The 125,954-nt window shown below is 40.9% G+C and overlaps 6 protein-coding genes across 6 annotated transcripts; 4 read left to right on the forward strand and 2 right to left on the reverse strand.

The window, feature by feature from the left end:
* Positions 1 to 6,604: 6,604 nt before the first annotated feature.
* On the reverse strand, positions 6,605 to 14,522 carry LOC139282565 (RNA-binding protein 5-like). The gene is made up of 24 exons (XM_070902334.1): positions 14,493 to 14,522; positions 14,258 to 14,408; positions 13,995 to 14,138; positions 13,347 to 13,416; positions 12,944 to 13,017; positions 12,087 to 12,164; positions 11,566 to 11,626; positions 11,397 to 11,459; positions 11,148 to 11,308; positions 10,954 to 11,051; positions 10,517 to 10,604; positions 9,896 to 9,964; positions 9,743 to 9,815; positions 9,547 to 9,650; positions 9,264 to 9,393; positions 9,089 to 9,180; positions 8,811 to 8,966; positions 8,569 to 8,718; positions 8,135 to 8,209; positions 7,851 to 8,030; positions 7,584 to 7,658; positions 7,400 to 7,500; positions 7,183 to 7,312; positions 6,605 to 7,023 (listed from the first exon to the last, which is right to left on the reverse strand). Exons 1-24 carry the CDS (start codon positions 14,507 to 14,509, stop codon positions 6,898 to 6,900), a joined length of 2,466 nt encoding a protein of 821 aa, XP_070758435.1. The 5' UTR covers positions 14,510 to 14,522; the 3' UTR covers positions 6,605 to 6,897.
* A 2,065-nt stretch (positions 14,523 to 16,587) lies between these two features.
* On the forward strand, positions 16,588 to 19,373 carry emc3 (ER membrane protein complex subunit 3). The gene is made up of 8 exons (XM_070902704.1): positions 16,588 to 16,742; positions 16,839 to 16,896; positions 17,011 to 17,104; positions 17,475 to 17,579; positions 17,730 to 17,811; positions 17,935 to 18,014; positions 18,430 to 18,512; positions 18,615 to 19,373. Exons 1-8 carry the CDS (start codon positions 16,588 to 16,590, stop codon positions 18,741 to 18,743), a joined length of 786 nt encoding a protein of 261 aa, XP_070758805.1. The 3' UTR covers positions 18,744 to 19,373.
* A 436-nt stretch (positions 19,374 to 19,809) lies between these two features.
* usp4 (ubiquitin specific peptidase 4 (proto-oncogene)) lies at positions 19,810 to 31,725 on the forward strand. The gene is made up of 22 exons (XM_070902340.1): positions 19,810 to 19,961; positions 21,306 to 21,433; positions 21,570 to 21,700; positions 21,798 to 21,924; positions 22,075 to 22,220; positions 22,962 to 23,023; positions 23,206 to 23,352; positions 25,148 to 25,265; positions 25,381 to 25,554; positions 25,669 to 25,827; positions 26,180 to 26,404; positions 26,616 to 26,699; positions 26,794 to 26,888; positions 26,993 to 27,175; positions 27,420 to 27,700; positions 27,819 to 28,040; positions 28,147 to 28,217; positions 28,301 to 28,416; positions 28,508 to 28,657; positions 29,610 to 29,713; positions 30,130 to 30,218; positions 30,389 to 31,725. The coding sequence occupies exons 1-22, from the start codon at positions 19,810 to 19,812 to the stop codon at positions 30,509 to 30,511; spliced, it is 3,087 nt and encodes a 1,028-aa protein (XP_070758441.1). The 3' UTR covers positions 30,512 to 31,725.
* Positions 31,726 to 33,061: 1,336 nt separating this feature from the next.
* gpx1b (glutathione peroxidase 1b) lies at positions 33,062 to 35,116 on the reverse strand. Its single transcript, XM_070902209.1, has 2 exons — positions 34,853 to 35,116; positions 33,062 to 33,755 (listed from the first exon to the last, which is right to left on the reverse strand). The coding sequence occupies exons 1-2, from the start codon at positions 35,066 to 35,068 to the stop codon at positions 33,405 to 33,407; spliced, it is 567 nt and encodes a 188-aa protein (XP_070758310.1). The 5' UTR covers positions 35,069 to 35,116; the 3' UTR covers positions 33,062 to 33,404.
* Positions 35,117 to 36,583: 1,467 nt separating this feature from the next.
* On the forward strand, positions 36,584 to 50,598 carry fancd2 (FA complementation group D2). Its single transcript, XM_070902413.1, has 43 exons — positions 36,584 to 36,644; positions 36,959 to 37,093; positions 37,192 to 37,259; positions 37,346 to 37,452; positions 37,551 to 37,611; positions 37,813 to 37,865; positions 37,972 to 38,050; positions 38,247 to 38,371; positions 38,478 to 38,565; positions 38,676 to 38,780; positions 38,899 to 38,999; positions 39,110 to 39,221; positions 39,342 to 39,377; positions 41,502 to 41,648; positions 41,782 to 41,916; positions 42,024 to 42,155; positions 42,337 to 42,444; positions 42,551 to 42,660; positions 42,768 to 42,822; positions 43,381 to 43,500; positions 43,670 to 43,743; positions 43,843 to 43,986; positions 44,139 to 44,239; positions 44,344 to 44,459; positions 44,557 to 44,665; positions 44,765 to 44,863; positions 44,966 to 45,060; positions 45,141 to 45,296; positions 45,612 to 45,728; positions 45,876 to 46,004; positions 46,107 to 46,225; positions 46,327 to 46,437; positions 46,643 to 46,773; positions 46,860 to 46,959; positions 47,484 to 47,606; positions 47,843 to 47,936; positions 48,300 to 48,371; positions 48,625 to 48,663; positions 48,756 to 48,830; positions 49,034 to 49,108; positions 49,286 to 49,432; positions 49,512 to 49,619; positions 50,475 to 50,598. The coding sequence occupies exons 1-43, from the start codon at positions 36,584 to 36,586 to the stop codon at positions 50,559 to 50,561; spliced, it is 4,359 nt and encodes a 1,452-aa protein (XP_070758514.1). The 3' UTR covers positions 50,562 to 50,598.
* Positions 50,599 to 53,363: 2,765 nt separating this feature from the next.
* tex264a (testis expressed 264, ER-phagy receptor a) lies at positions 53,364 to 115,010 on the forward strand. The gene is made up of 4 exons (XM_070902754.1): positions 53,364 to 53,781; positions 64,776 to 64,997; positions 106,803 to 106,974; positions 113,559 to 115,010. Exons 1-4 carry the CDS (start codon positions 53,524 to 53,526, stop codon positions 113,933 to 113,935), a joined length of 1,029 nt encoding a protein of 342 aa, XP_070758855.1. The 5' UTR covers positions 53,364 to 53,523; the 3' UTR covers positions 113,936 to 115,010.
* The last annotated feature ends 10,944 nt before the right edge of the window (positions 115,011 to 125,954 follow it).

The following is a 125,954-nucleotide window of genomic DNA, read 5'->3' on the forward strand; positions in this document are numbered from 1 at the left end:
GTCCATACTCCACAGCCCCACAGCCCCCGCCATGTACATAATTAGGAGAAACAGGAAGAAAAGATCTCATCACAGACCACTAAACCCATTCAGTTTATTTTGCTGAGCCTTGCTGGAAGATGCTGCAATCAAACTCAATTAAGGTCAATCTTCTAGTGTATTCATCATTTGGGGAAGAGATGCCAGTCACTGTGTGATTATCCAAAGTAACTTGGCCCACTCATGGATGAGCAAGAAATAGCCATGCTGTGGAAATGATGTGGTTATGCAATTACCTGAGAGCTGGTTTCAGTGAGATGGTTCTTTATGTAGGACTATAGGCAGTCTGGGAAGGTTTACTAATGCCTTGTGAATCAAGTGTTGTGGTGACTCATAATCACACTTGTGAACATCAGCTAACGCTGACGCCACTTGACATGGTGCCTTGGGGGCCGCAGGCATGAGTCAGTTTGTAGGTGATAAAGAAAATGACATGCCCGCTTTGTTGATCAGGTTTGTTTACATGAATAAAATTAGTAAATAAGAAGGAGGAGAAGAATATAATCCATATTAGATTTGTCAACAGTCATTCTTCGTTTTGTAAATATTAGCACTGGTTTCTCATCATGATTAAATATTTATTTGGTTTGTGATGCACACAGAATTAGGTGTAGAGGAGTATTTTATTACCCTATAATTTATCCCTCAAAATGTACAAATATACATTAATTTTTTGTAATTAGTGCCGATTTTTAAAATAATAATCTTCTGTGATTTGACAAAACCAACCCAATTGAAGCTCCACTTACACAACAGTATAAGGTCTTCATCAATGGATGGAGTTGGAGAGGATCTGTTGATATGTGAGCTCAGTCTGATTTCACTGTTACGACTTCTTGTCCGTGTTGCTTTTAATTAAATTAAGCATGAAAGTTCTTTCGTGACCTTGGAAATAGTAGTTTGACAATCCCAACTCAAGGTTTACCTGCTAGATTCTTTTCTGGAGCTTTCAATCACATCACACTATCTTCATCTGCGGTTAGAGTTTGTTTAGTTGTCATGGAGATGGATCGTTTGACGTGCAAGCTGTTTTAGTTAAGTGGAATCCACAGTCCCATTTCATATGACAGAGGATGATTTGAACTTCAACGCCAACAGGCATAAGGACACATCAGCTGAAAACAAAATGGCTTATTGTCAGCAACTGTAAATGTTACATAATGACACAGTAAGCTGGAGTAATCAGGGGGTTTCTGAAGCATTTATCAAGAGGAGACATCTGTCATAGTAGGGGAATGTTGTTTGTTATTCTCTCCAGACTTCAATCATCTGAGAAAGTTTTTACAGAAGAAGTTCACAAAGTGTCCCCTCTCCTACACACATAAACACATACTTGGGCCACCTGCCCATCCTCCTCTTTAGCCATCAAAGAGCCTGCACTGTAGCACACACACACACACACACACACACACACACACACACACACACACACACAACACACAGATAGACACACAGACACACACCGCTCTGCAGGACAGAGAGGAGTCCTGAGCATTATTCCTCTCTGCGGGAGGAATTCCCTGAAGGAGCAGCCTGGCCGTTCCAGGAGGGAGCTGAGACATAGAGGCCCAAAGAGGGAAGAAGGTCAGTGTGTAGCAGAGTTTAGGCAGCAAAGATGAAGAAAAACACATTCTAGGATAAAACTTTCAAAAATACCTTTGTGGTTTAGTTGGCTTGTAATGTAAATATGTTTTGTCCCGCACACATGGATTAAAACTTTTCCATTTCAGAATTGTTGAAAGTCTTGACATAAAATGTTCTGCTGTCGTTTTGTGTTTACCATGAAGTTCATAATAAAACATTTTTTTGGACGGGAATGTCTGTTGGTCTGTCCACCACTTTGGTCCAGACTGAAATGTCTTAACACCTATTGGATGGATTGCCATTCAATTTGGTACAGACATTCATGCTGCCCAGAGGATGAATCCTAATGTCTTTGCTCATCCTCTGACTTTTCCTCTACCGTGTTAAATCTCTCACTTATCCAGTGAAATATCTCAACATCTACTGAAAGGATTGGCACCAAATATTTGTTCATGGCCCCCAGATGATGAATAGTACAGACTATTGCGATTCCCTGACTTTTCCTCTAATGCCACCTTAAGGTTGAAATTTGTGGTTTTGAGTGAAATGTTTCAACAACTCTAAGATGGATTGCCATGAAATTTGGGGAACACATATTGTATTAACTTTGTAATAACTTTGGTCATCTTCTGACTTTTCATCTAACACCATCAGCAGATCAAGATTTTAATTCTTCCAAACATTTTCATGACAAAATACCTGCAAAACTAATGCAAATCGCATCAGCCTCAGATGTACTTTGTGTTTAGTGGTAATTAGCATGCTAACACGCTCAACTAAGATGGTGAATATGATAAGCATTATACCTGCTAAACATCAGCATGTTAGCATATGAGCGTGTTATCATGTAAATGTGAGCATTTAGCTCAAAGCACAACTGCACATAAGTACAGCCTCACAGAGCTGCTACCAAGGCTGTAGACTCTACATCAAAATATCGTTAACTGTTGCGTATCTTTGACAACTTACAGTTTATGTCTACATCTTATTATCCCCACATCTGTTTTTCACTCAAACAGAATATGTCCCAAATTGGATTGCACTCAATGAACAGCTCCTATTAAGGGGATTCTCACAGCCTTTCAGCTTCTCCTTAAGCTCATCAAACTTTTACCAACCACTCATCAAATTTCATCCCTTTGCCAGCTGCGCAGTGACGCCTTGGGGAACCACTGTCTGCACCACGAAGCTGTGGCACCTGCAGGAGCCATGAATGGCTCATGTGACAAGGTAAGTCCCAAACGAGAGTCTCCTGCTACAGAAATTAACTCTGCATGAACTTTGTGTGGCGATGCAATTTCACTGAGTTACATCATCAACACTTTATCAAGAGAATACATAACTAGTTAAAAAAATAATCTTCCAAGTTTGACTTGTGAGAGCTGATTTCATTAAGATTTCCTGTGCATAATACTGGGGCATTCTTAAAACGGGCTAAATTATCAACGTAAAAAAACTCCAAACAGATGTTATCAGAAAGTTGTCTTAAGGGCCCCATGGGATAAATATCCAAAACATTTTTGGAATTATAAGTAAACAATAAAGTAGACATGCCTCACATTATGAATGGTAAGAATCAATAATACATCTAAACTCCGTCTAAACAAATGTTTGGAAGTTCCTCGGTTATTGAATTCGGCTTTCTTCTGTTTGGACAGCTGGTCGGAGTTCTAAATGACTTGTCTGCATGAGACAAGTGCATTACCAGTGTGGGTTCTTCTGTTTGTCATGCATTTGCTCCGAGTATAGTCTTAGATGTATTTCCTTTTAGATCCCTGAGGAAAAGGAACACAAACATTTTAGATGTAGACAAACACGACACTGTACAGTGTGTCCTTTGGATCAGTGCTGCTTCACCATAATCCAACTGACAGCATACAGAGTTTCCCTGTTTAAACGGGCAACACTGACTTAATTCACATTTGTACATACACAGTTAATAGAGATTTTATATGGAATATGAATTACTCTCTAAAGGCTGAGCAGGATCAGCAGAGACCCTACATGAGCCACACTGAGGATAGAGATTCAAAGAAAGGGGGCACATTTGTAAAATTAATAAAAATTGAAAGCCATGGTTTTCAGCAATAAGACATTGAACATTGTTAATGATGATATTGTTTATTTAGTGTAATAAATTCATTCCAAAACAAAGAACTAGGATAGAATATTCTGGGAAATAATATCAATAAATAGCTACTGGTTGTGACTGGAAATATCCTACAGCGAAAGAGACCAAACTCAACATGCATGAAAGGTGTTGTGTACTTGAGGTGTGTGTGTGTGTGTGTGTGTGTGTGTGTGTGTGTGTGTGTGTGTGTGTGTGTGTGTGTGTGTGTGTGGTATGTCTCTGCCAACTTGCATTCCTGCTGTCTGTCAATCCAGGTGAGTCTCCGGTGCAACTGAAGCAAGTCACCACCGATTTCTAATGTAACTGAATTTAAATGACTTATAAAGATTATTTGAAGATGCAGTTGTTTCAGCTCCCATTTTGGTTCCTTCTCATTATGCTACATCTGCCTTACTTATTAATACTCCCAAGCCAACTACCACTTTTTTTTGTTGCCGTCTCCTATGCCCTCATTAAAAGCAAAGTATCTGTTAAGCTGCTGCTTGGCGTTCATTGGCGTTCATTTAACCAGACAATTCACAAAGAATGTTCTGTTGTTGTTGTCTGTTTTCGTGCCCTAGTTTTAAATGCATCCTTTCCTCTTGCTGCACAGACACCTGTATTAAAACTATAAGTGTAATCTCAGCCGTTTGAGATCTTTTTTTGAACATTTAGACAGCAAGATTGAGTTTCATCGAGGGAAATTGGTTTTGTTGCTCTGTAGTCTGTTATAGAGGTGAAATGTAAAAGGCACGGAGTACTTGCTGATGCAAAGGCCATTATTTAAGTTATCTGACCTGCTCCAAAGCGGCACAGTAATACATGACAAGAGCAAGAATATAAGATCTGTTCAACTTGAATCTAATATCTACATCTTCACCATCCAGACGTGCATGAACTTTAAGAACTAGGCTGTTTCCAGGACTACGGTGCATTTGCTGAAATGGTATTCATAGCACATTCTCTATATATTTGGGACATGGTGTACATATGCCAACCTCATCCTCTCACAGTTTTTATTCAGCGTGGCCGCTGACTGTGTTATGCAAAACGGCTTAGTCAACTGACACAGATTCTGGAAAGCTGAGCCAGTGCCATGTGAAAACTGAGTAGGCATTCACAAGAGTCCCCGTGAGACAGTGAGCACCGTTCACTTTGTGCTGCAGTATTAATCAACAGGGAGATCAAAGCTGTCATTCTGCTACTACAGGGTTAGTTAATCTGCACTGTTCGGCTGTCACTCAAGAGGAAACCTGGCTAAGAAGTACATCCTTCCTTTCTGTGTCACCTGGTACAATAACGTATCAAATCCTGATTGTAGGGAGGGGGGATTTCTTCAGGAAAAGCAAATGGAAGTGATTCAAATTAATCTCTAGCCGTACCATTGTGATTGTTGTATTATAACACCAGTGATGTTAATCCCCCCCGTCTCCACCCCACCCTGTGCCCAGCAGCAGTGAGGACATCATCATGTCACTGTGGGACAGGCAGTGCTAATGTAGGCAGCAGCACAGATATAAAACTACAATCACAGCAAGATGGAGAAAAGATTTGATCTGACAAGCAATTACACATAAAAGGCGCTCAAATTATCAGCATAAATATATATTTTTGACATAATTAATGTACAATTTTGGAAATAAATATTTTCTAACTAAATTTTGATATGTTAGAGAATAGTTGTAATGATAGGTTAAATGAATAATTGTAAAGTTTTTTGTCATTTTGTCATCGTGTTTAATGGTGAAAGGTTGAAGAAATTCCTTCTAAAAGTGACACTGCCCCCTAGTGATGAGGATGAGAGTGAATGTTTGCACTTTAAAATACAACAGGGTTGATCTACATGTCACATTTAAAAAAAGCAGATTATATATATTAGTTCTACAATAAAATCTCTGGAAGCTTACATTTGAATGTTGGTCCAAATTGTTAAAGTGAATGAGAAACTCCATTTCTCCTAACAACTCCAATCTGGACATTTGTCATTAAAGAGTTAAAGAATACACATCCATTAAGGTGGCAGGAGCTACTGTGCTGTATCTCTGTGGCTTCAAACACCAGTCTATCCCCAAGCTTCCCCTCAGTTCTTGCAGGAAATAGCAGAGATGGAATGACCCGAACAAACATAACAAAGATACTATGGGGCATCTTCAAAAACACTGGCATTACCACTGAAGTGAGAGCTGGTGCAACATGCCAGCCATTACGCCTCGGGAAAGAGGATATGAAGGCAGCCAAAGAGGGTCTAACAGAAATAACAGACAACATAGCCAGAGGTGGCTGAGGGATGGAGATTCATCTTAACCAGGGAAATGTATGTTGAGAGATTGTCTCAGTATATCTAACATCTTGATCAGGGAAGAGAGACACAAGCCTGTAAAATTGGCCACATGGACATGAATAACAGCAGATTCAATGGCTAATTCAAAATGAGTGCAAAGCAAATTAAATGAGCATTTTATAAACAAGACCAGCCTCGGATTGTGGATTTAATGGATGAAACACAGAGAAGTTGTTCCAGGCTGGACAACCAAGTCACTACAGTATGTTTACCTTTTACATACTTTCGACAGCTCTGTAAAGCCCAGATACAGTTCATTATTTTCTTAAAGCACAGCTATACATGGATTTAGGGAACATAGCGTACAACAAAACCATAGCCGAGGCTGAAGGGTTAGGGTTAGGTTTGAGTCCTATATTGACGACATTACCAGTGATGATGAAAAGCTGCAATGCAATGAACTGTTCAATATCCTGTTATATCAGCATGGAACTTTACATATAGGGCATGTTTTCCATTCTCTATTAGGTTATTCATCTCATGACGAGACATTTCTTGTAAAGGGAGAAAACATTTTGCAGACAAGTATTGTTGAGCACAAAGGTCGGGTTTAATTGTCACCTTGGTTCTCACAGAAACAAAAACCTCAGCAGGTTCACATAATTTTATGTACAAACACTATACAATATTTACATGTTCATTCAACTGAAAACTTTTGGGTGACAAAATATCTAGCTATATACAAAACAAAACTACATTTTATATACATGGAGAAAATAGACATAGTTTCAGTCTGTACATGGGGGTCCTTTTCACTGTAGGATCATTTGGCCACAAAATGAGAATTTCCCAGTTCAGCATGATTACTTTCCCTCTCTCCAGTTCACTCCATCTCAGTGAAGCGTGAGAACATGGCCTTACGAACAGCATCCTTGTAGGTGTCGGATGCTGAGAGTTCATATGAGCTTCCTTTAATACCCAAGCCTGTGCCCTTGGTCCTTAACGAAGCCTGTGGGAAGAGGCAGAGTCATTAGAGGAGCCAGATTGGACACAGGTAGCCCTCAGGTAACACTGCTAATTGTTTTGTGAGTGAAAAAGAACACATCGACATGCATATTCCATCTGTTAGGATGAGAACACAGGACAGGATTGTTGTTGGCCTCCTCACCGAGATGGGAGCTGTGATGCCCTGTTGGTGGCGCCCCAGACCTTTGCCTTCCTGCCAGCCCATCGCTTGCAACATTTTGTTCCCAATATTATCACTTGTTAGGCCGTCTTTGGTGGGCTGTTCATAGTTTCTGTTGAAGGTGAATGACGGGAGATGTTAAAAAATAAAAATGAAATGTCCCAGTTGGTTGGCAGTCAGATTAAACTATTACACTTACACTGTCGGGGTTGGCGGTTGATAGAATTTCTTTTTAGGAGTAGGAGGTTCAGGAACACCGTACTTCTCCCTTCTCTCTGCAGCTCTGTCTCTGTATTTCAGCTGTTAAAAACCACCATGAAACTTAATTGAATGTGTCCTCATTGCAAAAATCACTGGTAGGTATAAATTATTCAGCCAAATACCTCGATTTCTTTCCTCTCCAGCTCCTCCAGGTCAGCTTCTGTGAGTTTTGATCTTTTCTGAATTTCTAGGTTTTGCTAAAACAATTGAAAGCAACATTTAACTGCCAAATCATGTGCAAAGTAAATGTGATATTCACATATATACTCAAGGCACTATAAGACCAATAATGTCCTTCTCATATTGTAATGAAGCTTTATACATTGAACAGATGGCAGAATATTCATAGCTACTTGCAGATTAAAGGCCTGCTGTTTCACCATCCTCACCTTGTGGAGGTCAGAGAGCTGCTGGTGACGCAGCAGAGCCTCTTTGGTGGGGAACTGCCGTCGACACAGCAGACAAACCATCCCCTTCCAGTCTGTTATTTTTCCCTCTTCATACGCTGCTCTGTCTGAGCCGCCCTCCTCTGTGTCGCTGTCTCCGTTGTAAGCAGCAAGCAGACCACTCTGGTAGGTGAAAACGGATAAAGTTTTATGAAGTGAAGTGTCATGGAATTTATTTTTATGAATAATTGCAGAGTGGGGAAATGAAGGTAAAGGCACAAACAAACCTTAGCTGAAGCGTCCTGCTGTGTGATCCTGAATTGTTCGGTCATGAGAGATGACACGTCACAGCCTCCCATTTGCTAAAAAGAAAGCAAAAAAATACATACAAGCTATATTATCACACGATTGTCCACAACACAAAGGCCAGTCTCTCATTTTATGTTCATTATGAATAAAAAGCTACTGATTTATAATATTTTAGAGGCTGGTGAGAGAGTCAGTTATGATGTTAGTCATTTTGATGTTAAGTTTGCTTAGAAAAAAAAAGAAAGTATATATGTATATATATATATAAAATAATTATATATAAAATAATTGAGCAGGATAAATGTGACTTCCCACTTAGCCCACTCTAAGTCTACATTCATACTGTTTGAAGTGTGCTTTGACACTAATCCAATACCAAACATACTGAGGCCTAGTCGTGACAACTAAATACCTTTTTCTCAAAGAGAAAGAAGCCTGCATCGGCAGCTGCAGACTCCTTCCTGTCTTCCTCCTTGGACGGTCCTAAACCTTGGAAGCCGCTTTTAAAACTTTCTTTTTGCTTATTGAAGCTTTTTGCCCAACGTGCCATGTCTTTTGCGATCTGCAATTGTATTAACTGTCAGTACAGATATCACTTAAATGACAAGACATGAGCCATATTGGTCCAAATTGGACCTTTTAAGTAGCATTTACCTGCTGTGCAGACTTGATTTTGGCCTTTTCTTTTTTCTCTCTGGGCCCTTTGGACACTTGCTCTGTGCTTGCGTTTGATTCAGCCGCTACAGGGATGTATGTCTGCTTCTCACTGTCCCAGTAGAGGTACTGCTGAGTCTCAGAGTTATAGTAGTACTGTTGATGACAAGCATAAGAAAAACTGTATCAACAGCTTTGGATAAAATTAACTAATAAAAACTGACATACAAATGCATAGTGTTTGGTAGTATTCTCCATTAAGACCACAGAATACATACTTGGCTGCTGGGATCATAGTACAGGCCAGTCTGTGGATTGTAATAGTAGCCTGAAGCCTCGTCATACTGGTATGTGGAGGTGTCAGGGGCAGCTACAGACACATATGAAACAAAACATGCTTTATAAATCAGATTTCACATACAGAGGGGCCATTCTGTAGCTAACTAATCTCACCTGTTGTGTTAGTAGTGGGGGCAGCACAGGCAGTAGCTGCAACAGTGGAATCTGCTGGTGTTACCAGTGATGCAGTGCTAACACTAGCAGTGTGTTGTGCTGCATCAACGGGCCTCACTAATTGATGTGACTGAGAGTGAGGGGGAAAAAAATAAGATTTAAAAAAAAAAAAAAAATCAAGATTAGCCTTTGCATCCACCAACCATACAACACCAGAGTGGTAAATTATACAATTAATAGTTGTGTTTGCAGTACATGGGTGCCATGTTAATACACAGTCTACCTGTATGGCAGGCTGGCCGATAATGACAGGCTGGTAAAGCTGAGCCGTCTGGGATATGACAACACCTGTGGCTGCAGGGATCGATGTCTTCATTTCTGGAGCAGCTAAAGACAATTGGTTATGACACAATTAGCAATTTCAGTCTTAATATAAAAACCTGTCCAAATATCTCTGAGGGATTGACACCTCTTATTACCTCCGAGTAATCCATCTCCAGTGACAGGGGCCAATCCTACAGGCTGCTGCTGCCATACTTGATAATTCTGTCCCTACATCAGCGGGAAAAACACATCAGTCACTGGTCTCCCTTTTAAAGTCACTGTCACAATAAAGTAGACTGTGAACTGACCGGTGTTTGCTGTGCATAGCTCTCTGGAAGAGTAATGTGGTCAGAGGTGGTACCTGAACCGTGCTGCAACTACAGAAAAAACACAGGGATCAGAGCAAAGTCAGTAACAACACACAAGAACCTGGCGAGTACAGGCAATCCCACTGAGAATCAACACCCACTTCCATATGGTTAAGTTCCTCTGGCCCCCATATAAAACTGTGTTAGAAATGTTCTTTTATGTCTACGGCCAGCGAGAGCTGTTGACACTTCACCATGCTGACGCTGTGCTGGAGTTTTTTCTCAGTCATTTGATTTAAAGATGCCGTCTCCGCAAGGATGTCTGATTAATTCCAGCTTTTCTTGCACACAATCACCTTCAGTCTTGATAAATCACATTCAAAACACAAACGCATCTGCATACTCATGTCGAAACACTTCATTCTTTTAGAGAAATCACTAAAATGCTTTTCCCCCCGTGTTTAACATGTGTTAACACATTTATTCTCACACCACCTTTTAGCATTTCAGGCCACAAGTGTTCTTTGCCTTACTTTAATGTCACACCACTTAGTTCAAGGAATTGTAATCAAATTAAAAACTACTTAGAAATACAAAACAGCACAAGTAAAAGCCTGATACCTGGCTGGATGACCACTGAGCAGCAGCAATGGCGGTGCTGGCAACGGAGAGAGCACTGGCTCTGATCCCATCAGGCTGAACGGAGTCTCTGGAAAGGACACAGAGCGATTAGTTAAACCCTCATTTTGCAGCATAAACAGGATGAAAATGAGTCCTCTATTTGCTTTAACTATACTGGCATATGAATAATAAACCTGCGTACAAGATCCTGATTTGAGATCCAAAAATGTGATTATGAATGTAAATTTAGAATAAGTGAACCAAGCGAACAATTTTAATACATTTTAGTGTACGACAAAACAAATGAATAGCTATGTGGGGATAAAACTTCCCATATGGTGCAGTTCACACAGTGCAAATCCAAAAGAGCTTACATGCACTATATTCTATTCATAGAAAGCTGAATCAAACAGTACGAGTGTGTGTGTATGACTCACTTCCTAGGACTTTTGGCATAATCCACACCGATTGTTTTTCCATCCAGTTTTAAAGGTGGCTGAAGGCTCTGGAGAACAGTGAGCAGCTGAGAAGCTTCCTAAACATAAAGTGAAGACGGAAGATTGTCACACATGCGTACAACCCCAAAAGAAACATACCCACTTACTACATACGGACTACAAAAATAACATACCAAGGGAGATGAGAGCTGAACAAAGGCAAAGCCTCTATTCTGTCCTGTCTGCTTGTCTTTGATGAGGCGGATGTTGCCTGCTGACAGGTTGAAATAGGGGGCCAGTACAGTCAAAATCCCATCAACAGTTGAGAGAGGGGCAATGTTTCTCAAAATTATTGCTGTAAATAAAAACAGTATTCATGAATAAATGCAGAATATGTTTACTAGAGGAATGCACTATTTGAATATGTGCTGAAAAACACTCACTGTCTCCATTGCAATCTTCTTGCTGTTGAGACTTTAAACAATTTAGCCCCGCTGACTCCCGATCTATACTCAGCAATGACAAAGTAGAGTGACACATAGGTAACCATTAGTTGGTGCAAGCCACGAAAACAGTGCAGGACAAAAAATATACTTTGAAGTAATAACTCACCAACTCTGGCTGCTCCACACCTGAAACACTTCAGCTTATTCCGGAAACTGAACACACCACACTGAGATAAACCAGTGACAATGTTTTAGTTGTGTTTTTTTTTTGTTTTTTTTAAGTACAAAAAGAGAGAAATATTCTGTGTTTACAGTGTGGTACATAAAGAACACATGCACTGCTCACTTATTTACACATTGGTGCATAACATTGTCATACTAGCACAACTGTTACAGAGTCCATGTGCAGTAGGCCTGCTGGTGAAACCTAGTACATGTGCTCACTTATTGTATATACTAAGGTATTTTTGAACTTAGTTTTTATTTATTTTTTTGTACTTTTAAAATGTATTTAAGTTTTTTTAACTCAAACCCAGATATGTTCTGTATTAACTACTCATTACTCCCCAATCCTCCTTTGTTTCGTGTGTTTTTCTTTTGACTGTAAAAACTGTATGCTTGTACTCAAATGCAAATGAAAATGGGAAATAAAGTTACTTGAAGTCACTAGTTAGAAATTAGACTCACTGCGTTGCAAAGCCATTTTTCAGAATTCTGTCTCCTGTAGTTCAGAGCAATGGTTTTCCCCTGGATCACCAACTTGTTCTGTGAAGTCAAAAACCACCAATTATTTCAAATTGTGACATACTTAAGCCAAAGAGGCAGGTGAGGTCCTGCCGCTACCCCACCTCATGAGTGAGAGCAGCTGGAACGGGAAAGCGAGGCTAGGCTTACACTCGCTTCAGTAGAGTGTCTCGGGGAAGGGAACAGAGGCAGACAGACAAGTTCAGAAAGAGAAAGCTGCTGTTCTGTGTACAAGGGAATGAGTTAAAAAAAAAAAAAAGGTTCTTAGTGTTTGGGAACGGAGTGCTGCCAGCTTGTCCCTCTCTCACTCTTCTCTTCTCAGTCTTCGGATTTTAAATGGAGATGAGAAAATATCCAAGTGACTGAGCTGGAGCAGAATGTGCTTTGGAACCACAGGACTAAACACGAATACTGTGAACAGGAAGTATACTCTTCATAAATATTGTCTGCATAGTATCTTGTTTAATAATTTTAACAGAACAGAGAGTATATAGTGAAACGACACTGAATTCACAACATACAGTAAACTAAGCAGTGGAAAGACTTTTATTCTGGCTGAAAAAGCTTCTGTATACTTATAAAATTAAATCAACCAAGTGCGATATCAAAAATATTTACTTCTGATATCACAGTTTTGTATGACCAAGGTTATGATACAGTTCTCCAACTAAATACCAACAGTTTTTAGCTTTGATTATTGCAAATGCTGCACAACTCTCAATGATCAGTCACTCATGTGTCGGTTTATTGGGGCTCTAATCTCCAAGAATGACTCTAAACTTGGTGATTGTTGAGGCAACCTGATTGGTCTCCATCCATCGGGTAGAATCTTGCAAGCGATAAAACTCCACGAAGGCGAAACCTCGGCTTATACCTAGAAACAGTATTCAAATATAGACGGGAGGTGTGTTAGTAAGAATGCTTTGGCGCAACATTCAAACTCACAATGGGCTTGTGGTGGTACATTTTGTTTACCATAGCATGTAATGTCTGTACAAAAATGGTAGAGGTATAGTACGTACAGTTACCTCCTCACCAGGCCACATCATCAAAACCAGACAATCTATGTGGCACACAGAATCCTCTAACAGTTGTAATATGAGGCTTTTTTTCCCCGAGGGATAGCAACAAAGGAGGTAAAGTGGGACACAAGACAGAGCATGGAGGTGAACGAGAGAAACTCCTCTGAACAGCGACACTCACCTCTCCTTTTCCTCATCAAGCGGATTTCCATAGGGTGGGGCCCCTGCAGCTGCTCAAGCGCTGAGCGGATCTGGAAGATGGAGGCAGAGGATGAAATTCATCTGAAGAAAAAAATGCTTTTTACAACATTACGCAATCAATTTCAATAACATCAAGCTAACACTATCAAACTTCATGCTATTTGTTCATTTTTAGAAATGGTCAGCTGCCTTTTCCTTGCTACGTTAGTCAGGCCACACAAAAAAAAAGCACTGAACATTAACATTAACACTAACAAATTCAACTTCCTCAGCTATATAAAGTTGCCTGAACAGACCCTCAGAACGTATGGAAAAGCAAAAAAACCCTGCCACAATCAGCTGCTTGATGGCAGATAAGTAGTCATGCCAGTCTGCAAACGGAACGAATGAAGCAGATCAGTGCAGAAGCTGCGTCCGATTTTTACATTTTACACTTATTTAAAATCACAAAGGCTCTCAGGTATGCCTGATTCCAGGTCAGTTTACAGATTTGAACTTTGCCTTAAGAGCTGACAGCTTGGCCCTCCTTGCTTGTAATCACAAGGCAGCAGCTCTACCTTGCTGTCTTGCAATGCTCTGTGTGGCTCTACCCTTAAAAAGCATTAGAGAGACTCAGAGCAGAGCTTACATCATCTTCTATGACATGCAGAGGGAGACCCCTCAGCATAATAGTCTTGCTCTCCTCCTCCGGCTCCATTTTGTAGTGCTGGTCTGGATATTCCCCATCGTATTCATCATCGGATCTGTCACTATTGCGCCGTTTTTGGCCCCTCTGTTGCAGACAAACAAAAAATAATGTTATTATTAAATTTCTAACCAATATGTTTTGTATTCTTCTGCCACAGGTGTGAAAGCAACATGATCTTACAAAAGGTATTCCTATTCACTCACCTCTGGACTGTCTCTGTGCTCTTGGTGTCTGTCATCATCCCATCGCCTATCATAATCCCTCTCCACGTCTCTGCCTCGCCTTTCATGCCATTCTTGATCATCGCTCCTCCCATCTGAACCATATCTTCCACTACGTTCACCCCGACTGAGCCTGAAAAAGAGTGTCAGTCAAATACAGTATATGAATCCACTGACTAGGTGCCACTTCTATAGTGGACTGAATCATGAATCTTACCTTTTATCAGCTCCCATGGTTTAGTGTAGAGGACACACGTTTGATCAAGGAGCTCTAGAGAAAAATGAAAAGATTTTTTTAAGCCATTTAATCACTATCAAAGTGTTTGATGTCAGCCTGGGAAAACCTCAGAAAGAGTGATAGATATTGACAAATTGATACCTTCAGACTGGAACTTGTCTTGATTAACTTTATGTAATTCAAAATCAGATTTGTTATGAATACTTCTAACAGTAATAAAAAAAAAAAACATTTCTTGACATTTCTATACAGAGTAATTTTTATGGAAGGCTTGCCACAGATGAAGACACCAGGCCTGGTTTGAACTAACTAGGTTGATGCTGTTTCAAATGGAGGTGACCTTAACCTCCTAAGACCTGGCATCCACATGCGTGGACATCACATTTTGGGTTATACCATAATACTTAATTCTGCTTATATGGAAATTCAAAATTGTCCCGGTATGTGGAACTACATCATGTCAACAGATGATGCTTAGTTTTTATACTTATCAGGTCCCAATAAGCCCAAATAGCAAAGAGAAATTAAGATAAAGCTTGGGTCTTTGGAGGTTAAGCTACAATATAACTGGTCTGCGACAACCCTGCTGAAACAAGCGGGCCTTTGCTACAACAGTAGCAAGCAGGCCACTGCAGCTGTGTGCGATTGGCGTTAGCTTTGACGTTTGGACGATACCGTATGGGTCAGCTAGCGTAACCTTAAATAACTAGCCTACGTTAGCCGAAAGAAGAAATACAATACGGTGTTCTTTCGTGTTACATACCGTTTTAATGACACACTTCGCAAGTTCTGATAATAACCTGACAACAGAGGGTTTCTTCGTTTCTATCTTAGATGTTTTTCCCCAGTTCTTCCGGTCAATCAGCAGAAGACTATTCCTCGTTTTTTATAGGACCGTTAGCAAACAGATTAACTGTGCATCACCGCCATCTACTGATCGGAGTGATTTTGCAAGAATTAGATGATACTTGGTACAGTGCAGTCTGGCTAATACAATATTCAACACACAGTGGGACAAAGACGCAAATAAGTGCTCTCTAGGAGGAATAATAATATATTTTTTTTGCCATGATGTATGATGGCAAAAATCCTGCATCTTGTTTTAGTGTGACATAACCCTTTCAGCCTCTGCATTAATATCTGCATGTATTAATGTACTACCTCTGTATTACCTTTAATTCCTATATATGTATCAGAGAATATATATCAAAGATGATTTGAATTCTGCACACAATGCTATTAACTTCAAATAAAATTGTAAATAACCTACAACATGTCACCTAAAATTACCTGTGTGCTGTTCTCCCTCGGTAGTGCCATGGACCACAGGCTGTCACACTGGGGAGCAGACGCTTCCCCCATCACCGCCGGGTGGCGCTGCAGTCCCGGTGAGATGCGGATGAGCTGCAGAAGCAGAAATCTGCTATCATCCCTGGAGCCGACACCACAGCGTGATGGCCGCGGCAGTGGATGCGAACTGTTAATTATTGTTTCATTTATTTAACTACCTCACATAGCGCATATTTTGTGTCTCTCGCAGCTGGGAAAAACACTGCAAGAAGGGGTCGCAGCGCTTAGATCACTCGCCAGCTCCCACCAACCGTGACCCGGGCATCAGGAAGAAGGTAGCCAGCTGGCTAACGTTAACATTAGCTAGCGTCAGCTGTGTTAATCTGTGGTAATTTCATACATCATTACTACTGGTTTAGAAAAGAACATGTGGTTTCCACTTTGTGAAGTAGTTCAGGTTTAGATTATGTTGTTCAACGTTAGTCCGTTAGCTTGATACGTATGATTAACGTTACCTTAATGACACTGGCTAGCTAGCTAAACGTACTGACAGCCCACCCATCTGTAGTTTCGAGGCTTAGTTGTAGCTTGACATACAGCTCCTTTAACTGTGTAATTTACCAAACTATTACAATAAGCAGGCCTCACATCAGTTAGAGCTTTACCTTTTAAGATTTGAGACGAACAAAAGCTGTGTTAAACTTGCCTGCTATCTGCTGTACGTGTTTTTCTTACGCTCGCCTTGCTGTGTGTCTTTGACTCCTCAGTTAAGCTACCAGGTTGGATGGCTGAGCCGGAGCTTCTGCTGGACTCCAATATACGACTTTGGGTGGTGTTGCCCATTGTCTTCATTACCTTTCTGGTCGGGGTGATTCGGCATTATGTCTCCATTCTTCTTCAAAGTGACAAGAAGTTGACGTTAGAACAGGTTTCTGACAGGTATGTAATATTCAATTGTGAGGTGGACCATATATATAAAAAAACCCACCTGCAATTTATTTGAAATAACATGTGATGCTTCATCTCCAAATCCAGCCAGGTGCTTATTCGGAGCAGAATTCTCAGAGAAAATGGAAAATACATTCCCAAACAGGTCGGGAATTTTCCTTTATATTGTTTAAAATACACATTAAACACATAACCACTGGTCTTTGCATTTATTTGTCACAACTACAGAAATGTTGCTGAAAATCCCTCTTTGTTTTAGTCCTTTTTGATGAGGAAGTTCTACTTCAATAATCAAGAAGACGGATTTTTCAAGAAGACCAAAAGAAAGGTTGTTCCACCCTCTCCAATGACAGGTAATCCTTTAAGTTTTTACCAGTACACGGGATGTGGTGACGCAATCTTCAGTGAGCATGTGAGGACATTATTTCAGGAGTAGGAGTCTATATCATCTTGTCAGAACTGGCATAATATATCATAATATTCTATGTCTAAAATAAGATTAAATACTACTAAACCAACCTGTATGAAAAAAAGACTACAGACTAGAGCAAGAGCGAACCAGTAGCTCTTGCTGGTGTAAATGAAAATGTCCAGCTCTCTGGTGTTTTGTGCTTTATGTCTGTATTTACCAAAAAATTCTGTTAATGTGACACATGCAAACTTATTGTACAGTTGTTATTTATTTAAAAAAAATGCATTTTGTTGCACATTATTTTTTCACAGATCCCAGCATGCTGACAGACATGATGAAAGGAAATGTCACCAACGTGCTTCCTATGATCCTCATTGGAGGCTGGATCAACTGGACCTTTTCTGGATTTGTAACAAGTAATGATCTCACTCCCTCACAGATCTTGCAGCTTGTGGTGCAGAATGTGGCATGCAGAAAAAATACTTTTAATTAGTCTTGCAATCAGATAAGATATTGCTTACATGGAAATTCTACATTGAGTTCTTTCTGCACTCTATTTCACACAGCTAAGGTTCCCTTCCCTCTCACTCTGCGCTTCAAGCCCATGCTGCAGCAAGGAATAGAGCTGCTCTCACTGGATGCCTCCTGGTAAACTAATAAAACAATCTGCAGAGACTTACTGTATTAGTCATTATGTATTAATCTCAAAATGCTTAAGCTAGCGTGTGACCTTCTTGTCATTTGTTCTGTTTGTTTGTGTGTGTGTTTAAGGGTGAGCTCAGCGTCGTGGTATTTCCTGAACGTGTTTGGACTACGAAGCATGTATTCATTAATTCTAGGCCAAGATAATGGTAAGTTTAGCTCATTTTAAGGTCATTTTGAGTTTTTTGTTGCACCAAATTGTTAAATTTGATGATAATGTGAAAATGTTTTATCTACTTATGCTGATTCTCAGAAGGTTCAACAGTGATAGGAACCCTGTCATACTACAAGTAGTTATTTGATTCACTCTTAATAATATTGTTCAACTGAGCTTTACCTCTTAATGTTAATAATCGTGCTATGAACAGGAATATGAACACAAAAAAACAAATCTAATTTCAATACACACAATCTGAGTTTTTCTAAGTTTTAGTTACAGATTAATCCTGGCCAGTGATATTTACAAATCAGTTAAGCCTTATAGTCTGAATAAAGCCTGTGAGTTTGGTGAAATCTGTAATGATATTATTTTGATAATGATAATTATTTTGTCAATCTCCACAGGTGCAGATCAGTCGAGGATCATGCAGGAGCAGATGAGTGGCGCTGCCATGGCCATGCCTGCAGATACAAATAAAGCTTTCAAGGTATATAATGTAGTTTCAGTGTAATTATTATTATTATTATTAATTTATTAATGAGGGTGGGCTTTGCTTGGTGGCTCATGTGATGTCTTTCCATGATTTCAGGCTGAGTGGGAGGCACTGGAACTGACCGACCATCAGTGGGCACTGGAGAGTGTAGAGGAGGATTTGATGAGCAGAGAGCTGGACTTTGATGGCATGTTTAGCAAGGAGCTGCCAAGTGGTATCTTCTGACGGCCCGGTCACTTCTACGTGGAGCCATTCATTTGAATTTTGATCATTGCAGGGATTTGTTTTTTCTGTCATTTCACATGTATTACCTTTCCATTCCTGTCCATAAAATATCTGAAAGGACTTAAAATACACTGGTTCTGCTGCTGCCTCATGCATATTAGAAAGCATTGCTTTGTTATTTCACCGTTGAGACAAGGAGATGTTTGGGAGACATTAAGTTACTTTTTGCTTATTAAAATGCATTATTAGCTTGCAACTGTATGCCATCATAATGCCATTAGGTAATAGAATGTGAACTACCTAGTGCTTCTTTTTTCTTATGTCATGCACAGCTAGACTAGCTGTTTCGATTTTCATATGTACCATTATGTTTTAAAAGAAACTAGGACACTACCATGTTACCAGGTCTGAATGATGTTTATTGAATTAATTATGCTTTAACAATTTTGAATGACTCCTTTTGTTAGATCATAGATAGATCATTCTGTGTCAGCTGCAGCTAAAGTTGGAAGCAGACCCAGATGTGATTAGTAATTGGCAGAGAATATGTTTGTGTGATTGAAATATTGTGTTCTTGATGTATGTAGACAGTTTGTTTTGTAATGTAAATCCCCTGTGTTTTGTACAGCATAAAGCCTGTTTTGACTAAATACCCGGTTTTATTTATTGCAATGCACCAACACATATGTTTAAATTACCATAAGCATGCAACGGAGTTATTTGATTAATATATCAGTCAGCAGTCACATTTTGCAAAGGTTCAGTCAGTGCCGAGGTTTGTTGATACGCCAGAAGATGCTCTGAGGTCAAAACACTACACACGTTTTTGAAAAGTAGCCCTTTTGGTACTCTGCGGGCCGAGGACACTTGCCATCTGGCTGTCCTGTGACTGACTGGTTTGGTTGTGGTGATGGCAGAGCAGTCGTAATGGAGTGCTCCAGCAGCTCCCCTCTCCTCGGCTGTGCACTGACCGTAGAGGAAGAACGTTTCCCATGAGCAGCGCTCAGATGCTCGCCCCAGTGAGGCTCTTCCATCCGCGCGTTCACGATACCGGCACACTCGCTACATGATGGCCGAGGGAGGCGGACCCGAGTCGGGTGGCGCGGCAGACTCCGACTCGGAGCCGGTTGCCGCACAGATGCCAACCCCTTCAACCGAAAGTCAAAAGCAGACTATTGGGTCACTTTTGAAAACAACTCTAAGAAAGGGTGACGAATGGTAAGAATCGGCAACGGCCAGCGTTACTTGGGTGTTTCAGCTAGCTTTAGCTAGCTAACATTAGCTAGTGAGGAACAGGAAATGCTAACATGCTAAAGCTAGCCACACTAATGGTTGCAAGTCTGAAATCGAAATCTGTGTGTGCTAACGATATTTTGGCCAGCTAATGTTAACAAGTTAGCACGCTAGCTGCTAGCCAGCCCGACTTTACAATTTCTCTGTTAGGAGTGGTGCCTGTAGTAACAGCTATTAATGCTGGTCGTAAACAACTAAACTGACAGTGGCTCATTTGTGCAGCACTTAAACGTTAATGCCTGTTTTGTGACAAGTTAGGTGACGTTGGCTGATGTGGTGGCTAGTCGGCTGGTAGAATAGGCCCTGGATTCAGATGGTGGATTCCCCTGCCAGTCAGACCGGCTCGTTGCTAGATAAGTAGTGAGCAGGAAATGGGCCCGCTGACAGGAATATTGTGTGATGTCGTTAACTACCTGCATGTAGTGACATGGCAGCTGAAATTGTCTGGCAGGTTTGTGAACTGGCCGGCTACCTATTTTAGCTAACATTGTTTCAGATCATTAAAACCATATCCGGGCCTGGGCATAGTGCAGTCAGACGTATTATAGAGGCTTCACTTCAGCAGATAGATATTACAACCGAGAAATGTCAGACAAGCAACCATTCCCATTGCCTTCTTTGTTGATATAAATGGGCACCTATAGAAGCACATTTATGTCTGTCAGCTAACTTACTAGCAACTCAGCAAACATGTTCATACAGTTGTTGAAATTAGTCAGGCACTAAAGATAGTGTTTCATGATCCTGTAGTTAAAATCGAGCTACCATCCCATGACACTCAAGCTGGAATGTATGTTTTTCCACAATCACATTAACACTGTTGCATAGTTTGGGGAAATTAACCTCTGGTTAAAGGGCAAAGATCATACACCTGACTCTGACTGAGACGCTTCCTGTTTCAGGCTGTTCCATTAATTCTGCCAGTGGTCGCACAAAACTATTCCGGACCCAGCGTCTAACTATGTGAATGCTTGCTAACAAGCCTATTAACTAAAGGAGATTCTTCCTTGGGATGAGATTAAGTCAAACTAGCTCGCTGTTGCTATATCTGCCAATGCCAAGGCAGTTTGGTGTTGCGTAATGTTCTGGGTTGGCATAAGGCTGAGTGCAGTGTCTCTCCAAATCCCATGCTTTGTATCATCCCATGACCCTTTTCTGTCCTTGCTTGATGTCATAAACATCAAGTGACCGAAGAAACCGTTTTCAGGAGAAATGTCTCTCAAAGTGTGGTATGTTTGTCATTAACTGTTACCATCCGGTTTGTTTTAGGTATCTAATAGACAGCCGGTGGTTCAAACAGTGGAAGAAGTATGTGGGATTTGACAGCTGGGACATGTACAATGTTGGAGAACGTAGCCTCTACCCAGGACCAATTGATAACTCCGGTCTGTTCTCAGGTAAAGAAACATCTATCGGGGGGGGGGGGGGGGGGTCATTTTGTTTGCTCTTGGGAACAGCACAAATCCCACATAGAGATTAAAAGAGCAGTTTATTTAAGCCTGTAGTCATCATATTGTTTTTTTCCCCCTAAAGACCAGGAGACTCAAGCCCTGAAAGAGCACCTTATAGATGAGCTGGACTATGTCCTTGTGCCCACTGAGGCATGGAATAAGCTTGTCAGCTGGTATGGCTGCCTTGATTGCCAGAGACCCATCGTCAGGAAGGTAATGGTATTGAAGATACTTTTTATTTTTATTTTTTTTTAATTTGAACATTCACTTATGGATTGGGCTCCTAAATGTCTTCTTCTTTTATCTCTAGGTTGTTGAACATGGCATGTTTGTCAAGCACTGTAAGGTGGAGGTCTATTTGCTGGAGCTGAACTTGTGTGAGAATGACAACATGGACAATGTGGTCACACGTCATTTCAGTAAAGCTGATACTATAGGTAAGGGTCTACATGGGTGCTCTGTGCATTCACCTTTGCATTGAAAATAACCAGATAGATGGCTGCCTTCACACATTGTCAGTCATTAAAGGTGTTTTGTGTATAAGCAGGGATGATGATAAGCAAGTCTTGCAAATCCCCTCTTTCCAGATACTATAGAGAAGGAGATGAGGACGCTGTTCAATATCCCTTCAGAGAAAGAGACGCGGCTCTGGAACAAATACATGAGCAACACCTACGAGCAGCTGAACAAGCCAGACAGCACCGTACAGGATGCTGGTCTCTTCCAGGGGCAGGTAGTGTAGAGCTGTGTTATTCAAATAACCTTCAGATTGCTGATAGATTCTCTTCCTCTTTTTCTTTTGAAGAACACCACAGCTCAGTAATGTACTGGTACTCACTGTGCATACATAATTCATATACAGGAATTGTACAAAATAACAGGAACATCTAAGAGTCTAATGCAATGCAACAAATTCGCACTGCAATAAAATATATACTGTTAAGTCATAATATGTAATTCTTGTTGAGACTGTGCCAGAGGTCAGGTTTTGGTTCAGGTGTATGGTGTATTTTTGATGCTGAAGTTTAGGATGGTATTGTATTCAAAGGGCAATGTGAGGTGTTACTAATATTTTGTGTTCCCTTTACATCTTACCACATAACACAATCCAGTTCAATAACACCACAAACTCAAATGTGACCATAGAGTTGAGGTAATACCTCTGTGACCATGTTAAACATGTTAAACTGTACAGGTGTTGAGGCTATTGTGTCCATTCTCACGAGTTGCAATGTGAAAGGTATGAAGGTTTCAGTTTATCCCAGCAGCTATTGCCCTAAAACTGTAAACTAAAGGTCAAAAAACAGACTAATTACACATCAAATGAAGGGCCTTTGATAGACCTGCCTGCAGATGCTAAAGCCTGGCAGCACTTGGCACATGTGTAGTATTAAATTCAAACCTGAGACATGATATCTCTGACATGAAGGTCAGTTGTGCCAGCTTGGCTCTCATTCAGCTTGTTTTCCCACAGGTGCTTGTGATTGAGCGGAAGAATGAGGATGGCACGTGGCCCAGACAAGCCTCCCATCCCAAGTAAGCGAGTACCTTGTTGTTGTTTTTGTCATTCAGGAAAAGGAGTTTGTATCCTAGTATAAAGTTTTAGAGCATTTAATATATACAGTATATATAAGTAAAATATATATCCAAGTTAACACAACTTTGAAAGTTTGACGTAATTTTTTACATGCAAACATGGTTTTGCTCTTGCTCACCAGATCCAGTACGACCCCATCTAGGAATTTCACTACCTCCCCAAAACTCTCCTCCAACTCAACAGCCAGTATCTCCTCAACAGTGACCAATGGAGACAGCAGCTGTAGCCCTGGTTACACACTTAACAACAGCACCTCCTCTGGCAACAGGCAAGAGTTCTTTTTTAAAATTTTATTTATCCCTTCACTTCAAAGTACTGTCCTTTTCCTCTCCTGGGCATTTACTTTGTGCTTTATGTGGTGCAGGACTGGTATTCTTTGTTTTTCCTTCGACACAGGTTTGGAACAAACACAAAACAACCAGCAGTTAATTTAATGTACTTGTGTACCAGTTACTTCCTCAGCTCCTGTAGTTTCCAGTTGTTACATCTCCAAAGACTCATTGTATATTATGAAAAACATGCACATCTGGTATTTCTCATGCAAGTGTGTTGTAGAGCAGATTGAAAGGAGACTCCCACACACTACTCTTGCATTTTAGACATTAATTTCATCAGTACATCAGTCTAATGGTTCAGTCCCTGCAGGCCTTCTTTAGAGCATGAGCTTTGTGTCTATGTTGAAAGAACAAAAGAAAGAACAAAGAATTAATATTCTGTTGCACACTGCAGAATTAAGAATAGGTACTTAACCTCTGCCCATAATATCATTAGTTCTTATACTACTTCTCTCCATTGTTTTAATGCTTGTCCACGTACACTAGGGTGCCATATCACCATCGCTTGAATCGCATTGCATGGTGAGGAACATGTAATGAAAGAACACACTGTAACTGTACTGTGGCAGCATGAGTCCATTACAGTACTGGAAAAAAGCTTTGTGGCCTTATGGTGCTTGTATTTGCTTTTCTTTATGAAGGTCACTTCTACCATGAGTTTAGTAGCATTACTGACGAGTTGATTCATTGTTTTGTGAAATTACATGGAAAAATGCAGTTTTAATTAGACAAGGATATACACTGAGTTATTTGGTACATGTAGCTATATTCAATGCCTCTGAGGTTTATTCTACTCGACTCCATTGTGGAGACTTATTACGTGATTACAGGGCTGTTGTATTGGATGGCATTAGGTGTAGCTAATTAACTGGCATTTCAGTGTGGACTACATTGCCACAGTGTACTCTACAACAAAACATCATGGTCAAATTAGTCAGTGTGAAGAATAGTTTTTAAGAGCTTGTTCAGTGTTCTTTGACATAATAGAAAATGTGGTATACAGGAAAAGGTGAGTGTTCACATTTAAGCTTAGCATGAGGTTTGTCAGACGATGAGTGTATTCAGGGACAGGGTGTTGAATTCTAAAGGGAAATAAGATGTAACCGCGGAAATGGCATCTGAATTCAACGCTGATTTGAAATGTGAAATGGCTGCATTTTATTCAAAAGGCTTTGATGTTCTTTTGATTGCCCTAAACACGTCAAGAGGTGGCTTGACACGAAAAGTAGCAGTAATATTTACAATCTGCTTTTAACTGCAGTCTAAGTAGAAAAGTATCATAATTAGTTTCATGCTGAATTACTGGTGTGTGTATGTGCCAGAGACACAATTTCATATCAAGTGTAAAATAAAAGATGACGGATTTGACTGAATTTGCATATGTAGACATAAAACAAATCTCTTAATTAACATGTTACATGAACCGCCCTGGGCTCCTGTGATCGTGAGAATTTGGGCATGTATTTGTTCAGGAATTGCATGACTGAGTGTGGCTGTTTTATAAATGAGAACAAGAGTGTGTTGCTGATAGCCTAGCCAAAACTACTTGTTGAAAATTCACAGAGGTATGTGTGATAACTGGTTAACATGTTCTCTTGAGGTGGAGATTGGTCTGATAGTTTATCCATGTACCATATTTGAATGTCATGTTTAGACATACGCCTGAAGTATACATCACAGCACAGTGTCTCTGGGATACCAGCAGTAACACATCTACTCTTCCAACAGATTGGGAGGCTACAATTCATACAGCTCCTCCTACAACTACAGAGAGTCACAGTCGCAGCCTGGCCTATGTGGTCTCAGTAATTTGGGAAACACGTGCTTCATGAACTCTGCCCTCCAGGTAAAAAAAACCCCAGAATGCTACAGTTACAGCTCCCATTCAGAGGAAGTCAGTTGCCATGTTTTTGGGGTATTATTATGTTCACATAATCCACTTTTTACTCCTCTTCTTCCAGTGCCTGAGCAATGCATCTCCACTCACAGAGTACTTCCTCAATGACCAGTACGAGGCAGAGATTAACAGAGAGAATCCCCTGGGAATGAGGGGCGAGATTGCAGAGGCTTACGCTGATCTAGTAAAGCAGATGTGGCTGAGCCGAAGCAGCTACGTGGCCCCACGTACCTTCAAAGTGAGTTGTGTCAAACACATCTTTATCTGAAGTGAATGTATACAGATTATCCATTCATAATCTTAAAGCTTCAGACAATGTTGATAAAAAAAAAATCGAGCTTTTTGTGTGCAGACCCAGGTCGGACGCTTTGCGCCCCAGTTTTCAGGCTACCAGCAGCAGGACTCGCAGGAGCTGTTGGCCTTCCTGCTGGACGGGCTTCATGAAGATCTGAACCGTGTCAAGAAGAAGCCTTATCTGGCCCTGAGGGATGCAGAGGGACGTCCAGATGAGGTATAGCGCATGCATGGAAATGGCATGATGCTGATTTTCAAACTAAAAACTGCATTCAAAGGCTCAGTCTGATGCTGGAATATGATGCTGTTTAAATATCTATATTCACAGCACTCCCGGTTATGTTGTGTTTTGATTTATGAAATTGAAATCCGCTTTAAATTTCAAAGAGAGCTGCAAGGACTGCTTGTCTCTGACAGCTACAGTAGACATAGGTTTTTATTTGAAGTGTGCTTTCATATTTATAGCAACAGAAGAGCAAAAAGGTTTCAAAGAATTACTTTAGAGTATCAAGTTGCACACTCTCTTTCTCAGGTTTTAAAATGACATCTAATGAAAGTTTTTATTACAGATTGTTGCCAAGGAAGCCTGGACGAATCACCGCTTGCGCAATGACTCTATTATAGTTGATATTTTCCACGGCCTCTTCAAATCCACTTTGGTGTGCCCAGAGTGCTCCAAGGTGTCTGTAACCTTTGACCCATTCTGCTACCTCACACTGCCTCTGCCCATGAAGAAGGACCGTACAATGGAGGTTTTCCTGGTGCGATCAGACCCTCAGTCTAGACCCACACAGGTGAGCGTTTTGCTCTAGACTTGAGCAACTACAAGGAAACTAATTCTAGTTAACACCAACTTACTAATACTAACATTCCAGTTTGTAAAAACAGAGTTGGCTTTCTACTTGCTGTTGATGAGTCCTGGATTTCTGGAAGGTCAAGCATTTAACTAAGCGGTTCACTGACTTCATCATAATCATAATCTCTCTCTTTTTTTTTGTCTTACAGTATCGAGTGGTGGTTCCCAAACTGGGTACAGTGACAGACCTGTGCAGCGCCTTGTCCAAACTCTGTGGAATCCCTCCTGAAAATGTTAGAACTGTATCCCTCTAGCTTTACATTTTCTCTGTCTTAGGTTGAAATGGAAATAGTATGTGCTTACTTTGCAAATCACTTGTCTTTCTAGATGGTGGTGGCTGATGTTTACAATCATAGGTTCCATAAAATCTATAGACGGGATGATGGCCTCAACCAAATCATGGAAAAAGATGACATCTTTGTGTGAGTCTTGTTGTTGACTAAAAGATGAGATGTCTTTAAGTTAGCCACTGGTGGTTGCTGTTTAATACTAGGTGTGTGTAATGTGTGTGTTTGTGTTCTTGCAGGTATGAGGTACAGGAAGAGGACAGTGAGAGGATGAACCTGCCTGTATATTTCAGGGAGCGCCACTCCAAGCATGCTGGAAGCTCCACAAGCACCATGCTGTTCGGCCAGCCTTTACTCATCACCGTGCCCAGACACAACCTCATAGCAGACGTTCTTTATGACAAGATCCTAGAGAGGATTGGGTAAGGAATTTAAGAAGTGGAGGGAAAACAAAAGCAGAATCAAATTGAAATTAATGTAGTAGCAGGAGTTGTGTGATGGCAGTTTTCAGGTCTGAAGATGCAGTGATGGAATCATGTGAAGTCTTATCTGTAGAATGCATTTTTTTTAAAAACTGCATTGAAATGACTAGTGTAGTGTAACTGAAAACACTGATGATAAAAAGTGACTTGCTGTTTAACTATTCTCCTCTGTTCCCTGTTGCAGACGCTATGTAAAACAATCACAGAGCCCTAATAATGAAAGCAGGGCATCAGCCTCAGCTTCAGCCTCAGCTTCAGCCTCAGCTTCAGCCTCAGCCTCAGCCTCAGCGTCAGCGACTGTTGCCAGCTGCAGCCAGGCTCCTGAATGTTCCACATCGTCTAGTCTCAATGCCAGCCTGGGTGGCTGTGGCAGCCCCCTGTCGGACGGGGCCTCTTGCAGCGCGAGCTCCAGTAACGGCAGCAACCACTCAGGGACCTGCAATGAAACTAATGGGCTATATGATGGTAAGCAGCTAACATTATCTGTCACCAAATTAACATCAACGTAAATGAAACCTTGGTCAGAGAGCCGTTACCCATCCAAACATTTTCAGAGATTTCATCGTTGTCTGTGTGTGTTCAGGTGAGGAGGAGGCCATGGACCACCAGGTGAGTCCAGAGCCAGAGAATGGCCAGTCTGAGGAGGAGGAAGAGGAGACCTCTGACTTGGATAATGGGTCTAAGGGAGACGCAGCCAAACTGTGCTCTTCGCCAGCCAAGCTCTTCACTTTCAGCATAGTCAACTCTTACGGAACAGCCAACATCAGCCCACTGCCTTGTGATGGAAATGTCCTCAAACTCAATCGTTAGTGTTAATCTTTTAAACTTACCATTGCATCAATACTTTTATTTTTCAAAGACTTCTTGTGTTGACACAGCCCCCCCCCCCCCACCACCTCTTCTCTCTGCAGCACATTCCACGGTGGCGATCGACTGGGACACAGAGTCAAAGAAACTGTGTTATGATGAACAGGAAGCAGAGGTCAGTGGGTTAATATCCATCAGACGATCCCGTGACAGGATATGCAAACAGTGTATTTATGTGTGTGTAAATATTGTGTGTAGGCCTATGAGAAGCACGAGAGCATGCTCCAGCCTCAAAAAAAGAAAGCCACCGTGGCTCTGAGGGAATGCATCGAGCTCTTCACAACCATGGAGACACTTGGAGAACATGATCCATGGTGAGGCCTCACGACTACAGCCCGATTCAGTGTCAAAGCTCCACTTTTGCCACCATCTTTGTCATGTAAAAACATGATCTTTTGTATGCAGGTATTGTCCAACATGTAAGAAACACCAACAGGCCACGAAGAAGTTTGACTTGTGGTCGCTGCCTCGCATTCTGGTTGTTCACTTAAAACGTTTCTCCTACAACCGGTGTTGGAGGGACAAGCTGGACACAGTGGTGGACTTTCCCATCAGGTAACGCAGGCAGCATTGCTCATTGACATTATAGTCAAGAAAATTGACAACAATGCTTCAGTCTGCTAAAGGGCACTCTTGTGTGTGTTTAGTAGTTCCAGGTGTCAATCAGTGTCAGTCTGTGCATTACTTTTCTTTTGTTTTGTAAGATTTAAAAGAAAAGCAGTGCCATCACCTGAGTGTCACTCAATGCAAAGTTGTAATCATTCATGTTATTCTCTGTGAAATCAATTAGAAATGCAGACCGGGTTGTGGATGTACTTTATCTCACTCAGTTTAAGAATAGTGTTTGTCAGTTGAAGACTGTGTGCTGAAGCAAGTGAGAATCGCTGCAGTATCAGTGGGACTTTTACTCTAGAGGGAGCTGTAGTCTGAGACTCACGGAACAAAGTGACCTGAGGAATGAGGACATTCTGTATTTATTGTACTTTCAAGAAATGGACTCTTGTCTCAGGGAACTGACGTCACACTCCAAAGAACAATTACATCTCCTTACTGTCCTTATCTGTTCTGGTTGTGTAACTATTATAGCTTCCAACAGTGGCCTTTCAACTCTGTGAGTCATTAACCTGTTTTTCAGTTGGCACAGTACAAAATTTCCTCTGTGTTTTTTAAAATAGAGAAGTTGCCTCGGGATAATATGGCCTAACGGCTGTCTGCCTCTCTCTTGGCACTGTGTGCAGCACATATTCATCTCTGTTGAGGAACTTGATCCACTAGAACCCAGGTAGCAGAGAGAGAACGCTACTGAAATCCTGCTTTAAAAAAGGCTGACTCATGCTTACTAAGGTTGACTTACACATACAGCAGGCCCGTATGCTGTGTTTCACATTAAATGCTACTATGAGAGATTCTAGTTTTTATATCTTGGCTATTGTAAGTTTAATAACTTGGTTTCAGTGTGGTGGCAATGCTGTTTTTTTCCTGCGACTGATGATATTTTCTTTGTCAGGGATCTGAACATGTCGGAGTTCGTGTGTGACCCTAAGGCCGGCCCCTACATATATGACCTCATTGCCGTGTCAAACCACTATGGAGGAATGGGAGGGGGTCACTGTAAGTTACTGTTCATCTTTTCTCTGTTATTCTAGTCTCTTAAACAACACAGCACAGGCCGATATCAATCCACATCAACGTGCCATAAAGAGCACTTGATAGTTTTATTTTCATCTGGTGATAAATCCACTCTCCAGCTCTTGTGCCAACACAGTTAGTTTAGCCTTCAAACATTCACACAACATGTGTCAGCAGATGGTCGGCTGAACGACCACTGTGTCTCCATGGACACTGTAATCAATTGCATTACAATATGGCACAACACACACCTTTCTTTCTTTGTGGATTCACTGTCAAGGTTTTTTTTGTATTTGCTCTGTCCATTCATAGTGAACCGGTCTGATAAGATTTTTATCCTGAGTACACAAATGGCCTGAAGAGCTGTTTGGTAATACTGCTTCCTCTCTGTCTAACAGACACAGCTTATGGCAAGAATAAAGTGGATGGAAAGTGGTATTACTTTGATGACAGCAGTGTCTCCTCTGCCACAGAGGACCAGATTGTGGTAAGTTTTGACTCTTAAATGTTCATAGATCTGTGTATCCTGTAGTTTTAGTTGGTATTTCGTGATCCTTGTGTTTTTTGTTTGATGAGCCCTCGGCCTTCTTGGCTTTCTGACGTTGGTGTCGAGTGTCCGTTTGTGTAGTGTAATCCTATCCTTGTCCTCCCTCGCAGACTAAAGCAGCCTACGTGCTGTTCTATCAGCGCAGAGACGAGGAAGCCCCCTCCAAACCTCAGCCTTCGGCCTCACTGGGAGGAGCCCCAGAGGTGGCCGACGACCACATGGACACAAACTGAGGAGCCCCGACGCAAAAGGGACACGCACTGAAACACATACGGCAAAATAGAGACACTCGGACGCACACACAAAAGCTACTTTAGTGACAGAGGACTCCACAGACTTAACATTATTAACCCTACCTTCCCCACCGTATTTTATTTGGTTTCTGTCTCGTATGTTGTCAACTAGAGCCAACAGCCTTGTCAGAAGAGTGACCTGAGAGACCTCCTCCCTGCAGCGGGTGGCCTACTGATCTCTGAACATAGTCTACTAGTCTGGAAACAAGAGGAGTATAAATGGATATAGTTCCTCTCACTGGATGAACAGAATGTTAGAAGTGCCCTCAAATGCGTAGATAAACAAATGTCAGAAATATATTAAAAAAAAAAAAAAGCCAAATGCACATGTTGTTTCAACCAAAGCGTTCCGAAGTATTTATGATGAAATGTACCAACTGTTAAGACAACAGCAGGATACTGGCCTTGTGCCCTGATTTATCACTGATAATCTTGCTGTGCTAAGGTAAATGCAAACTTTTAACAGTGTGATGTGCACACAGAACAATACAATGCCATGCTTGTTGACAGAATCCTGTGAGCTTATTCCACCTGTGTAGAGTGGGTTACTGAAGGGGATCTTGCAGCTGCAGACTAGCTGTGGCAGTTGTGCTAACCGGCCTACCAGGTCTGTGATGCAATCTAAACCACAGAGGGGCGAGTCTTGTTTCAAGGTTTTAAGACATGAGTTGTGGCAGAAGCAGTTTTTTTTTTTGACCTTGCTCTTGTTTTTTTGTTTTTTTGTTTGACGCACAGTATGGGCTCTGCTGTCTCTCGGACCCTAAACTTATGAGAGGAGTCTTACCCTGCTAACAATTTTTATTTTTTGTAATCACAATGCAAGAGCGGCCTTTTGATTCCTGCAACCTGACTAAAAAGGAGGCACTTTGAATTCTCCATGAGTACATTATCTACCTGCTTCTGGTGTATCTAGACATGACAGAATTGTATGGTTTGGCATTAGCATTAAGGGTTAGGGTCTGTCATACACACAAGATCATTTTAATGTGTCTTATAAGCATATTTTGATTGCTGCCTGATTGGACCCCTAGCTCACCTGCAATGGCTTGTCCTTATTAGTCTTGTACATTAATGCAGCTCTGTATTGAAATGGCTATGTTATTTGATATCTTCAAAGCACACTGAGTGAAGCAAAATAAACTAGTATAAAAGTGGTGCTTTATTCATGAAACTTGAACTTCCTCCTTGTCACAAGGAACATGTCTACATGCGTCATCGGATGGGGTTCGGACAGCAGTACCTTAACAGCTTCCTCACTGAATGCAGGCATTTGGAGCCAATTATTTTCCCCAGCTCCAGTGATCACTACTCAGCTGTTTAGAAAAACACAACAATAAATTGTTTCTGTTGGTAGCATAAAAAATAATGCCTTTGTTTCATCATAGTGGAGTCTTTACTGACACAGTTATCACAGGGAGCACAGTTACAACAGGTGTTTTGTGTGACTGAGTATAAAATACATTTACTTTTACTCAGTCAAAGGTCTTCTAGTGAAACCAGATGGCAGTTAGTACTTAATGGATCTATTCCCACAAGTCTTGTTCTGTGGCTTAATTTCTGCACTTTGTTGCATAACAGCATGTTGATATGAAGGGCCTCCAAGTGCCCTTTTAGTTGGTCCTGCCCATCATTTTGTCATTCAGAGATGACTACCTAAATATAATCATATATGCCTATGACTAGAAAAGCTTTACATCGTATCTGTAATACTAGATACTTGGTGGAAAACAAAATTCAGCTGCCTAACACAGTGAATCTTGTTTTCTTCCCCCTGAATCATGACAGCAATTCAAACTCTAAAATATCCGAAGAGATGTAAATAATCACACTATTGAAAATAGGTGTATAAATCCTTGTCCTCATATTTATCTTATTGCCGATATCTACAGTATTTGTTTTTAATTGAGAAATATTTGAATTCAAAGTACAATAAAGACTGGAAGCCTCAACAGGGTGGTTTGTTTGGACTAATTGCATGCATAAAAAAAAACAAATATATATTTATACTCTTAATAACCCCACACCAATGCTGTGATTATCTAACACGTCTAACATCAGTGGAAGTTATGAAATGAATGTATTGTGATCAAAATGATCTTTGTTTGCAGGCAATGCAACAGTAACTGCACACCATTCATGCTGACTGGTTGCAAAATGAACTCTGATCCGTAATCGAATGTGGGCACCGGAACAACACAAATAGTAATCACAGTGTTACTGCAGGAGCAGCATTTACTATGCAAGTTCTGGAGGGATATTTTGAACCACTGTAACTTCTTCATTTGAAGGTAACATGTAAGAAAATAATTTTCATTCATATTCAGTTTTTAGAAATGCAGTTTAAATGTGTCCTTTACCATAGAGTTCAAATAGAAAATATAGCAGTTATCAAAATTATCAGTGCAACTAATGACTTCAGAAGTCATGTTTGGGTTAAAAAAGCAATCTAAAATCTTGTTACTATAATTTCACAGAGAGGCAGTCAGGAAATGTTTGAAAAAAATGCATTTATTGGTCCTCTTAATACAGCAAACCACAGCTGTGCTTCACGTGCACCCAATGCAGCTGAGAACATTCAGCCTTTTACATTCCATCAGATATCCCCCTCACAACTAGCGTGGTTTCAGAGGATGCCTTCATATAGTAAAAGAACTGAACACAGTCATTGTGTACAAGAGAGCACAGGTGGGCTGGAAAAACGTTGTAGACCATCCACAGAGAGGAGGAAATGAGCACACACTGTTTCTCCTGATGAAATGAAGGTCACACACATTGGTTTAGTGCTGAAGAGCTGGTGCAAGTGGAAGCTGTAGGATGGGTGAATGGCGGCTCATTAGTTTGCCTGGTTGAGAAGCTTCTTGATGTCTCCCTCGATGTTGCTGGTGAGGAACCTCCTGCTGTAACGCTTGAACGGCACCCCGTCTGGGCCGATGAGGAACTTCTCGAAGTTCCAGGCCACGTCGTTCCTGCAGACCGGGCTCCAGATGATGAACTTGGGGTCAGTCATCAGGGCCGTTGGCTCGTCGCTGGGGAACGGGAGAGTTTCCCTCAGGAACACGAACAGGGGATGGGCATCCTTCCCGTTCACATCCACTTTCTCCAGGAGCTGAAACTTTGGCTCAAAGCCATTTCCAGGTCGGAGGTACTTCAGAGACGTGAGGATTTCTTGATTATTACAGTTCTCCTACATGGGTTGATCATGAAATTATGTTAAGGCCCGTGGTACACTGAAGCTGTTGCATCATCTTAAAATAAAAACACTATAAAAATGTTTTGGGTTTTTTTACATTTTAGGAAGCAGACAAGTTCAGGTCACTAAAAAAAAGTCTACCATGACATTATGTCCCTATAGACATTTATTACAGACTATAATGATGAGTTGTGAGGGAAATCAGCAGTCAGCCGTCTTACATATCAATACAATTGTATTAACCCATACTCACGAAAGGTTTTAAATTGTTGAGAGCAGTTTAATAAATGGCAAATAAATAATTTGGTGCTTTACAGATCAGTAATCAACTAACTTTCAGTGTGACTTAACGATCATAATGATCAGAGTTTGCTTTATCTTTTTATTTGGCTCCTTCTTTAACAGAGACAACCGGTCCCAAAGGCTGTTTAACTTCCTGCATCTGAACCATCTTTTCCGTCACCACCTATTAATTAGTTACTAATATTGTTATTAACACTGAGTTAATAAATAAGGTATTGCTTATTGTGCGCATTATACTGGTCAGTTAAGCACTAACAAATCACATACATTAAATCACAGGGAACAATTTAAAAACTCTTGTTTTCCTTTTGTTTCCCAACTCACCAACCCTGCCACTACTTCCTCCTTCCTAAATACCATCACTGCCGAAACTGCTCACAGCAACGAACATCTTTGAATTCTAAGTTTACTTTTTCAAAATGTTAAACCATTGATCTAGATCATGTAATAATTTAATTGGCTTACTGTGTCTGTAGCATTGCAAATTGACTAAATATAAGACTAAACCAGCGAACTTGGAAACGAGTTGAATGTTTAAAGCAGGTCTGAAATAGGAAAAAAAATCTTTCCATTTCAGCAAGCGCAAATTAATTATAAGGGTTCAATCCCCAGTTTATAATGGTTTATAATTTAACATTTAAAGTCGAGAAGCAAGTGGGCTATTTCCGGGAAAATAAAATCTAATATTAGTTCCAGAGTAAATAAAAAAATCAAAACTATCATAACCCCAGTCTGCCTGAAAGTCAATGAGAGAGCAGACCTGGTAGATGAAGCGCTCGTTTCCTCACCTGATGTCCGAACTGGTTGCAGGGCACTCCCAGGATAACGAGCCCCTTGCTGGCGTACCGCGCGTGGAGCTCGTTCATCTGGGTGTAATCCCTGGTGGTCGTACCTCAGAGAGACGCGACATTCTCAATGAGGACGACTTTGCCCTTCAGGGAAGAGAAATTAAACGTCTCTCCCGTTAAACGGTTGGCCGTGAAGTTGTACAGGTTCGTAGCCATTTTAATAGCTACCTGTTCCCTTTGTTGAGCACCACAGTATCCCCTTCGTCTCCTACAGTCACTGCCATCCTTCAGCGCTTGAGCCAGGTTTTCAAGTATGATCAAAGATCTTGTATTGAGCTGTGAAGATGGTTCACACCCTGCAGCCCACGGGTTGGCCGATTTGAACGTTACAGTGTACCATCACATTTATCTGAGAAGCCAGGATTGATAAAAAAATAAATGAACCCATAGTAAAAAAAATTTGTTCAACTGTAAAAAACAAAACAAATTTACTATTTACTAACTCAGATATAGGACATAAGTCAATATGTTGATTTACTAAATTATGATAGTACGTCATAATTTTACAATTAGCCTATATATTCACTTCATTTTCACTTTCTATCTTATAATTATGGCCCAGTAAGTCAACATTTAGTATCATATAATTTTGAATTATGATGAGTATTCTTATTTTGCCTGGTGGAAATGGTGTCTCCCTAAATTGAAGAACAATGAGACATGCCGAAAGAAGTATTTGAAAAAAACAACAAACATTAAAGATCACATGCACTAATGCCAGGGGTTAATATTGTATTATTGTGCAATATATTGTAGCCGTGAAAATGTCTGAGGAGTTTGGTTTCTGCGAGATAGCCAGTTAACTGCTGTACAAACCTGCTGGGTTCAGGAGTCAGCTCAGGAGTAGCTAACGGCACTGCGATCTTATTCATCGTGTTCTCTTTTGATCAGGACGATCAATCAAGACGTTAGTGAGCTAGTGTAAACCAAGCGAGGCGAAGAAGGAGGCAGACAGCAGTGAAACCGCTCGTTCAGCTGTTCACTCTTCGGTGAAATTGCGCAGGTACAGCGCTCTGACTTTCGGCGTGTTTCCTCACACGGCGTATCCCGGAAAGACTGTAAATGAACACGTCGACCGAGTCCTAACCCCGCCCAACACCGGGCAAATTGTTTGTACAAACATGCAGCCCAATGCTAGAAAATTAGAGACCGTCTGAAACGTGTTGTAACGTTGAACGACTTTTACAGACATTTTAGTCAAGAGACTAACTTATAAAGGAGTTATATATAAAATATATAGTTGCTTTATTTGATTATTCTCCACTTGTATTGGGCATTTATTTCTAGCCGCCACCCCGTGTTACCTAAACTCCCCGAAGAGGATCCCTAACTGCGGTTGATGACGCGGTTCAGCACATTGGCGCGGAAGTTTGTTTTGTAACTTCGGTGTCTGAGCTCGTCGTCTGTGGGTTCCTCTGTCTGTCTATTAAAAGTATGTCTCACTTTTATCATCCTGAATCATTCTGACAACATAACCTCGATGTAACGTTACATACGTAAAGTATGGCATGCTTGTGTTTCAGTTTTATACTGAACTAGCTAATACCCTAGCTACAGTACAGTGTTTTGCTATATAGGTCCCTAGTGACGTTAATAATACGTTAGCTTGTTTGCTGTGGATGCTAGCCTGGTCAAGCTATTAAAAACCTTCTGACCTTTATGTTTCATCAGATGATGCGTAAAAAGCGACGCTCCTCTGTGGATAAAGGAGAAGGAGCTACTACGACCACCAGTAAGTTTTGTGTAACTCTTCGTTACTTTGTGCCAGTACAGTGAAGGTTTCCCCGTGAAGTTCCTCAGCTTGCCAACCAAGATATCCAAATGTCCACCACACTGTAACGTTAACTATATTTTCCACATTGAAAGCTAAGTATTACAGGAGTCTGACATAATCTGACAGGACCACTGCATGTTTCAAAACTCACTGACATGAGTACACCACCATACTTGGCAAACTTCTGAATTAACATCTCCTAATTAACCACCCAGTTTTTTTCTGCTGGATGCTGTTATTATTATTAAATGTTAATTCTCCTTTCTCAACAGAGGCGAAGAAGAGTCGCAGCACTGGTCGCCAACCGAAGCAGCCTGCTCCAGAAGAGACAAATGAAAGTGTATTTGGCGTCTTTGTTCGAGAGGCAGGTGTCACCTTGAAACAAGGTGGCACGTCAAATGAGATTGGTAAACAGACTCAATCCAAGTTTCAAAACATACCATGCTTGCAAATGAAATCAGTCCTCCACTTCAGATTTTTCTGATCTTTATCTTTTCCCCTACAGCTGTTGACCAAGTAGTTTTCCAAAAAAGGATACAACAACAACTACAGAAGAGTCCCAGGTACCCTGGGGTAAGTACATACTGTACACCATCCCTATACTGGACCAAGGCATTTAGTATGAGACAATTACAATTCATTGACGTTTCATTTCTCAGATTGTACAGGAATTCACAACTGGATTGGAGTCTCATATCGAGGACCCTGAGCGGTTTAGGAACTGTCTCCTTCCATGTTGCCCACGATTGTCGGATGGAGACTCCAGGTAACTTATAAAAACACTCAATACTAACAGAGGCCTCTAAGCTTTTGTCAGGGGTCTGCATGTTGCAACATACTGACATGTTTTCCTCTGTGTTGCAGTTGTGCCAGCTCATTCCAGGAAAGTCTGCTACGCATGCTGTTAGGGATTGAGATGGTGCAGGTAAGATTTTCTTGCAGAGATTCTGCCACACACAACTGCATCACCCTTTCTCAAAGGACGTCACACAGAAAAACAAATGCAAAATATCTCTTTCTGCTATGAGGCATGCAAATTGTGCACAATACACATTTGTGCGTAAGTGTACGTGTACAGTGTATCTTCCACACATGCTTATCAACATACTTTTCTCTTTTCATGCAGACTGTCATCATTAACACTTTGCTCGAGAAACTCCCTGAATTTATGTTTGATGGGTCAGTATTTCATACGAGTTCACTTTACAGCATTTGAACAATTTTTACACACTTTTTTTCCCGTTGTCTTATTTTTCTAAATGTCATCTTGTTCTGTCCTTCACAGCACTGGAGATGGAGGGCTCAGTATTCCTCGCATAATTATTAACCAGCTTAAATGGCTGGACAGAGTTGTGGACAGCAAGGTAGTAATTTCTGTGATGACGGGCCTAGTAGCATGTACAGTAGCCACAGTCATTAAAGTTATTAAAAGTGTTGTTTTTTCTGATCTGTTCCATTAAACCTGTAATCATGTGTTTCTTCTTCATATCAGTCATCACTCATTTCTAGATGACGACGTGGTTGTTTATCTCTGCCTTCTTCGTGGCCTGTTATTTGCAGGAGTTGGCGCTGAAGCTCATGGAGCTGGTGTCAGTAGCACCAGTGGAGGTTCAGCGTGACATCATCGTCAGTCTGCCAGAGATACTGGAAGACTCCCAGCACAATGATATAGCCAGAGAGCTCAAGTATGTACAGTAAAGGTCTATAACTGATGTGTGGTTCTTGTACTGCATGTGTGCTTCCAGAGTCGCTGATTATACTCTCTGCTGTTGTCGTCACTGTTCTCTGTAGCTCTTTACTTCAGGAGAACACTCAGTTGACTGTCCCCATCCTGGATGCCCTCTCTAGTCTGAACCTCAGTTCCTCATTATTGACTGAGGTAGTACACACACACACACACACACACACACACACACACACACACACACACACGTCATCTCACAATAAACACGTCACTGTGTTGTTACCTGCTACTGTCTGCTGTCTCAGGTTCGTGGAGCTGTTATGGCCACTTTGGCTGCTGTGCAACTGGAAGACCTACCTGTGGTGGTCAAGTTCATCCTGCACTCCGTCTCAACCGCTGATGCATATGAGGTCAGAGCTCAGAGTCACATCCACAGCATCGTGCATTTAAAATAACAGCATAGTAATTGTGTTCTGGTTGTTGTAGTACAAATCAAGAAGCGTGGGATGTGTCTTTTCCTGTGTGAAGGTGGTGTGTAATCTTCGTAAAAAGCTGGAGCTGGAGCAGTGCATCCTCCCTCCAGTGCTGCAGGCCTCCCAGAGCCGCATGAAGAGCAAAGGATCAGCAGCGTAAGACAGCACAGATTCCCAATTCACTCGCAGCTATGCATCAGTACTTGTCAGGAACCTTGATACTGTCTTCCTGAAGATTTAATCTAATAAATCTGGTTTTGGAGCAGGTCTGGTTCCACACCAGCAACTGGCAGCAGCCAGGACAGCGTTGCACTGATATTGGACGGCATCAAGTCAGCAGTGCGATTCCAGAAAACGATATCTGAAGCTTGGCTCAAGGTGCGAAATAAATTTGTTTATAAGCCTTTTTGCTTGAATTGATTAATTGATGCTGATGCTGTAAAATGTTTCTTGTTTCTAACAGTCTTCTCAACCTTTACTGTGCTGTTTTTTAATTAGGCAATAGAGTCAGTGGATGAAGCGGAGGATCATAAGGTGAGTGTCATCTGCTGGTATCCTCTACTAAACTGGTTAGTGTTAATAGACAGCTTAGATCCCATTCTGGGAGGTTCCCACACAAGTTTATAGAATTAAGAAAAATTGTAAAAAAAAAAAAAAAAAAAAAATGAATGAATTTGCTTATTTTGAAAACAGTTCTGTAGTTGTAAATAAAGTTTGGAAAATTATAGAAAAATTACATCATTCAGTCTTCATGCACAGAGACCATTATCTTCCTCCTTACATCATGTAAAGAATCATCTGTACATGTACAGTGCATCCGGAAAGTATTCACAGCGCTTCACTTTTTCCACATTTTGTTATGTTGCAGCCTTATACCAAAATGGATTAAATTCATTTTTTTCCTCAAAATTCTACACACAACACCCCATAATGACAACGTGAAAAAAGTTTATTTGAGATTTTTGCAAATTTATTAAAAATAAAAAACCTGAGAAATAACATGTACATAAGTATTCACAGCCTTTGCTCAATACTTTGTTGATGCACCTTTGGCAGCAATTACAGCCTCAAGTCTTTTTGAATATGATGCCACAAGCTTGGCACACCTATCTTTGGGCAGTTTCACCCATTCCTCTTTGCAGCACCTCTCAAGCTCCATCAGGTTGGATGGGAAGCGTCGGTGCACAGCCATTTTCAGATCTCTCCAGAGATGTTCAATCGGATTCAAGTCTGGGCTCTGGCTGGGCCACTCAAGGACATTCACAGAGTTGTCCTGAAGCCACTCCTTTGATATCTTGGCTGTGTGCTTAGGGTCGTTGTCCTGCTGAAAGATAAACCGTCGCCCCAGTCTGAGGTCAAGAGCGCTCTGGAGCAGGTTTTCATCCAGGATGTCTCTGTACTTTGCTGCATTCATCTTTCCCTCTATCCTGACTAGTCTACCAGTTCCTGCCACTGAAAAACATCCCCACAGCATGATGCTGCCACCACCATGCTTCACTGTAGGGATGGTATTGGCCTGGTGATGAGCGGTGCCTGGTTTCCTCCAAACGTGACGCCTGGCATTCACACCAAAGAGTTCAATCTTTGTCTCATCAGACCAGAGAATTTTGTTTCTCATGGTCTGAGAGTCCTTCAGGTGCCTTTTGGCAAACTCCAGGCGGGCTGCTATGTGCCTTTTACTAAGGAGTGGCTTCCGTCTGGCCACTCTACCATACAGGCCTGATTGGTGGATTGCTGCAGAGATGGTTGTCCTTCTGGAAGGTTCTCCTCTCTCCACAGAGGAACTCTGGAGCTCTGACAGAGTGACCATCGGGTTCTTGGTCACCTCCCTGACTAAGGCCCTTCTCCCCCGATTACTCAGTTTAGATGGCCGGCCAGCTCTAGGAAGAGTCCTGGTGGTTCCGAACTTCTTCCACTTACAGATGATGGAGGCCACTGTGCTCATTGGGACCTTCAAAGCAGCAGAAATTTTTCTGTAACCTTCCCCAGATTTGTGCCTCGAGACAATCCTATCTCGGAGGTCTACAGACAATTCCTTTGACTTCATGCTTGGTTTGTGCTCTGACATGCACTGTCAACTGTGGGACCTTATCTGTGGGACCTTATATAGACAGGTGTGTGCCTTTCCAAATCATGTCCAATCAACTGAATTTACCACAGGTGGACTCCAATTAAGCTGCAGAAACATCTCAAGGATGATCAGTGGAAACAGGATGCACCTGAGCTCAATTTTGAGCTTCATGGCAAAGGCTGTGAATACTTATGTACATGTGATTTCTTAGTTTTTTATTTTTAATAAATTTGCAAAAATTTCAAAAAAACTTTTTTCACATTGTCATTATGGGGTGTTGTGTGTAGAATTTTGAGGAAAAAAATTAATTTAATCCATTTTGGAATAAGGGTGTAACATAACAAAATGTGGAAAAAGTGAAGCGCCGTGAATACTTTCCGGATGCACTGTATGTATAGATACACCAGGCTTTTTATACTGAGCCATTATTCGCACATATCATACTGTACACTAAGTATCATCTTCAAAACTAGTCGCAAAGTTTGGACAAAACATGACATTTTGAAATCAAGGACATGTAGGAGTCCTATTTTTGTGTCTGTGAATATAAAGTATGTCTCTCCCTGAAACGTGCTCTGCCATGTCAGGTAATAGATCTGCTGGTGCTCTTCATCCTCCACTCCACCAACGCCAACCAGAGCCGTCGGGGGGCAGAGAGGGTGTTGAAAGTGAAAGTGAGGACTGGACTGATGCTGGAGGCTCTGCTCCAGAAGACCTTCAGGGACTACGCTCAGGTGGGTCAGTCTGCAGACATGCAAGCTTAAATACAAAGACAGCAGCACCGTGCACTTTATTTGTTTTTACACTGATGTAGTTATTCTTAATTATTTGAATAATAAGTTGTATTAATGAATGATGGCACTCTAGGTCATGCGAGGGTATTTCCCCTCCATCCTGGCTCTGGCTCAGAGTTTGCTGCGCTCCCCTGACCCCTGTGTGGTGCCCTTTGGTGGACACATGTACCGACACTCATTCACTGTTTTTGACTCTTACTGCCAACAGGTGGGTTTTTGATTCGTTTTTTAAAAATGCGCATAAGCGTGTTTATCTGTGTTTGAATATGAATGCATCTGAGTCATTTTAAGTCAGCCGTGTGTTTCGTTTTAAAGGAAGTGGTGGGCTCTTTAGTGACCCATGTGTGCAGCGGTGTGAATGGGGAGGTGGACATGGCTCTGGAGCTGCTCAGTGGCATGGTTACAGAAAAGCCCTCAGAAATGGCCCTCTATGCTGTTTTTGTCAAGGTGAGGAGGTGATCCATATATATGCTATTGTAGCTACAAATTAAATCACACTGAAAAAATTAAATTTGAGCACAATAGATGTATGTGCCAACAGCTTGTAGCCAGTAGTCCCTGATGGTTGTCTTACATAGTAGGATTGTGTGTGGTTGAGTTTTGAACTGAGCACGATATTTGATAACAGGGAATCTTGGACTACATGGACAACCTCACACCCCAGCAGATCCGCAGACTCTTCCACCTTCTGAGCAGACTGGCCTTTGGGCAACAGCAGCAGGGAGATCACATCCAGGTGCACATTCGCAAGATGATTTGGTCTTCTCTTTCCTTTTTTCTGTCTTTATCTTATCATCCTCTCACACGCTGACCTACCTCTCTTGTTCTGTTTCTCCTCTCAGGACGACATGCACATAGTGATCCGCAAACAGCTGTCCAGCACTGTGGCCAAGTACAAGCGTATTGGCATCATTGGTGCTGTCATGATTGTAGGCAGCATGGGGGCCTCCAGGTAAGGGCTGTACTCATAACAGGCATAAGATGTGTTTTTTTTTTCTTGTTCCTTCTGTCACTTTATGTCTCTATGTCTTGATCACGCGTTCTGCCCCCCCCACTCAGGCTTAAAGTGAAGGAGTCACAGGATGTGTCGTTAGCCCAGGAGACGTTGAGACAGGTACATATTAGGCATTAAAACAACCAGAATGAACAATGTGTATGTTGCAAGGATTTAGCAGTTTATTGTTTTTCATTCCAATCCATAACTTCTGGTAGACAACAATAACAGTGTTGACTTTTTTCTATACATCGGTTCTAGTTTTAGTGTTTTATAGGGGTAAGGAAGTATCTCATTAATGTAAAAAAAATTTCAATTTGTGGTGAGGAAAACATCCAAAAGCCTGTGACTAAAGTACTTATTTTACGTTGATTGAATGTAAAATAAGTTGATTAGATGGCTTTGGTTCAAATTTGTGTTTGTAATTTTGCCATTTTGTTTACGTTATTTTATTTAGCAAACAGTGGTGTTTTATCAACTGGTATTTGTCTGTAAATTTGATAATAACCTCTTATATACTTTTCATGTTTGGGGTACTTTCAGCACTACCTCAGGGCAGAACATATAGTAAGTTGTGAGCTGGGGTTTGAGGAGTAAACCTCAGCTCTCAGGAGTGACTGTAACTGCAGGTATCTAGTCTGAAGGTGTGTTGGTGTATGTGTGTATTCCTTGTTGTAGGTGACAGCCCTGTTGGAGCTGGTGAAGTCGAGCAGTGAAAGTTCACCCGAGGCTGCAGCTCTGTACTATGATGAACTGGCCAACCTGATCCTGAGCTGTACCCTGGACCCACAGATCCAGGTGTGTCTCAAACAAATATTTACCATCCTCCCTATCTTAATAGCTCTTATCTCCTAATTTATAACAGAGCATTAATTGATTAATATTATTGACGTGCATCCGGCTTCGTAAGATGCAACTAAGGCATGATTAAGCATTTCTGGTCCTGTTATCTTACTGCCACCAACAGGAGACGATTGTAAAGAGTGTCTTAGATGACTTCCAGGATGACTTTGTGGTGGATCTAGGGCCGGAAATATCAGGGTTAGTGATGGACAGCTGGCAGCATAAGAAATTGCTTGTTTTAATATACTTTTATTCCTATAACTAGCGTCATTAATCCCTGCTACCTGTGAACCTCAGTTCCTTTCCCTTTCCGGCCCGTGTGATGTACAACCTGGATGAGGAGGAGAGTCAGGGAAGCATTGCCATCAACCTGCTGCCTCTACTGGCCAAAGACAACCAGATCAAAGGAGAGCAGCAGAGTCAAACCAAGAAGGCACACAAGTCAGTCACCCCACAAGAAAACATTTAGTCAATGATGTATTTCACTTGCAATAGAATCAGATTTACAATTTCAGTTTATTGTGTAATATCTTACAAACATGCATGTAGTCAGTGGTGTTGGATTTGTTTCTCCCTGTGTTTTGTGGGGCCAGGCGAGTGTCTCCTCTCTGTCTGTCTCCATTCTTTCGCCTCCTGAGACTCTGTGAGGAGAAACAGCACCAGGGAGACCTCGAGGAGATTGACGCCCTGCTGGGTGAGCAAGTGGTAGTTACATGTTTCCCCTGAAACCCAGTTTGTTCTCATTTCTGTGGCTTTAAAATAATTTGTGTCCATATTTTTACATTTGCCGGGACACAGGCTGCCCTCTGATCCTGACAGACATGGACGTAGTAGAGAAAACAGAAAGCCTGTCGAAAGCTGAGAGGGAGTTCCTCTGTTCTTTGTTGTTTTACACCATCAACTGGTTCAGAGAGGTAACTGCATGTTAATGTGAAATGGGTTTGATTTTACCTTTTTGTCTTTCTCAAACGTAGGAGGTTAAAGCCGTGTCTTCCCCCTGTTTCGTGATAGGTCATAAATGCATTCTGTAGACAAAAAGAAATTGAGATGAAGATGAAAGTGATGACTCGGCTGCAGAACATCACCTACCTGCAGACACAGTTGGAGAGAGCTTTGGCAGGTGAGCTTTTGATCCATCAATACTGGGGATCTCAAAATCTGTGTTGTCAATTCTACTAAAGATTTTAAAATCGTACTTTTCCTTTAATGTGTGTTTCAGGAGCACCTGGCTATGTTCCGCCTGTCGCCAACTTTGATGGAGAAAGCTCAGATGGGATTATACTTAGTTCCGCTGCTCCTGTGAATAAGGCAAAGAAAAGTAACCATGCCCAACACAAGATACTTAACTCCACGTTAATTAAACCAAATGAATAACGAAATAAATACTTTCATAATTGTCTGACTCGCATATATTATTAAGATGGCTCAGGAAAGAAGAGGAAGGCACCTGGTAAGAGTTCCTCAGAGAGCAGCTCTCAGCTTGAGGAGGCGACCGAAGCCGACAAAACTCAGCAGGTAAACATTGACCTCTCACATTAATCCTTTAATGTAACTGAGCTAAAAACAAAAAAGAGGTGATTTTGCTTGTGCTAAAGGAGCAACCAGAGAAGGAGAAAGAAAAGGAGGTCCGGCAAGGTGTCAGTCTGGTGTCCTACAGACAGTTTTTCAGGGAGCTGGACATGGAGGTGCTTAGTGTGCTGCAGTGTGGCTTGCTGTCCCGCTCGCTGCTGGACTCTGAGCTCCACACCAAGGTAAGAAAAGGAATACTAATTTTGTTTTCTTATAAAAGAGAGAAGGCCTTGAATTATTTAAAAATAAGATCATGGCTTCCAGCCTTAAGGTTAGGGGTTAGAGTTATGGTTAGTCGGGGATCAGCTCACGTATAAAAATCCAGATCTGAGCACATCACCACCCAGCCATCTTCTGACACTTCTTGGAAGCATTGAAAATCATTTGAACTGTAGTGAAATCAATGTCATTTATGTCTTTGAGTGCTGTTTGTGTGCACCACATACATCAATACACAGGAAGTTATACATCTCCTCTAATATTCTTACATGACTGAGGTGCGGGAGGAGGTTCTGCTGGGTCCTGCTGAGCTGGTTTTCCTGCTGGAGGATATGCTTCGCAAACTGGAGTTCAGTCTTACAGCTGCCCCTGCCAAGAGAGCCCCGTTCTTGAAGGTACCAAAAAAAAGCTCATGCATAGTGATAAACACAGATCAGAGAAGTGACAGTTGATGATATTTAGTCACAACTGTATATATGTGAGGCTATGTGCAGGCTTATATGAAACAAAACTTATTGAAATATCTTCTATCTTTTCTGCAGGGAAGGACTGATAAGAGTGTGGGCTTCTCCCATCTACAACAGAGGAGCTCCAAGGATATTGCTTCCTGCTGTGTCCAGCTGCTGCCCGCCCTCTGCTCACATCTGGAAAACTGCCACAACCATTTCCAGGTACAAACACAAACAATCTGTAGACATGAGTGAAGATTTAGTCTCTTTCTATAAAAAAAAAATGCGTGTGTGTTTGTATACATTTGTGCATTTTTCCCTCAGACACTGCTGTCTGAGAACAATGGTGTTGTGGACGGGCCTGCCACAGATGTTCAGGAGCACCAGCTGATGTCGTCAGGCTACCAGCTGCTCCTGCAGGTCCTGAACACCACCTTCAGCTGGTGAGGAGGACCAGCACCGCTGACTTTCATGGCAGACTTTAAATCTTTTAACTCAATGAAATGTCAGAGCAGCGTGTGTGTGATATGTGTGTATTTGTCAGGTCTGGATTCAGTCAGCCAGGACAGCGCAGCTTACTGAAGAAGGCTCTTGGAGTTTTGGCTGGACGACTAAAAGAGGGAGGTGCCGAGCTGACCCTGGAGCAGCTTGTAAAGTGAGTGATAAAGTTTAAGAGCCAGAGAGGAGTTGCTACTAGATAACTAAATGAAGAGCCACTCTTTACAATACGATAGACCTTTGTTGACATGTAAATAAATGAATTATTGAATATCCATGAGCCCAGCAAAGAACAATGCTCATACCAGAATTGTCTAATAATGTCAACTACAATGGTTTTAGTTGTGTTTTGTTTTGTTTAGACACAGCTTTGAGTACCTGGTGAACTTCCGCAGCACAATGCCAAGTCTCAGCACAGCGCTGTGTCTCTCCCAGCTTCTGTCCACTGTGTCGGAGAGAGGAGGGAACCCTGCTGCCTACAGAGAGCAGACCGGTCAGTCTGACACGACACCTGATTTAAATCAACTTGTCTACTATCCAATGTGACTGTGATGATAATTGGCTGATTTTTTGCCCTAGCTTCTCTTGCAAAACGTTTCCTGAGCCAAGACTGGGTGACAGCCAGCGGAGAGAAGGAGCGAGGGAACAAATTCAACGAAGCACTTCACACTCTCCTACGGTGCGTCTGCATGTCATAAATGGTCATCTTACACAAAACCAAAAAAAGTTGCATGCCGAATGGATGGAAAGCATCAAGATGCTGGGATTAGAGCCTGGCTGATACACTGGCAATGGATTTTAGCTTTAAATTATTGTGGTAATTTAGAAATCATGTTACATAGTTTGACCACCACAGAGCGATGACAAGTGAGTTTTCCAACTGTAAAATATTTAGAAAAAACTAAGATCAGCTGAAATTTTTACACACCGTGCAGCGGAGTAGAAGCAACTCCAGGATGGTGTGCTGTCCATCCACATACCACACAAGTAGTTTAGTGTATTTGTAGTCACTCAGTAAACTATGTCCACAGCACATTAATGTTAAATTTTGAAGGGACTATTTAAGTCATAATTGTTTCACTCTTTCCAACTATGCAGCACATTTATAAAGCGCACAGTTGCTAATTAACACAATTGTGAATGATTGTGATTATGTCTAAATTTGTAATTATGATGTCTTTGTCATTTCTCCTCTCTCTGCAGCATCTACCTGGAGCATGTCGATGACGTTCTGAAGGCAGTGGAGGAAATAGCTGGAGAGGGAATCCCTGAGCTCCTCAATGCATCAAAAGAGGAGAGCTCCGCATCATGGCCCACTCTCAACAGGTAGATCCTCTTCACCGTCAGTCCTTTGTACTTAGGTATCCTAGAGAAAACTGGAAGGTCCCTTATGAGTTAGTGATTATACAAAAGTAGCTTAGAATGATCCATGTGCTCCTGCCATGCAGCACTTGGCACCGTCATCACAATAAATCAACTATTATCACAGCAAAGGGTCTATTTATCCACATTGTGATTCTTCTGTTGTTCATTCTTCCATTGTTTTCTCTTTATTTCTTCAGGCAGACGTTCCTGGTCTTCTATAAAGTGTTGATGGCAGCGCTGGAAAAGGCTGCCAAGAAGATTCCTGCTTGCAAAATCAGTGACAACACAGAGGTCAGCCACTAGGGGTCGTACTGTACAACGTGTTCCCTTGCAGACAGTGTATATCGTGGAGCTCAATGTAATCAGAGCCTCAAAATACTACCACACTTCTACTAAAAACTGACAAAATAGCAATTATACTTTGTAAACACAACATAAACATTTGTGAATGCCAATTTGTGCAAGTGCAACTTCAAACTATCTGACCTGTCAATTAGTCTGAAGTGCATTTTTTACTGTGCTGTATGTTGCATAACGAATGTTTAGTTCCTCCTCAAAAGTTTTCAAAGAATTCACACGAGTGAGACCATACTTTGTGTGTGTGTGTGTGTGTGTTTTAACTTTTAAAACATGTTACCCATGTCTTCCTTCAAGGCTCAGAGTGAGAAGCTGCTGACGTGGAACCTGGCTGTCAGAGATTTTCATATCCTGGTCAACTTAGTTAAGGTCTGTTAGCATGATCTACTGATTTTGATATTTGACCTCATCTATTTCCAGCTTTCAACCAAGTACTGGGTCAGATTTTACATGATATGGTATTTCACTAGTTTTGGGTAACTCGTACTGCAGGTTAAATTAGATGCCATTTTATATTCTTCATCATTTAATCTTTTTATGGATTTGTTCGTCTTAAATGAATCCATGTGTTTCAGTTAGCTTCGTCTGCTCACGTTTTATGTCCTCTAATCTCTTCTTACAGGTGTTTGATTCTAGGCCAGTGCTCAATGTGTGCCTAAAGGTGAGCTGGCTGCGCATGCTGAAAAAAGATTTAACGTCCAGGTGAAGCTGCCGTGACTTTGTATTAACTGATTACAATGTTGTTATTGGTAGTATGGTCGCCTTTTCCTGGAGTCTTTCCTGAAGTTGGGGATGCCACTACTGGACAACAGTTTCAAAAGGCACAAGGTACACATGAAATACTGTCACCTAATGCTGCCTGTAAATGTCATCGATTCACAGACCAGTCATGACACTTCCTTTGCTTCCCATTATCATTCAAACATGGCTTGGCATTAGAGCCTGGCTAAGCACAGAAAAACATTTTGTGGTGTTGTGTAAAAATATGCAAAATGAAATGCTGCCAGTGTGTGACAAATTGTCTTTTTAAGGAGGATGTCCAGAGCCTGCTAAAGACCTTCCAGCTCAGCACCAGGCAGCTCCATCACTTGTGTGGACATTCTAAGGTAGCTACCGATCACACCGTTTCTTTTCTGTGTGTACTGGTGCCAAATCTGCCACTCCGGTAGCACAAAATCTTCCTGTTAAATTAGAGAAAAGGCAGCCAGAGTCTGGACAGTGCATCTGTTAATTCTCAGGTGCTCTCTAACTAAGCAGCCTTGTCATAATGTGTCGGTGCTCAGATTCACCAGGATACGAGCCTGACCAACCACGTACCTGCCTTAAAGAAGAGCCTGGAGCTGTTTGTTTACAGAGTGAAGGCCATGCTGACGCTCAACAACTGTCAGGAGGCATTTTGGATTGGAAACCTGAAGAATCGCAACCTGAAGGTAAAACATTACTGAACTTATAGTTTGTGTCCCTGTTCGTGTTTGAGTCACTCACTTAAAGGAACATTATATGCTGCAGGGTGAAGAGATTCTTTCTCAGAGGTCACAGGGAAGTGAGGAGGATGATGATGATGATGATGATGAGGAGCAGCGATCACCGCTGCCCCAGGAACAGTCGGATGATGAGGTACCCGCCATTTCCAGGATTCCTAGAAGGCATTATGTTCACATCTGATACAGGAATAGGATTGGCTCCCTGCAGATTCGTCCCAAATTAGACATTTTACTGTTTGTATTTATCACATGTGACAATAGATTATTGCTTTTTGTATAGATACATTTTGACAGGGGAAATAAAAAGGTTTGACTCTTTTGGTAACTTTTGAGAATGTGTGCACACTAATTATACTATAATGAATTATACTATACTGATAATGCTAATTATACTATAATTTGTGTGAACTGTGGTGTCATTCATAACAACAATCTGGGCAGAATTTTGGAGATTCAGCAGCATAAAACAAAATCAGGGAGTGTACCTTGTCAAAAAAAAAAAAATAATAATAATTTAACTGCATAAAACCTCATAAAACCGAACAAAGGATGTAAATAAACAAAAACCTGAATCAGGAAGAGTAATGTGTAGGTAAGTGTAAAATGGCTGAAAAGATTGGCCGGAGTGGGGACCACAACACAGGTTTTATTTGAAGGGATAAGCAGCACACAGTATTAATACAGTAAGTTATACAAGTTAGCCATACACAGAGCTTCCACTGCTGCTGAGTCAGCTAGTACTTGAAGTTTAAACTGTACAGGTTGGCAGCTGAAACTGTAGACAGCAGTGGGCTGATCAGATAACTCTTCAACACGCTAATGATTAGTGGCTGACACAGTTAACAAGGACGGTGTTTGATATGGAGTCAGTTCTAAGACCCCATGTTATGTAGTTTCTCCACAATGCTGCTTTATACAAGAAGGTTCATAGCTTTTGCGTCATCACATTTTAACGTTTGCCAAATGTTTTTCATGTGCTCTCCATCAGGCCCAGGAGACTGACTCTGAGGAGAGTAAGAAGGTCAACAGAGAGGAAGATGTGGATCAAGATGACATTACGGATGACTCTGACTAACTTTCTAATGCACAGAACAATAAACTGTTGGTTTTGATTTTAATTGCACACTGCTTCTCATTTGGCAATGTGCAGGTATACGATCAATAACTGCAATATATAATGACAATTCTTGTACTCTTACGTATGTGGCAATAACACTGCGAGCACATTAAAACAATTCATGAGATGCATTTATGTACTTCTACAGGTCTTTTCTGTCGAAGATAAAACATGCCTAATAATTAGGTGTTTTCACATCAGGTAGGGGTCTGAAAAAAAAGTAATTCTATTTGTTTGCTGCATCAAAATAAGTGTGTCTTTTTAGTCTTTTTTCAGTCTCTTCTAGAGTTACAGGCAAACAACTTTCCATTTCAACATACAACAGCATCTTTTTTTTATCAAGCCTTTATTTAACAAGGAAAGCCTTATTGAGATTAAAATTCCCTTTTCAGTGTCCTGGTTAATATTTGTGGCAATTTGATACCAAATTCAGCCAATAGATCAAAGGCTAGGCCTCTCAGCCACATCTGTCCCCTCTAGGACGTCTGGTAGGGAGCTGGCGACATTAAAGAAGTGTGAAGAGGTCAAAACTCCAGCAACACTTGCAGTATATAGAACAACTTTATTGTTAGACTGACGCGTTTCAGCTTGTGGCCTTCATCAGGGTCATCATAAAGACATTACAAGGAACATTTAAATAGGGCAGATATGAAGCAGGAAAAATAAATATAAAACACAACCAGTTAAGTTAAAGAAGTCAACCAGGTGTTGAAGGAAACAACTGAAATAACATATTATTCCAACCTATTTGGACACCAAAGTCAACATTTCCAAACCATTGTCTCTCTTAACTAGAGGCTGCTGTTGCTGCTGTTTTAGTACTCTAGAGGAGTATTGCCATTACTCAGTTTGAGGATTTGTCTCAAGATTACTTCAGTCTGTCTCTCTGTTGTTCTGTCACAGACCTGTTCACATTCAAGAATCAAAACTGAGCTGTACAAATATTTTATAAAAATCACAAAAATCCACTTTGAGTGTGGATATTTCCTTGAAGTTGGTATTGTGCTATTTGATGGTTGGCAAGGTCAATAATACATTCCAGCTTATTCTAAATGTCAATGAGCTCAAGCAGTAGCAGAACATCATCCTCCTCCCTTCAAGTTTGACTTGACAGGTTTGACAGTGAACTACTTGGGTGTTGAAGGAAAACTTGTAATTGTAACTGCAAACAGCATTAACATATATTCCAAGCTATTTGGACATTAAAGTCAACGTTTCCAAACCATTTCTCTCTAAACTGGAACACATACCTGTGTCTGGCTGTTGGAGTCTATACTTCATATGAAGAAATTGAGAAGCTGATAGTGGAGATTACATAACTGAGGGCCTGCGGGATGATACTTCACTTTCAGTTCAAATGAATATCAACAATGAACCTTCCCAGGAAAGTAGTTAAGTTCTCTTATTCACACCTACTGCTGTCTTCCAAAAAATCCAGATTTGCAACTTGACCAGTTCAATTTATTTCTGGGTTGTTGTCAGCGGGAGAGTCTAAATCAGATACAAGATTTTACGATGATGTACAACTTCCACACCCTGGCAAGCATAAATTACTTTATATGATGTGCCCTCTATTTTGACCTGAGTCCCAAATGTTGTTGGGTAAGCCTTCAGTATCTTTGATTCTACTCTGCCCTCAGTTAAACCTGCATTTATCAATGTGTTTTATATTAACATTGAATCAAGCCACTGTGTAATGTCAAAGGGCTGCAATTGCAGAGAATTAACACCCAACTCTGCAGCCCTACTGAGCTTTTTAGCTTCTTTCAGCTCGTTGTTTTGGATTTACATTTAACGTACAGTTAAGTCTGAGCATGCATCAAACCCCTCAGAGATGGTGGACCATCTGAAAGGGACCGAGGACAGTCAGACCCAATCTGAAAACACCCAAGGAGGAGCTGTGTACCCATTAGCTTGTTTCGATAGTTTTCTGTCCCTTAATGGTCAAAATGTGATTAATACAGCTTTAAACTTTGAAAGTCAGACATGCCAACTGACAGCACACAGCTTTGGACGTACTGTAGCGAGCAAAGACAGCTGTGCTATTTCCTTTGAAACATCTATTACACCACTGATCATGTCCTAACCTGTTCCCAGGTTTACAAATCTGCCCCCACACACTCAAATCCACTGAACTCTGCATAACATTTGTTTTGAATTTCGCTTCTGATTTTGTCCTGAATACATTTCCATAGTTTGATGATCTTGACGTCAGCAGGACTTGGATGCTGATTGAACAAAACCTTTAATGTTCAACTCTAAAATCCCTAAAAGCAGCACTGAATACTGTCTAACAACACCGACATCCTTTAGATAATCCCTCACATAATTTACAGAACACGGGAATCGGTAAAAGAGCAAAATATTTAAACGAAAAGACAGAAAATCACCGCTTTTTGTTACAGCTCTCATCATCTTTCTGTTCAGCCTCCTGGGCTGAACCATGGTAATGGCAGGAGGGGGTATATTTGCCAAGAATGCGTATGCTATGGCCACCAACTGAGGTGTACATTGATAAAAGAAGTAATATCTATTGCTTGTTTTGTATCATATATAGGTTTATTTTTCTGATGGTGTGATTAATATATGGAAAGTAGTCGTTTAAAAAAATACATTCACGTCCCCGTCCCTCTGAAGGCGAGAGTGGTCTATCCAGGAAGCATGTTCCACGGTTTGGGGAAATACCGTAAACAAACTGTCTTTCCTGTCAACTTGAACAAGTGTTTCCTCTTTCGTGTCAGGTTATTGCGTCTGTGAGAAACACATCTCGATCTTGAGTAGCCACGTTTTTTTTCTGTGTTTGTCGTGTGAATCTGCTGGACCACAGTCTCGGTGTATGTGACCCGGTGGAGGACGTCTAGGCTTGGCAGATTTTTTTGTTGTTGCTAACGTTAAGCACTGACTGCAGCTGAGAGAAACCATGTCTGATTTAATTCTGGTGCTCCTGTTGGTCGTGCTCCTGGTGTGTTTGGTTGTGACAGTCGGGGGTTTCCTGCTGTACTCGGGACTCCTGACTGACGTGATTATAAAGACTGGGCCACCTCCTATCAGAAATGTTACTATTGCTTATAAGTTCAAAGAGGGCTCGTACAAGGACTGCGGTGCAGCCTACACAGAGAGCTGCAGCATTGGGCCGAAGCTGAGCTCCATCGGTGTCTTCTACGATGACCCCAGGCAGGTGAGGCCCCCAGGACTCAGCATCTGTTAGCCCTGACTGCACAGCACTGGATCTGTATTTACGCTTGACCTCATGACATAACCACACTGTGTACTTTGATTTCCTGATAAGATGTCACAGTTAGTGAGATATGCTTTGTTTGAATTGGACAGAGTCTTAAAGGTCATACAAAAGGGTTGATGTTATGTGTTTAACACTTTGATTTACACCATTTCAGCGAGTATCAAATGAGTTGGGATTGTTTATGTTTTGTGCTTGGCAACAGGTCTTGGAGATGTGAAAGTGTAATATACATAGGGCTATGAAATGTCAAAAACAAAAAAACCCAAATCCCATCAGTGTCTCAGAGCCCAAGGTGGCATCTTTAAATTGCTTCTTTTGTCCAGCCAACAGCCAAAAAACAAAATGTGTTTCATACACTGTCATATATGACAAAGGTATTCACTAAATAGTTACATTTGAGAAGCTGAAGCCAGCAGATGTTTTGTTTTTTGCCTCAAACTTGACTAAAAGGACTAAACAATCAATCAAATTAGTTGGTCTTTGGTCCTTCAACTAATAATTTAGCTGTAAAAAAATTCTAAAAGATTTTACAAGTTCAGTGAGTTTCTATTGAGGTTGTCTTGCCTTGGAGATATGACTGTGAAGTGTGATTTGCAGAATAACTACATGTAGCTCAGTGTAATTCAGCATGCATGGCTCAAGGGGTTAAATGTACAAGCAGCCTTTTGAAGAAACTGAGCCTGAATGATGAAACCGGTCAGCTGTTCAATGCCACGTTGCACTGTTGATATTTTTTCCCCTCTCATCTGTGGTTCCAGGGTGTTTCAGCATTTGTCTGCCTGTGACTCAAAGTTGGTAACCAGACTCCAGACCAGAAGGGCAAACACAGCCTCTTCACATGTGTCTCAAGAGAGCTGATGTGTGTCTTAAAATGTACACTTTCTAGTCTTTCTAGTCTAAATGGTTATGAACTTACTGTCACGGTCCACATGCGAGAAGCAATGAATCTTCCTTTGTCATTCTGATCCTGAATCCAAAACCAAATTCTGTATAAATGGGTCATTCCTCAGCTGAAATCTGTGGTTGTCTCCTGCTTTCATTTCGCATCCAGCCGTTCATCACGAGTTGTGTTTTTAGTCAACAAGAAATGTCTGCATAACAGCTGCTTGTTAGATGGGAATTTTTATTGAGTTCCCAGCTGATACGGGACGAGTACACACACATATGGTGTGCAGTATGGTATAATGACACAAAGGCAGAATATAGCCTATTTATGGCTTATTCCACGATTTAACAACAAAAGTAATGGTGCACCATGGTTTGCTCTTTCATTAGCTTACATTGCATCAGTTCTGCTGACATTTGAGTTTGTTATGGTCGGGTGAGTTAAGCTATGTGGTAAACAGTGTGGCAAAATAGAGGCTTTTGGCATGTCAGCCAAAAGTGCACCGTAACCCAGTCAGAGCGGTTGACAAGGGGCATAGACTGTGTTGGACAGCTAGTTAGTATTATTAAGTCTATTGTGTTTTATGGTTTCTGACACTGAAATAAGATCACTTGGTGTCTTGTCTTTCTGTGAGATGCCTGGCTACTGAGCCAAATAATTTAGTTATCCTTTGTGGAATAAAGAATGTGGCACACTGGCAGCACTTTGTGCTTGTCTTTCTGTATATCCCTGCCAGTTTCTCAGTAGCACGCTGCCCTTTTTTAAGTAAAGGCTTTTAGTGGAAACCCTGACTGTGAGTCATACCAGTGGAAAGTTGTGGCAAGAGGCTCGTTGAGGAGCTTTTAAAACTTTTCTGCTGGTGTCAGAGTTTGTGGAGAGTCTGGATCATAAGGGGCCATTATAGGATGATCAGAAGTCTCTGCGGGACAGAGAGATATCTGTGTGGATCTGATGACTGTGGTCTGCGTCTATTTTGACATAATCTGAAGATGCATGGTCCTTTCTTTTCCGACCTCACAGAAATAAAGACAAAGCTTATAGTAAGCTCTAAATGCTTGACTGGCCCTGTATCACTGAAGCTGCAAAGGGCTGTAATCATAGATGTTTGCTGTTTCCAGCTGTTCGTTTTGTGACATGACAATTTGTTGACCTTCTTAGTTTACAAAGGCCAAGAGTCTGATTACTCACCATCATGCACACAAGTAAACTAAAAATGTGAGAGATGCCATATGGCTGAACTAGTTAATAGTAATGCTTGTTGTTATGTGACTCAATCCTAATTTCTAATGCAGTAATTACAGAATAAATGTAATTACTGTTCCTCCTGAGAAGTTTTATGGGGTTTACTCTTCTTACTACTTACTGCACGATTTAAAGTGGATTTTGCATCTTGCTGTGTTGCGACTTGACCTCAATACTTAACAGTGGCCTCTTCATCCGGTATAAGCAGCAACTAACTCTTTTCACTATGCTACTGTGCCCTGAAGTCTTCAAAAGTGTTCAGTAATGTGTGTAATAATGGTACAAACCGGTTCAAAAAAATAGAAATAATTCAGGAAAGTTCACATTTGTTTGTGTGTATCCACAGTCGTTCTAGCAGAGCTGAATTTGTTAGTAAATGATTGTGTAATTAATGCCATCCCACATGCATGGTGGAGACAACAGGCTGCTCTGAATTCTGCATGTAGGAATGTTGTCTGGTTCACACCAGGTCTCTCACCTTCTTTAAGTGGTTCCCATGCAGATGGCTGTTTACTGATGTCAGAGGGTATGGGGAAGTATTCATAGACCACTAATACCGTTCCTACGTTTCACCATGAGGTCAAAGAGAAGGCTCTTTGAGGTACATCTAAGTTGGTTTGCATTTGAGTATTTATCCACAAAATATTGTCAAGTAGTGAGTATTCTCAGTACTACAGCGATCCACCCTAAAGTGAACTTTGTAAGCCTGTTTGCTTACTGTACACTGCAGCCACTAGATGGCAGTGTTAGCATTGGAATAGAGTTATGTGGGAGGTAGGCGCATCCTCAAGACCACATTGATCTTTATACTTAATTTATTACCATGGCATAAGTAGTGTGACTCAACCTCTTATAATTCATTCAGTCAAAAATGAATTTCATCATATAAAAATAAAATAGGATTTAAAACGTACACAAGTGGCCGTGTAGTAATTGGTCACTGCGACACTACTCCAGTGGATTTCACTCCTGGTTCTGGATCCAGAGTATTGCTGGTTTTCAACAAATTTCAGTCATTTGCATTCAAATTGCATTCAAGTTGTAATATAGTGCCTGTTTAATGACTATGATGAAAGCCAGCAGGACTCTGTGTCCTGAGGACCAGAATTCAAACCTAGCTACACCACCGGATCAAATAAATCACAGGATGTGGAAAGGGCAGGCTTCTGTTATAGTGGCTAAATCTACCGTATATTTGTCAAGTCAGACAGCTCTTTGGACAATTGTGGATGGTGTTTGATTTCACTGGTCTGCAGTGGTAAAGCTGAGGCATTTGAGGCAACACCACTTAGCACTAAATCTAGTTGCCTCTTGCTTGTGTATGTCTATTCATGCATGTGTGTGTTTGCATGTATGCTTATAATTGCCATCACTTATTATCACAAAGACCTGAGGGATTGAACAGTTTAGCAGTTTGGCTCACAGGAGTCAGTCAACTGGACAGTGGCCCACAAACATTGGAGGGTTACACTCAAAACTCACCTAACAATTCAGGGCAGAGTTGCCTCAGGCTCTGCTGTAATGTGGCTTTGACACAAGTATTGAACAAATCCCAGACGGGATAAAGTCAGACTAAATCATTGAATTCCTGGGGTTGTGTTGTAGAATGGCAAGGAGTAGCCTGAGGAGTTTCCAAGGAATCTCCTGAGCAAAATTCATTAATAAGAGTGGGCAGCAGTAAATGCTCATGTCTCATGTGTCATTAAATAAACTACCTGAAGATAAATGTCATTTGGATAGAATTTGTAGCTAGTACACGTTTATGGATAGACCATTTCTTTAACCATTATGCTGTCTGTAGTGGATCTGATCAAAGTCTGTCCACACTTGGTAGAACTGCACAGCAAATGCAGCTGCCTCTGACGCTGATAACATGTTGTGTTTGTATCAAGGCTGAACTAGAGCTGCTGTTTGGTTCATCCTCTGATCTACTGAATTCCCACTTTGTTTCAGCTTCTGAAGCAAACCGAGTCATGGCTCCCCATGACAAGCAGGAGAAAATGAAATGTCATGTGTAGACGTATATGGGAGTGGCAGTGAGAGATGAGGCGAGGTGTGGAACTGCCTTGGAAGAGGGCTCTAAATTGGTAGGAGTCTGACTCACCTTGAGAGTCTCGCAGTGCTCCAATTCATCAATCGGAATTTCAGATCAGAGCGCAGAGCATCGCCGCACTCCCAGTCAAATTTATTAGCATTTTACTGCCGCTTGTCTGTCTGTCGACAGCAACAACATGAAAGGGGGGCTTCTGGCAAGGAGTTGCCGCTTTTAAAGGTGGATATAAAATGAGAAATAAATACACTGATACTCTGAAGTCTGGTCCCACAGGTCTTCAAGTCAATATTATTCAAGATTGTGGACATGCCGGCTCTCCCTATAGTAAAGCACCCCATTAATGTTTATGGACATCTCTGCAATGAGTGACACACTGCAAAACCAGAAGGCAAAAATCCAGACAGAATATATTAAATGCTTTTTTTTTAGCCTGGAACACAACTTTGAGTGTATTTTTAGGATGCCATTTTGATCTGTTTTAGAATCTGTGTAGAAAGAAAGCCATTACTCTACAAGCTGACATGTTACGATTAGTCAGTGAAACAAGGTGGTGAAGAATGCCTTTAAATCTTCTGTGCCATCAATCTTGTGACATGTATTGGTTTTTCACCCTGTGTTATGATGCGCAGGATATTGGATTACACAGCCGAATATTTATCAGAACAGCTAACGGAGAGCAAGGAGGTGGAGAAAGAGAGTTTGTAGGAAAGGAAGGAAGCCTATGCAGAGGAGGGAGGATTCATATCTCCTATTAGAGAAGATTATCTCCCTGCTCGGTGACATCTGGCTGGAGGAGTGCCACACTGTGTCCAGCTGGCCAAGGAGTGGTGAACCAGCTCAACAACTGTGGCGAAGGAAAACTGTGTCCTGCCTCCAGCAGGCTGCTTATCCTTGCCAGTAATTATACATGCCAGAACTCCCAGGATGCCATGTGTAATTACCAGCTAAGTCTGGGCTCAGCCTAAAGGCACTGGGCTGCACTTGGTGAAATAGAGAGAGACAGAAAAAAAGATTTCCACTGGCTCCTGACTCAAGGGGCCATTGGGGCCCACGCCTCATCACAGGATACATAATCTGATTTGGGTGCTTGAGGGCCCCCCTTCCAAAGGACATATTGATGCTTTGAACTTTGTAGTTTGAATAAGTCTTCATTTTATTTTCCCGGTCATTACAAGCGATGACATAATCAAGTGGCTTAATATTATATCAGTCAGGGTTGGTTTTTCTCCGTGCCCAAATAGTAAAATGACCCTCGCTGTGTCCTTGCTAAATCAGTTTGCTTTAATTGCATTTGTCTGGGTAAGCGTACTTGCTTCACTGCAATTGCTGCTCAATTAATTCAGCTGCAAACAGCCCATCACAGCATACCTGTGGTCCCAGCGCTGTGCAGCCCTATTAGTTTCAATTTCCTTCCTGGTGATGTTGTCTCTGCTGCCTCGTCTGCCTGTTGGGGTGGGGTGGGGGGCTTCCAATCAGCTGAGACAGGTTACTGCTCTGACACACTGAGACGAAAGACAGCTCTTGTTGAGAGATTGCTTATCCTGTAGTCTTCTGTTCTTCTTGCTCCCCATGTGTCAGGTTCTTTGCTTGTTCATGGACGTGCCCTAAACACCATCTGTCTCAGTGTTCCAGTTATAGAAAGAAAACAAGACCAGAAAGGGAGAGTTCTCCAGCAAAGGCAGTGATGTGTGTTGTTTGTGCGATACATTTATCCGATGCAATTGGACTGTAGATGAAATATGATTTTTTTTCGGGGGGGGTGGGGCTGCTATGTGCTGTTCACAAACTTGGTATGTTCTTTGTGAATGCTGCATTTGCTGCTTGTCATGCTTCACTACAGACGTTGAGGCGTCGAGGTCCAGAGAGGATCCAAATTTTGCAGATTTATTGACTGCAGTGCAGTGAAGGACCCTTGTACAATCACAGCCTCTTAACTCCATTCTGGCATAATGGTGAACCCAGTTTGCCAACAAGAGTGTGAAGGGCAAATGTGATGTTTTGCTCTCACACATCTTTTTCAACATTTTTTAATTTTAATGACACTGTTTGGGTGTTGAATGGCATACTTCAAGGCCAGCTGTAAAAAAATAAACTGAGAGAAATGTATTTATTTATTTGAAGTTCTTGTTTTATGCCTCATAGCTGCTGTGTTGCCTTTACATGATTTATATGGTTCGTTTAAAGAGAGAGCTGATATTCTGCTCTTTCAATGTTAATCGCTCCCACTCTGCTAATTTAGCTTCGCCTTTTGTTGATTGGTCGCCTGGCAGTTGTGTTTTAATGAGCGTGGTGATGGTCTTCGGTCAGTATGGTATGCTCATTATGATCCTGTCTTTAAGTTGCAGTAAGGCAGAGTGTTGGCTGCTTGCCCTGTTGGTCCCTGTCCTCTCTAACCTGCTAACACTTCTGAAATGACATATTGTAAAAGGGGCCAGCACTCGAAGCAATGCATCCCAAGTGATGATAGCCAGGAGGGAAGAGATGCAGGGCCAAGAGGAGGAAAGATGAAGAGAGTAAATCCTCATTACGTGTCTGCTAATAAAGAATTACCTCTGTCAGCCGTACATTTTTATTGTTGGAGAGCCCTCATCCATCAGAAAAGGCCTCAAGCAAAGAATTGCTTTTGAAATTACTTTCTCTCCCAACAGGTCCTTGGAGACCTGGCTTAGGTAGAGATGGGAATGGCACCAATTGTGAGGGGAAGCCATCTTAGAGTCCCGTGGGCCACAAGCTTTTCCAAAGTTGGCTGTATATGTCTTTTTTCCCCCCGATTTAATGAGCTCGCTTAGCATGGGAAAATGCAGGAAATGGATGTTTGCCGTACATGAAATCAGCATATTCAGATGAAATTAAACATTTCTGTAAATCTTGCAAATAGCCTCAATTTGCATTCAATGGAGTTTACAAGTCACTATTAACTGAATTGGTTTTCTGCAGCTTGGTACAGAAAGATGATATGTCAGTGTTCAGTTACAGAGGTAAAAGCTCCGCAGTCTTCCCATTGTCTGACTCTCTGCTTCTCACCCGGGCCAATCAAAAGCCACAGTCGGCTTTCCTCAGCTACCTGTGAGAAATGGAATTGCACGCTGTCTTTCAAAACACAGCTTTGGCTGCAGCTGACTTTTAGAGAGCTGCCGCCCAGCGTGGACAGCATTTGAGAATTTCTACCTTTTGTGATGTCAGAATCTCAGACACACACAAAACAACTCTGGTGGGGAAGACAAGACAAGTCAAGTACATGGAGTGGTGTTCCTCCCTTTCCTAATTGCCTGTAGTCTCTGGGGTGTGTTATCTTGAGGGAAGCAGAAATGAGATGCAGTCAGGGCTGATGTTTGTTCTTGCCACTGTGTGGGATGTGAATGATATCATTAGTGAACTACTGGTTGGGCTAACACACTCTAGTCTATCAGTGCAGAGAGCATGAGAGATAGCGAGATGGTAAGATACTGAAGCAAGACCGTGGGAGGACAGTTGTTATCCCCTCTGTGTTTGAATGGTTATTGTTGTGTCTTATCATAGACCACCAGTGTTGACAAGGAGTAGCTCTGTACACAAGGCTTGTTGACAGCCCATACATTTGATACATTCATGTGGGAAAGAGGGCAATGCAGAGCGACCCCTGCACATAAATCCTTTTGTATGTATAAAATACAATTCATTTGTAAAAAAGAAATAAAAAGGCTAAGAAACAATGGTCTTAAGCAATTACATTAGTATGGCATATAGGGCTGGGGATTAATATAGTGATGATATAATCATGTTGTTTTACTGATTTACGAAATTGAGTTGTCCCAATTGATAATTCCAAGCTAATTGTAAAGTTCATGTTTTACCTGTATGAAGAGTTTTGTTCAATGTAATGCACATTGAGACAAAGTTAATTGCAGTTTGTTTATTTATATGTGAATTTGTATACATTTGACATGTGATGAATATATATGTCAGAACAATATAAAAGAATCCACAGCCATGTTAGCGGATTTGTGAGGCTGTACTTGGGCACAACGATTCTTTGAGCTCGCAATAACAATGTAATGTAATGATTTGTAGCAGGTGTAGTATTGACCATGACCACCATCTTAGTTTGGTGTGTCATGGGTATTTAGCCATAAACATGAAGTGTTGAACAAATTGAAAGTTTGACCTGATCATGGCTCTAGTAGTCTGTGTTTTACCAGAGAGCGACGTTCACCTCTGCAAATTCCATCCCAATAGTTCCTGGGGCTTCGCAAAGTACTAGCAGGTACCTTTTAGGGGCAAACAACCATTTGGAGGAACTACATTTAGACCCTGGTTCCTGAGTTTCTAAAAAGGCTCTTTTCAGCCATATCACCCGGCCCTAATAGCAAAGTTATTTTGGTTTCATGTCAGTAGATGTCATCTTATACCAAATGTTAACTCCCCTATCGTGTTTTTAAAATGTCATTTCTTCAATATATGTTACTAGGCTTTAAAATAGATGATCTTCATTGTCACATTGCTGTAATTATTTACTCTGACAAGGCTTACACAGCCATTGTGGCTGTCTGTGTTTGCAATGACTCATTGCTTCATTGTAAATAGATCTAGTGTATCTCATGCTGCCTTGAATGAATAATTCCCTTTTAAAGGCAGGTGATCTGTGTTCTCTGGCTCGCTGTTGAACATGGTGGCAAGGGTCTCTGTCAGGTGACAGTAAAGATTATCTGCTCATGCTGAACAGGCACCGTCGGTCATTATTATTAACCACATGATGCAGACGTTAAGAGGCACCGAGGTTCAGGGACGGGGTGATCAAATAGATTTATCTCCGGCAGGGAGTCTCACTGGCAGCCAACAATTCTGAATTACGGCCCAAAAACTGCTGTATGAACAAAGTAGGACAGTAGGAACAGTGCAGTGTAGTAGCGGCACAATGCAGTCAAAAATAGCCCTGGATGTGAGAAATGAGATGGAAAAGAAGAGATGGTTGTGGCGTTTAGATGTGATAATTATGCGAGGATGCCAGGGACATGAAGATGAGTGTTGCTGGCTCCCATCTGTGCCCCCTCAGTGCCAGCCCTTCACAGACCGCTACTGTCACTGAGCAGAAACCAGCAGCAAGTCTTAAAGGACCACACCAGGGTTTTTGCATGTTTTATTCCATTTACTACAAATCACATACACTGTATTTGCTTTTTCTTTTCCTTTTAAAGGTTGTTAATCCTGTCTTCCAGAATGCCACTGGTTCCCAATTCTCAAAAAAAGTCTGTCACAGTGAAGATTATGTTTGCTTTTGTTTGTGTCAACGCAACGTTACTCATGTGTGTCTCTCAAAGTAGGTTTTTATACTGTACAAAAATGAATAGAAACCAGTGTGATTTTTCTAGTTGTTATTGTCCTGCATATAATCTGTACATAATCTCTTACAGGAAGGTATCATTATTGGCAGTTCTCGTGTCTAAATTAATGATAATTCATTTTACCCATGGCTGCCTGGAAGTTAGGAAACATGTACTTAGACATATAAAATACTATGGCAAGATCTGGAAAATGAGTGTACCTATGTGATTTTTAGTAAATTGACAAAAAAATGCAAAAAAGCCATTATGATCCCTTAACGACAGCTCCCACTCTCCATCTGAAGCAGACTGTCTGCAAAACAGATGTGAGTGGGAGAATCTCTGTCAGGTCCTCTTGTGATTGACAATTCGCTCGGTGATTGTGATTCTGTCTCTCTCTCATCTGCATGCAGACATGTGGGCACATTAAGAGACATTACGGTGGCAGACACTTTGTAGTGATGGAGACCAAACCTCCATCTACGCTGGTATCTGCTGTCCTCAAGTGTTATCAGGCAAGACAAACAATCCCTGCTTGTTCCAGGGGTGCTGTTCTCTTGCTAAACCTACAAATGTTATAATGTTGTCAAATATTTGTAGGTAAGTTATGTGTGGTCTGGACCACTTGTTCATTCATGTCCACAAATCCTTTTCATGTAAAACACAATTGATTTTGATAAAATCTAAAAGAGTTCTTATTTGTAATATTTTTGATGTTTGCGTGGAGCATGGTGTAAAAATAAATTCTGCCACACTTGATTAACACGCTTTTCAGCACAGATACAATTTGAACTGCCACATATGTGACCTGGCTGTGGGATGTTTACCAGAGCTGGCAGCCCTCTGTCCAGTGATACTTCAAACTATGTGAAGGTGCAACGTCTCTGCAAGTTTAAATCAAACGACTTCTATTTTTACTTTCACACATGTGCAGCTTTGTGCTGATACAGCATTAACAACATCAGTGACACGCTGGTTACATCCTCCCAAGCTCTCCCTTTCTCTGGCCCTCCCTGTTCGCTTTAAAGACCTCTTGTTATTAATTATTAAATGTTAAAAAATAACGACACATTGATTTTTATATGGGTAAGAACAAATTGGTGATTTCACAGTGATTCAAGGATTGTTCTGTTATTATATACTAGGGCTGCAACTAACGATTATTTTCATTATCGATTAATCTGCCGATTATTGTCATGATTGTTTGATGATCTATAAAATATAAAAAAATGTAAAATAATTGTGATAAATGCTCACCACAATTTCCCAGAGCCCAAAGTGACGCTTTCAAATTGCTTCTTTTGTCCAACCAACAGTCCAAAACCCAAAGACTCTTCATTTACTATCATAAACGACAAGCAAACATTGTATTTTAAACCCACTGAAGGGTTTTAAATGGATTTGTAAAATATATACATCCTCCCTTCTTTCCCTCTCTCTGTCTCCTCAGAGGCCATCAGAGAAATGTCGCTACGTGGTGGGCAGTGTCCTGTGTGAGGGTGAAGAGAAGCCAGATGAAGAGCTGCAGAAGCTGTATGAGAAGTTTGGCTTCAAGGTGTTTTCTCTGCCTGAAGTGAGCCATGCTGTGACCACCAGCTTCCCCTGCACCACCCCTCTGTCTCACGTGCTGGGACCTTACAGGGTCTACCCCAGGCTTGCTTCCTACATTGAGGTACAGACAATATGTTAGCACAATGTGGATATACCTGTAATCACTGGAGTCCCTCTAAGGCTCTTTTAGCCACATGGTATCTTAAATTGATTAGTGATTCAGGATTTATTCCTGCTCTTATTGCAAAAGGATCCCTGAGAAACACAAAGGTGTACAGCTTTGAACAGCGTGCATGTCTCCGGTGTTTACAGGATGTCTCAGAGTTTTAGTAAAATGTTTCTTTCTATAATAATGACTTGTTTCATGCCCCTCTCCCACATGAAAAAGTAAGACAGGAATTTTCTTCTTCTTTTCTTCCTTATGTCCTTTTTATTGCAGTGGATGGCAGTGATCTTGTGATCATATCTGTCTTCTTTTCTGCTTCCTGCTTGTCAAAAGACCCTCACTCATGTGTTGTTTAATTCATCACATGAGCAGATGAGGTCTTTAAAGTAGATTAAGAATAGATGAAGTTGTAGGAAATGAAGGTACGTTTGAGTCCCGCGGCCCATATGCTGGGCTCCATGTCCTCAGGACAGGCCTCAAAAAGCTATTGACATTTACTGATGACATTTACACACATGGATTCATTTAGGGGCATCCCACTGCATGAATAATGCTCCACGTGTGATTGTGTGTGAGTGCATGCACGTGCGTGCTCGCACGCCTGTCCATCTGTTTATTTAAGCTTCTGTCTTTTCACAGGAGGCAAAAAGGACCCACTTCCTTGTCAGAAAATGTACCATTATGTCTAGAAAATATGCTGGATCTTTCTCACATTCACCTTTTGTGGGTGGAACAAACTTCTTAGAGGGGTCACATTTGAGTTCTGAAATTCATTGGTATTCCTCTCTAATTCTGTGAACCTTTTTTATATTTTATGAGGAATCTACAGTGTTTGAATTGCCTGCACAAACCCAATGCGTCATCAGCATGTGATGGTGCCATTATGCCATAGGAGTCGTGCTTTACTGCGTCGAGTCCTCCATCTGTTGTTGTGTTGTGTCGAGCTCAGGAAAATAAAGGGGACAAGGACCCTGCCGGTAGCATCGTTCATTGGCTGTATTCAGCTCTGCCAGCATATCAAAGCCACGCTAAAGATAGCCTGTGTGTCGTAGGCAGACTGTTTCTGAAAGGTCTCAGTTGGTTGTTGTTGATCCTGGCCTTGTCCCAAAGTTTTCTTGGCACTGACAGCAAACTTTGGATTTTAATGTAATGTATTCATTTAAACACAATAGCTATACAATATATAATGTGGGATGTGCTCGAAAATGAACATCAACACTGTCTTTTGCCTCCCAATTTGGATTGGCTACTTCTCCATATCCCACAGTCCTGATTGTAGACTGCTGTGTGTCACCCCTGGTACACATAGCCACCAGTAGTTTCTGTTCAGATGCCCAGACACAGAATCACCCCCCTGCAGCCAGGCAGCTCCACCAACCAATAGCAGTTGCGAGTGCGCTGCAAAGGAAATGATCCCCCACCGACTTCCCACCCAGCAAACACTTTTGTTTGTTTTTGTCGCTGCCCGGCTGAGCTGGAAGCGCTGCAGCCAGGAAGTGAACTTTGGTTGCACTGGAACAGTAAGCTAAAAGTCACAAAAGCAGGGTTTACCAGTACACAGTTAGAGCTGCTGTAGTGAGGATGACTGGGACACTGACTTTATGCTAATACACATTTTTTTTTACACATTTAGGAGTCGTGATATCAGTCCTGATCTACAAATTGTAATCCTTAAAGAACCACTGTCTAATCAGCTTATCGTCGTTTACCAGCTTTCTCATCTCTTTTGCAGTTTGGTCTGTGCGGCACTATGCATACTCAAACACCCCACATCAGAGGGCAGGACAAACTCTAACATGTGCACTGACACAGACTAAACGGTCTGAAGGCATAGGAATAGCATCCGTCCGTGTTAAAATTTAGTAGTATTCCCTTTTAGGCTCTAGTGTCGTTACACAATCATGGTCAGTGTCAGTGTGCATCTCTTGCGAGCTTGCAGCTCTGGTTGTCAAGCTAGCTGATGTCACTGTGGAGAAAGCATCAGTTTTTACTCCCTCACACTAGTCCGCCATAAGGCAGAAGTGCTTGTCGTAGTCCATCAGTTGACCTGAGTTCTGTGACAGGTCGTTAAGGAGCTGCTCTTGTACAGTAGATGGGCTAATAACACACTTACATCCAGTTTGAGTTGTTGAGTGGCAAGTGCACTATGCATACCAGCTACAGCGAGGCTAATGAATAATGGAGCATGGTTTAGAGAGGCTTGGTTAGAGGGTGGTATGTGAATGTGCTAGAAATGTGTGCCTATATACTGTATGTATGATTAATTGAGTAGGCTTGTAGTATGAGGGACTTTGAAAGGCGGGAAACACTTGTGTGATGTAGCTTTGTACTCGGTATCTACTGAAGATCCAGTAGATCAGAGATTTTACTTCATCTACTGAGTTTATGCCAATTTCTGTACAAATACAGAAATAGAACTTAAACCTGCATTGTTTGATTTTTTAGCTGCTACACTATTTCGCTAACTTTAGCATACAGTGAGTTTATCAGAGCTTTTTAAGTGATGCAGCTGAAAACGAGGGTGAATGAGAATGGCGAGATTGAAACAGTGAATTTGTGGGAGGACCAAAATGATTTGGTAAACCGCCCAACTCTGTATTGATTAGTGCAGCTTTAAGCCTTGAAATTCTCGGTCAAATTATGCAGACCAGTGCCTCCAGCGAGACAGAGGAGGCCAGACCTGTGAGGTGGGACTTACTGTCTGGCCCCGTGCCCAGCCTTCAGTCTGGTACTCTGGAGACTCTGGTACTCCTCCTGTAGTGCTTCAGTTATCAGAGAGCAGGTTAAGTGCATAACTGCCCCTTTTTCACTTGAACGCTTTCTCTCCGGTCCAACAGCGCCATCTCCACACCACCTTACCTTGCCTTATCTCTTCCATGCACAGCACTGCTAATAGACACACACACACACACACACACACACACACACACACACACACACACACACACACACACAGGGAGGTATAATTGTAGCTTAAAAGATCTGAAGTAGGTGATAGCTGTTCACTGTGTTTAATCCTGATGTTTTTAATATGCTGTTAATAATCAGAGGGTATCAATTAATTTGTGGTATCAGTTGAATGTCTGAGATCTTGGTAGTTTGTGCTCAGCAGCTGTGTATTCATGTCAGTCTAAATGACAGCAGTGAGTGAGTGGGGTATGAGCACAGGATGCTTGGGATTATATCATCTCCCGGTGAAAAGGGCCGGTGGTGAAAGACGGAAACATGAACGGATAAAGAAGTAGCTGTCACGCTATATTAAAGGATTTGGTCAAACCCTGTTTGATCTTTGTGAAAGCACCTTTTCAGGACTAAAATAATGAAAGCGAAACAATCATTGGGGTGTTATTTTGGTGGCAGCGTCAGACAAAACTCCCAATGGTCCCTGTGAGCAGAAACAAGATGAGAAACCGATAGCTCACGTCCATTTAGTAATCCATTTATGTGAATCAAGCTTAAAGCATCATAAAAGCATTATTATTTTTTTCCCTCATGTCCCTCTATAGTATCATGCCACAGTTTTGTTTGCCTCACAGGTCCCACAGCAATTAAAATATAGATCTATAAACCTCTTAGAATATCTTGGGTTTATCATCTGGGGTGTTCCACTATTGCACAAGTTTGGTTGTATACCATGTTTTGTTGTTCTGTATGGCTGCTCACATTGTGTTTATATAAGAAATATATTGTATATGGAGTAGGAGGAATCACAAGCTGTGCTGACAAAACAGTCACAGTTTCAGCTCACAAATGCAGAATTGGAAAAACTTAACTCCGCATCAGCATTTAAGCACAATTTTCAGTTTTTTCTCAGTTTAGTGTCTAGAAAGAAAGTCCAAGTAATTTACCTCTGTCACAATGATAAACAACAGGAACATTGTTGTGGGCTCAGCCTGAATTAGTAATGTCACCATATGGGCCCACCACCCACAGTGTTAGGTGTATGGGTTTGTTCTGTTGCTAATTGTGCAGCAGGTGAAGCTGATAACGTGAGCGTTTTTGTGCTGAACAGCAGTTTGGAGCCTTCTTGGAGTCTCTGGGTGGTTGCATGGGTAATGCCATATACTGTATCATCTGTAAAATCAAGATAGAAATCTTTGTTGTTCCTGGCATGTATCTCCCACTGTGGTGAGGTTGAGTTTTGGTGTTATTTGCTGGCAAAATGGAGGCGACTCTTATGTCATTTTTACCTCTTTCGTTTAGTGGCACCTTCACTGCACACTGTTGATTCCTCACCTCCATTCTGCTTATGGTTTATTCACCAGCCGCTTTCTCCATCTTCTTTTGATGTTATTATTTGTTGAATTAAATATAGCAAATTTGTTTTGCTTGTCCACAGCATCTATATTTCATGCAATGGCCTGATTAGGGGTTAGCCAGTGGAACTGTGCTGATTTCAGGTGTATCCACCGTGTAAACAACAACTGAGATGCCCTTTGCTCTGGTTAGATGGTTCTGTGGGTGAATATAAATGTGTCTTGTCAGTCACTGTTTCTGCACTAACTGTTATCAAAATGAATTGTGAACTATGGAGTTGTATTGTTGGCATTCTCTTGTACAGTCGTTGAGGTTTACTCTCATCAAATCAGAGTAGTCTTTCTAGAAAACTCTCTATTCTTAGCATATTGCAACGTCTTTGTCTGTCTGTCTTTGTGTCTTGTACCAAGTGTGTGCAGCTGATAAACTATATGCTGTCTGTCAGTCAACCAGCAGGCTGGTGAATGGGGAATTAGGACACTCCTGTAAAACAACTGTGCTTTCACCACCCATTGTAATGCAGTCTGTCTCTCTACGTCTCTACTGAACACACATACACACAGACCACTTATTAATAATAATCCTAAATCATGTTATATGGTTATAAAGCTAATTATTTCTACTATCTCAAAGTGAGGTAAAGAAATCCTCCCCCATCCCAGCTTTTCTGAAAATCATGCCTTTATATTACAGCTCTTTTTCTGTTATCTAGCTGACAGCGCTGAGTTCAGGTACCAGTTTGAGGAATGAATTGTTATGCAGATAACAACTAATTTTTTGGCTTTGTTCTATAGCACAGTGACACCACACACGGAGAACTGTCTGGGCTCATAAACACTATGGCTTCTTAATGGCCCTGTGTGTGTGTTTGGGTACCAGGGTATCTGATTATCTATTAAGGAATATTTTGAGGCATTGTTCAGAGATTGTGTTTTTATTCCTTTTGGCCTACCTTTCCCACCTGTCTCATTGTGTGAAGTGCATAATAATGCAATATGCTAATAGGCTTTCCTTTCCTAATTATTTTGGATGGATGCTGGTTGTTTTCAGCAGCAGAGAGGGGACTTAACAAGAGACGGTTAACAGGTAATATTTTGACACAGGGAAAGATCTGAGTGCATGGACTGCAATAGCACAAGTTGAGTCTTTTGAAAGTATGCTTGCAGTAAAATATTTTGCAGGAATAGGTTTGGTTCTGGGGAATTCTGCTGTCTTTCCTACTTACCCAGAGTTAGACAAGCCCACAGATGCTTTGTTACACGCAGTTTGACGCTTACCTTATCTCACTTTCTGGATATCTGTGGGATCAAAAAGGATCTCCTCAGCATATGGTGCCTTCAATCTGCAAGCCGAGAAATTAAAAAAGCCTCCGTGAGTTTGTCTCACCTGGGAAAAAACAGAAAAAAAATGCTCTACATAATGCATTTTACAAAGCAAAACTATAATTATTGCTTATATGTTAACCTTAATGATGTTTTCTATCGGTAGACCACAGTCCCATATGCAGCCAACAAAGCTGCGTTTGGGTCTGCACACTGCACACTTTTTTGTCTGCAGTATCATCAGCCATGATGAGGTTTTACACGGATCTACACTGACCCTCTTCCAGCTTTTTTTTTTTGTCAGGCAATGAGAACTTAAAACCAGCCCAAAGAGAAATGGAGGCAGGGGGAAGGCGTGGCAAGATTCTACATCTTTAATGCCTCCTAGGCGCAGACTCCCTTAACTGCTCTCTCTTCAGCGATTTCTGCGTGGGATGGTGCAGAATGGCAGGGGTTGTGGCTGCGACGGCATCAAAGCGCGCAGGAAGCAAAGTGAGACTCAATAAGTGATGTGTGAGTTTGTGAGCGAGCATGTGTCTCTGTGACTGATTGCTCAGGATCTCGGTGAAAATTGGAGTTAGAGGAGAGGCACATGCCTGTCTGCTCTTTGTGTCTGTGTGCTTTAAAATGCAGGTTGTGGTGAGAGCAAGATGAGTCTCATTTATTATTGATGCTGTCATTCCACAGCATTGTTCCCTCCATTACATTTTTTATTGGTTAACACTTCTTGTTTGTTGAGGGCTCTCAATAATAATAACCTTTATAATAACAGAAAGCAACAGTCCAGAGGTGGAGGCAGCCCCTGACCTGCAATTCTTCATATCGTGTGTTTACAATTAATTCGCCTGGTTTTTGCTTCAGTCTGCCATTTGACAGTTTGTGGAGGAAACACTTGGCTGTAGATGCACAAGGCTATATTTAGACAGCAGTGACGCTGATGACAGTTTCATCAATTTTTTCTTTTCTTTCCTTTAAAGAGCAGGCTATAATGTTCTGAAGCGCTGTGTACACACTTGGCTCTTTCATATAATGCCTGCTTTCCTGTTTGCTTTGCCAGACCTTCTGAGAATTGCCGCAGCTCTGATGTTCAGTTATTATCTGTTTTTCATCCAGAGCCTTGTCCTTGGCTACATCTAAACCTCACTTACTGCTTAACCTCCTTATGCCATCCATAATTGAGAATCAGTAGGCTGCATGTAAATGTTTATGCATTGGGTCTTGAAAGCATAATTTGGCCTTTTATATTTATCATTTCAGAGGTACTCTCCATTTTATGCTACTTACATTTCAGAAGGAAATATTGCATTGTTGTATTGTACTTTTTTCCCCCATTACATTTATTTGATAGCTATATACTACTGCTTACTTTATTTGCAGATTGTTTTGATTTTACATAAGAAAACATGATCACATAAAAAACCCACATTAAATATGATGCATTTGTACAGATTAAACCACCCAAAAGTATATAAAGCAGTTGAAATTAGCTCCACCATGACCAGATACAACATTGAACTGCTGCTTATATTTTAATGCATCATAATAATCCAGTAATGTAATAATATTACAAGCTGACAGTAGCTATTCTGCTTGATGGGTTCTTTTACTTTTGATACTTAAAGTGCATTTTTGCTACTAATAGTTCTTTTACTTAGGTTTTACTTGTAATGGAGTATTTTTGCATTGCGGCATTGCTACTTTTACTTAATAAAAGGATCTGAATACTTCTTCCACCACTGGGTTTTTCTAATCTGGGCCCCGAATATGCTTATTTTCTAATTTCAAAAACTTTCATTAACCTGTTTTTTTTTTTTTGTTTTTTTTTAATTACGCTGTGAGATTACATTGCATAAAAATGTAGCTCTTAAATGTAGTCATGTCCAGTTAGTGTCTAGAACCAGCTACCCTGGCTCTTTCCAATGTGCCCGGATGAGAAATATTTGCAGCATGTGACTCCATGTAAAAACACATCTGTTTGTCTGTTTGTGCTGATTAAACAAACTAGATATAACTGGTAGGTGCTGGTAGGCAGATTTTTTAACTTTGGGCCGAGCCAGGCTAGCTGTTTCGCCTTTCCTCCAGTCTTTATGCTAAGCTAATCGTCTGCTGGCTGTTGCCTCATGTTTCCCAATCATTTCCTAAAATGCTGAACTGTTCCTTTTTAAGTATTTAATTTACTTGCACCTTTGAAGACCATGTTGTAAACATTTAAGCAGTCTCTGGCTTTAATCATTCTGCTAGTCTTGTAACGTTGCTCTGAGGCTCCTATTCTTAGTGACAGTCCAGTGAAGCAGTAAGTGAGGTTGATAGCAGGCAGAAGTGTTTGTGGTGTTCTTATTGATTCCTACTTCCCTCCGGCTCTGGGATACTCTTCCCTCTGAAACTCCAGCTGGGCATCACGCACCATGCTGCCAATTAGACTATTTCTTGTGAGCGCACTCTGACAGGTAGTGTTTTCACTGTTGTATTTTTGACCTGTCTGTTCTGTCTGTTTCCTCTACTGTGCCTGCACATTATTCCCGTTCGGCTAAGGGTTAAAATCGGCCTCTCGCATTTTTCTGACCCACTTGGCCTCGCCCGTATTGATATGTGAATAATGGTTGCCATGGCAATATTGTCACTGTGGGATGGTGTATTTGTATTTTTCGTTTTAACATGTCCTCGAAATTCTGTTAACTTTTAAATTTGCTTTTTAACTACTGCTGTGATGAATAAATGCAAAACACGTTATGTTTCCTTGATATTCTGCACTGTCCTTTTTCTCTCTGAGATTAAAAATCATGCTCTGACCTTACACAGGCAACTAATAATGGTCTATTTGAATGTGCTGGCCTGAACTCTTTCATTTGCATGGAGAATGGCAGCTTGTGAGACTGAGGCAGTGGGAGTGTTGAAAACCGAAGAGGTTAGATGGCAGAAGCGTTGTTGCATCCACAGGGTATCTGGTCATCACCCATCTGGATGAAAAATCCTCTTTGGAAGGGTTTTTACCTTCTCCGCACACACATGCTCTCAGAAAATCGTGTTTGTGTGTGTGTCAAGTAGCTTGTTTATCAGATAGCTCAGTGAGGTTTATTGACTTGACTTCAGGTTATTACATCCAGCAAAGTCGGCAAGGACATCTTGGCCTTTGAAAAGAAGTTCATGGCCTTTAAGAAGCAATTCTCCGTAGGAACTTTGGGCTCAGTCTAAATCTGTCTGTTTGAAGTAGCAGACTGTGGAAAAGTGGGTTTGTGAAGATTAGGCCTATCTGTACATCATCATCCTCACAGGGGGTCCACGAGGCAGTGCACCCAGCTTAAACATGGGCAGGCTGCTGCGTGGACATCTCAAAGAGCAGATCTCTGTGGTTACAAATTTACAACAAAAATCTTGTTGTTTTTCCAAAAGACAGAAATTCATCAGATGTAACTCTGGCACTTTAGCTATCTGTGGTTCATTTGCCGCAGGAAAGGATTTGAGATGTTAGTTTATTACTTCAGTGGTAAAACTTTCTAGGACTTTAGGCTGGGTTCTACTTTAAAAATGTTCCTGGGTCAGGCTGGACCAGTTCTGGTATCTCTGGGCTTTATTTTGTTTGGCCTAATACAATCTCTAATCTCAGTTACTCTACTGTTCTCTTACATGAGTCAAAGTTGGTAGCGAGTTGAATTTGCATTCACGTCTCTTTCTGGGGTCGTGGCCACTAAGAGGTCTGACACCATGTACAGTACTATGCAAATTCTTTCTAAATCAATAATCATAATGCAACACTTGACTCAGCAGCACTATCATGTGTCTGAAGTGCTTAACAACCACAACTCTGTGCTATATGTTCACAGATGTTAAATGACTCCAGTCCCCATAGGAAGAACACATGCTTGCCATATGTTTTTTTTTTAGCCAAAACCTGTCCTGAGCAAGCAGTTACATTCAGCATCAACTTCAGCTTTGAAGATGAAAGCCTTAAAGTATTTATGATGGGCAGACGTGGTGGACTCATATCCCAAGAAGAAATGCAAGTCTTGTTCCTGTAATTTCAGGTTGGAACATAACATGAAAAGGAACAGAAAAGAAAAACGTCTATTGTCTGCTTTAGTGTACAGATACTGCTGACAGAACCAGAACTCAGCTTTTAATTGTTGAATATGTAGAGATTGTTGAAAAGCTATCATACCTCTAATTTAGTTAATGGAAAAAGTTTTGTAACTAGCACCTTTTTTGCACTAGAATAATCTAAAAAATGTGTAAAAATTTTGAATGATCATCAGATAGTATCTTTTTGCTGTGTGTCATCCTGGTGTAGCACTCACACCTGCTTTACAAAAAGGCCTTCAGGATTATTGGCTGTTCTGGATGCTCCTGCAGTATCATCCCAGTAAAACCAAGCAAGCCCATGTAGTTCTGTTGGTGAGTAGAGGAGGAAACCTGTCTCCCTGTATTTTAAATTCTCTCCAAGTCTGCTTCTCACTTCAATCAAAGGTCTCCATATTTGCCCACAATTGATGGTCAAACCTTGATCTCCATCTCACACGTAGCCCAGACCTCCAGGTCAGTAGCGTATTGTCCTATGGACCACATGAATCCAGTCCCCTCTATCAGTCAGCCATTCTGCCTCTCTGGCTGTCCCACAGTGAAAAGGCCACAGTGCCTTGCCACTGTGGGTGAGCAAATATTAAATAGATGCCAGATTACTGAGAAAGACCCCTCTGGGTGGAACATACGGCAGCTAATCCACAACCTTCTGGCTGTGGAGATGCAGGAGAAGAGCAGGAGCAGAGGTGTCAAAAGAGATCAGCTGTTGACATTTCCTAAAATGTGTTACAAGTATTGCTTTTTTTCTCTCTTGATTTTATAGCTTTCACACCAATGCACAGCCAGCATTTATCCTTTTTACATTTGTACGCCTCAACACTTTTATGAAGCTAGGAGAGTTTGCTATACCTAGTGTGGCAAACTTGTACAAGCCCAACTCAAAAACAAAAAACAAAACAAAATGTATAGCCTAAGGATATGAAATGGTCTTGCTTTAGAGGTAAAGCTAAATGACTTTTAGTAATTAAACTCCTGATGCGCCAACACTGATGTATCAGAGACACACCAGTAACAGCAATGTCAAAGAAGCCCTCCTATCACCAAGTCACTGCAGTTGACAGGTGTGTCACAAGCTAAGGAGGGCAGTATGATGGGGAGACATCAGAGATCTGAGGTTACATTAAGTAACCTTACAGTCTTATTTTTGACTCTATTGACTGAGCCTCAAAAATTCCAGAATTGAATTGTGTTTCATTGAATTGCTTTTTTTAGTTATTATTTATCTTTCTTAAGCAGAATATGACATGTCTTGAGACATGATGGTGCTTCCAGCAGTGAAGAAATCAGACACTTCTGTAGGTACACGGGGGGGAAAACCCTGATAACAGTGAACAGGGGATTCAGGTCTGACACGAGGATTGTAGGCAGCTGTCTGCTACTCTAAGTGTTCTGTGTCTTTATCTCCTGGCTCCACTTGTCTGTACACAGCTTCTCGAAGGCAGTCCTGTTTTAACTGAAAGGGGTCTCAAATGAAATAGAGCCCAGTGATGTAGTATGTTCAGATTAAACACTGAATCCCCCATGATCAAACCCGAGCTTCCATCTCCTTTGTTCTCATCAGTGTTGTCCTGTGGCCACTTCCTCAGTGCCAGCATCACTGCCCACTTGCTGCTCTGGCATCTTAGGGGGAATTAAAGAAGTTCAAAGAGGGACGGTCTTGCAGTAGACACTGTGTTGTTTCATGTGAAAGTAATTGTCAAATACCTTTTCTGCCACTGTGTCCTTGCTGTCTCTGTCCCAGGCGGCTTCACAATCCTTTTTACTTTTGAACCTGTGGTCCATTCTGGTAGCCTCCATGAAAAAGGAAGAAAGAATATAAAGGGAGAGATAAGACAATAAAACCAAATGTAACTCCAAACATTTTCCATGGAAACAATATATGTATATATATGTATATATTAATCATAAAAGTGGACGCTTTTCTTCTATTGTGACACCAGGGGACAGATCTCCTGAGTTTATTGTCTTGACTCGTAATGGTGTTTGTTGAACTTTGTGACCCGATTTGAGGTTTTGGATTGGTGTCCCGTCTCTGGCAGATTGTTTTCCAAAAGTGTATCCCTGCTGTAACAACAACTGTCCTGAAAAATACATCTATCTAAGTCCTATTGATTCTTCAGTGATGATTCTGGAGTAGGCGGTCCAATGTGCAGTGGTAGTTTCAGCCTTTAATGAACTCAGTGTGGGACTTCTTTAGACACAAGTGATGGGGAGTCTGTGTGCTTCAGAGAGCAGTTTGTCCAATACAATACCTTTTTAATTAAGCAGGTGTTTACTTAGGACTCCCATCCTCTCTTATACTCCCTATATGTGAGTGTGTTGGTGTATGACTTTATTAGTTTGTCTGTGTTCTTATGTACTATGCATCCCTTCCTGCGTGCAGTTAATTCTCAAAGGGGGAATTTACTTGTATTTATTTAATTATTGTGGAGCAGGCACTGACATAAACAGAGCCCCTTGTAAACACCTCAAAATTCATTTCAACTGCAGTTAAATTTTTACTGACCTGTTGGCAAATACATCCTCATCGGCTTTGCCTATTATGTCACAGGCACATGTAGGATTACTGGTGTTGTGTCCATCCACCCATTTTCTTCCACTTATCTGGGGCCAGGTCGCAGGGGCAGCAGGCTAAGTAAAGTAGTCTAGACATTCCTCTCCCCAGCAGCGTCTTCCAGCTCCTCCTGGGGGATCCCGAGGTGTTCCCAGGCCAGATGAGATATGTAATCCCACCCAGTGTGTTCTGGGTCTACCTCTGGGTAGGACCTTGATCACATGCCCAAACCACCTCAACTGGCTCCTTTTGACACGTAGGAGCTGTGGGGGGTGAAATTACCTGTAGCCTACTACATTTCTTAATAGAAATAATGTTTTCATACTAATTGACTTTGAATTAACTGGGGAAAAGGTGCAATTAGAAATAAAGCTACATAAAGGAAACATGTAGGAAGTTTGAGGTTTGCCCAAATGTGAAATGCTTCTCCACTCCTTCCTCTACTGCACCTGTGCGTGGCTCTATTTTCTATTTTCTCACAAATCGAAATCGAACTGCTGAGCTACATAGCCCTTGTGCAGTGTTTTCTTTTCCACTCCAATTGCTAAAGGTTCATTGATCCACCAGTTTCAGTTTTTGTTGTTTTCTGATTTGCCCCCGTCATTGTTCTTTGTCAGAGATGTAATGAAATAAAATCGGTTTCATCCTTGCAATGTTGTAAACCTACTCCCCAAAAAGCAGTAAGAGTAAATATTTAAATCTATTTTTAGATACATTTTGTCAAGTCAGCTTTTGATAACATTAGCCAAACTCATTGGCATTGTCATCACTGTTCAAAGTATCTACCTACCACTGCCTTCTCATTTACATTTGCAACACATGCAGGAAGTGCTGAGTTGGAATCACCTTAGCTTTATGCATCAGTATTAACTTATGGCAGCGTATGAATGAAGAGAAAAATATATGGGGACGATGCTGTGTGAGTGACAGCATGACTGCAGGCAAAGCGTGATAAATGAGAGGATATTATGCACCACAGATTTCTGTGGCGCTAAAAATGAAGGTGTGGTTGGTGTCTGCAAGTGAATGAATGTGGCTGAAACACTGGCTGAGGGGAGAGTTCAGTTCAGTACATCGTGTCCAGGTCACTAGTCAGTCACACGGCTATAACACATATAGACAAACACCCTTACACCTACAGACAATTTAGAGTTTCCAGTTCACCTAACCTTCATGTCTTTGTACTTTACTGTGGAGAAACCTCACGCAGACACAGGGAGAACATGCACATGCACACACAGTAAGACCCCAGCCAGCCGGGTCATGTTTCACTTTGGATTTAATCTTTAAGAGATGCCTGTATGCCACCAACTACTTGAGAAAATTTTCTACAACTATGGAAAGACAGGCTGATGTTGATCACATTTACCTCATTTCCATGTTTGCCTGCATGGAAAGCCTGTCTGCAGCTGAACTTGCAGGCAAAGTGACCCATCAGCAGCCAGCCAGCAGCTAGTGTTGCCACACTTTATGTACTTCCCATCATTTAAACACATTGGTTCTGCAGCTAAAACTCAGCTGGCTCAACAGTCCAACAACACAGTTTGTATACGAGTGTTGATAGTTAATTTATTTCCATACTTTAACTGTTCAATATTTTTCAAAAGGCAATATTAGTGTAAATTAATTGTAAGGGTAAAATAAATGATGTATAATAGTGCCTTGTCAAAGCTTCTTCTTGCACCTTTACTACATGTGTACTAACTCCATGTGTATGCGTACGCACTGTATAATGTTTTCAGCCCCTTCTTGCATCTCCCCGTGGACCTTTACACTTGCTGAATGTCACATTCTAACTAGCAGCAGCCCGGAGCTGCAGTGGGAACAATCTATGTGTTAAAGATGCCTGGTGAGCCATTCCTCATTAAAAGAGATGAGACATCAGTGGTTTGTACTGTGGAGCCCAGAGAAACACTTCATGGGTGCAAATATTGATTCTGTTTATTCTCTCCCAGTGGGATGAATGTTGCAGATCCATGTGGCTGAATATTTGCTCTGATTAACGATCAAAGACAGAAGTCATTAAGATTTTGCACAAACATGTCGACAGTAGTCATAGGGCTCATTATTTTAAATGTTTATACAAAATTATGTGGATTTGTCCGTGGTCATTTTTGATATTAAAAGAGAAAATGTGGTTACAAAAATCAATAATATCAAAATCTGGATGAAAATCTAAATTTAGAAATTCCTCATGTAGTGCAAACACACTGCCTTTATTGTTTGTTTTATCATATTCAGCAGCTCATTTATGCTTTCTCTCATCTTAATTCTTCTGAGCTGTGCTGTTGCGAGATGACATTGTTTACTTGTGAACTACAGTGAACTGTGTCTTTTTAATTGCAGTTGGAAAGACGACAACTTTTGGATGTATATACAAAATATCTATGAAAATTGATCTGGATATTTGTCAGTGCCTGCTCTGTGGAAGCTGGTTTATAAAAATGGAAATAAACAAGCCTTAAGCCTCCAGTTACACTGTGGTTATAATGAATTCACATTTGTTTTAAGACATTAATGAAAGAAAGAGGGTGTAATGATGTAAAATGATACAGTGCAGCTCATCAAAAAAAGGTCCTTGTTATTCAGTTAACTTATTTCTTTATGCGACAATGAGCAGGATAGTGGTGTGTTCACTGCCTGTCCCACTGTGGAGCTCTTCTCGCCCCTCACCTGCTTGTGAAGCTGCTAAAGGCATGCTTGAGAGATGAATGGTGTTGATTATGAGACAGTGTCAACATCATCTTCGCCTGCTATCTGCTTGCTGCTCCACATCTTAACTCCTTAACAAGAAGGCAGCGAGCTCCGGGGAGAAAATGTGTTTATTTGTGTATGTAGTGAAGCATTGTCCACGTGTGGATATGAATGTTGGGCAAAAGGATTTATGCATGTGCGCGCATGCACTCTTGTCAGTGGGCGTGTGTGTGTGTGTCTGTGGATGTGTGTGTGTCGTTGTTTAGTTGTAGAGCCCATGTTTTCCATGTCACCAAGTATGCTTGAAATAAAACAGGGCACAGAGCTGCGTGTGAGCTGCTTGATTAGATTAGGGTAGCAAATTGATTGTAAGCGTGTAGTTGTCTCCATCGGAAAGTGCCACTGATTGTGGAGGCGGGTAAGCGTGCTGGCGCCTAATTTGATCACTCAGCAGCTAATGCAATCTGCGTTACGGCTGCTATTGCACATTGGGATTAATGTGCCAATAGGCTGAGCGGGAATGGAGAGGTGGAGGAAAGTTAGTCGGCTGGAGATCGCACACGGCACTGTGATCAATAGAAGTTACAGAATGACAGAGGCCCAAACACTATCCACTCACCCCCTGTGGCTGACCGGTCCATATGTCCACAGAAAACACAAGACAGCTTGACTCCAGTCAGGACTATAAGACATTCATTCGCACTCAAACTTTCCTGAAAGGTGCAATGGTAACAACATCCTCTTTAGTGAGCACAGTGACATTTGACCAATTATTTTAACAAAGTAATAGTAAAAGAATAAAATTAATATGCTAGATAATACACACATAGATACACCCGTCCATGCGTGAAGCAGTAGACGTGCCATTGGATGTCCATCTGTGCAGCTGGAGAACTTATTTGCATATTGCCAATCAACATGTTCAAACAGCATTTGCATAAAGCAGCAACCGTCAATGTCTTTATATCAGCGTGACTGTAACACTGATTGAGTCACACACAAACACACAAACCACTCAGTGTGCACCATCGCAACTGTTTGTGCGTGACCATACAGGATTTCTTAGTCATTGTGGTGCATGCTGTAGAGCTACTTAGCCAGTTGGCTGAAGCAATTTGGGGAGTAAGTTTGAAAATCACTTTGACATGAGACGCTAGACTGGAAGGGAAGTATGTTTAATTTAATAATAATAATAATAATAATAATAATTAATGATTTTGTAATAATAATTAACACCTTTCAAATATGTGTCAATGCTACATAATATGTTTCAATGCTACAGCGTATGTTTCGAAACATTTGTAAAATGTTTTTTCTCTTCTTCTTCTCCTCTTTTATTGGTGCATTGTTACCTTTTGTTGACTGTATGCCTCACCACGTCTGTCGTGTCACATCTGTGCTTGTGTCCGTCCTTGTGCATCCCATGGCACCTTTTTAAAATGAACAAATCCAGTAGTAACTTTTCAGACATTTCTCCATTTTTATGTCTATGCAGTGCGTACATCCATTCTGCCTTTCCATTGATCAGTTCTGCATCAGAGGCTAATTACATCATAGAGTAAGATGGGCATGTGTGTATTGATTAAACTATGTTCTGCGGTTAAATTCAGATTGACCTCATATGAAATGGTTGAGAGAAAGGGAGAGCTGGTTATCACAGTGATAATAAGGGTCCTGCCTGTCCACTGTTCACTCCCATTATCTCCTGTCACATTCACTTCTGAACCCAAATGCCACATTAGCATGCCTGAGACCCGGTCCCACAGTGGCATCACACTGACAGTTCTCATACCTGCACTGCCTATAGATCTCCTATTCAGGCAGAGCAGCAGCTCTCATCATGGTTTATGCATTTCTTCACTCTTCCATGGATCTTTAAAAGTATTCAGACAGGCATTAAGTGGCATACAGTAGAAAATGTGGGCAGTGAACGAATGGAAATGAAAAAACATCCCCGGGTCTGTTAAATTCTGCCAACTTGATTCAAGAAGATGGCAAAGGGTTGTGTAATACGTGTAAAAAGAACAAGTTTGCAATCACACAGGCGTAAGAGTGTGCTTTTAGGTTATTACCAACAGGATTGAGAGATATCTATGCTGTCTAATGCTATCTAATGGCTTGAGAGAACCACGTTTGATGCTGAGTACCATTGTAATGTGTTGCAATGTGTCACAAGAGGGCCTTTGTTCCTGACAATGATAGCTGTGGTTCATCCTTTACCTTTCCCCGCTACAGCTCCACTATCAAAGCCCAGGCGTGTTGAGGTCAGCGGTATCATCCAGCTGGGGAATGGGCCTTGGCCAAAAGGGGTTTCCAGGCTCTATCAAACAGCGTGATACTTTTGTTACCTTTCAGACAGCTTTTTTTATTCAAAGAGGTTTGGAACCAGAGCCTTACATCCACACCCACTGTGTTTGTTAGAGGCACACACTTTCAACCATATGCCTTCCTCATCTCTGCCAGTAGAATAATGTGGAGCATAGCAGTAGCACGGTGGTAGACAGCCTAGACTGGAAAATATCCAGCTACTAACTGAGAGGCCAGACCTCCCTCAGAGTTACCAGCCCAAATAACATGCAGCTACAGGTGGCTGTGCAAATGGTATTTTTTCACTTGCTCAGGGCTTTCCCTGTCCAAACCAAAGCTGACTGTTACATACAGCATACAGTAACACCCGATGTGGAAAATATTACCTTCCCAGGATTGAATTCAGTTTGAAAGTTGAACTTGAAACATGAATTTTTCCCGGTTACAAGCAGCCGTGTTAATCCAAGCCTTCAACTCGTCAGTGTAAACAGTTTGTGACGTATTTAGAGTTCCTCCACCTCCCATAGGTTCCAGTAAAGTGATATAGATTTGAATGCACTAGCTCTAAGTGTAACCAGGGTTGAATTAAATGGCTCCCAATGGTTGCTTTATTCATAATTCAGGTAGAACCTAGTCACTGACTGCTTTTTTTTTTTTTTTTCACAACCAGAGAAATGTAGGCTGACACTGATTTTGAGTGACACTGTATTGAATAAAACAGCATTAACACCCTGTTACACAGTAGAGTAGGTTTGCTGGTTTTTGTCGGCACCTTCAGAGGTTTTCATTCAGCTCAGTGGATTTTGAGGCCATAGTTTGTAGTATTTTCATTAATAAGTGTTCTTTAGTTATAATTGATAAAGGGCTTTTAAACTCACCCCTGTTACCCTTCTTACTAAAGCCATTTTCTTGTGCTTGGTATGCGTATTCATTGTTTTTTCCACATTACATTCTTTTGTGACAGATGCAGCAATAATTCAGGCAGAGATTATTTAATCTCTTTGCATCTCCTTTTCTTATCCTGCTTTGAAATAATACTTGTGATAGAGATAATTGATTTAAAAAGCTGACACATACTGTAGCTGGTATTCAGCTTAGTATGACTTGTATAGGTAATTAAAATGTTATGGAAGGTTGAGAAGACAATTACATTTAGCGCATTTGCTTTATACTCCAAACCTTGACCTGTAGAATGACCTTGAAGGATCAACACTGATATAAGTGTTTACTGAAGGGATAATGTATTGTGTAACAGTATTTTTCTGTTATTTTGACCATCATATTCACTCATACTCAGTAATGGTGGCACACAATTCATTGAATATTAGGTGTTTCTTTAATTTTCCATCTGAGAGTTCTTTGGTTTAACAGCTAATATGACAGAAATGATGGCTCAAAATAAACCAAGCAAGCTGTGCAACAGGAATTAGCCCAAGGATAACATCTTTTTTAATATGTAAAGATGTATGCCAAAAAGAAGAAATACTTGTATGTTCCTTTAAGTAGCACTCTGCCCTGGCACCAACGTTAAATCATTTAGCTGTGGGAAGAGAGTGGGAGAGGGGAGGGCTTTTTCATCTGAGGGGCAGACGTGGTATTTTAACATTCAACATGCCACAGGTTATGGATCAGCAGTCTATATGGCATATCCCTCTCCACCCCCTCTGCCCTTCACTTTCCTCATAGATCTTCTCCCACCCCTACAACCTCTGTATGAGTCCTTATTGGCCTGTCTTCCCCTCTCATGCCCACTCTAATTTTCTTGTTTGTCCGCCGGGGCTGGAAACGTTAGGAACAGGGGGAAAGGTTAATGTTACACAGAAAGGATGTCGAAGTGTGAGGCTGATCCAAACAGCCCTGCGAGCCCCCTGAGAGACAAATTATTAAAACTGATGTTTTCACATTTGGCCCACCACGTTACATAAAGTAAGACAAGCTTTGTCCGCTCACACGCAGGCTACATGTGCTATATGTGGGATGGTGATGAATACAAATGAAAGCCGCTTAAAGACGTCTGCTGGCGGATGCCTTTTAGGAACGTGGATGATCGAACGGTGTGAGATAAAGTGAGCAAACTTTCATGAGCTCCATGTACCCCTGGGGGGGACTAGATGCAGGGTTTAGGACATGGTGGACCACAGATAATGTAAATAGAGTCAAACTGCACCTTCTCTAAAAGGAAAACTAAGGAGGATCATGTTTGCACCGTGCATTCGTAATACAACCCAGGTTCTACCATGCCAACAAGTAAACAAATACAGACCAATGTCGTACTGACATGCGTCTGTGAATGACCACTGCAGCAGTATAATGAGGAATTAATGTAGTGTACAGGCTTGCGCCACGTAGTGGGCATTTTACCGTTGATAAAATGCTTCAGACAAACCTCCCCTTGCGACCCGAGGTCCCTCACAAATGCCGACTGAGTGCTTGTTCCTCTGTGAACTGAAGTGAAGACAGCTAACAGTGCGACTCAATTTATTAATGCCATTCATGAAGCTGTCGCTCAGAGGAATGAGACAGCGCAGGGCAGGGTGTGAAATACCATAACAGTCTTCATGGCACTGAACGGTTTGCTGAGCAGGATGGCAGGAGGTGATGGGATGCACCCGAGTGCAATGAAGAGTACCACATCAGCAGAAGGAGGGTGGGGGTTGGGGGGGGCGTTTTGCCATGTAGACTGCCGAGACATCCTCCTCCTCCTCTCTGGTCTCCTGTGTGTATAGTTATGGCTTCTTATATGTGTTGCTTATGGCATATAGTTCACCTATTGAGTTCAAGTCTGAAGGAGCAGACACACTTTGCAGCAGGACACCAGTGAGCCGCAGCACACGTGGCACAGTTCAACTTTGTAAATAATAGGACTATGACTAAAGGATAGCTTCACATTTTTTCAAGACTGTCTTATACTATACTCACATGCCTATTTGTACCTTGAAAGTGTCATTTGCTGCTGTAATTCTTTCCTGATGTTTACAGGTGGGGACAACATGTATGGTCCTTGTTCTGTGCTAAATTAATTCATTTTATACCTGGTGTAACCATGTGATCTGCATCTGGATACAATATCTGGATAATGACATCTGATCCACGGGCATTTACACCTGGTATTAATCAGAGATGTGATCCAGATCCAGAATTCAGGATTTTCCAAACTGAAAATGTGACCTATGTGAATCATGCAGGTCCGTAAAAAAAATTTAAATGGAGAGGACTTGAGGACTGGGCTCCGTTTTTTTTGTGTATGTTGATAGGGAGTTAGGTTTAGACCGGCAAAGTTTTGTTTTTGAGTAATTTATTTAGTATTGTGATTTTTATTCCTACTCAGGGCTGGTTTGTTAGGTATTTTGGCCCGGGCTCTCTCCCCGATGTTACATTTAAGCATCTATATCTGGCAATAAAAAAATTAAGATGCTGAACAAATTGACTCCTCATATTCTTCATCTAGTTTTATGTCACTCTCCTCTCCCCTTATAACTTTACTCTGCAGTATATGAAGTAATATACCTATTGATGCAGCCGTTCTGTGTGTGTGTGTGTGTGTGTGTGTGTGTGTGTGTGTGTGTGTGTGTGTGTGTGTGTGTGTGTGGGTTGCTTTGCTTTTGCACATGTCTGCTAATTGGAGAGAATGCACTATAAATAGAGTATTCTTGGAACCTTTACTCATTGAGTGGGAAGTCAAATTTGTTCCTCACGTTGTAACTGTGTGTGTGTGTGTGTGTGTGTGTGTGCAGGTGCATACATGTGTGTTGTATCTCTCGCCGCTTTATCTGACAGCTTTAATCAGGCGATGATCTGCAATCCAGAATGCTCCCTGTTTGCTGTACATTAATAACGTGACATAACGGCATCACTCTGCCACTGCTGAGAACAGAACAATCAGCTGTGGCTTCATACATCTCGCTCCTGTCAGCAGCACAGCCTCAGCCATGAGGAATACTTTCATAAGGATCCACTGTCCCCCGAGACTCGTTGGCAGCTTATTGTTCTCCACATTTTCATGTCTGGGGAGCTTTTTCATATTCGGCTGAAAATGAAGATAAATTGTGTCTCTGTTTTATGTGGAGAGCAGGGAACAAATTTACATTTTCTTCTTTGCCTGATTCATTTGCATATATGCTCATTTTCTGTGTTTCTCTACCCGTTGGCAACTGGACCGTATGTTTTCTGTTTACTTTAGAAGATGTCGTGTAATGATGGAGAGATTTAGACCAGCACTTTTGCTTATAGCTTACACTGAAGTTTCACATGTTCACTTGGTGATTTAGCTACCTTCATATTTACTACTTTATTTTAGCTTTATTTCAGGTGTCTCCCCAGATTTCCCCAGAAATCTATTTTATGCTAAAATTCAACAAAAATAGGAATTTCGCCCTCTACTTTGGAAGAGAAAAGTCTGTTTTAGTCTTAGTCCGTTGATGAGCGGAGGAATTTACTGGAATTTCTTTTCTGTATGGGGTTTTCTGCGTTTTTTGATCTTATTTTATTTAGTTTTTGGCAGCAGACAGCCAGGCTTTTGAATCATATTTAAAATGTCTCATCTCACTGCCATATTTAACTTTCTTCCCTGACAAAAAATCCTATTAACATGATGAAGTTGACTCAGGGGCAAACCTTTCTTTTGAGAGACTGAGAAAAGGATGAGAAAATCAGTAGCCAAAAGAATCCTATTCTTTTAAGTTGGTTTTAATAGATAATCTGGAACTAAATTTATTCCCCTTTTTAAAAAGAACAACATCTACCGCCGGGATCTGCTCTCTCTCTTTGTGAAAGGAACAATTAGACTTTTTCTGAGTATTCAAATACATTCAAAGCAGTTCTTCAGAGCCTGGGCAAACCAACCAACCAACAGCTGTCAATATACTGACCACAAAGTGGGCATGTAATGAGTCAAACGTTGATCCTCGTACACAAACATATCCTCAGAATCTCATAAGTAGAACCCATACTGTAACTGTGCCTTGTATCTGCAGGGAAAATTAGCTTAAAAAGATAAATATTTCTTATGGCAAAAAACAAGATTAGTGAATGTTCGTTGCAAGTCAGTCATTCAACTTTAGCTCTGGGGATGCTGTGCTGTCTCGTTGTTTTATGACAATGACAATAAAGAACTTTGAACTTTGTCCACATAATGTTTTCATTGCTGATGGGGCTACATTTATGGAGAATATTGGTATGGAGGTTGGACACGTCCAGTGTCGCAATGTCAGTTTTACTTGGGGCCACTTTTCTTATTTGGTGTTAAAAAATAGATTAATCTGATATTTGAAGGAAGAAGGTAATATGGTAATCCACATACAAAATACTAGCGACTATAGGCAATAAAAAGCAGGCATACTTTTTTAATGAAGTAAATGTTAAAAGTTAATGAAGTAGATCTAACTGCCTTTACTACATAGTGTTCATTCATGTTTCTATGGTTTTGCCTGAGTTTTGTTAGTTGGCAATTAGTTCTAGTTCTCCACATATTATTTCACTAAAATGGATTGAATATTGGGTTAATCATAAGTGCATAAATGTTTAGCTATGAAACATTGCAGGCTCCTTACAAATCATTAAAGTGGGTGATGGAAACGTAGATCTCTCAATCACTCACACACACACACACACACACACACACGCACGCACACGCACACACACACACACACACACACACACACACACACAGTATCACTGGTGGCATTTCTTCTTCTTCTCTTCTCATTTTGCTCTTTTGAGAGAAACTCCTGTGCTTCAAAAGACATTTGGCAGCCACTCCGCACTCCCCCCACGTTTTCTGCAATCCCTCAGATTATCAAAGTATCCGGTCTCCATGGAAAACAGAGAGGGGGGATCTTTGGCAGAGGCGGTTGCCCTGGCAACAAGCTCAGTTAAATCAGCTGCCCAGAGCAGAGGTAAAACACAACTGACTAAACCACATAACTGGAAGTTGGCAGCCAGTTGACAGGATGGAGTACCTACCTGTCTCGGCCCAGTGAGACAACCAGGACGAAGATAGTGTAAAAAATGCTGCAGCTTAAGAGCTCTTTTAGCGGATAGGCTGGCACTGATGGATCTTTCTCTTTTCCTTGAGTTTTCTGAACTATCTGAGCTGGAAGAGTTTCCTAAAACAATTATTCTCTTTTCTTAAAGTTTCTCTCTTTTACATCCTCCTGTGTTTTGACCTGCCATGACACCAGAAACGGTATAAACTGCAGTGCTGTAATGACGACTTCCTTATTAAAAGTATTGAGATTTCTTTCAACTGGTAACACACTATAACTTTTGACATCTGCAGTCAGACGTACTTCTGCAGTGCGTCGTCATGTCTTGCACATGTCCTACTTTTGCAGTTTGTGAACGTGTGCTTCCCAGCTGCTGTCATTCACACCATATTGTGTCGTGGGTTGTTAGGCAGAGCTGCTGAGCTTCAGTTGTCTTCCCATTTCTGTGCAACGGCGTCTTTTAAGGGAGACTGTCAGGCTAGTGCCATGCGTTTCACTGGAAGAAGCAGTCAGTGCTGACATTTCCATCATCTATGTTCCTGTCAGTAGAAAATCGTAAAAAAAAAATAACCGTACCTGACAAGCTGCAGGTTCTCCTTCGCAACAACAGGTTTGTCTGCTGCTCCATCTCTCTTTCTGACGTGCTACAGTAAAACTGACTGTTTCAGTAGGTTTTATTCAAATTGCCTTGCATCCTATGGACCGCCTTGAACTGCCATGCACTTTACAGCTCAGTGCAGTCCATCAGGTGGAGGAAAAAAGTATTGATTCACTGTTTGGAGCAGCATCCAAAATCTTGACTAAATAATTCATGTGTAATTCATGTGGTCTGACAGCACCTCTAGTGTTGACCTGAGCAAGCGTATATAGCTCTCTCAGGGCTGATGCAGTTTGGCCTTGATTGAAAGCAACTTTGCTGCTGACATAGACCTGTCTTGTGTCCCGAGGGACCCTACGTTCCAGTTAGTAATTTGTTGACAAGTTGGGAATGTGAACATGGAAAGACCTGAAAGTAAAGGTCCAAAATGAAAATGTCAGCCATATCAAATGCAGCAGCACAGCACTCAGTGGACAAACGTCCATCTCATCAGTGCCACTGCGTCTGGGATTAGTTCTCGTGGGTGGTTGTAAGTTAGTACACTGCCTCTACATCAGGAAATGCTGACTGTTTTGAGGTAATGCAGCATCATCAATATATAGTTAAGTATAAATACAACATAGAATTTATTTTTTTACCCTTTCTAACTAAATTGAAAAACTTTTTAGGACGTGTAAGAAGAAAATCAACCAAGTAGCATCTTTTGATGTGTAGCTTTAGTGTCATAAAAGCCGGTAGGTATTTAAAAGGAGAAAGCTCAGTGAATTTCAGCAGTGACAGACAGGGGAACGGTATTGGAAGTTAAAGTTTTACCTCCAGGGACAGCCCATAATGAGCACCTATCAGAGATGGAGTGACAGTAGTTGGCTGGACGGACAGAGGTATGAACATAGTGATGGAAAGCAGTGAAATAGACATGCTAAAGTGGGGGGGATGGGGGGGTGCTCAAACACAGGGCTTTTCTGATGAGGATTTTCTTAGCTATTTAAATAGTAATTTAGACTCAGTGAGGTGTGGCCAAATTGAGTGAGCTTTAGGAAGGCAGACGGGGCAGACCTAAGTGTCCTCTGGAGCCAGGCGATATGCTTTTTAGAGTTTGAAATATGAGTAAAGTGCAGGAAGGACAAAAGGGTGGGAGGTTCTTTGTAATCTGCTTGTTTTTATGTTCTAAATAAAAGGTAACACATTATGAAGATGTTAAGTTCCTGGCCACAGATTAAAATAATAATGAATAATAACTTTTTCTTTCCATCGATCAGTGGCCGTCGTCTGTGTCAAACAAACAAATAATACAAAATGGACCTGCAGTGTAAAGTATCTTCAGAGGTTCTAGGCTCTGGAGCTTTCAATCATATCATATGATCTTCATCAGCATGATGAAGAATCTGCTCTTTCCAAGGTCATGCTCAAACTCTGACCTTTATTCAACTTTAAACTATAAATTTAAATGTCTACAATTCCATGACAAGTGAGCAAAACTTCTGATGAAGATCATGTGATGTGATCAAAAGCTCGAGAACAGTTTTAAAATAGACCTTGAGGTGAGATTGTGTTGTTAACTGTTGTTATTATGGCTGTTACCTAAAGAACTGACCTGATAACGAGGGTTTGAGCTTTGTCAATAAGTTAGTAATTGAGTTCAGCAAAACAGTTTGAATTGTTAAATTGAGATGATAAATTACAAAATCTATTTTCACCATAAAAGTGAGATAATAGTTCTGAACACGCAAGTTCTCGAGCCAAAGATCTGCTGTGAGAAAGCTAAATGAAGAACACTTCAGGCAAGGTTGAAAAGCTAATAAAAATGAACTTTATAAATCCACATTAACTTGTTGTTAAACTGTAAACGTTTAGATCATATTCTGCTTTTTAGTTTAGGGACTTCACCAAGGAAGTCAGTTTCTGCCTTTGATTTTTCTATAATTAAACTGAAACTAACTTCCCCTGTACTTTACACATAGGAATTTGCTTTAAATACTTGATTAGTAATTATATTTGTTTATTAATCTAGACTATACTTGACCAAATCTGAAAGTATCATTGTGTTAGTAATCACATTTAACTTCTTATTTGTACTGTATCACCTTGTAATTGCAGCTGAACACAACACTGCCACTGTCACTGTCAGCTGGATGTTTTTAGAGGCAGAAAGCACCAAAGTGAAGTTGGCAGGAGAAGAAAGATGGACTCATGAGATGTGAATTTAAACGCTGCCAGACTCACATCTGTATGGATGACCAGCCGGTCAGTCTAATGAAGGATCAAACAACATGAGACATGTTTTTTTCCCCATTTTTATATTGGTGTTGCTAGACTCATCACCAGCCCACTGGTCGACCAGTCCACCAGGAAAACTCCCACTCCTCCAGATGGCCTGTCTGCCTCTGATTGCCAATATCCTTGCAAGTGTTATTCTGAATAACTAAATAAGTAAAACAGAAGCATCAAAATGCAAGCAATGGCCACATTAAAACAAAAAAATCTACCATAAAAAAAATAATTACAAAAGAAATTTATTTTTACGGGAGGTTAAACTTACTTTGCTTCAAAAACTTGAATAAAGAAGCGACTGTGTCTCTTCCACAGATTGTGTTTTGATTGAGAGGAATAGGTGGCCGAAACAAACAACAGACTCTAAAGATGGTGTTTACTTTTTCTCAACTCTATGTCTGAGTAATGTTTCATCGTAATGGACGTTAAAAAAAAATAGACAATAGATCAAATATGGCTTTCGTTAAAGTAGTTGTTTTTAAGGTAAACAGTGTCTTCATTGTGAAGAGTTGGTTAAAGCCAGTGTTTGCGTTCATCATTGCAACGAATCTATAAAACTGACTTGGTTGGCAATGTTTTCATCTCATATTTTTCTTGTAATGTAATAGTGCTTTCCTTCAATCTGGCAATATCCACAGCATATAATATTACTGCTTGTCTAAACCCAAGAGTCACATTCTCTGTTATTTCCATTTCTTGTTAGATTTATCTTTTCTCTCATTTTCTCTTTTCTTTCTCTATAAATATGTTCTTGCTGTATTCTTCCCATTCCTCCTTCATCTTTTGGTCCGGGTTTCTCTTTTCACCCATAAAACACAGTCATTAGGGCAGGATCAGGCTGAGAGGAGCACAGAGGGTACATTCAGACAGGAGCTCTGTCAGCAGAAGGGATTGTTAATTGTAACCATTAGGCTGCCGTTGTGCCATGCTGACAGAACTCTAATAAAGGGTGGCCTTTGGTTTAAACATGGCTCTTGCCCCGTGGACAGCAGCAGTGCTATAGTGACTTTAACCCAGACACCAACAGCTCCTGTCTTGTAGCTGACACCGGATCATCCCTCCCTGTGTTTTTTCCCTGGTTTTCGGGGATGGAGGCGTGGAGCTGAAACAAATTGTTATCTTTGGTACCTCTTAAAAACATGCCATTAGTCGAAAGACCCAGTTCCAGTTTCCTGTTTTCTTCTCTCTCTGTTCCACTGATTGTTGCCATGGAAGTGAAGTTTGTTTGCCTTCTTGATCACTGCTCTGTTGGCTGTATGTGTAGTTTATTGGGGTTAATTGAAAGACTCAAACAGAATTAAACTCCTATTAGCCGCTGTGCTGTGCCATAATTAGATATCGGCAATACTAATGCTTTGAGGGCTATGTATTGTGATGGGTGTCACATCGGCTCATATTCAGAGTTGAGACAGGCGTGTACAACGGGGAATTATCAGCAAGATTTTGACTTCAGCCTCATGTTTCAGGTTACTCAGAAAGAGGTGTCACCCAACATCTCTGGGATTTTAGATTGTAATCCTTTTTTCTTGTAATCTTGTAATAATTGTTTGCTGCTTCCCGTCTCCTCTGGACAAAAGATGCAGGTTTTAGGATAAGAAAGGAAATGTCAAGACACAAAAAATCATGTCAACCAAAAGAAATTGAATTGAATTCAGTTGAAATGTCTCAACAACTGTGGGATGGATTGCCATGGTATTAGGTACAGAGATTCATGTTCCTTCTTTTTTTATTTTTAAGTTTGGTCATCATGTTAAAAATTATTTTGCCCAATGTGTCCAACGCTTTGCTTCATGACCGAATGACTTGAAAAACTAATGACATTTCCATTAGCCTCAGCTGGACTTTGTTTTTAGTGTTGTTTTAGTGCATGTTAGCATGCAATGTTAGCAACACATTAAACTAAGGTGGTTAAGGTAAACATTATCCCTGCTAAACATCAGCACGTTGGCATTGTCACTGTGAAACTTCATCACATTAGCATTTAGCTAACATTTAGCATTGCTTTGCCTAGAGTAAATACAGCATCACAGAGCCGCTTGCGTGACTGCACACACAGTGTTCGAACAAGACTGGATAGATACATAGCGGAGGAGGTTACAGACACTAACAACATATTTGTCAGAATTGTATTACTCACGCCAGAGACAGGAAGAAATAATATTATTAAACTAAAACATTAGTTCAATTCATTACCACCACCACTGTTTAAAGAAAATTTGACTTGCCAATGGACATTTCTGTTAATAAACACTTAATGTGAGCTTCCCAATTGGTAGATATGATCGAGGGGGATTCAAATATTCTGTCCAGCAACTTCTCCCCATCCCAGTCCTTAATACAGCTCTGTAGACATTCTAGTTAAGGAGATGCCATGTTAAGATCCAAGACACGAGGTAGATTTCTGCTCAGGGGCTTTTCAATCACCCACATGCCCAGCAAGGGAGTGGAGGGGAGGAATTGTAAAAACAGGACGACAGGGACTTAAATGTCTCATGAGATGAGACTTCTTCTGAGACAATTAGTTCTCACAGTTACCAGTCTGGTACCTGCAGCAGGGCTGTCAGAAAAGCACGCTGTCTTGTTCAAACCCACAGAATTTCATTTGAAATGTTATGCTCAAGGAGCCAAGGTTACCAAAGATACCAAATATGTCAGGTTGGATCGTGGAGAAATGTGTGTGGGCATAAAATGATGCACAAGACATCAAGAATTTTTTATTTGATGTAGTGGTGCTGCTAAAAGAAACATGGCATCAGCTAAATATTGAAACAAGCATATATGGTACAGAATATACAATGATGGACAAGTGTACTTTAATGCAAATTCATAGAAATTTGAAGAGAAAATTAAGGTTCAAGAGGTTGATAAGTCCCTTTTTGTTGTATTCCTGTCAGTTGCATTTAATTTGGCGTGTGCACCACGGCCACATGTGGGCTTTGAGCTGGTGTATGCCCTCTTCCTGTGTGAATGCCAAGGATGGGTACCCATGGTTTATTCATAGAGAGGTGGTAGAATGCCTGATGGCTCATTTCTAGGGCTACGAGGCCAGGCTGGATAGGACTCTGTGAAGGACAATAGATGAAGTGAAGCCTGGTCAACAGAATTCTGTTTCTCTCCATTGATTATGAATTTTGATATGTGGAAGGAATGATTTTCATCGCCCATTACTTCTTTCCTATTCAGTGCAGGTCTTTTCTTGAACTCTTGTGCTATAATGCGCCCTGTCTGTCATTTCATTCTTTGGCCAAATCTCGCAAAAAAATAGACAGAACTCATTACTGCTGCATTAATCACATCGCTGCTACGTTAATCACACATTTTTCTGCCGTTGGACGCCATACTTTTTTTTTCTGCTGCTGCCTTTCTTAACTTTTAATTACGTCTGGACAAGATGCACGTATAAAGTTTGATTGGCTGTGCATGTCTCTATAAGGATGCCACAGGGACATAGACACGGTTCTAATGATCTGCCCATAGTTTTGTTTTTTTGTGAGCTTCATTATACCGCCGAAGCTCTTAACAAAATGCCACTTCCGTGGAGTTAAGCCCTTTTCACTTGACAGGTCAGAAATGATTCACTAATAATTTCTCAGTCCCACTAAATGCCTCCAGATTTGCTAGTGCAAAACCTGCAGCGGTGTGTAGAGACTTATTATGTGCCATATATTTAAGATGCTCTGTACATGAGAAGCCTGCAGGAGAAAAGAATAGGTTGTCCAGTCTCTCTCCATCACACAGCCACTGTGCACATGCCCTCCTCCTAATTGTATCTCATTAGAATAGAGATATGAATATCTCTAACATTAGACTCTGAGATTAAGATCTCAATTAGAGGAGGGAATCTGCCTGCTTGTTTAAAATTAATCACTATTCATATTCATGTATTTCCATATCCTCCTTTTCATGCCATGGTTCACTGAATTTTGAAACTTTAATGGCCAGGACTAATTGACTGCAAACCTCTTCAATGGTTTTCTTAATGGCGTCGTGCTTTCTGTTGAATCAGTTTTTAGAGGGGAATCTCACAGCTACTGTAAAAAGCTACTGTTTGCTTTTTTAGTGAGTGTTTACTTTAGGCCTTAAAGGCATATTAAGTTTCCTCCTCAAAGGCTGCATTTAGAGCTCTGGAGGAACTCATCTCACTCAGCGTGTTTACATGCACTCAAGTAAACTGGTTATTGTTGTTTTTCCCGATTTCCTGAACATCATGAAAATGAGAATCTAAATTTCTGTAAACTTGGAAGGGGCTTAAGAGAAACCCGGTTAACACAGCCTGAATTTTACATGTAAATGCTTAACCAGGATTCAGACTTGCTTTATAAAAAGAGCAAATTACAGGACAAAGACTTAAGACAGGGAAAGTATTACGCTGATGGCAATGTGGTGAAATGAAAGGAAAGCTTACTCTTAGCCGTGCTTTGCTGTACCTAAAATGAAACTGAAATAAATGTCTAAAAAAGTACATTTCACAGCTGAATTGTAGACTATTTGTTAAATACAGACACACAAGTCAAAAAAGTATCACTTAATATATGCAAGTCTTGTTTTAACAACTGATATTAGCACAGTGAATGTGTGAGGCTGTACTTTGAGCTCAATGCCAATGTTGGCATGCTAACATGCTCACAATGAGAACATGCTGATGTTTAGCTGGCATAATGTTTGCCATGTTCACCATCTTATAGTGCATTGGCATGCTAACATTTGCTAATTAGCACTAAACACAAATTATAGTCAAGGCTGATGGGAGTAGTGCAGTATATTCCATAGTTTCACAGTTAATTGGCCTGTTTTTTATATTTTTTTATATTCTTACAAGCTCAAAAGCTCCCAGGTGATGAAGAAGGAAAAGATGTTGGGGGAGTTTATAATCCACAGCTGGGAGACTAGCTACTCTTATTGCCTCTCACCTCTTGCCAGCTCACCAAATCAATTGTGGAGGAGCTCTGGAGACCACAGCAGATGCTGACAGAGTCACTATACTTGTAGCTCATCCAGTCTTTCTGCTTATTGATTGCATGGGTGCATGTAGAGGTTGCAACAAACCCATCGCCCTGTCTTCCGCTCTTCCAGCTCCGCAGCCTTTATAACTATGCCATTTTCAGCCCTCAGATCTCTGCTGCCTCCACCCACAGCCATCTTTGCACACTTCCACCAGGGCATGGAAGCAAGATGGAGGAGGCCTGGGCTTGCTGAGACGGATGCAGAAAATAGCCCCACTGCAGGCAGAATGAAAATACTTTGTTCCGGGGAAGTGTGTGACCATAAGGGACAGTCTGAATTGGACACCTCTGCAGAGGTGTGAAGTAGAGTTTTTGTCTCCTTCCACTGATAGGAAGGGGAAGAGGAGGTTATGGTGGGTGTGAGGAGGGTGGACTATGTGGCTGTAATAGTGCAGTGGGAGTAAATAGACCAGGGGAGAGAGAGAACCCAGGGGACTGTCACCAATTGTCACCATGAGTCACCCAGCTTTTGTATTAATTTTCCTTTTTGTGTTCCTGGGGACCAGGGTGAGAAACCATCCACCTATAAATAGATGTGTGAGTGTGTCCATACGTTTGTGTGTGTGTTCTGTACATAACCCATTGTGATAGAGTGGCTTACACCCATAGCTAGGGGCCAGGGTCTTTCTCCATCTTCACTCCATGCAAGTTGCAGGCTGTCACTGTGAATACAGGGCTGAATGGACGTTCTGTCTGCCTTTCATTATTCACCACCCCTCCTCAGCCATATCTCACGTCTGTCCCCTGAGGGGGAGGTGTGCTGTCACTGAGTCTTACTGCTGGCAAGACAACAGCCTTTTTCCGTCTTAGGATCAGTAGTTTCTTCAAATGACAGTCAGGAATGTTTAAAGGAGAAATACAATTGGATGGTCTTCTAGGTATTATCAACCTTTGATGAAGAGTTTTGATTACATTTTTGGGTGTGTGTATTTTCCCTCAAGCTGCCTCATCATCTTCTTCTTCAAGTGATGATTTCCTGCATTAGGGATGACTCTGAACAGTGTGTACACATAATGAGCTAGTTGACTAGTTAACTCAAAACAACAGCAGCTTTGAATCATGGTCAATTTAAATAATTGCTGGGATAAAAAGTGGTGTCCCTGCCTCTTTTACGATGGATGTGTTATTGACTTCCCTGGTGGCCACTCACGTATGGAGTGCATTGGTAATGGTAAGCATTGAGACATTTTGTGCAGTGGTTGAGGAGATAGAGCGGGTTGTCCACTAATGGTTGGCAGTTCGAGCCACAGCTCCTCCTGTCCACCTGTCAAAATGTCCTTGGGCAAGATACTGAATCCCAAATTGCTCCTGATGGTCAGACTAGCACCTTGCATGGTAGCTCGGTGTGGAAGTGTGTGAGCAAATGGGTGAATGAGAAGCAAAATGTAAAGCGCTTTGGATAAAAGCACTATCTGAAAAGTTATGGGAATCACTTTTTATTGGTAGATCAGTTGCTCAATTTCCTAATCAATCAATCTGTGACCCTTGACCTTGACATAGATGAAGAGTAAACACAGGCTCTGCTGACTTTGCTTTAGATAGAGAGAGATGGAAGGAAGAGCTTTAGTGGAAAGTAGGGAAAGAATATGTATAAAATGCATTCACACTAGTTGTTTCTCTGTTTTCAGGTTGGCTAACAGTACAATTAAAGAGGTAGTAGTGGTTCACTGTCTTGCTCATGGACAGTGACAGGACACATATTGAAGGACATTGTATGGATCAAATTTGTGACCTTCTGGATATGAAACAGGACCTCTAACCACCATGTCATCCTGCTACCTTGTTTTTGATTTAAAATGCAGCCTCAGATCTTCTTATTCTCTCCTATAAATCCTCCATTGTTGATGTCCACTGATTCCCAGGGGTTGTGATTAAGTGTTGTAATTTGCCCTTTTGTTGCGTACATGCTTCCCCTGCTTGCCTTTCCTACTTCTGTTTAAGTTAATGATTTTCTGAATTTCCTAGAATACCTTCTAACGTCTCCTAGAGAACTCCACAGGGCCTTCAGTGTCCAGCTGAGTTTTATGTGTCGGTGGCGAGAGTAATGAACCTAGTGGGAGTGAAAGTAATGGCAGGATGCTGCATATCTAGTTGAAACGAATGAGCATTAGCCTTTCACAGTATCTGTCTGTGGAGAAATTATTTCTTTTCCTTTTTGTTATTGATTTCTGCATGTATGGTTGTAGAACAATCGTGTAAAACACTATAGTGTGGGAAAAAAAGACATCAAACTCTGATGTGTACAGTCAATATAGATCACTGAATTTGATTCAGAATCAGATTCTCTTAATTAAATCCCATTATGGTTGTCGCAGGAAATATTATCAATGTGATGCCACTTTACGTTTACATTTGGCCACTGCTCATCAGGAATAAGAACAAAAATAAAGTAGAGTAAAAGAATGGACTCTGGAATAAGGATCCAGGGTGCAACACATCCACCCCTCAGCATACACTGTTTAAGTTTTATCCATGCCTCAGACAAACACTACAGTGCCTTTCTGAAGACATACAGGACAGAGCGAGGCAGAAATGTCCCCTTTTGTCTGGGTCGATCTCCTGTCAGACCTCTTGATATTTGCTCTGGTTTGCTCCTCGACTTTGTGGGACTGCAGGCCTCTTGAGAGTGAGATTCTCCTCTGTCTCCTGTCTCTCTCTTTTTTTTTTTTCTGGCCGTCAGCCAGAAGAGCCGCTGAGCTGAAAGCAAACGCTGAGTTGAGAGATGAGACATGAAAAGAAGAACGCAGCTACTGTAATGCAAAAAACGGCTTCTTGATGTCAAGTCTTTCAAGCCGCATCTGGAGGTGGAAGATTGTTTGTGTCCGTGTTAATCATCAGACCTGAGAGGATAGAATACATTTCAAAAATGAAAGGCTGAAATACTATATACAGTATCAGTATTGAGCTCTTCCGCTACACTTATGGCCCAGTTACTCCATGGCCATGTTTATATTTCAGTTAGTCAAGTGATGCAGTAAATCAAGCTCCAGGGGTGTTGTTATCTATGTTTACTTTCCTCTTATTGGTGTTTCTGTTGGAGGAAGAATGCTGTGTATTCACAGAGCAGCTGCCAGAGAGGTCAAAGACGCTACAAAGCCCCATGAGACCCTCCCCTTCACTGTCCTACACCGTCACACACACACACACACACACACACACACACACACACTGTACAGTATGCCAGGACTCTCTAAAAACTTGTCTTACATCTTGCGTCACACGGTGTTGTATGCCTGATGTGCGGCCGTCTTGTCACTTTTTGGATAAGCTAGCAAAACCGTAACCTAAAACGTTGTTTATTAACCTAATCTTTGCCTTAATCCCAAGATAGGAGACCTCACGCCTAATTGTAACTTCAAAAAGAGAAGGCTTCATTTAAGAAGACTAGACTTCCCTGCAGACTTTCTGATCATAACATTATACTAGAAAATATGTACAACTAAATAGTACTAAAATATATTTACTTTTAGATGGACTAAATTATATCTAACGACAAAAACCTACTCAGATGGAGTGTCCGTATTCTGATATCAATGTAGAATCTTGCATCATGCATAGATGCCCAGCCCAAACGGGCTTACAAGGCCGAATATCAATTTCCATGTGCATAAATATGAGACCAAATATACAGATTTATAGCAAAACAAGAATAGTATATTCTGTATGCCTTCATACTTGACATGCATAAAATAAACTGATCTCATATTGTATGTGTGTATTATTCAGTCTAGTTTGCCTAATTTTCAAGCTTTAGAAATAAAACTAGCCCACACTCAGTCCATCATTGAAAACTCATCAACGTGCACCCAGAGCGCGGGCTGAGGCGGTCATGGAGCTCGCTGAAGCGCACACCGCTACCTCCTGCAAAACCACGCCCATTCGGGTGAAATACCAAGTTTTTAGGGAGTCCTTTTCCCAGACAATCATCCTTGATTTACCCCATTATCTAGTCAACATTTAATCAACTTCCCAATGAACTAAAGTGCCTGTAGGAGCATTAATTTCTTCCTTAAAATTGTTTGCTTTCGTGGACAGAAAATCCTATTAAGTCTAGGTAGGAGCTGAACATTGTCCGTACATAACAATTAACCTCAACGAGTTTGTATTTTTTTTCCCATCTTCCTCTAAAGTACAGCAGTCTGGTTTCACTTGCTTGAATTTGTGAAATGCAGGTTTGGTTCCGTCACCTGAGAAGACTCATGAAGATTATGAAGCTCCTTTTGATTGTTATAATTACTATCATACAATTCCTGGGAGGCTGCTTGATGAGAAGTAATAATGAAAATGTGATACTTTTATCGATTTAGTGGGGAAATTACTGCTTGTATCTTCCAATGAAGGTAAAAGGTCATCTACAGAGTTATACCCTGGGGCTGCCAGTGATTCAGTGTCTAGGTCAAGGGCACTTCTGCAGAACTGATGACGGTCTCACAGCTGGCTGTGTCACTCGCCTGCACATTTACTTGCTTGATTATGTTCACACCTCTTCACAGACTCTTTGTGAGATCCTGTAAATACTGTTCTGTTTCTGTCTATCCAATTAACTTAAATTCAAACCAAACCCTTTGAGGATAAGGTCAGATACCACAGATTATTTGATTCTCAATTAGGCATGATAGTAGATATCATAATCAACCCAAAGCCAAGGAAATTTCTTCTTTCCTCACAGGCTAAGTAATTAATGTTAATTGATATTTTTATAACCTTCATGGTTAAGATAGCAGTTCAAATCATTTTGAAATACAAAGTCTATCTATATTAGATCCATATAGATAGGTTTTTATATAGATTTAGGTAGGGATGTCTCTTTATGGCTAATCCAGTGGTATTTCCTCACATTGATGCAAAATGAAACAACAAAAACAACAACAAAATCTGCTCTTTTATGTGCATATTGGCCTTATACAACCAGCAAACTTTAAAAGAAAAGATCTAGGTATAAACCTTATCGCAAAGTCTCAGTGTCATACCTGACATATAGCCCAAAGAATAGTAAAGGGATAAAGTGGTGGTGGTTTTACCATCAAGGCCCACGAGTATTGAGTTTGTCATTCCTACTAAACTCTCCACTCCCTGATTTCTCTAATTAGGATGTTTTCCCACCATGAGAGACTGTAACCACATACAGTAGTAAAATAGCTGGTTTAGTTTTTGGTTTTAATTAAAACCTGTATACCTGTAGAGCTTGACTGCACAGAAACATAACAAAAAAGAAAGTAGGCAGTGGGATTTGCATGAGGAAACAAAGTGATGGATATTTTATATAATAATAGGGTCACTTATTCTCCATCAATCACTTATTCTCCACCAATTTAAACGTAACATGTTTAATAGACAAAACACTTCAGTGCTGCAAGGTCATTAATTATTAAGAGTGAGGTTGCATAACATAGAGAGCAGGGCCAGCACTGAAATTGACCCATTTAGTAGAACCATTATGAAGGTTGGGAACAGTTGATGGTCTGTGGAATATATTGGTTTAGTGGTGCTGGTATCAACTGGTTGTTCACTTGCTGGTTCTTTGCCCAGGATGATGAATGAGTGTTGAGAGAGTAAGTGTGACTGTGAAGATCATAAATGTTGAGTCTGCTCTGAGGCGGCAGGGAGAGGAACGACTAACCTGTTTTTCAACGGTTCAGTCTCATCCGTATCCTGCAGGAGAGCACATTTCATTCCCAGCAGCTCCCAGACACAGACGCAGGTTAAGTGGATGCATGTTGACTCCATGATAGACTATAGAGAAAATAGATGGCACCCAATCAGACAGCGGACATGGAGGCTGAGACCAGAAAAGGGCACAGGGAGGAAATAGAACATCTTGCTTGCCGTATAATTAAAACCTTCAAGCCAGGAGCGAGTTTTGATTATGATGGGACAGTTAATCCATTTGCTGTTTCTTTATTCATTTCCCTGGTGAGAGGATGGATCACTGGTCAGTGAAATGTACCTTCTCAAGATGAGACCTGCTTTCATTTGCTTATCATTGTTTAATAATAGATGTTAGTAGTTAGTAGTTTCTTTTTGTTTGGCTGCCTGATAAGACAGCAGTAATATGGTGGGTATGAAAAATTAAATAAACAGATTTCATACTGATATGTATTATATGTAATATGGAAAGAGTTAGTTTATGTCCTGTTTTATGGAAGCTGAGAGCAGCCTATGACAGTGACAGTTTCCATATTATGCTCATTTCAGCTCTATATTTTTATTCTGGGACTCTACTAGAGTAGCTTTGCATGATTCACAGTTCAAAAAAGTCTTTATTTATCTTACACTGGCCCTTTATGCAGCCCCTCAGTTCACCTTCTTGAATAACTTGACAGACTGAGCGGTAGTTTTACATAGCAGCAGATTTAAGCAGCTGTAGCTAGCATAAGCTAATGCTAACGCTCCCACAGGGTGTATGTTTCAGTCCCGAACAGGTATTTTAAAGTAACCTGTAACCCCACAAAATAATACAGTTAGCTAATGTCATGTCCCTTGCGCTTGGAAATAACGGTAGGTTACTATTGTAGGTAGTAAGCTAGCTAGTTAGGCGGACATGCTAATGTTTGCAGCAAGACACAGTGTAATTTGTTTCTTATACTTTTGCTCTTGTGTTTTTGTGTGTGTGGTTTTCTAAAGTATCGCTCTTAGGACTGCCCCCTGTGCACTGTTTCGGCATGTGGACAAATCCAAAGCTTGACAGGCGTGCTGTGCCTAGTTACAGTTGCTAAGCTATGATTGGACAAAACAGTTCCGGGGCGGGATTTAACAAAGGTCATGATATTTAGACACGTACGGTATTGTACCCACACAGCAGGGCAAGGATGTGAAGGAAATATAGCCATCTATGCTGTCTAAAGTGTACGACTTGAATAACTACATATTTTTTCAGGGCTAAATTATAATACATTTATTTTATTTATTGTTGCCTTTAAAAAACTATTCATAACGTTTATTATATATTCCACTCTGTGATTTGTGCCTGTATATTTACTGTGTGCCTTTTCTCAAATTAAAGCCTTAGGAGAAAAATGAATGCAGCAAATAAATGGATTAAATGTAATTTTATGTTCAAACGAAAGGAAACAATTGAATGTACCTATTTCAATATCTGTGGGGGTTTCGTGGCAGCCTGTAATTTTTAATAAATGTTGGCTGCTACAGAAAGAGATGGTTCCTCATTAAAGTTGTAACATTATTTGAAGAGGTTGTATTGCAATTTGGTTTATATGCATATGGTTTGTGTAAATTTTTGCAATCGTGACACTTAACAAACACATATGGAGTTGGGTGAAATATGTATAAATTACTATTCTATTTTGAAGCAATTCGTCATGTTAACAAAGGAGGAAGTGATAAGAAGGAACCTAATATTCACATGTGGAGTCACAGAGTTCTTTGAAATACATCAAAGGGCAACACTCTGGATATCAAAAGAAAGTGGAACTGAAATGAATATTATAATGATAAATTAAACACTGGAAAATATGTGCAGGTAGGGACACCATTTAATAAACACCTCAGTTTGGAGGAAGTTTGGCTGCAAGGTGAGAATTAGATTTTTCTTTTTTAAAACTCCACTTGATATTGCAAAATACCTTAACAGCTCTCGTCACAAGTCTCAGTCACTCTTCCTGCAGCGCTGTGACTCGATTGGAGATCATATACACACATTTTATGGGATTGTGATAAAATATCTCCGGGATACCGGGGAGAAGAAGATGTAACTAATTATTAGCGTAGACATGTCCCTAGCACAGGTCTCAGATGGGTAATATATATTAAAAACATGTTTATTCAAAGTGATGTAAAAATCATAGTTTCTTTAGGAAAAAAGACCCACACTGTTACATCATCAATATACTAATAAGTGATAATCATGCAGGTACACTTCACCAGTGGACTAAAGACATAATTTTTTTCCTTAACTAAGGATTATATTGTAATTCTTGAAGAAGTATAATCAACAACGTGGCCGGCAGACCACATGACCAGAACTACACATTTTGCCATAAAGTTGATCAAGTCTAATGAAAAGTGAAATGCCTTCTCACAGACTTAATATTGTAGACTGAATCACTGAAAGCTATGTACCAGAATGATGCATACTCTAGTCATCCAAAATGTTTTCAGTGGATGGCCTGCTTTAGCTGCAGAGTCCTCCAGTAATGTCAAAGCAGCACTAATTACCTACGGCTGCAACAAAATATTTTGAGTTGGTAGAAAAATGTTGTTTGTCATTTCCTGTGCTAAAGGCAAAAATCCACACGTACAGCAGAGCGAGGTTGTGTTAATCAGTGAAATCACCTGATGTAGTCTCTCTGTAAGAAATGAAAACCTGCAGTCCCTGCTGACACCAGGCTTAAAACCTCTTACACAGAGAGAATATGATAATTATGAACAAGTTACTGCTTTAACAAGGTAAATGTTACTGTCAGTAAAGCACACATACTGTATACTGGTACACATCTCTCTCACGTGCTGTTTTCTTTCTCTCATATGTGACAGTATCCCTTGGAGACGTGTGTGTGTGTGTGTGTGTGTGTGTGTGTTTGTGTGTGTGTGTGTGTGTGTGTGTGTGTGTGCGCCTACAGTATAGTGAACTGTCTTTGTCTCGATTTCCCTGCTCATTATCGGAGCAGGTTCAAGGAGACGGGTACTCATTTGCATAGGCAGCCCCCGGCTGGAACCCCTGTGTGTAGCAGCTAGGTGATTCATACCAGCTCCCACAGTCTTATTTTGCAGAGGATTAGATTAAAACCAATCAATCAGCCTAGATCACCCTGACCCAGAGGAGAATGAGTCAGGTGACTGCTGTAAGGCCATCCGACATGTTTCTTGTCGCCTATAGCCCAGAAATAGCCCAATTTGTCGCACAGCCATGGCAACGTTGGACGTCTATACATTCACTTTAATTCTGAAATTCTGAGATTGTTCACACAGACCAGTGTGAGCATAAAAATCTGCTAACACGGGCTGTGTGCATTTCTCTGTGGACTGAGCGTTTTGATACTTTCACAGTATTTATATAACACCTAGACCTGCGTTACAATCAAACAAGACATGGAAATCTCACTTTCTACAATATGGGACATTTAAGTTACTAGTAACTTTGTATGTTACGATTTTACTTACAAAGATTAACTTAATATCAATTTATAAAATATTGTGCATTGTTATAGATTGAACTACTAAACTGTATATACAGCTAGCTAGCTAGCTAAAATCAGCTCCTCATTGACAACTACAACAGAGAAATGCTGCTTACACTAATAATGCATCAGTGATTCAATGATTTAATATATCATGACATAACATTCATGAAGACATTTTTCTTCTACTTCTTCTTTTTTACTTTAGGTACATTTTACTGATAATACTTATGTAGTTTTACTCAAGTAACATTTTTATTGCCTGAGTTTTTAATGGTGTATTTTTATTTTGTGTTATATATACTTATATGTAAGTATAGGATGTGAATTCGTCTTCCACCACTGTAGATGATAATATCTCATACTAAAACATTCATCTGTCACTGTGTGACCGGTCATAGCTGAGACCGGCCTGTACAGCTCACCCAGGCCTCCTTCAGCCGTACTCTGAAGGCCCATTGGAGAGCTCACGTCTCTGCAGTCCCTTGAGAACGATATGAAAGCATAAGGCAAAATTATGCAAGGCTAATGTCCTCTTTAGAGAAAATATGGTCTAATATTTATAAACTCTCCACTTTCTATACATACCACTGGAGGGTGCAAAACGTAGACACACAGATGTGGATGGTAATGCATCTTTAATGGATTCACATGGGAGGGGGTATTCATATTAATGTGTCAAAGACATAGTGTTATGTCAGCAAAGTGAAGACATTTTAAAGCTACATATCTCTGATGTTTTCTGCCCATCTGAGAACATCACAGTTATCTACAGTGTCCATATTTTCACTCCTAGTTTTTAGCAGAGTTGATCTGTTGCCTTACAGTCAGTAGATCTGTCATGGCTCTTTATCCCCGACCCTCTTGCGCTCTATACTGTGATCATATTTCAAGTTTGATGTGGGAGGTGTCAGCAGAGGATTCAGCAGTGAATTGTATGATGAATTAGAGTGTTTTAAAGTTGTACAGTACCTAGCAACTTCTGTGCTACAAAACAAATAATTCACAAAAATATAAAAATATTTACGGCGCGTGTGTCAATACAGAACAGATGACCTTAATAACCAGTTTAGTTTGATAGATACAGTATGTAAATGTATCCTGAAGTGGTTCAGACCTTTTTTTCATGCATGCCAGATTCCCCTGAAACACTAAAATACACGTGATGGTGGTGACACTGTAAAGGAAAGGCATGTATTTTCTTTATAAAGACCATCAGTTGTCTGGATTGGATGAACAGGAAGTTGAATACACTTAAATTTTTGTAATCCCGAGTGTGAGTATGAAGCAGTCGATCGAGCAGAATAGCAGAACCTTTCATGAGCACACTGCAACATTTGTTCTACCTTGTTCAGTCTGATCTGTTCTTTCAGTTGCAGTTTATAATAACTTTCATCCTTGTCTCTTTTTCTTTCCAATCCTGGCACGATGTAATTATAAAATTTGACACCTTTTGTTTGAGGGACCTGTAAAGGTTTGTGAAGTCGTGTTGTGCAAACATCAGCTGATATTGATACAGAGCAACTGTGCATCTAACTTTGTCACTTTTTCTTTCACAGGAGAGGAAGCTGTGTGCATTCCCAACTATTGAGGTCTGCAGTTCAGACATCATCAACTATATGGTTCCACTGTCTCGCCAGACGGACTTCTTTGTTCCAGAGATGAAGGAGGAGGTTAAAACAGACGTTAAAGAAGAGGACTCTGATGAGGACAGAGGAACTGACATTACAGGTAATTCTGTGTATTTTGTTAACGCGGCTGTTACTGTTGAGCCCTCATGAGAAAATAATTGACAGCGTCGGTCGAATAGCTCTCCCAAATAACATATTTCTAGACACTAAAAGAAAAGCCAGTTTGTTTCACAGAAAACAAAAGTTTAAAAAACAAATTCATCACATGGCAGTTGGTTTTTGTTTTATTTTGTCTTGTTGTCTAAGTGCAGTCTAATGAAGCGTGTTGATAGAAACACGTTTCTGCTCTGTTGAGACAACAGCTTGAGTCAGATAGAAGCAAACCAACAGGAAATATATGACAACTTTTATTTTTCCCGACGCTGCACTGACTCCCCTCCTGCCCTTGATCACTGAAGACATGTGATGTACGAGACACTGTAATTGTTCTGTCACTGCAAGTATGTGTCTTCAAGCGCAATGTCTTCTCTGCTGCTATTTCTCTTTCAAACCTGCCGGACCTGAAGGCTGGACCCACGGCAGTATTGACTTTGTCGTTGTACAAATCACCAGAGAAAGAAAATGGTGATGGGTTGATGGGACAGAGTGGGTGGAAGTGGTCTGATTTACATCAGGTGCCGTCTACCTTGAGCTTAGATCATGTTCTATCCCTTTTAAACACAGCTTAAATATAGAAGACGTATCAGGAAGACGGTCTTACATGATCTGTACATACTTACGGGTTTTTGGCATGTTTAGATTGGGGTCGCTGTGGAAGCAGAGTGGCATTGCGTGAGACAGGTAAAGAAGCCAGTGACGTTCTGTTGAAACTGAGAGTCGAGGCTATTCATAACTTTAAATTCATTTGTCGGCATCATCAGGCCGAGACAAAGTTTTGATTATTGCTCGCTTTTCTAGCAAATGAGAAAGTTAATAAGAACGAACTAAAGTCTTAGAAAACATTACGGTAATTCAGATAAAATTAAGTTGATGTTGTATAATCTTTTAATGACTGTCTTTCTTCCCCAGTAAACACACACACACACACACACACACACACACACACACACACACACACACACACACACACACACACACACACTGTCTCCAACACTGTTGTTTTCATTTTTCTTTATTAATCCACCCATCATCTTCCCTTCAGAATCTTATTTTGAAATTAAAGAAGTGAAGCAATTTCACCATATCATTTGAATTTGCTTTAAACTGTAATTTTGAATTTGGCAAAAAAAGTAGAGTGAGGTGTAGCTGAATCTAGAGTTCCAGAAAAGGTACAAATATGAATATTAACAGCATAATTTTAGGCCAAAATTAGCAGTGTGTTATCGATGGTTAGTCAAAAACCTGCAATGACGGTTGGTTACAGATCATCTGGTGCCACATTCAAACACGGGGATCCAAAAGCCTTTCCAACAGTTTATCACTGCTTTCTTCTAAACATGAAAAGAAAGTATTACAAATCAGACACTAGCATTAAACGAAATGCTTTATAATTCAACTTTTAAATTGAATTATAAAGTAAAATAGGTTGTCATTTCTCACATCCCTTAATGCATCTGTAGTCTTGGCATTCAGGCCTAAACAAAGGAATCTAAAGTAAATATGATGCAAAACAATCTATTAAACAAATATATCATAATAGGGAAAAATACTTATTTTTACTTACATTGGTTGTCTCTGTTCAGCACTCAGATAGTTTGGAGGGAGTAGGCTGACAGGCCTAAAGGGAGGAGTTTACTGTATGCAGTATAACTTCCTGGGAGGGTCTCAGGGAGTTGGGTGTGGTAGCTAAAGGTGGAGCTACAGGAAGCACGGAGAGTTGTCATTTAACTGTGTCGGACATTATGAGCAATATTAATATCCCGTTAAAAATCACCTAAAAATCTTATAGTGAGAGACACATTTTATCACACTGAACCAACATGAAGAGCATTCACTAAACACACTGCAGATGATTGGCTTTAAAAACACCTCACATCTGCTTTAGACTCTCTTTAAAGCAGATGTGAGATTCTTTCCTTTTAAAACACCCAGGGCCTTTTTATTGTTCCCGAGAGAGCTGAGAAGGAGCTATTGTGTGAGTAGCAGAAACATAAATGAAGTAAAGTGTTACTTTTATCAGAATTTAAACAGCACTGCATATTGTGCTTCTGCAGTACCCACTTGTAAAAATTGGAATGTAAACTAATCTTGGTCGTTTCTTTGGAAAGTTTTGTTGAATGCCTTTTTAAATCAGATCTGTTGTTCTTTGTGAGGTGTGCACTTTGTAAAGTGTTGAACATTTTGCACAGTCAGCAAATGTATTGCATGCCACACAACAAGAGGAAGGCAGGTGTAAAGGTGTATGAATGTCTGCCTGTTTGCGTGCAATGTTCCTACATCATGGCTGGTATATCTGTAGATTTAGAGCCCAGTAGCCACTGCCAGAAATTACTGTTCAAAATAAGTGTGTGTGTGTGTTTATGTTCTCGGTCCCAGACACAGCCGAGTTTTCTTAATGAGAGACAGATCAATCAGTGGACCGAAGCTTTGTCTGACAAGCCAGCTGTGGAAACCCCTCTTGTGTACCTGGAAGATTGCCTTTGACTTTTCATCCCTCAACTCCACATTATAGACCGCCTCGACCATAAACTCCGACTGTGTCCAAACATTTGTCCCGTTTCTACCATCTTGGCACACTGGGAGCAGTAAACACTCGAGAGAGATGAAAACACTTTTATGATAATCTGGTGATCACAGCAGTCGCTGTTAATCTTTTGAGGACACAAACCAGCCTCAGTGTAAAACGGGCCAGTTGGCTTCTGTTTTAGACCATTTATACCACTGACAAATGGTCACTTCATCACAGAGGCTACAAGGGGACTTACTGAACCCAGCTCAGGTACAACTTTACAATATATGGCAGGTTTATTAAACTTGTTTTGAAATTGGTAATTGTATACGTGCTTTTTCGCGTGAATTAAAAGTCCACTGAAGAGACGGAAAACATCACATCTGTGTGGACTGATGCAGAGAACAGGAAAAAAACATAAACGCCATATATCCAGCATGTTTTCCACATTGTTTTTGTTCGTTTGATGTTAGACTGGTGCTCTTTTGATCACATCATCCTGTTGCGCCCTCTTCTTCTGCAATGGTTTGACACCCGACTGGAGATTCGGTGCCACCAACTATTAATCTTGATGCGCCCGACTCCTAATATTCACATAACAGTAGTGGATGGAAACATGTATTAATTCACATTTTCTTTTGCCGATGTTCTTGAAATTTGGTTAAAATTTGTGCTAAATTTGGATGGAAACCTGTCTACTGTCATATGAACATGAAGTCATTAATATTTAAAAATGTTAACTGTACCCAGAGGCCGTTGCAGGATTAATGCCTCTTTTTCATTATCTAACATTGTTTACTTTGAGAGACGCACTGTTTACTATGACATTCATGTACAGCAATACATGTGCATATTTTATGAAGAGTATCCTTAAATGCCGCTTCCCCCCAGCCCTAATTTGTAAACAAGAAGATCCATCTACTGTATCATCCCTTAACTTCTGTTTCTGCGTTTTATTGTCGCTCTTTTCTTGCCATGCACTCAGACTCAGCTTCTCCAAACTCTCAGCACACCTCAGCCCTGTCTCTGTCTAATTACTTCCTTAAAAAAAATCTTCTCCTCTGTTTCAAACAGTTTGAAGAACAAGACCTTGATTCTCTGCTAATAATCCCAATGGGCCCAATTTAGCAACTAATTTAGGCAAATGTTATCTAAAAGACTTTCAGAGGCACAGCAGGCTGGCTTCAACGAGGGTACCAATTTCAGGACTTGCTTGCAGTTGCAGAGGGGGTGAAAGTTGTCCAGTGTGTTGAGGCTCTTCCTTGGGGGGCTGTCCGTCCAATTACCCTAAATAGACCCATTATTTCCCATATAATTCCTTGTATTGTAAAACGAGTCTCTGTGGAAAAGTCCTTTTACTGCAACCTGCAAATGAAATATAAATCACAACATGCACTCCATCTATATGCATTTTAAAGCAAACCCTCTCTGTCACATCACGTTCACACCAGACCTGTTCCACTGACGACCATTCCCAGTGGTTTTGTTTGGACCTGCTAGCTAATCAACAGGCCCATAAATAGATATTATAAATAACCTAAACGGACTTCCCATATATAATGTTCTTCACTGCAGACAGGATCAGATCTGCTGGATGTGATAATTAGATTGCTGAGTGATGCTGAGATTCGAATGAATGAAAAGGAAAGACTGACCTCAGCGAGGAGCTCGGAGACTCCCTGTTTATTGTATTTGGGTCCCCGATGTCACATTTAGTGCAAACACACTTTGATGTGTGGATGGGATTTATTTGGAGTGTGAAAGCAGCAGGAAAATAGCTTGGACAATAGTGTTTTAGTGTCCTGTGGGACAGTCACGTCAACTCCAGTCACATTTTATTTGTGGTAGTCATTATATATCAAGGCTGTTGATTTTTAAGCCAAATAAGATATATTGAGTCCATACAAAAATATGAAAAGTGTCAGTGTATTGCACAAGAACAGGAGAGACAAAATTGTCAAAACAATAACACAGTCATACATTGGAAAAACCCAGAATTGAGGAAAGAGAGAGGTTTTAAATCTGCTTTTTGCAGAGCAGATTTTGGCAAAACATGATATTAACTTGATCACACAGTTGAAAAACAGAAGATTATTTATACATTTATGTGTTGTTTTCTGAGTTTTGCTCACATATTCTTTTCCTCTGCCTCTGAAGTCTCTTCTGGAGGACCAACTGTGGAAAGCTCACAGAGTAATATTTGCTGTGTAGGTGGGAGATGTGACGTGCCTCTTTGTATTTACAAGTCTCTCTTCCTATTTTAATGTAATTTCAGGCCGTCAAAGCAACGAAAGCCTCATGTCTTTCATTTGTCTCTGTTGTTTCAGTTGTGTTAGTCTTTATCTTTGACCTACCTGACGCACAGTGCTCTTCTTTTTATGAACCTTTGATTGTTGGACACAATTTATTTCAACCTTCCTGTCAGATTTTCATATCGCTGGCTTTTCTTTTTTTTTTTCTCACAACTGCGCACACATTTATCTTCTGGTTAGCTAACACACAGTAGTAAGAGATAATGAATGGCTATTCGTTCACAGATCAAAGGCCAATTAGAATCAGGTTTAGTCTAAAAGCATTAGCAGGCTGATCATGTGGGTGAGGAAATCGCCATCAATTAAGCTATTGGATGTTCTTAATGATGATTTCAGATAATATGTGCTATGTGCTGCAGACGGTAGCAGCAGGAGCATCCTCTTCATGCAAAGCTGTAGTTAGCTATGCAGTAGCACAATACTGGAAATTTAGATGCAAGTCACTAATGACGCTGATGGTAAGTTACTGATGTAATGAGTGCTCTTTGAGTTTATATAAAAGATCTTTTCTCTCTTTAACAATAATAATCTGGTCCCTCTGAGCTCAGCTGACACACAGACTCCTGATGAGCTTTAATAAGCAGGTCCATGCTGAAGGAAGTGGGGTCGGTATCATTATAAGAATGTATTAATTGAAATTTCTGTGAGGAAATTGTGTGGAATTTTAAGTGACCAAAGAATTAGACATTTCATAAGATAAGCCCAGCTGTGATCAAGTGATTGCAGAGAATGAAAATGCATATAGACACGCCTTCACGCCCTTGCATGATCTTTGAGGAGCATAATGTTAATGTATGTATGTATTAGCGGCTTGGCAATTTCTGTCTGGCAATCGTCGGTGCAGACTATATATATATATCTCAACAGCAATTGTATGTAATGGATGTACAGACATTCATCGTCCCTAGAGGATGAATCCCAATGACTTGAATTCCTGACCCTAGCGCCCACAGCAGGTCAAAGTTTTCACTTAGCCTCGGTGGATGGGCACACAATTTGGTACAGACATTCATGGTGCCCAGATGATGAATCCTAATGACTTTGGTGATCACCTGACTTTTCCTCTAGCGCCACCATGAGGTTGACATTTGTGGTTGTGAGTAAAGTGTCAACAACAGTTGGATGGATTGTCATGGGATTCAGAAATCCTCATTACTTTATGACCAAATACCTTTAAAACAAATGACTTTCATACCATCCTCGGCTGTACTTGTTTACTTATGTGTTTAGTGTCAATTAGCAAATATTAGCATTGTCATTGTGAGCATTTTAGCATGCTGAGTTTACCTTTTAGCTCAAAGCACAACTTCACAGAGCTGCTAGCATGGCTGTAGCCTTCGGTTTCTCCTCACAAAACAACGCCTGGTTTTTAGACCTCCGCACAGTGTATCTTAACAAAATATCATTGTGTTTCTCCCTAATTTCTCTTTTGACGTTTATAGTGGTTACTGGCAACTTCTATAAGTGTCTCAAATAATTGATGGGTGGAAATACTAATGTCCAAACATGTCTCAAATATTTAGGAGGTGCAGTAACCATTATAGGGTATTTAAACCTTTACTCTTCTGAACTGTGGCGGTAGTAGTGGCTTCTTTACCTTAAATGAGCACACAAACACCTGTAGTTCACTGTAATTGAGTTTCCCCTGCATGTGATTGAGCCTGTAACCTATTTTATCTGTGTCTCTCTCCCGTGTCGCTGCAGGTGCAGACTCCCACAGCGATGTGAGTTCAGTGAGCGGCGGCGTGCCCTGGGACAGCAGAGAGACATCCCTGGCTGCTTCCACAGCCGCCTCCCTGGCCTCTTCCCTGCCTCTGAGGGACGTAATGGACGCAAACGAAGACATTAAGCCCAGGGACCACAGCGACAGAGGTTCTAACGAGTCTATGGGCAGCGGCTCGTCCTTTGAAGAGCTTGACATGGATCAGGAGGAGCAGGAGGAGGGAGAAGAGAGGGAAGCGAAGGGAGATGGAGAGGAGGAGGAGGAGGAGAAGGAGGTCCCTGAGGGTGAAGACGGAGCTACAGAAGGAGTTGAACTGATGGCTGAGAAGAAGGAGCCCTTGGGGGATGGAGAGGAGTAGGGAGGATGCCGAAGAGATAAGGGATAAGGCCATGAAACACTGGCATGCTAGAGAGTTTCTCAGTGTTTGCTGGTTATCTGTCATGTAATCTTGTTGGTGGATCTAAAGCCTGTTCATGCCATGACCAACATGCCGCATTTCAGCGCCTTCTAATTCCTCTTTTTGAAGCCTGTACTTTGTTATACTGTAATCTCATTTTTTAAAAATAATTCCTGATCCTATATTTAAACTCTTGTCAGGGTAGAGCAACAGACAGCCCCATTGGGTTAAGTCTTCTTGGGTAAACCTAATTTTCTCAAATGAGAGACGAGATTTGTTCAATTCTATATTTCATTTCAAACTGTAGTTTTACGTGAATCACAGCCTTTTTTGTGCAGAGTACAAGTGACACTTGAGTTTAAGATTAACATCAAAGGAAGGACACTGACGTCGGCTATCCTGTATCATCATACAGCATCTTTTTGTGTGACAGTTGATATTATACCCCACTTTCAAGGTTATGTCCTGAGTAATTTTATGTCACGTGTTTATGTGCATTACCTGACTTTGGTGTCTTGATATACAGTAATGATGGGGTGAAACAATGCAGGAGCTAATGCCGTAGAAAGGTTGACGGACCTATTTCATTGTGTTATTTTTACTTCTTTTTTTTTCCAGTTTGGAGAATATCTATTACACAGGGGAAATGCTGAAGTCTGAGGCAGAGTCAAGAGTCAACACCAGTGAGGACTTACAGTAGTAAAGTGAACATCACGGAGGCCTCCAGGTCACCAGGACTAGGATTTAAAATGCAATTCAAAGATGTAAACTTTTGTTCCCTTGGGTACTGTACAGAACATTTTATTGTCACTCTGTGCTCAGATAATTGCTTCAGTTTTTTTTAATGTAATGTTCTCTTCTATAGTTGGTTCATTAAACCACTTTACAGTTCTGTTTGTAGCCAAAATTCACTCACTTCCAGAGACTATATGTGATATGTTTCGTAGGTTGTTGGTGCTTTGAGACATTAGAAATAATGTACAGCACATTGCCATGGTTGTGTCTTTCTGTCTGTAATAAAATTTTCAAATGAAAAGTTGAGTTGACAGGAATCAGTTGTGCATAGATTTTGTAGCACAAAATATTATATAACCCTTTCTTTTACACAGATATCTGTTAAAAACAACCTCAATTTAAAGTTTTCTGACACAAAGCCACATCATTACTGTGAGGACAAATCTTATCCGGTTTTTTTTGGTCTGTTTCCCAACAGAGACGCAGAGATTTAACAAAGTGTGGGTGGCAATGGGACACGTTGTTCAGACGTTATTGATGGGACAGTAAGCTCCAAATAACTTATTAAGCCCTCTTTTAAACGCTAACCCCTTCCATGGTTTCACATTGTAATGACTGATTCAAAAGCAAAATAAAAGAGAAACGTTTCCAGAAAGAGCCAAAAATGGCATAATGTTGAGCAAATTAAGCAAAGCTGTTTTAAGATTTTCTTGAGGGAGCGATCTCACCTGGCACACCTGAAATGTTTAATCAACGTTCACAAAATAATACAAAATTGGCTACCTTTCAGGAAGCACAAATCCTCTTAAGAATATTATTACAAAATGTTATTGTATCCAGATTGTGTCACCTTAGCAGGAGCTGCATTGATCCGAGCAGCATTTGAATGAGAGGTTTGGCATTTGTGTCACAATTTATTTAATCAGCTGTGTGTACAGCAGAGGAGGAAGAATGGGCTCCAGCAGACTATTGATGTTTGATGGACACACGTTCTTTAGCCAGTGGTCCTTAATGAGCATCGTGACCTATAAGGACAAATGTGTTCATTTAAGTCCAACACGATAGTAGGGACAGACATTTTGCTGATTAATAAACCATCAACCAGAGAGAGAAAAAGTCCTTCTTCAGGCCAATATAATGGTGGATATTGGCTTATCGCACATGCTCCATATATGACAGATGTAATATATCAAATTATGTCATTGAGGTCATTTAGAAACTGTCATTGCATCATTTGTCCACCAAAGAGAACTGACATTTTATTTTTCATCCGTAAAATGTCCAGCTCAGTACAGATCTTGGTCACAATTCTCTAAATAACAAATTTAAGGGATCTTTATAAAAAATGTTTATGTTCTGTGTTTATGCATAAAAAAAATCATTACTGTATCTGATTATTTTAAACTTTAAATATCAGTATGTTCCTCAAAAATTCAATATTGGTCTGACTATTGAAGATTCCTCCAGGGTGCAGAAAAGAACTCAACCCATAATGACACAAGATACACTCGACGAATCAAAGGGAAACACCTGAATGAGCGAAGAAACATGGATGCTTCATACAGGACACGGGCTCACTGAATGATTTGATGAGTATTAAAAAATTTATTTGAATCACATGTTATGGCCTACACCTTCACCAGACATCAGTTGAACGCCTATGGGAGATTTTGGACCGATGTGTCCACCACATCGGTCCAACACTCCAGCATGGTCCAGCACTGAAACTGTTCTTGCATCCTGTGGTGGAGGAACACCTTATTAAGACACTTAAAATTGTCCTCCATCTTTACATTATTCTGTTCTTACATGTCTGCAATATAAGAAGTAAAGCATCCTCTATTATGTTGGCTAAGAACAATTTACTGTGTACTAACATATCACCGTAGCTGCTCATTCTCCTCGTCATGGGAGAGTTTTAAGATATCTCAACAGTCAGTGGGTAACATTTTGCCTTGTGATCAGACTCTGAGATTGGTGGCTGGACTTCCTACAGAGGTGTGATCAGTCCGCAGGGACAGATGCCCTCACCACATGTCTGTTGCACTTTCAGTTTTAATCCTGGCACCCCAACCTTTTGTCCAAAGGCAAAAATGAAAATCAGTTTGGAAGAGACTTGCGATAACACCCTGGGTCAACATCTGATTAAATTAATTGTGAAACCCACAGGGGTGTCATGCAGCTTTTAGGGCGCGGAGATTATTGCCTTCCCATGATGTTAATTATTAATCTCATTACATCGCACGTGGAGAAACAAATTTACAAATTTAGATGCCGACTATTGCGTGTCTGAAGCTGCTTTTGGCAGGAGAGAGGGAAAGGGTCGCAGCTCACCCTCTCAAAGCGCATGTCCCCCCGCGCGCATCACTGTGCCATCTGGGACTGACCTCACACCCTCTCGTGCCGTGTCGTGCCGTGTCGTGTCGCAACTTGTTTGCGGATCCCAAATAAAATTTCCACCGCTGAAGACAAGCAGCCTCCAAAGGATCGTTATTTTAGCACCCTGTACCCCCTCCTCCCCTCCTGGCCGCTTGAACAAATAGGGGGCGACTCTTAAACCTTCTCCACACTGATATCCAATCCAGCATGTTACAAACCTGCCGAACGCAATCTTTTCCGCTCGGCTCCAAAATTACATAATGCTCATTTGGCATAGCTGCGATGAGGCAGAGCACCTCCGGGGCTGTTCATGCGTGGAGCCACTGCGCCTTTGTTCAAGTGTCCAGACCTTGTGAGAGTTGAGGATCTCCCAACCTGGGCTCATCTGCAGCAACATCACTTTTGAAAATATTGTTGCCAGTTACTGAAGATTGTTGCATCCCCTCCTCGAGTAACAGGTAGAATTTAAACTTTGTGTCCGATTGGATTTCTTGATAATCTGGCGTCCTATCAGACTCACAAACGTCACATTTTCTTCTAGATTGCTCTTTAAATGTGTGACATTTCTTCACAGCTGATGCTCAAGAAAGTGAAACGCCTGTTTTCACCAGAACAATGAAGTTCGCTTCAGTTGCATTTAAGCGCGTTTAGGAGATGTGACTTTTGAACTGCAGTCAGAGGGATCAGACCTCCAGGAATCCGGCGGCTCGTCGTGTGTGTGTGAGTGTGTGTGTGTGTGTGTGTGTGTGTTTTCTCTTCAGCACCGCGGACAGCTCCTGGCGCGCGGCACCGCACAGCTGCACGAGGTCCAAACTTCAGGCAGCGACACTCGCCTCCTTCAGTCAGTCAGCCTGCTCCTCTGTAGTTCACAGCCGCGCTGCTTTCAGGCTTTAAGAGTCAACACTGCCGCAAAGGATATGCGTTGGGTTTGCACGAGCCATTCACCGCACGGCAGCGCTGGAAACTGAGGAACCCCGCACAGGTAAGAGATGTAGTGTGTTTTTGTGTTTTTGTCTCCTCTGATTTGAGCGTTGAATATCTGAAGGTGTGAACTTCTACGAGCTGTTGATCTCAGTCAGTTCATTCAGGTTTGAATTGATGGGCTTTTTTATTATGTTGGCAAAATCTTTGTAGTTTACATCCTTAAAGTAACCTCAGAGCGAAGGGGGTGAAGGAACACATTAGAGCGTAATTTGTCATTTTCTGGCCATATTATCATTGTTTTTATTGACAATGGCGATTGTTCACCGCATGCTGAGCACATTTTGTTTTTTCTGGACCACTACCTCTCTGGCTACATGTCTACTTGCTGCACAGCCCTCCACATGTGCGAGGCTGCTGACAAACTACTAAACAGGCGCTGCAGTACACAACAACCTCCGTATCTCCAGTCTCGCTCATTTGGCAAAATAACACTTGATGAAAAAGTGCAAAACATTGTCGAGGAAGTCGTTTTTTAAAGGCAACAACTTGAGGATTAGTTCGTGTGCCACAGGGCGTTACAGAGGAGAAGATGATCTCCACTCTCATCTTTTCGTTTGGTTTCTATTTTGGGAGTCATTTCTTAATACTTTGATTCTGCTACCAGAGGATGCTCGGAGAATATATATAGTTATCTATCATTATTGTCTTTTTCCTGGCAAAGCAAAAGAATGATCAGTGCTGATTTAAATCACACTGTGACAGTGGGAAGCTGCATGTGTCTCTATAGAAAGAGTCATTCTGTGCAATTCTTCGATTATCATGTCATGAGGAGTTTAAAGTACATTTTTAAACACACAGGGAATATAAATGAATACCCCAAGGCGTAAATATTATAGAGGCTGTGTCGCTAACACTGGACAAAGTCATTAAGGGAAGCAGAATGTACTGTGGATGCTTCCTCCAGTCCCAGGGGCATCTATGCTGCATGTTCAGCAGATAAAACACAATAGAAAACCCCCTCAGAGTGCAGTGTGATCACTTCAGTCAACACGCAGATTCACACAGAAACACAAATAAATGTGTAAAGTAAAGTGTTTAATTGACCAGAGTATCAGATGCATGTTTCTGAATGTCTTACATAATAAAATTAAGCATATGTAAGACTGAGAATCTGAACTGATGTGCAAGCCCAGCACCCCTCAGCTGAAGATGTTGATTACTGTAAATTATTCAGGTCATGGCTGACTGAAGAGTACCACGCTCCGCTGCCATCGTCTGAATCCAGAAACAAAAAAGTAACAGGAGGCAGTGAGGCTGTCTGACCTGTGCTCCCTCCTCAGCTCACCCCTGAACGCAACCTGCCTCACCTGTTACTTTTGATTTGATGCAGAGGGGACTCGCTGCCGGTGTTAACGTGAGGATGTGGGGGGGGGGGGGCTGTTAGTTACTTTGGGTGCTGGACGACCTCAGCTGGGTGGCAGCATGTAAGAGTTTTGGAGCAAACAATGCAAAAATTGATCTGCAAAAGAGAAAGAAAAGTAGCTAAAGGCTTTTTCCCCACAGATATGTTCACTGGTAATAGCTTAACTTGAGTGCCTGATCTTTCTAGTGCAAGCAAGACAAGTCTGTAATTACACCAAGCCCTTCAAAAGGTGTAAACGTTCTTTTTAAATAGCTGCTACTGCTTACAGTGATCTATACAGCGGCTGTCCATTACTCATATATAAACATCAGGACCAATATGCGGTTTCTCTTTGTCCTGCTTGCTGTGTGTAGTTTTAACTAAGAGACATCTGCCTTGTTACACTCTCATGATGCATGCAGGTTGTATGAGCCACCAGCTATCACTGATTACATTTCTGTATGATGAATCACTCCGGTCCTATCAAAAACGACAGCTTAATAGCTTACTCTTCCTTATGGTCATGTACTTACTCACTCACACACACACACACACACACACACACACACACACACACACACACACGTGCAGGTGAGGTACATGGGTTGGCAGTTGGATGTCTGCCAGTAGCATCCATATAAAGCCTGGACTATACTGTACACCTGACGCCCATAACATCTGTTAAATTAAATATTTAATGTCCCTCTGCACTATTGGAAATATATTCTGTAGCATGATCTGCACTGGTGTTAAGAAGACACAGTCACTTGCCTTATGTGAAAGGCAAATGACAATGAAACATCAGAAATGACAGAAGAGTCCTGTCCCTTATTTTAGATGCACATAATGAATGGAAATGTTTTTCAGTGTAGGTATTTTTTCTGTAAATTTAATTTCATCTCAAACATACACTAAGTCTGCTTGTCAGTCGCTGTCCTGGTAAGATCTTGGTGAAATCGCACATTAAGCTGAGAAAAAGTGATGTGTATTATTTTGGGAATGAAGAAGAAATTAACAACAAAAGCTCTGCACCTTCAGTTGATTTCTACTCAAGTAGAAAGATTTAAGCATGGACTTACTCAAGTGAAAGCATTAGAGAAGCTTCCAATTAATTAATGATGTGCACACAGTGTGCGCATGACGCTCAGATTAAACTGCTGCACTGACTGCAAATGACTCATTCCTATTTTACATTCTTTGAGTATGTGTGAGAGGTTCCTATGTGAGTCCCGGGTCAGCTGCATCAATAATTTCAGTTGTGAGTAATAATGAACTCCTGTCCTGTTTCTTCTGCTTGCAAATCTTACTGACATAAATCCGGCCTTCAGTAATACTAAAGGGGATTAGAAGCACGAGAAAGAGTAGAGTTAATAAAAATTATTCAGGACAATAAACAGAGCATTTCATATCTGTGGATTAACCATGGTGGGTGGTTTCCACCTCAGGACTTTGCCATTCATTTAGGATGTTTTGGGCTCAAAGATGTACAGTATGCTTGTCTTTGTGCCCTAAATATCCTATTACCCCTATCCTCAATAGATTTCTGACTGGCAGCTGCTTAATAATACTATACATGTCAAGTCAGTGGAGTCCAACATCTCTTGCTGTGAATGTGCTGTTAAAAGAACATGTGTAGGCAGCTGGTCTGCTATTGATGAGAGCATGTGAACTGCCCTGAAATAATCAGCTGTGAGTGTTTTGAGACCCAATATTGATGCATTAAAGCCGTGGTTCACAACCCTTTTTTGCTTGTAATGCCTTAATATGCAGCAATAGTGCAACCTCTTGTCATAGGTTGTCTGTATGTTGTGAGCAGCTCAATTGGAGTGATTGTCTAAAAACTACTAGTATTTCACAAGAAAGAAGCAAAGATTATAGAAAAGTCTGAAAAATGAACATAATTCTGTGAATCACAGTTTAGTTTTTTTCTTAGTGTCTGTCTTGGGAATCATCTTGAAACCAACTATCTTGTGACCCCTCGTACGAGGTCCCGACCGCCAATGGAAACCACTGTATTAAAGTATTAAACCTCCAGCTCCTCATTTTTATGAGCATTCTGGTGACAAGTGGTCATAGCTGTGGGGTTTTATCACCGCTTTGAGTTATTGTTTGTAATTATTCGCATCAGGCTGATATCGACTGTTCAGCCATATGATTTTGTTGTTAGAAACGTAAAACGGATCACGTCTTACCTGAAATAAGTTTAAATAAGTTCCCAAATTTATTGTGGAGTGTTAGTGGATAGTTGAATTAAAATGAGATAATATCAGAAGAAAAAAGGGACTCTTTGAAATAACGATGGAAATACCACTGTGCAATCCTCCCAAAGAATATCACGATTCAGTCTGAATGCAATGAAACTGCCTAAATTAAGAGAAATCGAAGCATCTATTTAAAAACAATCCTTACCGCTCTGGGATATTGTTTTTTCTTTGTTATATAAATGGTGCAATTCCAAAACATAAAAAAACTGAATGTGAGCTCTCATCTCGTCACATTTAAGATAACGTAACTTTAATTCTCTCACTAATATCAATTGTCAGAAACAGCACTTCTAATGATTTCCAAAAACAAATCATGGCTTTTCCGGCCACTCTCCTTTAACAGTGTGGCGGTGTGACGATGAATAATGCAAAGGTACAATAAAAACCTTCGTACAAAAGCATCGTACGTCCATCACTGTGTTCCGGCCAATCACAGGCCTGGCAGTAATGATCTCTGAGAGACAAAGGGAGAGGATGAATGTTTGATGAGGGAGGCAGAATGGGGCTCCTGGGAGGCGAAGGGACCGTTGAACACATACATGGGATTCCCCCTTTACAGGTGGAGAGAGAGGAGGAGATGGATGGAGGTGGGGGTGTGGTGCAGTCAGCTTTGAAAGATGGGGCAAGCTGTTTGTAAAGCAGAAACATATATAGAAGGAGGTGGATTGTATGATAATCAAGAACTGAATATGAGGTTCCTTTTCCATTTACTGACTGTCTCAACTGAATGTAATTACAGCTGTGTGACAGTAAACCCTAACTGTGATGCAGCGAGCCTCTCATTGATTCATGTCTTCTTAATTGCTGTAGCTGCTACTCAAAAATGCCTCGAAAGGACCTCCTCACTCTTCAATTGCTAATTGTATAAATGACCTTCTCAGAAAAGGTCAGCGGTTGTATTTTTTGGGAGACATTTCATTGTTTTACTGATGTAACTTCAGTGGACGTCATTGATCCAGTCAATCTCCCTCGCAACACTTGAACTGGATTCAAATACTCTTCTGAGTTGTGGTCAGATGTAATCTGTGTAGGATTTCCTGTAAATATCTTATCTGCCATCACTATAGTCTATAGATCATGATAACAGCTGCCTTTTAAAAGGCTGAAGCGCTTCCCTGTGCTGCTGCTATATGTAGCCGTGTTTGCTACTGTTTGAATGAGTCATTATGAGTAATTCCACAGGGGCTGAGTGAGAAAACACTTATAAATGATTTTATAATAGGTGAAAATGCATCCAATATTGAGAAACATACAACCTCTAAATTGTTGGTCCCAGAGGCTGATTGGTTTGTGAATGCAAGATGACAAACATGAAGTACATCAAATGGCATAACAGGTCAGATTAAAGAAAGTAAAGCTGGCATTCAGTTGTGTCCACATGAGAGACCAAGAATATATTTGTTACACAGAGTTAATTTGATCAACAGGAAATAAATCGTTTAAAGCTGAATTATGCTTCTGCAAAGATACAGTATATATATCTCTATGCAGAGAAGGGTGTTATGGGTAACTGTAGGTTGTAGAAACTCACAGAGGAGCCGGCACTTCCCAAATCTTAAAAACACGTAGTACGGGCGAGCGCACCAAGCACCAAAACCTGTTTGGAGGCTGTTGGGAGGCAGGTTCAAAACTGAACAGAAAAAAAACATAGAACATTTCACTAGTTGTATAAGTATAAAAGAAACAGCCACACAAACATCTCCAACCAACCCCTATATGTATCCTGGAGACGCTGTTTTCATTTCAAGAAATTCATCAAAATTCATCAAGTAAAAATGTGCTGCTCCCAGCCTCTCAAAAGTGAGGATTTTCTGCTTTTCTCTAATCTGGCAAACATTTGGTCGATATGAAAAATATCTTTAAAGCCGAAGGCCGGAGCTGTTGTGTTTTTTTTCTTCATATCAACATGTCTCTTAGAAAGTCCAAGAACTGAATCTTTAAAAACGAGTTACAAATATTTGGATTCCTTTTTAGAAAAGGTTAAGTAATTTCATATAACTCACTGGTCACTGTAGTTTTTAACAAACATTTCGCAAACAGGAGTAAATTGTGCATTTGCTGGGGACTATTTCTAGCCGCGGATTAATATACGCACATTTTGCTGCACTAGTGAGTATTTACAGCAACAGGTCAGTATTTGTGGAACCAACTCAAAACAGACACTGCGCCTGTTCATGGTAATGAAGAAATATGCCACCCAATGCAACAGCGGAGCTCACTGATGACCTTTAATTACAATGGAGGTTTACGTCACAGAGGAATAAACTTTATTTGGCATTGGCCATTGTTGATTTTGGTCTTGTTGTGGGAGTAAGAAAAATACAGAATATCACCAGCCTTCTCCTTTAATATGTGTCAAGAAAAGTATTAAATATTCAGTAGCAAACTATCACAGTTTCATTTGTCACAGGTGTTTCCAAGCGTCATGCATTGTTTGTGCTCAGTAACGTGTGTGTGTGTGTGTGTGTCTAAGTGTGTGTGTGCTCTTGAGTCTTCTTTTCCATTAGCAGACCATTTTCAGTCTTCCCCCACCCAGGACCATTCTCTTTGTCAGCTGGAAATGTGATTTTAGGGAGGCCTGACTCCCATTACCTTTGCTTCCTCTTAGCCAGCCTCCAAGTCATTCCACTGGGGATCTCCAACCTGCTCACCCAGGCTCAGGGCTGCATATACAGTAGATGACCTCCACTCCTCAACACTTGCTATCATCTGGGGGGATATTACCATATTAATGCTGCACTCCACTCCTGGGGCAAATGAGTGTCATAAAAAAAAATCAGCCTGGATAGCATCTTCCTCAAACCCCATCCTCATCCCTCTTTCTCTGCTGCCCACACTGCCATCTACTCCTCTTTTTCTTTCTGCCCTCTCGCATCTGCTATCTTTTCTTGTATTTTCTTCAGCCCCCATCCACTCCTCCCATTCCTTCACACAGTCTGGTTTGAAGTGTGTAAGAGGCTGGCAGGCTTTACGCTCTTGAATTAAAAAGGCCATCTGGTGAAGAGGGAAACAGAGATGGCTGCATAGGAGGAGAGAGGAAAAATGAGAGGCAAAGTTTTTCTTTGAAGTTAACATGTAGACAGAATCCTGGGTGGGATATTACATCTGAAGTGTAAATATTACTCTTAGCATCTGTCATTTACACACTCACTATATTTTGGGATCACATTACACTGATCGAGTATATGAGCTAGAAACCAAGCAAGGGCTTATGTCCACATAGCGTTTTACTCTGGCAGAAAAACGCTTGCAGGGCGACGGGGTGAAGAAAAAACGCTGCGCATTGGTTTTGTTTCTATGACAACAGTATCTTAACGCTACGTTAAGGGGTTGACTACACAGCTAATAACAAGCTTACAAGGCGTAGGGTGATATAAGCACAACACTCAGCAGCAACACTCAGTGTCCAGCTGATTTGCTCCTACAAAAGGGCTTTTCTGTCTCCAGCGATTTCTGAAAAGTTCAGACATTTTCAACTAGAAGTTTTCAACTAGTCCGGCCGCACAAAAAAGGTGGAACACTCAGAGTGCAGCGCCTTTTCTCTAGGCGGCCGCATGCTCTTTCCTAATTGGGAACAATTCAAAAAAGACATTGACGCTCAGAAAAAAATGCTATGTGGACACAAGCCCTAATACTCAACATTATGTCAAGAATCTATACTGAAGGAATAGTTTGACATTTTGGGAGATAAGCTTTCTTGCCAGAATCAGATAAAAGTATCGAAACCAGCCTCATGTCCGTATGGTAAATATTAAGGTAACGCCAGCAGCTGGTTAGCTTAGCATAAAGACTGGAAACAGGGGGGCTCTGTCCAAAGGTAACGAAATCTCCCTACTAACACCTCTAAAGCTCACAAAAGCAGGACTCCAGGAAGTGACAAATATTAGTGAAATATTCTGACACATAACCCCCTATAAAATCCCAACGCGTCTTTTTTCCCTTTAGTTTTTATGCAGATTAAACAAACAAGATATAGATGTTCTTCAGTGTTACACTTGGACAGAGCCAGGCTAGCTGTTTCCCCGTTTCCAGTCTTTATGCTAAGCTAAGCTAACTGGCAGCTGGTGGTAGCTTCATATATAATAGACTGACACGAGAGACACTCTCTGCAAATATGAATCTCCCAAAACATCCAACTATTGCTTAGAGTGTGATTTTCAAATGAAGTATGTAAAATAAGGATAAACTTGAACAAATTGTTTTGGCCTAAAAAGTTAAGAAACATTCTTCATCTTTTGTAGCATGTAGAGGCGATATGGGGATAACCTTTACTGCT

The sequence above is a fragment of the Enoplosus armatus genome, chromosome 3, assembly GCF_043641665.1.
Source record: "Enoplosus armatus isolate fEnoArm2 chromosome 3, fEnoArm2.hap1, whole genome shotgun sequence".
In the NCBI taxonomy this organism is placed as follows: Eukaryota; Metazoa; Chordata; class Actinopteri; order Centrarchiformes; family Enoplosidae; genus Enoplosus; species Enoplosus armatus.

Coding starts and splice junctions, on each gene's coding strand:
- LOC139282565 (XM_070902334.1), bottom strand. Junction 13,018..13,346: donor CTTGATGAGGAAAAGGAGAG/GTGAGTGTCGCT, acceptor TACTGTTTCTAG/GTATAAGCCGAGGTTTCGCC. Junction 12,165..12,943: donor GATGGATGGAGACCAATCAG/GTTGCCTCAACA, acceptor TTGACTTCACAG/AACAAGTTGGTGATCCAGGG.
- emc3 (XM_070902704.1), top strand. CDS start 16,588: ATGGCTGAGCCGGAGCTTCTGCTGGACTCCAATATACGACTTTGGGTG. Junction 17,580..17,729: donor CTTTTCTGGATTTGTAACAA/GTAATGATCTCA, acceptor TATTTCACACAG/CTAAGGTTCCCTTCCCTCTC. Junction 18,513..18,614: donor ATACAAATAAAGCTTTCAAG/GTATATAATGTA, acceptor CCATGATTTCAG/GCTGAGTGGGAGGCACTGGA.
- usp4 (XM_070902340.1), top strand. CDS start 19,810: ATGATGGCCGAGGGAGGCGGACCCGAGTCGGGTGGCGCGGCAGACTCC. Junction 25,828..26,179: donor CAGAGGGACGTCCAGATGAG/GTATAGCGCATG, acceptor TTTTTATTACAG/ATTGTTGCCAAGGAAGCCTG. Junction 27,176..27,419: donor AAGATCCTAGAGAGGATTGG/GTAAGGAATTTA, acceptor TCCCTGTTGCAG/ACGCTATGTAAAACAATCAC.
- fancd2 (XM_070902413.1), top strand. CDS start 36,584: ATGATGCGTAAAAAGCGACGCTCCTCTGTGGATAAAGGAGAAGGAGCT. Junction 39,378..41,501: donor ATGAAGCGGAGGATCATAAG/GTGAGTGTCATC, acceptor CTGCCATGTCAG/GTAATAGATCTGCTGGTGCT. Junction 42,445..42,550: donor AGCAGGGAGATCACATCCAG/GTGCACATTCGC, acceptor TTCTCCTCTCAG/GACGACATGCACATAGTGAT.
- tex264a (XM_070902754.1), top strand. CDS start 53,524: ATGTCTGATTTAATTCTGGTGCTCCTGTTGGTCGTGCTCCTGGTGTGT. Junction 53,782..64,775: donor TCTACGATGACCCCAGGCAG/GTGAGGCCCCCA, acceptor CTGTCTCCTCAG/AGGCCATCAGAGAAATGTCG. Junction 106,975..113,558: donor CAGAGGAACTGACATTACAG/GTAATTCTGTGT, acceptor GTGTCGCTGCAG/GTGCAGACTCCCACAGCGAT.